The sequence below is a fragment of the Chiloscyllium plagiosum genome, unplaced genomic scaffold, assembly GCF_037043375.1.
Source record: "Chiloscyllium plagiosum isolate Xiang-an unplaced genomic scaffold, Cpla_swu_hap1 HiC_scaffold_27, whole genome shotgun sequence".
NCBI lineage: Eukaryota > Metazoa > Chordata > Chondrichthyes > Orectolobiformes > Hemiscylliidae > Chiloscyllium > Chiloscyllium plagiosum.
In genome coordinates this window covers 65,468,666-65,596,980 of record NW_028270165.1, presented here as the reverse complement: position 1 = coordinate 65,596,980, position 128,315 = coordinate 65,468,666, and the positions used below count along the sequence as shown (strand labels likewise).

The following is a 128,315-nucleotide window of genomic DNA, read 5'->3' as shown; positions in this document are numbered from 1 at the left end:
AGATTTAATACATGTTTTGGTTTGTCACAATGCAAAAGTTTCCAGATTCTGATAAAGAAACAAGTCTGGAAGAATAAGGGTGGAAAATATGAACTGTCTGTTCTAAATTCGAGGAAGGGAGAAACAGGGATGTACAGGATGTCCGGTTAATTGCAATATTCTGAACATGGAAGTGTCCACCATAAACAATGTGATAACAAGCATCAACTGGGAACTGACAAAATTGAAATTAATTATGGAAGAGAAGTCTTGGTTTGAGAATTTCACAATATTTTGATGAGGGAACTTTTATATTGAATATGGGAGAATCTGTCCATGTGGTATCGACGGCTCATTGAACACTTTTGATAAAATCTAGCGCAAGAGGTTGGTGTACAGAACTGAAGCCTGCGCTATCATATGTGACAAACAGGTCAGGACAGATAACTGTCTCACAGAGAGAATAAGTTGTGCATTTTCAGTGGGAAGGAGGTGATAAACGGAGTGTATGGGAAATCGAAGGTGGGACATTAGCTATCTACAACGCACTTCAACGATTTTGGATGAGGGGATTAAATGTGACTTTGCAAGGTTTGCTGATCAGAACCATACAAACAGGCTTCAAGGCCTTCTGGACGAGTTGAGTCAAAGAGCAAATGCGTGAAAGATGCCGTCTAACTCGGATCAGTGTGAGGTTAACGACATTGGACAGAAAACAGGAGAGAATAGAACACCAGAGAGTAAAATAAATATTTAAAGGTATGTTAGTGATAATGAACAAAGAGAAACGGATGACCCGGTACCGCATTAACTGAAAACAAGGAAGCAAGTCCGAAACTGAAAGGTAAGTGCTAATTTGGCCTTCTTTGAAAAACAGGATCAGTCCAAGAACAAAGTTTTTTTAAAAAATAAATGCTTCAACAGAACATTGCAGAGACCGTTGAAGTGTTATGTGCCGTTTTGATCGCCTTGCCTAAGATATAGTGCATTGCATTGGAATAGTTGCAGTGAAATCCACCAGACTGATTTCTAGCATAGCAGATGTGTCCTGGAAGGAAACATTGTATTCATTGTGTCCACAATCATTGGTGAGGATCTCATTGAAACGCAAATAATTCTAACGGCCTTCACATGCAGGATGCAGGTTTGATGCTCATCTGGCTTATGGTATCGAGAAACATTGGTCATGGTCTTCGGTTACAGGTTTGCCATTTCGTAGGTTTGCACGGAGATTTTGTCACTCAGGGAATTGTGAGTGGAATTCTCGAAAAGATTGGGATGTCATTGGGTACATTCAAGAAAAAAAGCATCAGTTACCTACCAGCGTGAAAACTGTGGAAGTTAAATTTAAAAGGTAAAGTTAGAACATAGAACGTACAACAATACAGCGCAGAACAGGCCCTTCGGTCATCGGTGTTGCGTCAACCGGTGAACTATTCTCAGTTCGTCCCCCTACACGATCCCAAAATCATCCATGTGCTCATCTAAAGATTGTTTAAATCTCCGTAATGTGGCTGAGGTGACTACATTAGCAGGTAGGGCATTCCACGGCCTTAACACCCTCTGTGTAAAGAACCTGCCACTGGCATCTGTTTTAAATCTATCACCCCTCAATTAGTAGTTGACTCTTTCTTTGCACTTTGTGGCATGTGGAGCAGCAAGAGGGATAATTCAGATCTTCTAGTGTAAATAATTGTGGAATGGAATGCAGATCATGATCTGAACCTCAGACCATTTCCCTGTAACCAATTCTGTTTAAAATTCTATCACTGGATACGGGCAGCGCTGTCTCTGCCAGCATTTATTACCCATTGCATCTTCCCCCTTGAGAAATTCGTCATGAACTGGGTTCTTAAAACTTTGAACACGAAATGCTGAAGTTAGACTGACAATGGCGTGAGGGAGGTATTTTCCAGGATTTTGACCCAACGACAAGGAAGAAATGTCGACATACTTCCAAGTCAGGATAATGAATGGCATAGTTGGGAACTTGTTCTGTTCCACATATCGGCCGGCCTTATTCTCTGGGTAGAATTTCTCGTGAGTTTGTAAACTGCTGTCTGAGGAGCCTTGGTGAATTTATTCAATGTCTTTTGAAAACAGTGTACATTGCTGTCACTGAGTGATGGTAGTGGTTGTTTGTGGATGTGGTCACAGTCACTTGGCTACTTTGTTCTGAATGCTGTCAAGGTTATTGAGTTTTGTTGGATCTGCACCAAGTCCGGCATTTGTGGAGTTTCCATCACTATGTTTCTCGGTCCACAGACGCAGCGAGACACGCTGAGATTTGCAGCATTTTCGGTGTTTGATGAAGAGCTAAGTTGCCCTGGTGGAACTCAGACTGGGAATCAGTGCGCAGTCTATTGCCATGTGGTACCTGTTTGACAGCATCGTTGATGACCCCTTCAAACACTGACTGAGAGTAAACGGGTTTAGACAATATTTGGCCTGGTTGGATTTGTCCTGAGGTTAACACAGGAACACATGTGGCCTATTTCCCGCACTACCTTTGGACATGGAAAGTGCAGAGACATTGATATAAAGGTCATCATGTCAAATTATCCTTTTGCAGGTGACCACTCCTTACGGAAGTGTAGATCACAAAATACGTGAAACAAAATTGGATGATTACAGAATACAAAATGAAGTTGTGGAAGTGTGTGTGTTATTTTCTCTCCCTGAAAGTCTGTGATCAATGTTGTTACAACAGCATCAGTGCTGTAAATCAGTTGTTTGTAATATACATAAGTGTTTTGAAAGAAACTGTAGGTGCTCTGATCAGTGACGTTCTGACCGTCACACTTATCATCAATACCGATTTAGAATCCACATCACTCCTTTACTACTATAAGGCCTGTCTCTGTCTTATGCTCTGCTTACTCTCCACATCTCTTTCCCTTGAGCATCTCAGATGAACTGCACATAAATCAGAATTATCCAGCCCTCTTCAGTGGACTCAAAACATTAAAATCATATTTGTCCCAAGTTTCTGCAGTTCTTCTGTGTTCTTAATTCAGATTGCCAACACCATCTGAAACTTTGATCGTGTTACCATGGTTTGGAAACTGGGTACAGTTTAGCGTTATTAACTACATTCATTCACGTTATCAACAATTTCCATTTTATCCTGTGCTGTTTTGAACTATTCATCTACAAGACAGCGCCTGAGCCATGTCTCACAGATGTGCTGCAGAATTTCACATCATATATGGGTTGTGTTGCGATCCAGGGCAAATTGCCAATCATCTGAAGGAATCTGATCTTTCAGACAGAGGCGAAATGCATGAACACGCATTTTGATATCATAAATGCCGGACATTACCAGCGAATTGATTGCATCGAAGAGCCGTAGCATATTGTTAGAAACCTCGCAGAAGCATATTTTACAGCAGATCATAATTTGGAATTTGGCAAGATTCATGTAAGGTTCAGTGTATGAAAAGGCAGCTTCTCAGTCTGCAGAACCACAGAACCGTCACTGCGCGTCTTGCCTTTCTGTTCAAACAACAGGAAACACCTGGTACCGTGGTAAATTCTGTGCTCTAATGTTGTCGCCTGTTTCTCCTTTAAAATAAAAAATATCGGATGGAAAAAAACAGTAAATTCGGAATTAGAATAGACACTCAACAGAATCTCAATGGGTACTTCATCATGGAAGGGCACATCTCAGCTGCAGGCTCATGTCAACTGGGAATCTATAAATATGTTAACACCTTAAATTCTGAACGGTCGCACAAAATTTCTGTAATCTAGTTACTGGTAAACAAACGGCTAACAGAGTGATTCAGCGTGACAGAAAAGATCAGTTTGAGATCCAATCAGTGCGAACAAACGTGAATTAGGATCCAAGACTGAGGCTACACGTTTGAAGACAGTCTGTCTGTCACAGAATCACTGAGTTGCAATAGCGTTACAGACTGGGATGAGTTTGTTCGGCCAATCGTGTCTGTACTGGCTGTTCAAACACTCATGATTATCTAATGCAGTATCCCGTCTTAATCGGATAATCTTGCAAATATTTGCTTCCATATTCATCTAATGCTGTGGCAAGTTTCAATCTGCATTCCCCAAGTTTCCAGGCAGTGCCTTCCATATCCTGACGTCCATGTTCGCTGCTTTTGCAGATCTCTGCACTATTGTCGTCACCTGCTTGTCCCATTTGTTTTCGAGAATGCTTTCTCCCAATCTACTCTGTCCAGATCTCTCAGGCAGGCAGGAGGAGATATGAAGCATGGGCAAGACTTAGAAATCATTACCATAGAGAAATGCAGAAGATATGCAGAAGAAATGCAGAAGATATCCCTGTCGGAGCAGGGATAAAGCAATGGGAATTAGACAGAGAAAGACTTTGAGCACTGATGTCACAGAATTATATGATCACACCATAGAACATAGAACAGACCTCCAAAGGAGCTGGTCTTTCTGCCCAATATGCTTGTGTCCACCATGATGCTGTTCTAAACTGATTGCATTTGCATGCATATGGTCTGCTTCTCTCTATCCTCTACCTGTTCATTCAACTGTCTAAATACCATTGTTGATACCATAACTGTTCATGCCACCTCCCATGGTAGCACATTCCAGGTACTACTATCTTTGAGGTTAAAAACCTGCCTCGGACTTTTCCTTCCACCTTTCTGCCTCTCAACGTAAAATTGTGCCTACCAGTATTGTACATTTCCGCCCTACGGAGACTCTGATTATTCTCTTTGCCTCTCCCTCTCATAATTTTAAATACTTCAGTCTTCTCCCCCTCAGCTTCTGATGCTCAAGCGGAATAATCCACGCTTGTCCAACATCTCCTTGTGGCTAATACATTCCAATCCACCTACATTCTGTAAAATATCTTCTGCATGCTCTCCAAAACTTCCACCTGCTTCCAGTAGTGCAGCCTTCAAAACTGTGCATGGGCCTCCAAATTTTTCTTGATCGATGCCTGATACATTTGCAGCGCGATTTGCCAACATTTACATTTACTGCCCCGACTGGAGAAGGAAAACATGCTGTATAACTTCTTTACTAATTTATCCACTTGTGTTGCATCTTTCAGGGAGATATGGACGTGAGCCCTCTGTCAATCAATGATATTCAGAGTCCGACCATTAACAGTGCAGTTTCCACTTGCATTTAATTTCCAAAAATGCATCACCATCATTGCCAGGTAAAACGCTGTCCATTGTTTCTCCAACCAAATGTCTAACTGATCCATGACTTGTTGTGACTTTTGACTCCCTTCCTTACTGTGCATAATCAGTCAATTTTTGTGTCGTCTGCAAACTTACTAATGACACCACCTACACTTTCATCCAAATTTTATACATGTGGTTAATCACCTGCAGACAGGGAAAAACACGGTTCTGTAACATCCTGTGTTTTCAATGGTCAATTCAATTTTACACCAAACTTTCCATATCACCATGGATTCCATATCATTTACTTTTCTGAACCAATCTCCAATGAGGGATTTATCAAACACTTTACCAAAATCCTTGACCTTCATTGACGTGTTTTCCTCTTGCTTCTGAGCTCCCACATCCATCAAATTACACTTCTTTGGATCCACCTCCATCTGCTATTTCTCTGCTCAAATTTCCAAATGCTCCATAGCCTGCTGTATGCTTTGACAGACTTCCTTTATTGCTGGAACAGCACAGCAGGTCAGGCAGCATCCAGGGAACAGGAGATTCGACGTTTCGGGCACAGGCCCTTCTTCATTCCTGAAGAAGGGCCTGTGCCCGAAACGTCGAATCTCCTGTTCCCTGGATGCTGCCTGACCTGCTGTGCTGTTCCAGCAATAAAGTTTCAACTTTGATCTCCAGCATCTGCAGACCTCACTTTCTCCTTGACAGACTTCCTCACTACCCACATCTCCGGTAATTTTCATGTTTTCTGGAAATTTACTCACCAGATCAGCTAAATGAATTTTACAAACAATGCAGGTCACAACAAGGATCGTTCTGCAAAGAGATATCTCACAGACCTCCAGTCAGAAAACAGATATCAAAGTTGTACTTTCTGTCTCCTCCAGCCAAGCCAATTTTTGATATATCTTACAAACTCACAACCATGGAACCCATGTGGTTTTATCTGCTAGACGTACTGGAGATTATTCAATGCTTCAGTAAATTCTTTGCCGGCAACAACATCTACTCACTACCCTCATCAATTATCTTCATCACTTGCTCACAAAATTCAGTCAAATTTGCGAGTCACGGCATCCCACGTTAACCCATGGCTACTATCTCTAAATGCACTTCTTTTAACAAATGTGAGCAAATGCCGTCCATATGAATCTTCTACAAGCAGTTAACTACCATGGATGAAAAACACAACTACATGTAATTCCCTGAATTAACAGTGTTGCTCTTTTTAACCAAACGAAACACATTGCCTATTCTCCAGTCTCCTGTGTCCTCTCTTGTGGCTAAAGAGATACAAGAATCTCTGACAAAGCCTCAGCAAATACCCCAGCCACCAAATCCTTCAATATCCTGGGAACATATCTAAACTGATATTTCACATCACACCCGAAACCTCCTCACTCCTAATCTTGAAAAGACCCAGAATATCAACATATTCCTCCCTAAATTTGCCATCATCTATCTCATTCTTACTTTGTGGATACGGATGCGAGATATTCACTAAAGACCTGACTCCCTTCCTCTAGCTTTCGTCATAAAATCCCTCCTTTGTCCTTGAGTCTGTTCACACTGAACTCTTGCTCTGAATGCAACAATACATCGCCCTGATCCTACTGGCCAACAACATTTTATGGTCTGTTTTAGCACTGATAATTCATCTGTTAATGTTTTCTCTGCTTCCTTCAAACCTCGCAATGGTCTTGTTTGATTTCAATGTTCTAAGCACGTGCTTCCTTTTCTCATTCTGACGAAACTTTTGATATCTCTTGTCATTTGCAATTTCCGAATCTTGCCGTCCTAACCTTTCTGCCTCACAGGAAGACGTTGATTCAGGTGTAGTTAAAAAATTGAAAAAACATTTGGACAGTTACATAACTAGGAAAAGTTCAGAGGGAATGGGACAACTGCAGGCAAATGGGACTGCTCTACTTTGGGAAAACTTGATCAGTTTTGACGAGTGGATCAAAAGGTCTGTTACCGTGATGTACGACTGTATGGTTCCACGTGATTCCGAATTCTGATCATTGACCTTTAAATGAATCCCACCTGACAAAATTACATTTCTTCTGAAAAGAATCACTTAAGCCTAATTTCTCCAGTTGACTATTCTAAAACATGAACCAGAGGACCTGTATGATCATTATTCTACCTACCTTGAACATACTGAACTTTGATCACTGTTCCCACATTGTCTTGCACTGAAACATTCACCGGAAACAGACAGAAATTGTTAAAAAAAAAACACAGCAGGTCTGGCAGTGTCTGTGGAGAACAAGCATAGTTAACGTTTCGGGTTCCCTGACCTCCTTCAGAATGGGCTTTGGCTCTGAAGCTGTTCATATATACGCTGGAGAATGTATAGGGACGGATGAATGAGTGAAAAATGGAGTGAGGTGTGACAATGAGAGATGAAAATATTTGGATAGACAAAGGATTGATAAAAGGCTCGTTGGGAATGTTATTAAATTGGAAAAGAAAGCAGAAAAGATTTACAATGCTGTAATCTAAACTGGATTGTTTGTGTTGCCAGGAATGGTTGGATAGGCTGGGACTGATTTCTCCCCGGATTGTAGGTGACTGATGGATGACATTGTAAAGCTTTACAATATCACGATTGACATACATAACGTGAGTATCCAAGGCTTTTCAATCACCAGGGTGGAGGAAACCAAACACACAGTGCATAAGTTCAAGGTGAGAGGGGACAGATTTACAAGGGAACTGAGTGTAGCTTTTTCACATGATTCATGTTTGGAATGAGCTGCCAGAGGAAGCGGTGGAGGCTTTTTGCATTTCTAATCCAAACAATGTGAATGGGATACCTTTATCCCAAGCATTTGGGTAACCCTGACAGTACGCTCATAAACGTGATCTACGGGGTCTGATGCCACCTTTCCAAGGCTCCCTTGGATTCAGGAAGGTACGCATTTTATTTAAGGTGCTGCATGCAGAATTTATCCATGACTTCCTTAAATACTGCGGAGCAAAATTGGAGACTTGGTCTCACTGAATCTCTCTAGGTTACCCATACTGGGTAAAGAAAGGTACCAACTCCTCCACCACCCTTTTTGCCTTAACACACCAATATGGAAATACCTCCCGAAATCTGATAGCCACATCCATTACAGTGAGCAAGCAATGGTTCCCACTTCTGGTTTTATGGAGAGGACATACACAATCATTCATAACCCACGTGATGTGTTCTTAGAATGCGCGGTAATTGGCAGCAAATGCACTAGTTTGATTACTGCCTGTGGCTCACCCTACTATGCACCTCTGAAATGTATGGCAAAGTGTACACATCCTTCTGCAGTCCAGGTCAACAGAAGTGCTTTGGTACCATAGCCTGTGTCTTGATCACACGAGGTGACCTCCTCCTGGTAATTCATTGCTCCCCATAATATTTTCCGAGTTACTCAGGGAGAGAGGAAGAGGGACAGGGCAGACAGGCACACGACAAAGGGAAAGAGTGAGAGACAGTGAGGGATCAGAAGGAGGAGGAGAGGAAGGGATAAAGCGTGGGGGAGAGGGTGTGGGGAACGGCAGACATGTAGAGAGATATGGAGCAGGGGACAGATGAAGGAAGAACGAGGTGAGAGTGGGACAGGGAGAGGGAGAGAGAGAGATGGAGGAGTGAGGAGGAGAGAAGAAGAAGGGAGAGAGAGCAAGAGAGATGAGAAATGTCTCTGTCCCAATTACTCCCTTGTGTTAAAACTGATATAACACCACCCTCTGCTGGACTGCCAACGCCACTGCATAGGAGAAGCTGCAGCGTGAAAGCCATCAAGCGGACCATCAGAGAGAGAGAAAGAGAGCGACCAACTCACAGCAGCATAGAGATACAGAAAGACAACCATCTATATTGATGTGCACACCGGTACCCACGACACTTACGCACATACGCTTCGCACAGATGCAGGCACACAGACATGCACACACTAGTGAGATGATTGCAATTTTACTTCGGGTTCCATCAGAGTGAAAGATGTTTATGTTGAAAAACCTATGAGTTTCTTCTGCAATGTCGAATTGATTTATATTTGGGCTGTTTCCTGATATTGTACACCTTAAATCGAAAATTTGCTGGCAACTGTATTCTGGCCCCTCCCTGTGAATTACAATTCTATGTAATTTATTGAGTCAGATTCTAAGTGACGGAACAATTTAATATTTGAAGGGCTCAGGCCAACACTGGGTCTGTTCATCTCCTTCTGCTCATATCACAGGGGCAAGATTGATTGAACAAAAGTTCTACAAGCGCAGGTTTGAAGGTCAGGCAGCATGCAAGAATGATTCCTGAAGAAGGGCTCATGCCCGAAACGTCGATTCTCCTGCTCCTCGGATGCTGCCTGACCTGCTGCGCTTTTCCAGCAACACATTTTCAGCTCTGATCTGCAGCATCTGCAGACCTCACTTTCTCATGGAAGAATAAAGTATCATTGAAACCTGGGAAATTCACTGGCTTGAATGCTTTATCCAAGAAAAAATATCTGCCGCTTCTGGACTGGTATTGGTTGGCATTGTCTCACTTGGAATATAAGAGGAGGACGGGGTTGGGGGAGGGGGTAGAGAGAGGAAGCGAGAGAACTTCCAAGCCTTTGACTCTCGCATGTTTTAGTTTATTGTTTCGTTCAAACTTCCCTCCCGGATAAAGTGTATCTCATTGTAGGCAGGAACACACACTCGTACAAACACAACAAAATGCAAAGACACACATATGGAAACTCGCATCAACATGGCCATCAGTTTAGTTTCGTTTAGTTTGCATTACAGCATGGAAACAGGCCCTTCGGCCCAACAAGACCACACCGACCCGCCGAAGCGTAACCCACCCATGCCCCTACATTTACCCCTTACCTAACACTACGGGCAATTTACCATGGCCAATTCACCTCATCTGCACATCTTTGGACTGTGGGAGGAAACCGGAGCACCCGGAGGAAACCCACGCAGACACGGGGAGAACGTACAATCTCCACACAGTCAGTCGCCTGAGGTGGGGTAGAGAGAGGAAGCGAGAGAACTTCCAAGCCTTTGACTCTCGCATTTTTTAGTTTATTGTTTCATTCAAACTTCCCTCCCGGATAAAGTGTATCTCACTGCAGGCAGATACAGACACACTGGTACAAACACAACAAAATGCAAAGACACACATATGGAAACTCGCATCAACATGACCATCAGTGTTATATCACTTTGAACAAAAGGGATGACTGAGAGAAAGTGGGGAATGGTTTAACCCTATTTCAACAGATTCAACATCTAAAACAAACAGAGACTCCACTGCAAAGAGACACAGTCACAGATATCGTCTCTGGATGTGTTCTCTTTTTTTGTATCTCTGTCTCTACTTTTCGGTTCTGTCTTTCTCACCCACCACTCCCTGCTTGTTTACACCTTAAAATATTACCTTACACATTTCTCACTCTCACACATGCCGTGCCTCAATTCATAGCCTTCTGAAGTTTCCTCCTTTCTGTCCGTTCAAAATTAACACCTCGCCCCCACTCCCACACCCACCCCGCGCCAAAATTGTGCTTCCACAATTTGTCCCATTCGCAACTTTGGCGATCCACACCAAACATGCCCCTCCAAACAGAGCATGCATCACACCCTTTGCAGTGTCCCACACCTGCACGCTGTTCTTACAGTGGTAGCTTCAACAACGCCTCCATGTCATTTCGGGGGAGTGGCAACCAGAACTGTGTGTCATCTTCCAAATGTGGCCGAATTAAAGTTCGACAACACACAACCTGACTGCATAAAAAGTATACCACGTATTTTCCGACTAATGCAGGAAACCTTGTCATATGCCTCCTTGCTTACCTTACCCACCTCCGTTGCTTCCTTTACAGAAAAGCAGATTGTAAGCCACGATCCTTCTGTATGTTAACTTTCCAAGTTCCCTTCCATTTCCTGTGTACTTCCCTCCTGCAATCGGCTTTCCAACGTATTGGCCGAAGCACAGATATTCTCATATTCAGAGATGCAGTTGTACAAGCACAGCTAATTACAACCACTCTCACTTACTCACTGACACTCACACACATACACTTGGCACTGACATCAACAAACGGACTCAGAATCCCAAAACAAACTTGCAATCACTGCATTTTTATTGATGAATTGTGTCCTACATTTTGCACATCACTTTCAGAAATATTCCCAGTTCATGGACAGAACATTTCATTCAATAAACAGCAAAACAGCACTTCATAGAATTCTTTGGCTTGACAAGTTTAAAAGCCTCCTTCATTCGGTATGAGAAAGCAAAGCAATTTCACATGGAATTTCCTCAATACCTCATTGACAGGACACAGGACCATCGTCCACTATTGTGACTTCAAAAGTACACACTGAGAAATGAATTACGTAATATATGCACACATAAAAATAACTTCGATGCACCCTATTTATACCCACTTTTAACTCATTAAAACACACAACATGCAATTTTTCAGATATATTTCAAATGTATATATATGCAAATATATACATTTCAATGCCAAAGTACATGCTGCTGAATTACAACCAGTTGCAGCTTATATTGAGAAAAATATTTTGGAGATTCAAAACGATAGTCGGCGACTTCTCGCAATATTAGGACGTCCCATGTTGAAATCGCTTCTAAAATCTACCTGAAATGATAAAGAAAATAATTTGAGTCCACGCATTCAAGTCGCCTCTGGATCGATTCACAGCACATGAATCTACCAATCCCTAGCTGAAACTCTCACTCCATGGAGTAGGGACAAGACTAATTCTGCCTCTGCAAGGTCAGACTGATGACGGGCCATATTTGGAAGTCACATTGACATGTTTATCTATCTGTGTGTTTAGCTGATGCAAACGACAGCCTGGAAATTACTCTGAAGATTAGAGAGATATGTGCAGCAAGTGATCACTGGGCCAATATTTATTCTACAATCAACAAGCTCACTCAAAATATTATATAATGATCATCGCCTCTGGTTTGTGCGAATATTGGCTGGGCAATATCCTAAATGATAGTAGTTATGAAATGTTCAAAAGTATATCATTGGCCATGCACGATTTTGCAGGTGAGATGTTGATTGAAATTGCAAGATAAACAAATATCTATGGTTTCTTTCGCACTCCTAAAACAATTTAATAGATCTCTGTGAAACAATAAAAGTTGCTTTCTTCATTAATTTAAACAATCCTCACGAAAGTATTCAATGTTTAACTCAAAAATAAATGTCAAGTTTTCCATGATGATTTTCAACATTACATAGTGCTCAAGATATTTCAGAATTTTGCTGAAAGCCAAGGCATCCCATTCTTTCCTCTGCATCAGAAACATTGGAACTCAGAGGGAAACGTCGCAATTGTGGGTTTGATGCGTACGTTGTAAAAGTTTGGATCGCAATTCCAGTGCATGTCAACAGTGAAGGCGCCACCGATATGCGAGTTATCAGGGGAAGTCAGATGTATTTTCTGATTGCACAACAGAGGTAACATGGCAACGGCTGTATCATAGTTCTATCGAATCATGCAGTGCAGGGAAGTTCATTTGGCCATTCGTAATCAGAAACAAACAACGGGAATTGCTAGAAAAACCCAGCATGTCTGGACACATGTTTGGAACACATCAAAGTTAAAGTTACAGGCCCGGTGACCCTTCTTCAAAGAAACACAGGAGCTTGGTTGTTAGTGTGGTGACTGTTACATGTTACAGGAGAGTTCTCACAACAGTAATTAAACAACTCTCTGTGAAAAAGGAGAGAAGGTGAAGAATAATGGAAGCGGATAACTGGGTTCCAAGGAACATTGGAGCAGTTTTTCTTTTCCAAAATTCCATTCGAAATCACTAAAATGGTTAAGCAGCTGATCAGATAGTCTGGGTTTCAAAGGCAACCGTGAGTTATTGTCATTTTTAATGTTCAGCTTAAGGAGACGTATTCTTCTTCGGGAATGGGTGTGAGTGCAGTTCCTGAAAACAACCACATCCAACGCACGTCTCTTTGCACATTACAAGTAAAGGTCCGAGGCTCTGTATTCCCTGTGAGCTACAAGAGATAAACCGTTCAAACTGTTGAGCACGTAAAACCCCATCTTTCATATTCTCCATACAGCCAGTTGATGACGCATTGAAACAGCAATTTTGTAGATATGTAATTCCAAAATTGGATGAAGATCAGCGATTCGAAGAACTGACAAAACGCAGTGTATGATGAATCGCATCGAATTCATTTTTAAAGACGGTTCTTTATGCTTTTGAAATAAAAATCGTTCTCCAATAATACATTGCTTTCTCAGTGACAAGCTGTGGAAATGAGGCACAGGTTTGGACGTTGTTCTAGGATTTTCAGTAAATATAATATTATCATGGAATGGAAAGGAATTATGGCAGTGTGAATGCACAGAAAGGTGGTTAAAGATGTGAGTATCTGTTATTCGACTCACCGAGTGAACAAAGACCACTGTCATCATCTGTAAGTGTGAGGGTGTTCATCAGGATCACTGTCCAATTGTAACTTTCCATCATGACAGTCTGCATCTTCAGTCTCAACATCGTCATACTCACCACGAATTCGACCTGGAGAGAAAGATGAGCATCACTGATACAAATTGAAATACACAACAACGATAACTAGAAAACGAGACGAATGTCTCAGATAAGGCAAGTGCTGGAAACTGAGACCAGAAGAGTTAGGTCATAATTCTGAAGTTACGGAATGAGCAGAGTTGATGCAAATTGGGATTGTTTTCTGTGGAAATGAGAAGTTGAAAGGTTATCTGATTGAATTATTCAAGATAATAACCCGGATAAGACAGGTAACATAAAGTAAACTACTTCAACTGATTAGACTATTTTAGCTCGAGAGGTGTTATACACAGAATTAATGCCAGACCGTTCAGGGAAGATGTCAAGAAAGGATAAAGCTGTACAGGGTTTGGAAATATATTTCCCAAAAATTAGCTGATGTCTGATCAATTCTTAATTTTAAATGTGGCCGAGATTATTGTTGATCAAAGGTATTTATGGACATGCTTCAAAGGTAGGGAGCTGGATTTCGGCCACACCATAGTTTGGAATTATCTCATTGAAAGGAGGAAGAGTTACGAAGGGCTGAGAGACCTACCGCTGTATCTGTCTTGCAACTGATTGACTTGGAGCTGAGCATGCAGAGTTGCTGGCATGCCTGCGATGAGTCATGAAATGATGACGACTGTAGTTGGGGAAGACAGGAAGGAACATCTCTCTATGGTGGAGAGATCAATGACCAAAGGCCATACATTTCAGAAAAGTGATGGGAGAATTAAACAGGAAATCTTGGACTTTCTGCCAGGAAGGGTGATAGAGGCAAAACACGCTCAAAAAAGTATTCAGTGATGCACTTGCAATGTCAAGACATACAAGGCTGTGGGCCAAGGTGTGCTGGAAAAATGCGATTAGAATGATAACCTGGTTGTTTTTGTAATGTTCAGCTGAAGGAGACGTATTCTTCTTCGGGAATGGGTGTGAGTGCAGTTCCTGAAAGCAACGACATCGAACGCACGTCTCTTTGCACATTACAAGTTGAGGTCATAGGCTCTATAATCTCTGTGAGCAACAAGACAGCCGGACAGACCATGCCCATGATCATGTGGTATCAAAACAGCGATTTTCTCTTTAACCAACATTCCAGTGGTCACACTACCTTGTGAGGGTTGCAATCGTTAAGTTTTGGACAGCTTAGAAGGTGTTGGACGAAAATTAATTGAGAGAAAGTGATGGTATACACACCTGGAATGCTGTTGGATTTCACCTCAAGATTTTCAGATCCGGGATTATTGTCAGTCAAGTTGTGGCTGGTGTAGTATTCAATGCGATTGAGTGAGTCAATGGAAGCATAAATTACTAAAAATAAAAATGGAGAGTTACTTTCAAACTCGAATTCCAAGAGAAGCCATGATCAATAAGATTTAGAATGAGGCAAATATTCTTCAACCAGAGGCTTGCGAATCTATGGAACACAGATGGCTATTGAGGCCAAACAGTGTGTATTTAAAACAGAAATACAAAGATTATTGATTAATAAGGGGATAAAACATCCAAGGAGAAGGCAAATCAAAGTGGTTGAGAACCACATCAGCCCTTATTGAATGGCAGAATAGACTCGATGAGCCAAATGATCTAATCCTGATCCTGTATGTCGTAGACTTAAGGACTATAGTTGAAGGTTTAATGTTATTAATTGTAGGGTGACAACAGAAAGTATTGTTCTTTAATCGTGCCTGTAGAAATATCTGGAATAATGTCAAGTGAACCCACTGCGGGAAGGAATATGATATAAGATCTAAGAGCAGGAGTACTCCATCTGACCGTTCCAGCCAGTTCCGCCGTTCAATAAGATCATAACTGATCTTTTCGTGGCTTCAGTTCGACTTACTCACGATTTTAACGTTCAAAACATTATTCACCCCAGTTCTAAAGACATCTGATGAGGCAGGGAATTCCATAAATTCTCAATCCTGTGGGTGAAAATGTTCCTCCTCAATTTAGTCCTAAATCTGCTATCTCTACTTTTCAGGCCATGTCCGTTCAAATAATAGTCATTTCTAATTTTATTCCAACAAAAATGGATAATTTCACATTTATCATCTACCAGACATTTTCTTTCCATTCATTTACACTGTATCTGAACACCTGCAAAGTTTCAGAGTCATGTGCACACTTTCAGCACCACTCATCTTCTGTGATTCATCATATTTGTTTATACATTGATTCCTCAATTTTGCTTCCGCTCTTTGGTGCTGTGTAATCCATACTTACTGCAAAAGTTATATTATTTTAAAATCAATGACGAATTGATTAGTTGTCCAGCCATCTGAAGGGGTCAGGGTGAAACCAGGGTAGAAGTGAAATTGATAGTTCTGTTTGCCTTTTCAAATGCATGCCAGAAATAATCTATCAGGAATGTAGGCCAGTGGGAATTATCATATTGAAATTCTTCATCTCACGAAATGCGGACAGAGACACAGTTAATGAGATAGCTTCCCACACACGACGACTGTGTTTTAACTAATAATCATGTTCATTCAGTCATTGATCATGGAAGACTGCAAATTAAATGGAAGCTACACTTATCCAGTCATGATTCACTATACAATAGGAAATATATACCTGGTCCATGTTTGTGATCAGTCCTCTTTCCAGGGGGAATATTCTCAATTTCTTCATAAATTCCTTGGTACAAACCAAGGCGTGAGCCTCTGCCACCAAGGTAAAGTTCTGTTGAATAAACAATAGACTGGTCAGCATTTGTAGCTGAACACTCGCAGAAACAAGGTGTTTATATCTGAAGAACCAGGAGAGAGAAGAACGAGTTCACACAATGCTGTAGATTAGAATCTTCACACAACGTTAACTTATCGCTGAAGGGAGAACATCTTGGAAAAACAAGTGAACAGGCCATGATTAATTTCCATGTCACATCAGTTACCGATCCTAGTATGTTAAACAGAAAGAGCGAGATTTTCTTGTTGGTACAAATATGGGTATTTTGTTCTAATTTTGCTGATTCAAATATTTGTTCAAGAAAATTCTCAGCTCGCAATGGTGCATGTGAGTGAAGATGTTGAGTGCAGAAAATGAAACTCTTTAATGCAATGAACAAATGAAAATGTGATTAAACTATATTTTTTTAAAAACTTGATAACATTGAGGAGATGACAAATTAATGCTCAAGATACAGTGGCGCTTACCAAAAAGGTTGATAACTATGTTGTTAGAATTGGACTACTTTCATTAAACAATTGCATAGTTATGACAATTAGGTAAAAACCAAAACGGGACAAGAATGGAATAAGGTGTACCTTGATGACATTGATCGTGATAGACTAAGTGCATAGCATTTATGGCTATATGTAAACGAAAATTAAGAGCACGTGAAAGGGTAGAAAATGATTGTTATTGGTGTTAATTGTCATTGCCAACTAGTGGAAAATGGTTCCCAGGCAAACGCTTTTAAATTACTGTGCAAAGTACAGAAGTATCATTTGCTTAGTCAATGGAAGCCATTTGTTTCCTTCCTGAAAGTTCCCTTAAAAGGACCCTTCATCCTCTCAATGATCTTGGGTTGTGGTAGCAGCACCCAGACACTGAAGAACCATAAATGAACAGTAACTAATGAAGAAATATTTAGAGGCAGTCTGCAAATAACTCAATGAAACGGAGACATATTGTTGCCATCATTGACCTGCTCTGGAATGTCATGTCTATGTTAATTGAAAGATAAGAAAGTGCAGTCTTTATATTTCTTTCCCAATGATAATGACTGTAGCAACGCCACATTACACCTTAATTCAGTTTCTCTCCAAATATATTGAACTACTTGATGCATACTTCACACAGTTAGAATATTCTTTTAACTACTATTTACAGTTTTGATGCAATTATCTGAGTGTTTATTAAAACTAGCGTTTCATTGGGCAAAGTCCCTCGAAATACACAGAACCCAAGAGGTGACGCACAATCGTGACAATCTCAGTCAAACGGTGGAAAAGTGCAATAAAATTCTACAGCCCCGAGAACATATGCAACAGGGAAAGTGACGCAGTGTTAGCTCAGTCGGTAGATATGATGCTTACCTTTCATTTGCAATTTTCTCTGCATGACCACCAGTAATGCGACCAACTCACAGATTAACAAGACTCCCAAAGATGAACAGACGACAACAGGCATGGAAATAGACGGGCTTTCCTGCCCTTAAAAGAGGGAGTACAAATGGGTTTAGCATAGTTAAGGTCTGCCATGGAAAATTGTAAATAATCATCATTAAGGAAACAATGACACTCGCATCCAAATCGTGAAAATGCCAACAGCATCAATGTCACTTTTCAGGAAAGTAACGCGAACACAAATACTAATAATAATATCTTTCATAAATACCCGCAGGTGGAGGTGAAGGGGAGACCGTCACCAACTCGGATCCTGTGGAACAGAAAGTACGAATAATTATAAAGGGCAATGTAACTTAGCAAATCAAATAGTTGCCCTGATTTTTAACATTAATGCCGCACGTCAGTCAGCATCAATCTTACCAGAGCACTTTACACTGGCAATTTCCTTGTGGTTACACTTGCTTTTAGCTGGAGCTGCGGAGAGACAGTCCAACAGAGAGAATTCTCTTCCCTTACACTTCACATCATTCTGCCAGATAACATCTTTCTCCTGCGAGAGAGCGGCCTCATCTCGGGCTGACAGAGCGAAGCCACATCCCAGCTCTCTGCAGACAACATTAGCATCAGTTATATCCCAGGAATTGCCACACAACGTTCCCCAGCGTTTATCGCACATGATTTCCACTCTTCCAGAACAGTTGCTGCTTCCTCCACGCACGTGCACACTGTCTTGCGTATCTGTGGTACAGAACTGATTATTATTGAATGCAGTGCAAAGCAGAATCTCCAAGAATTGGCACATAGAGAAAGAAGACGCACCTAATTGTTGATGGCAGTAAGTTGAACTGAGGGTCTGCTCCTTTGTCACATTGCTCTCTGTTGGAAGGAGAAAGATGCTCAATCTATTGGGAATTCATGCTTGAAATGACACCCGAACATTGAGAAGGCTTGTCATGTTACCTGAACAAACTACACCAGCATCTTCCCGGTGTTGACAGTCGTGTTGACCCCACGGATCTGTGTGACATTGCCACAGTGTCGACTCGTGTGACAGACACTCCATCTCATCGAGCCAAATAGTTCCCGTTCCTGCTCCGAATGACTGAGCGTCGTACTCAACATACTGGAACGCACCACAGTGCAGCTGTTTACAAATCACTTTGGCAACGTGTGGATCCAATGTGTCTGAACACACTGTTCCCCAGGTCCCATTGTAGAACACCTCCACTCTTCCCTCACAGCCATGCTTTCCATTCACCAGCCGCAGCACCTTGTGTTCTGTTCAAACAATAACAGATATCCAGAATGTTAGATTGTTCATATCGCTGGTGTGTCCTGTGATTGCCGAAACGAGCAGGATGCATGATATGAACAAAGGTAATTGCTGGAGAAACTCAACAGAATCTGTGAAGAGAGAAAGCACAGACAAATCTCCAGGTCCAGTGACGCGTATTCTGAATTGAGGAAGTGTCTCTGGACATGAAACGTTGTCTCTTTGTCTCGACGGATGCTGCTAGACATATGAGATTTTCCAGAAATTTTCCTTTTTTGTTTTCGATTCGCTGCATCCGCGGATCGTTGTGTTCAGTTTTCTTCATGACACATATTGCAATGAAAAAAGGAGTGAGCCAAATGTGTATCGTGCATGGAGTTTAGAAGGACTTGACCAAGGCACTACTAGAATCTGGCGAACTGTTTGAGAACCCGAAATGGTCGAGAAGCAGAAACTGACAGAAAACAGAAAGCCTGTGTTAAAGTTAAATTGTCCACTTTGCAGAAGTGACGATCCACTGGAACTGGTTCTGATATCATGGCTGTTCAATTATATATATATATATATATAGATAGATAGATATGCAATCACTTTTAATTTTGTATCACCAGGGAAGTTTCAAACTGCTCAGTTGGAAGCAAATTACGGAATCTTTTTACCGTTCTGAAAAATCATGAAAACCGCAAGTGCACAGTAATAAACAGGCAGTACAGGTCTGATACAATTGTACAGGAGCTATGTCTGATACAGTGAAGTCTGCTCGGAAACATAAAGAAAAAAAAAATCACTCCTTCATTTTCGAGCCACAAATAGTTCGATAGACACACGAACATGTCTCATATTTCTGGTGGCTCGTTACAAAAGTAAAGATCATAAATTTGGAATTCATTTTTAGCAAACCCTTTATGACAATCAGGGCAATATTGACATCCACTTGGAGTCGTGACAACAGATCAAAAATGACACTTTTCATGACAAACGCGACGTGTATCAATAGAAGATTTAAAAAACTGACAGAAAAGCAAGTTAGATTAGAGAAACGAATTGTTCTTTCACTTTTTGTGTACATGTAAGTGTCAGAGATCGTTTCTTTAAATTACTGCCGCTGCTCTACATTCCTTCGAGTTCAGTGAACATACGTCAGCATGACGTCTCACCTACAACATTCGAGCAAATTAAAAGCATTGAAGAATGGCCTCACCCGAGCACATAATTCTCACATCCTCTTTATGAGAACAGTCGTCTTGGTGACCCAATGGTACTGAAGGACATTCCCAGAGAAATGACTCGTTTCCAGAACACTTCACATCCTTCCACCAAATGTGGCCTGAGCCCGGTCCAGAGGAGGAAGGGGGTGTCATATCCAGTGCTTTTCCACAACCCAGTTGTTTACAAACGACTTCAGCGTCTACCACATCCCATGAATCATCACAAACTGAGCCCCATATTCCATTGTAGTAAATCTCCACTCGACCAGCACAAGGGCTTCCACCATCTGACAGCCTTAACTGAAAGTGATCTGTGAAAGAATTACACATTTAATGCACATTCCCTTCATCACTCAGGGCAACATAGTGTATAGATACAGGAAAGAGCGTTTTAAATGTTCTCATGAGAAATACTTATTGTGCTGAAACTTAATTTCTTGCAAAATTAATCGATCAAGTGTAACCTTTTAGCAAGAATGGACAGCACAGAAATGTTTCAAAATATCTTATTGCACCTGGTACTGCCAGGTTAAGTTTCCCTTTCTATATTGAACATTCCGAGAAATATTTTGCAAACAGTTGCATTTGTGCTTTCTCTTCCTGTCACTCCATTTATGTCTGTCCACGTGTTACTTTGTCTAATGCTCAACCTATTTTATAGTGCACATAACTGTACGTTTATCCAATATAAATACCGTCTCAGCTTTCATTCATCAGCGCACATGAGAATACTATACCTTACGAGAATATAACTGAAAGACAACATATATATTAGCATGACAGCAATAGCACTTTGAGTAGTTGTAGAAGTGTAAATACTGAAAGGGGACGAAAAGTCATTTCAGGTTATTATCACGTGTACTTAGATACAAAGGTCCAGAACTAATTCACAGAATCACGGATTTAAGAAGTCTTCAGCACAGAGAAAGAACCTTCGGCCTACCAATTTTGTTTCTGTCAAAAACAAGCTTCTAAATATTTTAATCTCATTTCCCAGCACTTGGGTTCGTCCTTAACTCCTTCGCATCACAAGTGCACATCTAAATATATCTTAGATTTCCCTAACGTTTCTGCCTCTACCACATTTACAGGCAGTGAGTTCCAGACTACTCCCCCGCCCCAAGTGGATGAAAAAGAATATCCTCAGGTCCCTCTGAACCTTCTGTCCATCACCTTAACTCTATGCCGCAAGGTAAGCAATTGCATAACATAGGGGAAAGATTCCTTCTTGCTTATTATACACCTCAATCCTGCCCATACTCAGTCGCCTCTGTTCAAAGGAAATGAATCCAAATCTGGCCAAGTTGTCTTCATAGCTAAATGTTGTTCATCTCAAGAAAATCTCTCAGACGTTGCCCACTGCATTGTCTCCATTACTGTCAAATCCATCCTCTGATATGGATTCCTTAACTGCACACAGTTTTCTGCTCTGGTCTAAATCATGCTTCTTGCAGTTTGAGAATAAACTTGTTCGCCCTTAAAACACTGTCTTCAGCTTCTAACGAACCATTTTATGATCTTTATAGAGGAAAAGTGAAGCTTCCATCACGTCAACAGCATAACAGATGTTTGTAATTTATTCTGCACAATGGAATTTTTGACAACTTGTGCGCTGGACCTGACACGAGAGGAGACCTTCCCTGAGCTCACTGCTTGCAAACTGCTTTTCTGATTGATCACAAGTCACACAGTTGCTTATATCTACCGCACAGCATTCCAATGTTGTTGCAATGTCCCCGGTTGTAATTCGAGATGAGTACTTTACACACATTCACCAAGAAGCCATTGCCTAGACATTTCAATGAGCATGAAAGCGTTCCTTCAGGGTCTCATCACCATCCCGAGATACATAACGCACAACGACTCCCAAAATATTATATAATTCCAGTGCGGCGACTTCGCATGTGAAACATCTCAAGACATTTGTTTTGTATGGAATCCATCTCTCGTGCATTATCTACAAAATTCAAACTGCGCTTTCAGTCTCTGCAATGCTGCACAAGATCAAAAGTTTCTCAGAGAAGATAAAAAGCTCTACTAATTGAAAGAAATGCGGTCATTTCAAGTAATGGAGTCCTAGAGATGTCCAGCACAGAAACAAACCCTTCAGTCCAACTCCTCCATGTCAATCACGTATTCTAAATTAATCCACTCCTATTTGACAACATTCCGCACACATATCTCTAAACCCTTCCTATTTATTCACAAATCCAGATGACTTTTAAATGTTGTAACTCTACTATCCTCCAACACCTCACTGTCAAGATATTTCATACGTACAACCTCTTTTGTGACAAACATTGTCCCTCAGTTCCATTAGAAATCTTTTCGCCTTACTTTTAACCTCTGCCCTCCAGATTCGGATTTCACTATCCTGGGGACAATGCCTTGTCTATTCACCTTATGCATGCCCCTCCTGATATAATAAACTTCTGTCAGGTCTCCCTTCAGCCTCTGACCATCCAGGGAAAAACGCCCCAGTCTGTTTATCTTCTCCCAAAAAGTCAATCCTTCCAACTCTGGTAACATCACTGCAAATCTTTTCTGAATTCTTTCAAGTTTCCCAGCATTGTTCTTCTAAAAGGGTGGCCAGAATGATACACATAAGTCCAAAAGTGGCCAACCAATGTACAGCCACAGCATGACTTTCGAACTCTTGTATTCAGTGGCACGGATCAATTAATGTAAGAGTACCAATCACCTTCTTCACTGCACTGACTCTCCATGCCTCCATTTTCAATGCACTTCGAGTCTGCACACCGAGGTCTCATTGTTTGGCAACAATCCCCAGGACCTTACCATTAAAAGTATAATTTGTGCACGTGTGTCAACTGTACTTTTGGGTTAAGAAACTGTAATTAGATTCCTGATTAGATTAGATTTCTTAGAGTGTGGAAACAGGCCCTTCGGCCCAACAAGTCCACACCGACCCTCTGAAGAGCAACCCACCCACACTCATTCCCCTACATTTACCCCTTCACCTAACACTACAGGCAATTTAACATGGCTAATTCACCTATACTGCATATCTTTGGACTGTGAGAGGAAACCAGAGCACCCGGAGGAAACTCACGCAGAAACGGGGAGAATGTGCAAACTCCACTCAGACAGTTTCCTGAGGCGGGAATTGAACCCGGGTTTCTGGCGCTGTGAGGCAGCAGTGCTATCCACTGTCCCAGCCTGCCGCCCCTTAAGATTAGATTAGATTAGATTCCCTACATTGTGGAAAGTGACCCTTTGGACCAACCAGTCCACACCGACCCTCCGACGTTTAACGCACCCAAACCCATTTCCCTCTGACTAATGCAAATAACACTCTGTGCAATTTAGCATAGCCAATTCACCTGACCTGCCACGTAATGCTTGTATCTCACAACAAAATGGTGTCAATTTCTCATATTCATCCATCTGCAACCGCCGCCCACCTCAGATCTGCTTTCATCCCAGAGATGAATAAATGGTTTCAGTGGCACTGACAAGCAAGTGGTGTACATTCTCAATTTACTCAGCAGATGAATATTTGTCTTGATATATCTGAGCCGGTTTAAATGGGAAGAGTCTACTTACCTGAACAGAGGACCCCTACGCTACTGCCTTCGATGTCAGACGAATTCAATGTGTTGGAGATCCTGCAGTCCTGGAGCTGTGATTCATGTCCATGACATTGGACAACATGTACCCACGCATCACCATCACTCTCCCCGTACTTTGAAGAATTATATATTTCTAAGGCATAACCGCATCCCAGCTGTCTGCAGACAACGTTGGCATCATTCTTATCCCACACGGTGTCATGCACTCCGCCCCAGCTTCCATGAGAGTAAACTTCAACTCGGCCATCACAGCGGCTTTCTCCATTCACTAGTCTTAGCGCCCAATTTTCATCTGTAAAATAAGAGTTACTGAGAACAGCGATTGAAATGAACACAGATATTCGAGAACTGACAATCACAGGAAAATGTATGATTTGCAATCATAAAGATATTTTGTCCATTTACTTTTTCAAATACTTTCATCATGTCATTACATTTCTTCTGAAAACTAATTGAGAGGGGCGTGGAAATAAAAGTGCTGCTATTCTGGCATTCGTTGAAAATAAAGTCTCGTCTTTAGCTAGCGACCCCATTCATTCAGGCCGACTGTCAGTCTGCAGATGCTACTCGTAGGCTTTGACCATTTATATGTTACCACTACTCTCATGGTTGACGGCAGAGCATGTTGCACTGAGCAAATGACCCGCAACATGACTGAGACAACGGTCAAGAAGATAATGGAAATTGAGGAACAAGTCTGTTTGAGAATTATGACATTCAAAACACTTGTGAAAATTTGGGATAGCACATAAATTTTAAAACGTGATGCTGTCACTCACTAACGTAACTGCCAATATTCTCCATTTTCTTTTGAAAATTGTCTCCACGCTATGGATACGTCAAAATCTTTTATTAGAAGGTATGAATACATCTGATTTCTGTGGCGCCATTTGTGCAGATTCTGATACTCCCTGCCAGGAGTTGAGGGCAGAATGTCATGTCGTAAAAATGTTGACACGAGTAATTCAGATGCTTTATGCATTCTCTGGAGGAATGTTGGAAAATTTATGCTCTGGAATTGGAGCCCAGTTTCAGCTCGTGAACAGGGAAACTATGAAGAAATATTGAAAACACAACTCATGCAGCTCCTAATGTTTGTCAGGAAATCAAATCTGGTTTCCACATTTGATCTGCCCGACAAGGTCTTCAGGCTCATAAAAGAGTGACAAAATCATAACTAAAGGCCTGTAAAACCAACTTAGTTAAAATGAAATCAGGCATCAGCACAAATCCTGGCCTCACCAGTCACATCTCCGTTCCCTGAATGACTAAGTATCAGAATAATAATCGTTCAAATGTTCGTGAAATATTCCAAATCTAACAGTCAAACGATCATCAATTCTCCTAACAACTCATCTGGCTAATACTTTTCCTTATGGAAGGACATCTGCCGGTCTAACCTTTACTGACTGACATACGACTGCGGATTATTAACCATATAGTTGAAAGGTAATGACTTCCTGAAGTGAACTAGTGCACCAGTTGAACTCAGATTAATCAGAAAAGGCCTACAGGCCATCGGCTCAAAAATGACATTCAATTCAGGTATAAATAAAATAATTACAAACTTTAAGTAGACAGAAACACTGTTTAGCGAAAGAACAATTGCTGTAAAGGACACACCCGAGCAGATGACATTGGCCATATTTCCATGTAAACAGTTGAAGCTTTCCCCATGTGAAACTGGACAGTTCCACAATCGTCGCTCGTTTCCATGGCATTCATAGTTTTCCTTCCACACTGGTCGGGCTCCCCTCCCAAATCGAGCATCTCTCGGGATCGACTTTATAGTCCCGCAAAAAAGGTGTTCACAGACCACATTGGCGTCTTGTAAGTCAAAGTAATCACCGCACAGCGTTCCCCACTGCTCTCCATGCAGGACCTCCACTCGCCCAGAGCACCTGTTCTCCCCACCAACCAATCGGGGCCCATTGTTTCCTGTTTTGGATCAAATAAACAAACAAACGTTTGCAAATATCCACGCACTTGTTCAAGATTCAAAAGAGAAAATAAATCGAATCTCATCCTCCATTGCCCAATACAACACATGACAGTTACAATGTCTTTAAAATAATTACGATTATTTCATGAAACTCTTTCCACTATTCACATTTAAAGGGTATTCCCAAGATAGTGATTATGATCATTTACCTCAGTCCTGGAAAACCTATGAAACGAGGGTGTAAAGGTTGACTTGATGCAGTCCATAGTTTGATAACAGCAGTGTACTTTTGGTCCCGATTGCTCGTGCAGGTTAGATTGACTTTTGCAATCATGCAGTAATGCTTAACCCAATTTACTGATGAATAGGTGGCCGCATTCTTGTTAGAGAGATGTGGTTGATGGTGATTTAACCTGATGGTCACTATTCATCAGCCGAGGGTTGAGTTCAGAAGGTGAGGACCATCAAGGCAACTTCAGATTGTGGGGGTAATGAACCAACGCTGATGGCATTACCTTATATCAAAGACCAGCCATTCAACCCACTGAGGTAGCCGATTCCATCACGGTGTTACAATACAGTGCAGCTAACGAGGCGAATGTATTAAATAATTATTTTTGAAGGCAATTTATGAAACATGGGCAACAAATGAGTCTACAGGTTTGAGGCAATTGAGATACTTATAATGTTGAATAATATTTTGTACAGTAAGATATTGATTGTCTAGGTGACCAAATCATTACCAGTGCATCAGATGCTGGCTGCAATATGCAGTTTCAATAATATTAACCTTTATTCTCCCATCGAACCTACAGTAATGAAATCAATTATAATCTGTGAAAGTGTACCGTTTGGTAGAATGTGACATGGACTTTCCCGAATTTGCATTGAGATGCAGAGTAACACTTCAAAATTAGCCCCTGGTACCATGCATCAATGTTTTCAAACCATTATTCATGACATCTCCCAATTTCAGTAGAGCATGCAAAGAGAACAGAACAGATAAGTACGTGACAGATGAAACTTTAAGCAAAGAAGTTTGAGGCAGTATATTTTGGCAGCCTGGAAAATGACTTACAGCGTGCATTTAGATGTTTTCACCTTTTCCCTCTTCATGTTGTGAATAAGTGCACTTTGACAGAAGTGCTGGAGCTTCAAAAGCTGAGATACATCAAGTTGACAGAATACTTGGTAGAGGAGTCAGCAATGCAACTTAAACTTAAATTTAAGAATAGAAGAATTTAGGGCAGAAAGAGAGAAATAATTCCTTTGCGTTTGGGAAGATAGGAAAACATTGTTTATAATTATGTGGAACACATAATTGACAAAGTGTGTCCTGGCTCTTGAGGAGATGCATACTCGAAGAGATACGCGAACAGGCTTCTATTTTCGACTAATGTGTATTGGACAGGTTATGGATCATATTGAAGCAATGAAGCTGGAACACATAGAGGTGTACGAGAATATTACTTGATGAACAAAGCAGCAAACGAAAGAAATTACTGACCTGCCAATTGATCATCGAAAGAGTAACAGGCAATAATGTTACAATTTGGGACAAAAGGTGCAGTTTTACATATTGGAATGCAATGAATCAGACTGTTGACAAAGTGCATACCATGCAAAATATAACGTGTTACCAAGGCAAGATAAATTTACAGCAACGTGAAAGTTCTGAGATTGAGAAGGGTCGCAAGGAAGGGACAGAACGGTGAATAAATTACCATGATAATATCTATCAGCCAACGAGTGTTTGTGAGCTGGAACTTCTTGCTGAAAAAGTTGTTGTCAAGAGTGATCTTCAATGATGTCATACAGTCTGTTTGTATTGTTAAAAAATATAATCGGGTCAGGGAGATTCAGAAAATAAACAATTGTCTTGTCATAACTTTAATTGTGTGAGGTTCACATCAATGTATCTGTATCGACCAACGATTCATATTATCCTCCATGAGCGACGTTTAGTCAACGTCGACACTAAAGTGTATTGACTGTGGACAGTTGAAGAAATGTCTTTCCCAATCCAAACGCAAACGTTTTAAAATGTTTAAATTTTCAATAATTTCGTGTATATTTTACCTCATCACTCTTGTGCCAGAGAATATGAGAACCTTGAGGATTAGGTGAGATTTGTCACGGTCAAAGCAATGTCAGGAATGCCAGCGACATTACTCTTACACACATTAAGCGGAAATGTGTCTTTTTCTTCAGGTAAGCTTGTACTCACCTGAACATATCAGGGTGACATTGTTGTGTCCAGTGCAATCCTGGTGCGTGGTTGAAGACCGAGGGCACTTCCCCAGCTGAGTCTCATTGCCCGTACATTGAAACACCTCGGTAGCCGTGAGAACAGCACTGCCTCCAGAATGCATCGAGCTTGAAACAGACACCGCGACTCCACAATGAAGCTGCGCACAGGCAACATTGGCGGTTTTCAAATCCCATTCAAGCCCACACATTGTTTTCCAGGTGTCACCGAACTGAACCTCCAGTCTGCCAAAGCATTGGGAATTTTGAGGTACCAATCTCGGAGCTCTGTGATCTGAGATATTTTAAAAAAGCACAGAATACAGAAATTTATAGAAACAGTGACTTAGATTATTTTCTGATAAACATTTATGTGATTAATTTTAGGTCTGGCATTTCTGGAAATAAATTGTTCCTACAATCAGTTTGCTGCCCTGTCGATCTCATTCATGCTCAGCCATAACCCTGACCCTCAGCTGTTCAGACAGAAAGCAACTTTCAACCTGAAGATAAGTGACAGAAAGTGATTCTGCCAGCCAGCACAATGTCTCATCTCAGTATGCATTGGGTTGTAAATGTGATCATTCCTGCAGCGCAGTTCTCTCAATGTGTCTTCAAGTGGCATTACAATGGACACCTGTCGTGCCCCTTTACCGGATTGGAAACGGTAACGGGAATTCACCTCTCCCATTCGCTTCAAATATTCACGCATTATATTATGAAACCGAATGAATTGGGCGTTTTTTAATTATCATGTTAATAATATTTGGATAGTTGTCACTGTGTTATCATATCCCTTTCTGGTTTCAGGCAGCTCCGGCTTGTGATAAAGCTCCAAAGAAATGGTAATAGATTTTTACCTGAACAGACGACACCAGCATCATTGACGTTTGAGTAGCTGTAGTGATCCCATTGCTGTGATTGACACTCCTTCAGAGCGCGCTCGGTCCCGCTGCACTGAACATTCCAGGTCACAATGGGTCCGGATCGTCGTCCAAAGTGAGCCTCGCCCGGGGCAGAGATCGCAGTCCCGCAGTCCAGCTCCCGACACACAACTGCGGCATCCGGCAGGTCCCAAAGATCATGATCGACTGTCCCCCACTGTCCCCTGTAGTGAATCTCCACTCGGCCAGCGCAAGGACTGCCCCCATTCTCAAGTCTCAGCCTCACCGTCTCTGTAAAACACCGAAATGGTAATCAAAGTGAATACTGCGCAATTGTGAAAGCTCCAATTGCTGTCTGCATTCCCAGCTCAGAATGCAATGAGAGTGATGGCATGGCAAAAGAAATGCATGCTATCGCAATGTAACTCACAATACGTATTGTGGATGGTGAAATGCCATTTTAGAAGTGATGCTCACTCACAGAGAGCGAGGGTCAGAAAAATGTTTCCACAGAAACAATTCCTCTAAACTGGCCTAGGTGAGGAGATTTTTTATTACTCATTCATGACATATGGGCGCAATGAATGGCAAGAAAAACACAACTGATCCTCCGTGCGAACATCTGAAAATGAAACAGTACTTCCGCCTGTCACAGCCCGAAATATTGTGGGATGTATGGTCATGTGAGCACAATGTCACAGCTCAATAGTGAGTGAAATGGTTTATATACATTGCTGAAAGCAGCACTGTGTGTGTAACTGAATTTTCACAGTATCCCCATGTGTTGTCTCGATCTGAGAATGGCAATGTGCGTAGGAACTGATCCTTAACACTCTGCTCCCCAGCAATCCTGAAATGAGAGACCTTCAGAAGTCATGCAACCCCATTAGTTTTGAACAGACAGCTGTTCAACATGAATTTTAAGGCAAGGAGATTCTTAGCACAACTTCGTTCTTGAACAGAATCATCAGAATATAGGAAATCGACTCCATATAAAAGGAGCATGCAGTTACCTTTACTATCGGCCTGAGTGTCAGCAAGTCTGCCTGAAATAGAGGGATAAAAATTCAATTTAGCACGTAGAAATAAATTAGACAAATGCAAAAATGCGGGCAATAATTATCATTAGTTTGCCAAATAATCATATTTTACACAGAGGGTGGTAAGCATCTGGAATAAGCTGCGAGTGGAAATGATTTAGGCGGGTACAGTAACAACACTTAAAAGATATTCGGACAGCTACATGGATAGGGATAGTTGAGAACGATATGAGTCAAGTGAAGAGAAATGGATTTGACATTTGTGGATTAACATTTGATCAGCCTGGACCAGTTTGGGACAAAGGCCCGATGTCCATACTGTGACTCTGTATGATATCTGGAAAGTTCAAATCCTCATTTCATGCAATGGTGATAAAAGCAGGAAATATAATTACTGCAATTATCAAATATTGTCTGTTTTCTTCTAAATTTGACCAAATTGTTTCCACACAGAGAGACACGCTGCCAACTCTCTGACTGGTCTGCTCGTCACTCCATTGCTATCTTCCTCAACATTGTGATGATCCCTGTAAAGAGCGACAATACTCCCCAGTTACCAAAGCAAGGCACCCCCGTCCAAAGTTTTCAGCATTTTAGAACTTTGAGTCGATCAGCAATACTGAAATAAACAATGGCTAACAGTGCTTAGTCAGCAACCAACCCCCGAAAGTATATTTATTTTTTTCAGTGTTTACCATCTTTAATATACGGCTTTATTATGTTCCCCTATCTACATGGCGACAGCATTACGAGATTCACTCATCAACAATATCCAGCAGGAATTATCCATTTCCCTAAATCTGGAACAGGAAGTTTTATGATGGATTGAAAAAAGAAGATCAACATGTAACTGTCCACAAACCATTCTACGGTCACAACAGAGGAAGAAGGTCATTCTGTCCAAGGGGCCGATGCTACCTCTTTGAACACACTGCTTAATGTGTTTCAATGTCTATCGTCATTGCCAACAAAGTATCACTCTCAGTATTTTTAACCCACGTTCAACTCCACTGGGGACATGATGGTGATGAACCCGCTTTAAACTTTTTGTAAGTGTTTACTGGTTGGCGAACGTGGTGCCACTGTTTAAGAAGGGTGGTAAGGGCACGCCAGGGAACTATAGACCAGTGAGCCTGAGGCAGTGGTGGGCAAGTTGTTGGAGGGAATCCTGAGGGGCAGGATGTACATGTATTTGGAAAGGCAAGGACTGATTAGGAATAGTCAACATGGCTTTATGCATGGGATATCATGTCTCACAAACTTGATTGAGTTTTTTGAAGAAGTAACAAAGAAGATTGATGACGGCAGAGCGGTCGATGTCATCTGTATGGACTTCATTAAGGCGTTCGACAAGGTTCTCTATGGGAGACTGTTTTAGCAAGGTTAGATCTCACGGAATACAGGGAGAACTAGCCATTTGGATACAGATCTGGCTCAAAGGTAGTAGACAGAGGGTCGTGTTGGAGGGTTGTTTTTCAGACTGGAGGCCTGTGACCAGTGGAGTGCCACAAGGATCGGTGTTGGGTCCTCTACTTTTTTTGTCGTTTACATAAACGATTTGGATGCGAGCATAAGAGGTACAGTCAGTAAGTTTGCAGATGATACTAAAATGGGAGGTGTCGTGGACAGCGAAGAGTGTTACTTCAGCTTACAACAGACTCTTGACCAGATGGGCAAATGGGCTGAGAAGTGGCAGATGGAGTTTAATTCAGATAAAAGCGAGATGCTGCATTTTGGGAAAGCAAATCTCCGCAGGACTTATACACTTAATGGTAAGGTCCGAGGGAGTGCTGTTGAACAAAGAGAACTTGGAGTGCAGGTTGATAGGTCCTTGAAAGTGGAGTCGCAGATAGATAGGATAGTGAAGAATGCGTTTGGTTTGCTTTCCTTTACTGGTCAAGGTATTGGTACAGGAATTGGGAGGTCATGTTGCGGCTGTACAGGACATTGGTTAGGCCACTGTTGAAATATTGCGTGCAATTCTGGTCTCCTTTCTATCGTAAAGATGTTGTGAAACTTGAAAGGGTTCAGAAAAGATTTACAAGGATGTTGCCAGGGTTGGAGGGTCTGAGCTACAGGGAGAGGCTAAACAGACTGGGGCTGTTTTCCCTGGAGCGTCGGATGCTCCAGGTGACTTTATAGACGTTTACAAAATTATGAGGGACATGGAGAGAATAAACATGCAAAGTCTTTTCCCTGGGGTCGGGGAGTCCAGAACTAGAGGGCATAGGTTTATGGTGAGTGGGTGAAGATATAAAAGAGACCCAAGGGCAACTTTTTCACACAGAGGGTGGTACATGTATGGAATGTGCTGCCAGAGCAAGTGGCGGAGGCTGGCACTTCTGCAACATTTAAGAGGCATTTGGATGGGTACATGAATACGAAAGGTTTGGAGAGATATGAGCCCGGTGCTGGCAGATGGGACTAGATTGGGTTTGGATATCTGGTCGGCATGGACAGGTTGGACCGAAGGGCCTGTTTTCATGCTGTGCATCTCTATGACTCTATGACTCAACTGAGTTTGCCCTGTCATTCATTTTACTATAATATATTTTCCCCCTCTCCCAAGCTGATAGAGGCATCGAAATATATTTTCAATTTTAGTTAAGTTAAAATTTCACGCATTGTGTGGTACAGTTTGATGATTTTTAGCTTCTTGTGAAAACTTTCCCATAAAATTTTTATAAATTCTATAAACCTCGAATTGCTTGTTTTCAATCTCATAATAATATCATGTCGACTTTCAGACATCATGGGTCATCTGTTCATGTGTTAATAGATGGTCGCTCACTATGGATTTATTCAATCCCTGCTGTACAACATCTCTCATAAACTGCATTCACCGACTTGACTGACCGTTCACCTCTTTATCATGCGTGTGCAATATCCCTACAATTCAATGTTCAATCTTTATTTTTTAATGTAATTCGTCACAGAAAATGAACAGGACAAATCTAAAACAATGTCTTGCACGCTGGCCCAATCATCAGAAGTTTGAAGATCCTTACTCACTGGAGATTTTTGGAAAATAACAAATACATATCAGATCAGTGGCATCATTGTGAACTCTCTAACTGATGGGAGAACTGGTACAAACTAAATCTTCTGAAAGACTGTTCATCGCAATTTCAGACAGATGTAACTATGGAATAAATCTGTCTGGTTTTGAACACGTATGTCCTTTTGAACTACTTTTGCAGCATTTACTGGCTCACGTGAAATTTCTCTTGCAACATTGCAGAGGACATACCATTCAACGTGGAATGAAGTGAGAGTCGGTACAATTAGTGTTCTCCATATTTCACACCTGTATGAGAACACAAGAACGACGAGCAGGCGTGGGCCATCCGGCCCATCAAGGCTGCACCACCATTCAATGAGACCATGGGCTGATCTTTCCGTGGATTCAGTTGCACTTACCCGCCGATTCTCAACAACCCATAATTCCAGTGCTGTTCAATAATCCATATATCTACGTTTGATTTCATCCAACAAGATAATCTCAACTGCTTCACTGGGCAGGGAATTCCACAGATTCACAACAGAATGGCTGGAAAAGTTCCTCTTCACCTCAGTCTGAAACCTGATCCTCCTTAGTTTAAAGCTACTTTCCCAAGTTCTACTTTCACCCACTAGTGTGATGAACCTCCATCATATCTACTCCGTTCATTATTTTCTATCTTTCTGTAAGATTCGCCCCTCATTCTTCTAAATTCCAAATATAGTCCTGGTCTTCTCAAGCTGTCCTCTCCGGAATCAATGCTGTGAAGCTTCTCCGCAACCTGTCCAGTGCCAGTGCAGTATTTAGCTAACACAGATGACTGCCTACTTCAAGCTGAATCGCTGTATCGAGGAAGAAGGCAAGTTGATTTCCAGTCTGCTTCAACTACACATGAGGGACATGAATACCATTTTTTCTTTTACTGTAGCGTTTATTTAGATTTCAAAACATCTTTATTTCTCTGAAATGTTGTAATTCAATTAAGTGTCAATCGACACAGGGAATAAAAAGAAATAAAATTATTGACAGCAGCAAAAATGCAGAATACTTGACATTTCTGTATGCGAATTAAAACTGAACACATATTAATTACTAAATTTAGAAACTAAACAACGCATTCACCTCTCGGTTGATATGACTTCAATCATTCATTTTTCTTCACATAAAGGATCAATTAGATTTTATGGTCTACCCAAGTAGGAGAATTATGTCGCGAATAAAGAATTCAATTCTTAGTAAAATAGAAAACATTGAGTTGAACATGGGTGCCTGGGAGTGACCCTTGTGTTTCTTCTTGACTAATATTGAGTTTATAAAAGAGCAGTAGTGGATTGAAAAGTCAGCTATTCATTACTTCGGCACGAGGTGAATATTAAAGTGGTTTTGTGCAACTTGCAATTTCATATTTCATGCACTTCCCTAATTAAAGTCATAGAGTCATAGAGATGTACAGCATGGAAAAAGACCCTTCGGTCCAACCTGTCCATGCTGACCAGATATCCCAACCCAATCTAGTCCCACCTGCCAGCACCCGGTCCATATCCCTCCAAACCTTTCCTACGAATATACCCATCCAAATGCCTCTTAAATGTTGCAATTGTACCAGGCTCCACCACTTCCTCTGGCAGCTCATTCCATACTCTTACCACCTTCTACGTGAAAAAGTTACCCCTTAGGTCCCTTTTACATTTTTCCCCTCTCACCCTAAACCTATGCCCTCCAGTTCTGGACTCCCCCACCCCAGGGAAAAGACTTTGCATATTTACCCTATCCATGCCACTCATAATTTTATTAACCTCTATAACATCACCCCATAGCCTCCATTGCTCCAGGGAAAACAGCCCTAGCCTGTTCAGTCTCTTCCTATAGCTCAAATCCTCCAACCCTTGTATTCCATGAGATATAACCTTGCTAATCAGTCTTCCATGGGGAACCTTGTCAAACGCCTTATTGAAGTCCATATAGGTCACATCTACTGCTCTGCTCTCATCAATCTTCTTTGTTACTTCCTCAAAAAACTCAATAAAGTTTGTGAGATATGATTTCTCACACACAAAGCCATGTCGACTATCCCTAATCAGTCCTTGTCTTTCCAAATACATGTGAATCCTGCCCCTCAGGATTCCCTCCAGTAACTTGCTCAATACTGAGGTCAGGCTCACTGGTCTATAGTTCACTGGCATCTTTACCGCCCTTCTTAAACAGTGGCACCACGTTTGGCAACCTCCAGTCTTTCGGTACCTCACCTGTTCAACAAAGATCGACAAAACATAATGATGGAGCCGTTCACCATCTCATGCTCTATAATCTGATCCAAGAATGTTGTTACTTCTAGATAAATTAATATGAGATTAAGCTATCCAATTTGTCTCACTGTTTCACAAATTGAAAAGTTTCAAAGCACGAGATGAAACAAAATAATGTACAAGTAATGCAGAACCAGAGTAAATTTACTTCTCGTTCAAATTTATTGTCTCATCTTAGTAGCCACTAAGACTGTTGATCTCGAAGTTACACAAACTAAACTCAGAAACCTTTCTATCAATTGTTCTGAGCAACCTCCATTTCTATGGGAATTTATTCTTGCATCAGTCCCCAATCGGGTCTCCTTCCAACTGAACCCGAAGTGCTTTTTCTTAAATTATATGAAACAACGTCAGGTTACTATCTCTGGTCGTCAAATTCACAACGTAAACAATTTTACAAATTAAGCCAAAATAATTGAGACACCAGGCTGATTGTAGAATAGAAAAGTGCATATGGAAAATCTGAAACAACTGTGGAGAATGCTGGAGAACCCCAACACATGCGGAGAGAGGAACAGTGTTAAAATTGCCACTCTGTTGGGACTCCTTATTTTCTATCCTTCTGCTCTGAGTGATCGTATCAGACTCGAAACATTTCTGTGTTTCACTCTTCATTGATGTTGACATATCTCCTGATTTCATCCAACATTTTTGAAGTTTCTTTAAGCTATGAGGCGGTTATGCGTACTCCACAAAATTCATGTTAATAAATTTATATTCAACCCCCTTTGTTCATATATCAGCTTATAAAATAATTTTGAAAGTGAAGTCTAGTCTTTGAGCAACTTGAGCTGTGTTGATGTGCATGTCTTTTTTTTTATCTTCTGCCATATATCTTAGGACAAAACAGACAGCAACTAAACTTTAAAGGAAATAGTACCAGTTTAGTCTTCTGGATATAAAATGCAATTCACTCTCAGGGTCACTGTCCCCGTGATTTGGGTGTAAATGGATTGACGAAATGCAGTACATCAATAGACTCGAGGCACACCAGTTACTCTAACCCGTCATTTCGATCTCGGGAGGCTGATATAACCGCTCTGATATGTTTTATGAAAATAATCCACAAAATTCGGATTCAAGCACTTAATTCATTAATGTACATGGAAATACGTCCATGGGAAGAATGAAAAAGAAGGCTTCAATATCTTGGTTAATTCATGTCACTGGTTAAATAGGAGTAAATTTTCCAGAGATTGAGAAACCCAATTTACCACAAAGCAATATATTTCTGTGTACATGAACTCTCTTAACATACTACGCCATAGCATAGGCAGAATCTTTTAAAGCTAGACTTTCTACGGAGTGGAAACAGGACAAATGGCCCAACAAGTCCATGCTAACCCTCCGAAGAGCAACCAACCCAGACCCATTTCCCTCTGACTAATGCACCTAACGCAGTGTGGACAACTTGGCATGGTCTGCACATCTTTGGACTGTGGGAGGAAACGGGAGCACCTGGAGGAGAGCCACACATACACAGGGACACCACACAGTCACTCGCCCGAGGCTCGAATCAACTGAGCTGACATGCTGCTCCATATAATAATCTGAATCAGGATGCCCATCCTTTCACTACAAGTGGAGAACAGGTGCCAGATTTTCAGCATTATTCACTTTCTGAAGAGTAATAACTGTGAGCAACATACAAACCAGCGCGCTTAACAGATATTCGCTGCTTACATTGTTGCATTAACTGCAACATACTTTCACAAGCTGGAAGGCACTTCGCACAAAGCAATCGGCTTCATTTACACACCGCCCATTATCTGAACAACTTGAAGCATTCACCACCAAGATTCAGCCACAGAAGTTGCGGCATCAATGTTAACGGCAACAACTCAGCTAAACACCTTCACACAACCGAACAAAACTGCACCCGCACCAGCTAACAAGGTGCACAGAAAATTGAAAGTACCAGCACCTGCAAATGCCCATCCTGATTGGAATGGCGTCGTTGTTCCTTCACTGATACTTGACCATGATTCTGTAATTCTCTCCTCACATATGATGATGAACCGAGCCTCAACTAATGCAGTGGACCATGAGTTCAGGTCACCGCCGCCTGGTTGGATTTTATGTAACATTTACCAAACCAGACATTCCCACAGTTTTGAATAAAAAGAAAAAGTGTCGTGAAATAAATATCCTAATAATGATTTTCACCTCTCCCATTTGTCACTAAGAATAAAGTTTGAAAAGGATTTATTTTGGATATTTCATTTTTGAAAGGCTTGCGTGATGAAAATCGTAATGTAAAACAATATCGAGGTAAACATATTAATTCCACATCAAATAGTGGAATAAATCTCGAATACAGCGAACGTGAATTAAGTAACATATGTAAAAATCACAACGCCAGGTTATAATCGAGCCAGTTTATTTGGAAGCACTAGCTTGTGGAGTGCCACTCCTCTATCAGCACAACGACATGATGAAGGAGGAGCGCTCTGAAGGGTAGTGCTTCCAAATAAACCCCGTTGGACTCGAACGTGATGTTGTGTGATTTTTAACTTTGTCCACCCCAAACCAACACTGGCACCTCCACATAAAAGTCACCTAGTTCTATGAATAATATCACAAAACGGTCACACAGGCCACAGGTATAATCTGAGAGTATAATCCATTTGTGCGTGAGTTCAATCAATGGTGACATTGACTGGTGTTTCACTGACACCATGTTCACTGTTAGCCCAGAATCCGGTGCATCCAAATGTAACAGACAACCGTTACAGCTGTTCAGAATTTCTTGAGAAGATTGAAAATTGCTTCCTTCTTGGCTTTCCTTCAGTGATAACACCGTCAGCAAAACAAAAATTCAAACCAAGGTAAAACGCCTAATCTGCCTCCATATTCCTATTCACATCATGTCTAAAAGTAAGTCTGGCTCAACTCTCTTCAGAGAATAGGAGATATGTTTAAAGTGAGTTCAAATTTTCGAAGAGTAAACTCTGCCAACAAAATGATATTACTGTCAGCCCTGCCTCAATTTGCAGCTCTCTTGCCCCGACACAGAAAGGTAATTGTTTAAACCCGATTCCACCGGTTTGAGCATAAAGTCAGCGCTGAAAGAGCAGTTTGGTTCACAGGTCAGTTGGTGCACGTATCTTAGCGTCCTCGATTCTCTGTGGGAAAAGGAGAGGGCCGATCTTGTCGGGTTGCTCGCTCAGCAGACTGTCCAAGTCATTTGGCAGAATGCTTCACCATTAGAACGTTCTAAGAAGCAGGAAGACATCACTTGGGAAGGGCACAAACTGCCAGATCTCTCATGTACACCTAGCTCGTGTGCGGCTACCCACACTGCTCTCTCAGTGAATGCGGGGTTTGGAAGGGTGGCGGGGACATATCCTACTGGAATGGTCCTTTGCAAAGGACGTCTGGAGAAAGATGTAGTACTTTCTGTCAAGGCTCTTCACAAGCAGCTCTTTGACTCATGACACAATGGTCTATGGTCTGTTCTCCAGGACACACCCCGACACTGAATCAAACACTGCATCTGGAAGAGCATCAAATCGCTGGAAAATGCACGTTTGTTGGCATTAAACTCTTTGGTATTCCAGAGCAAGTATTTGACCCTGAACGAGAGTTGCACAGTGGCACATTCCAAGGACCAGGACTAAGTGTTGAGGGATGTCTTAAAGGTTGGGGCAGCTGCCACTAAGGCAGTGGAGAAAGACCACTGTCTTTGGTCTTGATGCAGAAGGCATATGGGGGTTCGTTCAGTTATCAGACCCCCCTGATGTCTCAAGTATATATAGTTACAATCTTGTCCATGTAAGACATGCCTTTAGAGTGTCGCTGTAGAGAGTCAAATTCCAGCGTTTGTTTGTCCTTCATACAGGATTGTACAGAAGTAGGAGAAAGTGAGGATGTAGATGCTGGAGATCAAAGTCTAAAAGGGTGGTGGTGGAAAAGCACAACCGGCCGGGCAGAACCCGAGGAGCTGGAGAGTCGACGTTTGAAGCATAAGGTATTTATCCTGATGAAGATTTTATGCTCGCAACGTCGAACCTCCTGTCCCTCGTATGCTGCCTTACCGGCTCCGATTTTCCAGCACCACACTTTTTAACTGCGGTACAATAGTGACCTGTTTCAATGACTACCTATGTATGTAAAGGTATTTTATACTTACACTTTTTATTTGGAGAGAGAAAAGAGGCATCTTTCTGTAATAATGTTTACAGTAATCCTACCGAAATTCTTCAACAATTTTCCCAGTACAGGAAGAAGAGCTATTGATATTGGCCTGGCCAGTGCCAATCATTCGACCAAATTCAGTGAATGACAAAACTGGCGAACCAAGGAACTGTGCATGTTGGAAATCAGAAACAAAGGAGAAATTGCTGGAAATACTTCGCAGATCTGGCAACATTTGCAGACAGAAAGCAGCGTGAATGTTTTGCTTTGGTTATTTGAAGATGACCAGTTGACTGTGCCCTTTATTAGAGCGACAATTCTAACAGATTTCATGGAATAAATTGCCTGCCAAGTTTCCAAAATTACAGAACTGTCTGAACAATAAAATATAACAAATTAGCACACAGCGCCTTTGTTCCACTTAGGATGCGAACGGCTAACTGCGCCCTTTATCACAGCAATGTTTCTTACACTTTCCTCAGAGTAACTTGCCTGTCACGTTTCCTAAATCGCAGAACTGTCTCAACAACAAAATGTACCAAATTGGCCCAGAGTTCCCTTGTTTCACTGACATTGTCAACGGCGCTATATAAATGCATCAGTATCGAGAAAGTTTTCTAATATAAAGAGAAGAAATACTAACTAAAATCAGTGGCACATCAAGCTCCGAGAAATGCAAAAATATTCAGTTTCTGTTTTACATTCTCCCAAATATTGACGAATAAATTAGGTAGATATTGTTCAGCAGGTTTCCCAACTGCACACACTGTTGAAGCAGCGATGGGCACTGTTTCCAAACACACCCGAATTGTCTGAGTAGGTTTTCAACTCTGTGAGCTGTACGGAAACTGCGAATAAGTGCAAGGATTGGGGGTGAATGGGGGTTATGGTTGGGAAGCTCTGAAGCCTCAGAAACAGTTCCATGAAAAGTCAGAAAATAATGAAGACAAAATAACGTTCATTCCTTATCATGCCACTGTTTTATCTCGCATAGAGTTATCATTATATGTTTGCCACATGTATGTTACTAATCATTGACCTATAAAAGGTTGAGAAAATGTATTCAAGAGACCATAACTCACAGTTCAATAGCTGCAGAAGAAGTAACTTCACGAGGCTTACAAACATCGTCCCAGCTGGTGGCTCCAGATCAAATCGGAACATTTGCTGAATGCTGATCACAGATACTGAGCAGCAGTTAACATATCAAGTGACTCCTCGATTTCTGTAACAGTTAGTTCCTTCACCACGCCTTGTCCAGGGGCTCGTGTTTCTTTCCATCAACCAATAGATTTTGATGTGAGCAGACTATTGAGTAAACTCTGTCTTCTCCACCAATGAGAAATGATGTGACCATTAATGGGTACAATGACTTCCAAACGCTAGTTCATCTTAACAGATCAATGACGTTTCAGAGTTTGACTTGGAAGCGAGTCCCCACGCCGGAATCCATATCACAGAATCACACAACCACAGGAGGTTGTTGGTCTCAGATTCATTGAAAATACTCTGCAACTCAGCATCTCCACGAGCAGCTGGAGAAAGAGCTCAAATTCCATTTCTTCACTTTACACTCTTCCGGACTAACAATGGAGACTAACAACTTCAGAGCTGAACCTCTACCCTTCCTTTAGATTACAAGTAACCCCTTTCCTCCTTTATACATTCCTGTCCTGTCGACATTGGTCTCAGCACAGCACACCCACATTAATCTCATTCCCCCAATACTTAGCACCTATTCTGAGTCATAATTCTGTCTATTACTATAACTATCAGTCCATTGTCTTATCCTCTGAGCACACAGACCACCTGTTTCAGTCTCTTCTCCTCCCTCGTCTGTGCACACTATTAAAAACTGTCATTATCCAGAATAATCACATTTGATTCAAAATATTAACTCGCTTTGTGTGTCCACAGATGCTGCTCAACTTGTTGTTTTCTTCAAATTTCGGTCTTGTTTGTTTATAAAATCAGCTTTCCGTTATTCTAAAAGTTTTAACCATTGAATTAACTTTTAGAAAAACTTTAAAAAGTCCCCAAAAACCTTATCTTATTTTTACTACAGTTCGTAATTTCTATGTCTCTTCTGCAAACTTGTTCCTTCGTCTCCATCACTATACCTTCCAATATATAACTCATCAGTATCATTCGGTAGAATTTGTCCAACCAAGTTGCAGAGGAAATAATTGTTTTCTTTTCCGCTTCCTATGCAAAATCTGCTCAAATTTCAAATCATGTTGATTTCCCTCCTTGGATGGTCAGCTCTTATGGGACGGATGCAGTGCAATACAACAATTATTCAAATTATTCAAGTTTGCCAAATATCAAATTTCCTCTTGATATGCCTCATCTTTCAAACTTGCAGGGCCTGACATCAGGACAACTGTGACTGTACATGTAGAGCATAGAACATAGAATATCGAACATTACAGCGCAATACAGGCCCTTTTGGCCCTCAATGTTGCGCCAACTTGTGGAATCAATCCGAAGCCGACCTGTGGAATTAATCTATCCTACAGTAGTCCATTTTCATTCATATGTCTGTCTAATGACCATTAAAATGCCCTTAAAGTTGGCGGGTCTGCTACAGTTACAGGCAGTGCATTCCACGCCACTACGACTCTCTGAGTAGACTAAGTTATACAAAAATGCAACAAGTTTGTCACTTCGTCAGAAAAAGTGAGGACTGTAGATTATGGAGATCAGAGTCGAACATTGTGGCGCTGGAATAGCACAGGAGGTCAGACAGCATCCGAGGAGCTGAAAAATCGACGTTTCAGACTGAAGGCTTTCATTGGGAATTTGTGGAGCCTGATAAACTGCATTTGTTGGCACTAACTGAGACGACAATAGATTTAATACATGTTTTGGTTTGTCACAATGCAAAAGTTTCCAGATTCTGAAAAAGAAACAAGTCTGTAAGAATAAGGGTGGAAAATATGAACTGTCTGTTCTAAATTCGAGGAAGGGAGAAACAGGGATGTACAGGCTCTCCGGTTAATTGCAATATTCTGAACATGGTAGTGTCCACCATAAACAATGTGACAACAAGCATCAACTGGGAACTGACAAAATTAAAATTAATTATGGAAGAGAAGTCTTGGTTTGAGAATTTCACAATATTTTGATGAGGGAACTTTTATATTGAATATGGGAGAATCTGTCCATGTGGTATCGATGGCTCATTGAACACTTTTGATCAAATCTAGCACAAGAGGTTGGTGTACAGAACTGAAACCTGCGCTATCATATGTGACATACAGGTCAGGACAGAGAACTGTCTCACTGAGAGAAAAAGTTGTGCATTTTCAGTGGGAAGGAGGTGATAAACGGAGTGTATGGGAAATCGAAGGTGGGACATTAGCTACCTACAACGCACTGCAACGATTTTGGATGAGGGGATTAAATGTGACTTTGAGAGGTTTGCTGATCAGAACCATACAAACAGGCTTCAAGGCCTTCTGGACAAGTTGAGTCAAAGAGAAAATGCGTGAAAGATGCCGTCTAACTCGGATCAGTGTAAGGTTAACGACATTGGACAGAAAACAGGAGAGAATAGAACACCAGAGAGTAAAATAAATATTTAAAGGTATGTTAGTGATAATGAACAAAGAGAAACGGATGACCTGGTACCCCATTAACTGAAAACAAGGAAACAATTCCGAGACTAAAAGGTAAGTGCGAATTTGACCTTCTTTGAAAAACGGGTTCAGTCCAAGAATAAAGGTTTTTTTAAAAAAAAAATGCTTCTACAGAACATTGCAGAGACCGTTGAAGCGTTATGTGCCGTTTTGATCGCCTTGCCTAAGATACAGGGCTTTGCATTGGAATAGTTGCAGTGAAATCTACCAGACTGATATCGAGCATAGCAGATGTGTCCTGGAAGGAAACATTGCATTCATTGTGTCCACAATCATTGGTGAGGATCTCATTGAAACGCAAATACTTCTCACGGCCTTGACATGCAGGATGCAGGTTTGATGTTCGTCTGGCTTATGGTATCGAGAAAAATGGGTCATGGTCTTGAGATACAGGTTTGCCATTTCATAGGGTTGCACAGAGATTTTGGCACTCAGGGAATTGTGAGTGGAATTCTCGAAAAGATTGGGATGTCATTGGGTACATTCAAGAAAGATGCATCAGTTTCCGACCAGCGTGAAAACTGTGGAAGCTAAATGTAGAAGGTAAAATTAGAACATACAGCGCAGAACAGGCCCTTCGGCCCTCGATGTTGCGCCGACCTGTGAAGTATTCTCAGTTCGTCCCCCTACATTATCCCAACATCATCCATGTGCTCATCTATGGACTGTTTAAATCTTCCTAATGTGGCTGAGTTGACTTCATTAGCAGGTAGGGCATTCCACGCCCTTACCTCTCTCTGTGGAAAGAACCTGCCACTGACATCTGTCTTAAATCTATCACCCCTCAATTTGTAGTTATGCCTTCTCCTACAAGCTGACGAAATCATCCTAGGAAACGTATTTCACTGCCTGCCCTGTCTTATCCTCTGATCATCTATTATGTCTCTGTCAAATCCCCACTTAGCCTTTTTTCCAATGAGAACACAAATTTATCGGTCTGCATTCGTATGAGAGAGAGAGAGAGAGGGCGATAGAGACAGAGACAGAGAGAGAGAGAAAGAGAGAGGGACATACAGAGAGAGAGAGAAGATTGGTAATGTGTTCAACTGGAGGATCACCATGAAGTCACCTAATAAAAGCGCAGCACTACAAAAGCTTGTGATTGCGAATGAACCTTTCAGACTTTAATTTGGTGATGTATGACTTCTGACTTCATGGATATAAAACGTAGAATTTGAAATTTTGAAACCATTTGTTAATGTAAATCGATATCTAGCGTCATTTCATTCTACCAACAGTTTCATTGAAATGGGTGGAACAATGCACAAGAAGATCAGCGATAGTTTCAGGACAATCTGCTGTTCAGACAACTCTTTCATTGCACTTTGGGGCATTTGGAGCAGAAAGAGGGATATTTCAGATATTCTGGTGTCTTCAATTGTGGTAGGAAATGCAGATCATGACCTGAACCTCAGACCATTTCCCTGTAATCAACTTCACAGTTCTGTTTAAATTCTATCACTGGATAGGGGCAGCGCTGTCTCTGCCAGCATTTATTACCCATCGCTATTTCCCCTTGAGAAATCCGTCATGAACTGGGTTCTTTAAACATTGAACACGAAATGCTGCAGTTAGACCGACAATGCCGTGAGGGAGGTATTTTCCAAGATTTTGACCCAACGGCAAGGAAGGAATGGCGACATAATTTCAATTAAGATAATGAATTGCACAGATGGGAACTTGGTCTTTTCCCAAATATCTGCTTGGCCTTATTCTCTGGGTAGAATTTCTCGTCAGTTTGTAAACTGCAGTCTGAGGAGCCTTGGTGAATTTATTCAGTGCCTTGTGAAAATACTGAACATTGCTGTTACTGATGGTAGTAGATTTTTGTGGATGTGGTCACAGTCACTCGAGCTGCTGTGGTCCGGATGCTGTCAAGCTTCTTGAGTTTTGTTGGAGATGCACCCAGTCCGGCATTTGGGAGTACTCCATCACTATGTTTCCCTGTCCTAAGATTCAGCGAGACATGTTGAGTTTCCCAGCATTATCGATGCTTGATTAAGAGCTAAGTTGCCCTGGTGGAACTCAGACTGGAAGTCAGCACACAGTTTATTACCGTGTGGTTCCTATTTGACAACACTGTTTTTTTTTAGATTACTTACAGTGTGGAAACAGGCCCTTCGGCCCAACAAGTCCACACCGCCCCGCCGAAGAGCAACCCACCCATACCCCTACATTTACCCCTTACCTAACACTATGGGCAATTTAGCATGTCCAATTCACCTGACCTGCACATCTTTGGACTGTGGGAGGAAACCGGAGCACCCGGAGGAAACCCACGCAGACACGGGGAGAACGTGCAAACTCCACACAGTCAGTCGCCTGAGGCGGGAATTGAACCCAGGTCTCTGGCGCTGTGAGGCAGCAGTGCTAACCACTGTGCCACCGTGCCGCCCTTTAACAAATTTAAAAAACTGTTGGTGACCCCTTCCAACACATGGCTGCTGACTGAAAGTAAGCGGTTTGGACAATATTTGGCCTAGTTGGATTTGTCCTTTGGTTAACATAGGAACACATGTGGCCCATTTCCCGCACTACCTCGGGACATAAATAGTGCAGAGACATTGATATAAAGGTCATCATGTCAAATTATCCTTTTGCAGGTGACCACTCTTTACGGAAGTGTAGATCACAAAATACCTGAAACAAAATTGGATAATCACAGAATACAAAATGAAGTTGTGGAAGTGTGTGTGTTATTTTCTCTCCCTGAAAGTCTGTGATCAATGTTGTTACAACAGCATCAGTGCTGTAACTCAGTTGTTTGTAATATACATAAGTGATTTGAATGAAACTGTAGGTGCTCTGATCAGTGACGTCCTGATTGTCACACTTATCATCAATACCGATTTAGAATCCACATCGCTCCTTTACTACTATAAGGCCTGTCTCTGCCTTATTCTCTGCTCACTCTCCACATCTCTTTCCCTTGAGCATCTTAGATAAATTGCACATAAATCAGCATTATCCAGCCCTCTTCAGGTCTGAATAACAGTCAATGGACTCGAAACATTAAAATCATATTTGTCCCAAGTTTCTGCAGATCTTCTGTGTTATTAATTCAGATTGCCAACACAATCAGAACTTTGATCGTGTGGCCATGGTTAAGAAACTGGGTACAGTTTAGCGTTATAACTACATTCATTCACATTATCAACAATTTCCATTTTATCCTGTGCTGTTTTGATCTAGTCATCTACAAGACAGCGCCTGCACCATGTCTCGCAGATGTGCTGCAGAATTTCACATCATATATGGGTTGTGTTACGATACAGGGCAAATTGCCAATCATCTGAAGAAATCTGATCTTTCAGACAGAGGCAAAATGCATGAACACGCATTTTGATATCATAAATGCTGGAAGTTACCAATGAATTGATTGCATCGAAGAGCCGTAGCATGTTGTTAAAAAAACACGCAGAAGCATATTTTACAGCAGATCATAATTTGGAATTTGGCAGGATTTATGTAAGGTTCAGTGTATGAAAAGGCAGCTTCTCATTCTGCAGAACATCAGAAACGTCACTGCGCGTCTTGCCTTTCTGTTCAAACAACAGGAAACACCTGGTACCGTGGTAAATTCTGTACTCTAATGTTGTCGCCTGTTTCTCCTTTAAAATAAAAAATATCAGATGGAAAAAGCAGTAAATTCGGAATTAGAATATACACTCAACAGAATCTCAATGGGGGCGTCAACATGGAAGAGCACATCTCAGCTCCAGGCTCATGTCAACTGGGAATCTATAAGTATGCTAACACCTTAAATCCTGAACGGTCGCACAAAATTTCTGAAATCTAGTTACTGGTAAACAAACGTCTAACAGAATGATTCAGCGTGACAGAAACGATCAGTTTGAGATTCAATCAGTGCGAACAAACGTGAATTAGGATCCAAGACTGAGGCTACACGTTTGAAGACAGTCTGTCTGTCACAGAATCACTGAGTTGCAATAGCCTTACAGACTGGGATGAGTTTGTTCGGCCAATGGTGTCTGTGATGGAAATGTGTTGCTGGAAAAACGCAGCAGGTCAGGCAGCATCTAGGGAACAGGAGAATCGACGTTTCGGGCATAAGCCCTTCTAAGCGATTCTCCTGTTCCCTAGATGCTGCCTGACCTGCTGCGTTTTTCCAGCAACACATTTCCATCTCTGACCTCCAGCATCTGCAGACCTCACTTTCTCCTCAATGGTGTCTCTACTGGCTTTTCAAACACTCATGATTACCTTATGCCAGTGTCCTGTCTTAATCGGATAATCTTGCAAATATTTGCTTCCATATTCATCTAATGCTGTGGCAAGTTTCAATCTGCATTCCCCAAGTTTCCAGGCAGTGCCTTCCATCACCTGACGTCCATCTTCGCTGCTTTTGCAGATCTCTAAACTATTGTTGTCACCTGCTTGTCCCATTTGTTTTCGGGAATGCTTTCTCCCAATCTACTCTGATTCCACGTGATTCCGAATTCTGATCATTGACTTTTAAATGATTCCCACCTGACAAAATTAGATTTCCCCTGAAAAGAATCCCTTAAATCTAATTTCTCCAGTTACTGCCTGATGACCTTATCATTTGCCTTGCCCTGTACTAAAACATTTACCAGGGGACCTGTATGATCATTATTCTACCTACCTTAAACATACTGAACTTTGATCACTGTTCCCAAATTGTCCTGCACTGAAACATTCATCGGAAACAGACAGAAATTGTTAAAAAAAAAATACTCAACAGGTCTGGCAGTATCTGTGGAGAGCAAGCATAGTTAACGTTTCGGGTTCACTGACCTCCTTCAGAATTGGCTTTGGCTCTGAAGCTATTGATATATATCCTGGAGAAGGTATGGGGACGGATGAATGAGTGAAAAATGGAGTGAGGTGGGACAATGAGAGATGAAAATAGTTGGATAGACAAAGGATTGGTCAAAGGCTCGTTGGGAATGTTCTCATCACCACCTTGTTCTCTGGAAAGAATCTCTCGCAGGTTTGCTACTATAACCTAGCGAAGCTCAGTGCAAGCTGGAGGAACAACACGTCACTTTCCTTCTGGGTACTCCGCACCCTTCTGGTCTCAAAAGTGTGTACATGTGTTTTTTTCTGTGTTTGAGAAGGTGCGGGGGTCGAGCCTGCCTTCTTGAACTGCTACAGTCAATGTGCTGTAGGGTCGACCCACAATCACCCTTCGAGAGGGATTTCCAGGATTCTGACCAATTCACACAGAAGAAACAGCCGATATGTTTCTGAGTCGAGATGGTGAGGAGCTCGGAGGGGAACCTGCAGGGATTGGTGTTCCGCCATCTGCTGCTCCTTATCCTTCAAGTCCCCTCCAAGTCGCACGCCTTCCCTTCTCATGGACGTAACTAGGGACAGCATGATAAATGTCGAGACTGTCGTGATGTAAAAGCACAGCAGGTCAGGCAGCATGCTGGGCCCAGCCAAAGACACATCAGTTCCAGTGAATGAATTAAAAATTAAACAAATCCATTCCATTTTTTTGAATACCCGGCCTGGGTAATTTACACTTCTCCAGTCCTCTGACAACACTCTCGTATCTGAAACGTGTCACATTGACTCCCCCAGTGAGCCACGGAGGTACCAATGAGACTGGGCAGACGTTCGATGTTACTGTGTAGAACGCTGCTGGAATGGAATGGGTTAATGGAACCTGTTTGTTCTCCATCTCCCATTAACATCAGGCTCCACAGTTTATCGCTGTGTACCTGGAGGGCACTCTCCTCCTTTAATACTCAGAGACTCCTTGCAGCGTGTTACCCTGCCATGTCAGTGGTTGTGCCAACTCCCTCAGTAATGGGGGACGGTCGTCTCGACAGACAGAGGAAGAGATTGGATTCTGAGAGTGACTGATTGTGATCATTACGACAATGGACTGAAGTTTCTACAATGGACTCTACTGGCATTCCCAGAATTGGATTTCTCTAACATCTCGAAATCAGGACGTGTTTTGGATAATTCAGGGTGTCTACTACCCCATTCTGGCTGTCGTTGGCATTCCTGGTATGTATCTGGTGAGGACACAGCATCTAGTGAGGCCACTTTTGATGTACCACGCTCAATTCTGCAAGCCCTGCTCAAGGGAGGATGTTATTAAATTGGAAAAGAAAGCAGAAAAGTTTGACAATGCTGTAATCTAAACTGGATGGTTTGTGTTGCCAGGAATGGTTGGATAGGCTGGGACTGATTTCTCCCCGGATTGTAGGTGACTCATGGATGACATTGTAAAGCTTTACAATATCACGATTGACATACATAACGCGAGTATCCAAAGCTTTTCATTCACCAGGGTGAGGGAAACCAAACACACAGGGCATAAGTATAAGGTGAGAGGGGACAGGATTACAAGGGAACTGAGTGTAGCTTTTTCACATGATTCGTGTTTGGAATGAGCTGCCAGAGAAAGCGGTGGAGGCTTTCTGCATTTCTAATCCAAACAATGTGAATGGGATACCTTTATCCCAAGCATTTGGGTAGCCCTGACAGTTCGCTCTTAAACATGATCTACGGGGTCTGATGCCACCTTTCCAAGGCTCCCTTGGATTCAGGATTGTACGCATTTAATTTAAAGTGCTGCATGCAGAATGTAGCCATGACTTCCTTAAATACCGCGGAGCAAAATTGGAGACTTGGTCTGACTGAATCTCCCTAGGTTACCCATATTGGGTAAAGAAAGGTACCAACTCCTCCACCACCCTTTTTGCCTTCACACTCCAGAAATCTGATAGCCACATCCATTACAGTGAGCAACCAATGGTTCCCATTTCTGGTATTACGGAGAGGACAAACACAATCAATCATAACCCACGTGACGTGTTCTTGGGATCCGCGGGAATTGGCAGCAAATGCACTAGTTTGATTACTGCCTGTGGCTCACCCTATTACGCACCTCTGAAATGTATGGCAAAGTGTACACATCCTTATGCAGTCCAGGCCAACAGAAGTGCTTTGGTACCATAGCCTGTGCCTTGATCACACGAGGTGACCTCCTCCTGGTAATTCATTGCTCCCCATAATATTTTCCGAGTTACTCAGGGAGAGAGGAAGACGGACAGGGCAGACAGGCACACGACAAAGGGAAAGAGTGAGAGACAGTGAGGGATCAGAAGGAGGAGGAGAGGAAGGAATAAAGCGTGGGGGAGAGGGTGTGGAGAACGGGAGACATGTAGAGAGATTAGGAGCAGGGGACAGATGAAGGAAGAACGAGGTGAGAGTGGGACAGGGAGAGGGAGACAGAGAGATGGAGGAGTGAGGAGTAGAGAAGAAGAAGGCAGAGAGAGAAAGAGAGATGAGAAATGTCTCTGTCCCAATTACTCCCTTGTGTTAAAACTGATATAACACCACCCTCTGCTGGACTGCCAACGCCACTGCATAGGAGAAGCTGCAGCGTGAAAGCCATCAAGCGTACCATCAGAGAGAGAGAAAGAGAGCGACCAATTCACAGCAGCATACAGATACAGAAAGACAACCATCTATATTGACGCGCACACCGGTACCCACGACACTGACGCACAAACGCTTCGCACAGATGCAGGTACACAGACATGCACACACTAGTGAGATGACTGCAATTTTACTTGGGTTCCATCAGAGTGAAAGATGTTTATGTTGAAAAACCTATGAGTTTCTTCTGCAATGACGAATTGATTTATATTTAGGCTGTTTCCTGACATTGTACACCTTAAATCGAAAATTTGCTGGCAACTGTATTCTGGCCCCTCCCTGTGAATTGTTTTTATAAGGAGAAATGATTAACTTTGTGCAATTTGGAGGGGCATGTAAATTGCACTTTGTGCAATTTACAATTCTATGTAATTTATTGAGTCAGATTCTAAGTGACGGAAGAATTTAATATTTGAAGGGCTCAGGCCAACACTGGGTCTGTTCATCTCCTTCTGCTCATATCACAGCGGAAAGATCGATTGAACAAAAGTTCTACAAGCGCAGGTTTGAAGGTCAGGCAGCATGCAAGAATGATTCCTGAAGAAGGGCTCATGCCCGAAACGTCGATTCTCCTGCTCCTCGGATGCTGCCTGACCTGCTGCGCTTTTCCAGCAACACATTTTCAGCTCTGATCTGCAGCATCTGCAGACCTCACTTTCTCCTTGAAGAATAAAGTATCATTGAAACCTGGGAAATTCACTGGCTTGAATACTTTATCCAAGAAAAAATATCTGCCGCTTATGGACTGGTATTGGTTGGCATTGTCTCACTTGGAATATAAGAGGAGGACGGGGTTAGGGGAGGGGGTAGAGAGAGGAAGCGAGAGAACTTCCAAGCCTTTGACTCTCGCATTTTTTAGTTTATTGTTTCGTTCAAACTTCCCTCCCGGATAAAGTGTATCTCATTGCAGGCAGGTACAGACACACTGGTACAAACACAACAAAATGCAAAGACACACATATGGAAACTCGCATCAACATGACCAGCAGTGTTATATCATTTTGAACAAAAGGGATGACTGAGAGAAAGTGGGGAATGGTTTAAGCCTATTTCAACAGATTCAACATCTAAAATAAACAGAGACTCCACTGCACAGAGACACAGTCACAGATATCGTCTCTGAATGTGTTCTCTTTTTTTTTATCTCTGTCTCTACTTTTCGGTTCTGTCTTTCTAACCCACCACTCCCTGCTTGTTTACACCTTAAAATATTACCCTACACATTTCTCACTCTCACACATGCCGTGCCTCAATTCATAGCCTTCCGAAGTTTCCTCCTTTCTGCCCGTTCAAAATTAACACCTCGCCTCCACCCCCACCCCGCGAAAAAATTGTGCTTCCACAACTTTGTCACCTTCGCAACTTTGGCGATCCACACCAAAGATGCCCCTCCAAACAGAGCATGCATCACACCCTTTGCAGTGTCCCTCACCTGCACGCTGTTCTTTCAGTGGTAGCTTCAACAAAGCCTCCATGTCATTTCGGTGGAGTGGCAGCCAGAACTGTGTGTCATCTTCCAAATGTGGCCGAATTAAAGTTCGACAACACACAACCTGACTGCATAAAAATTATACCACGTATTTTCCGACTAATGCAGGAAACCTTGTCATGTGCCTCCTTGCTTACCTTACCCACCTGCGTTGCTACCTTTACAGAAAAGCAGATTGGAAGCCACGATCCTTCTGTCTGTTAACTTTCCAAGTTCCCTTCCATTTCCTGTGTACTTCCCTCCTGCAATCGGCTTTCCAACGTACTGGCCGAAGCACAAATATTCTCATATTCAGAGATGCAGTTGCACAAGCACAGCTAATTACAACCACTCTCACTTACTCACTGACACTCACACACATACACTTGGCACTGACATCAAAAACGGACTCAGAATCCCAAAACAAACTTGCAATCACTGCATTTTTATTGATGAATTGTGTCCTACATTTTGCACATCACTTTCAGAAATATTCCCAGTTCATGGACAGACCATTTCATTCAATAAATAGCAAAACAGCACTTCATAGAATTCTTTGGCTTGACAAGTTTAAAAGCATCCTTCTTCGGTATGAGAAAGCAAAGCAATTTCACATGGAATTTCCTCAATACCTCATTGACAAGCCACAGGACCATCGTCCACTATTGTGATTTCAAACATTCACACTGAGAAATGAATTACGTAATATATGCACACATAAAAAATAACTTCGATGCACTCTGTTTATACCCACTTTTAACTGATTAAAACACACAGCATGCAATTTTTCAGATATATTTCAAATGTATATATATGCAAATATATACATTTGAATGCCAAAGTACATGCTGCTGAATTACAACCAGTTGCAGTTTATAGTGAGAAAAGTATTTTGGAGATTCAAAACGATAGTCGGTGACTTCTCCCAATATTGGGACGTCCCATGTTGAAATCGCTTCTAAAATCTACCTGAAATGATAAAGAAAATAATTTGAGTCCACGCGTTGAAGTCGCCTCTGGCTCTATTTACAGCACATAAATCTACCAATCCCAAGCTGAAACTCTCACTCCATGGAGTAGGGACAAGACTAATTCTGCCTCAGGAAGGTCAGACTGATGACGGGCCATATTTGGAAGGCACATTGACATGTTTCTCTATCTGTGTGTTTAGCTGATGCAAACGACAGCCTGGAAATTACTCTGAAGATTGGCAGAGATATGTGCAGCAAGTGATCACTGGGCCAATATTTATTCTACAATCAACAAGCTCACTGAAAATATTATAAATGACCATCGCCTCTGGTTTGTGAGAATATTGGCTGGGCAATATCCTAAATGATAGTAGTTATGAAATGTTCAAAAGTATATCATTGGCCATGCACGATTTTGCAGGTGAGATGTTGATTGAAAGTGCAAGATAAACAAATATCTATGGTTTCTTTCGCACTCCTAAAACAATTTAATAGATCTCTGTCAAACAATAAAAGTTGCTTTCTTCATTAATTTAAACAGTCCTCACGAATGTATTCAATGTTGACCTGAAAAATAAATGTCAAGTTTCCCATGATGATTTTCAACATTACATAGTGCACAAGATATTCCAGAATTTTGCAGAAAGCCGAGACATCCCATTCTCTCCTCTGCATCAGAAACATTGGAACTCAGAGGGAAACGTTGCAATGTGTCAACAGTGAAGGCGCCACCGATATGCGAGTTATCAGGGGAAGTCAGATGTATTTTCTGATAGGACAACAGAGGTAACATGGCAACGGCTGTATCATAGTTCTATCGAATCATGCAGTGCAGGGAAGCTCATTTGGACAATCGTAAACAGAAGCAAACAGCGAGAATTGCTAGAAAAACCCAGCATGTCTGGACACATGTTTGGAACACATCAAAGTTAAAGTTACAGGCCCGGTGACCCATCTTCAAAGAAACGTAGGAACGTGGTTGTCAGTGTGGTGACTGTTACATGTTACAGGAGAGTACTCACAACAGTAATTAAACAACTCTCTGTGAAAAAGGAGAGAAAGTGAAGAATAATGGAAGCGGATAACTGGGAATACAAGGAACATTGGAGCAGTTCGTCTTTTCCAAAAGGCCATTCGAAAACACTAAAATGGTTAAGCAGCTGATCAGATAGTCTGGGTTTCAAAGGCAACCGTGAGTTATTGGCATTTTTAATGTTCAGCTTAAGGAGACGTATTCTTCTTCGGGAATGGGTGTGAGTGCAGTTCCTGAAAACAACCACATCAAACGCAAGTCTCTTTGCACATTACAAGTAAAGGTCCTAGGCTCTGTATTCCCTGTGAGCTACAAGAACTAAACCATTCAAACTGTTGAGCACGTAAAACCCCATCTTTCATATCCTCCATACAGCCAGTTGATGACACATTGAAACAGCAATTTTGTAGATTTGTAATTACAAAATTAGGTGAACATCAGCGATTCGAAGAACTGACAAAACGCAGTGTATGATGAATCGCATCGAATTCATTTTTTAAAGACGGTTCTTCATGCTGTTGAAATAAAAATCGTTTTCCAATAATACATTGCTTTCTCAGTGACAAGGTGTGGAAATGAGGCACAGGTTTGGACGTTGTTCTTGGATTTTCAGTAAATATAACATTATCATGGAATGGAAAGGAATTATGGCAGTGTGAATGCATAGAAAGGTGGTTAAAGATGTGAGTATCTGTTATTCAACTCACCGAGTGAACAAAGACCACTGTCATCATCTGTAAGTGTGAGGGGTTCATCAGGATCACTGTCCAATTGTAACTTTCCATCATGACAGTCTGCATCTTCAGTCTCAACATCGTCATACTCACCACGAATTCGACCTGGAGAGAAAGATGAGCATCACTGATACAAATTGAAATACACAACAACGATAACTCGAAAACGAGACGAATGTCTCAGATAAGGCCAGTGCTGGAAACTGAGACCAGAAGAGTTAGGTCATAATTCTGAAGTTACGGAATGAGCAGAGTTGGTGCAAGTTGTGATTGTTTTCTCTGGAAATGAGAAGGTGAAAGGTTATCTGATTGAATTATTCAAGATAATAACCCGGATAAGACAGGGAACATAAAGTAAACTACTTCAACTGATTAGACTATTTTAGCTCGAGGTGTTATACACAGAATTAATGCCAGACCGTTCAGGGAAGATGTCAAGAAAGGTAAAGCTGTACAGGGTTTGGAAATATATTTCCTAAAAATTAGCTGATGTCTGATCAATTCTTAATTTTAAATGTGGCCGAGATCATTGTTGATCAAAGGTATTTATGGACATGCTTCAAAGGCAGGGAGCTGGATTTAGGCCACACCATAGTTTGGAATTGTCTCATTGAAAGGAGGAAGAGTTACGAAGGGCTGAGAGACCTATCGCTGTATCTATCTTGCAATTTATTGACTTGGAGCTGAGCATGCAGAGCTGCTGGCATGCCTGCGATGAGTCATGAAATGATGACGACAGTAGTTGGGGAAGACAGGAGGAACATTTCTCTTTGGTGGAGAGATCAAAGATCAGGGATCATACATTTCAGAGAAGTGATGGGAGAAGTAAACAGGAAATATTCGACTCTCTGCCAGGAAGGGTGATAGAGGCAAAACACGCTCAAAAAAGTATTCAGTGATGCACTTGCAATGTCAAGACATACAAGGCTGTGGGCCAAGGTGTGCTGGAAAAATGCGATTAGAATGATAACCTGGTTCTTTTTGTAGTGTTCAGCTTAAGGAGACGTATTCTTCTTCGGGAATGGGTGTGAGTCTAGTTCCTGAAAGCAAATACATCGAACGAACGTCTCTTTGCACATTACAAGTAGAGGTCATGGGCTCTATAATCTCTGTGAGCAACAAAACAGCCGGACAGTCCATGCCCATGATCATGTGGTATCAAAATAGCGATTTTCACTTTAACCAACATTCCAGTGATCACACTACCTTCTGAGGGTTGCGATCGTTAAGTTTTGGACAGCATAGAGGGTGTAGGACGAAAATTAATTGACAGAAAGTGATGCTATACACACCTGGAATGCTGTTGGATTTCACCTCAAGATTTTCAGATCCGGGATTATTGTCAGTCAAGTTGTGGCTGGTGTAGTATTCAATGCGATTGAGTGAGTCAATGGAAGCATAAATTACTAAAAATAAAAATGGAGAGTTATTTTCAAACTCGAATTCCAAGAGAAGCCATGACCAATAAGATTTAGAATGAGGCAAATATTCTTCAACCAGAGGCTTGCGAATCGATGGAACACAGATGGCTATTGAGGCCAATCAGTGTGTATTTAAAACAGAAATACAAAGGTTATTGGTTAATAAGGGGATAAAAACATCCAAGGAGAAGGCAAATCAAAGTGGTTGAGAACCACATCAGCCCTTATTGAATGGCAGAATAGACTCGATGAGCCAAATGATCTAATCCTGATCCTGTATGTCGTAGACTTATGGACTGTAGTTGAAGGTTTAATGTTATTAATTGTAGGGTGACAACAGAAAGTATTGTTCTTTAATCGTGCCTGTAGAAATATCTGGAATAATGTCAAGTGAACCCACTGCGGGAAGGAATATGATATAAGATCTAAGAGCAGGAGTACTCCATCTGACCGTTGCAGCCAGTTCCGCCGTTCAATAAGATCATAACTGATCTTTTCGTAGCTTCAGTTCGACTTACTCACGATTTTAACGTTCAAAACATTATTCACCCCAGTTCTAAAGACATCTGATGAGGCAGGGAATTCCATAAATTCTCAATCCTGTGGGTGAAAATGTTCCTCCTCAATTTAGTCCAAAATCTGCTATCTGTACTTTTCAGGCCATGTCCGTTCAAATAATAGTCATGTATAATTTTATTCCAACCAAAATGGATAATTTCATATTTATCATCTACCAGACATTTTCTTTCCATTCATTTATACTGTATCTGAACACCTGAAAAGTTTCAGAGTCATATGCACACTTTCAGCACCACTCATCTTCTGTGATTCATCATATTTGTTTATACATTGATTCCTCAATTTTGCTTCCGCTCTTTGGTGCTGTGTAATCCATACTTACTGCAAAAGTTATATTATTTTAAAATCAATGCCGAATTGATTAGTTGTCCAGCCATCTGAAGCGGTCAGGGTGGAACCAGGGTAGAAGTGAAATTGATAGTTTTGTTTGCATTTTCAAATACATGCCAGAAATAATCTATCAGGAATGTAGGCCAGTGGGAATTATCATATTGAAATTCTTCATCTCACGAAATGCGGACAGAGACACAGTTAATGAGATAGCTTCCCACACACGACGACTGTGTTTTAACTAATAATCATGTTCATTCAGTCATTGATCATGGAAGACTGCAAATTAAATGGAAGCTATACTCATCCAGTCATGATTCACGATACAATAGGAAATATATACCTGGCCCATGTTTGTGATCCGTCCTCTTGCCAGGGGGAATATTCTCAATTTCTTCATAAATTCCTTGGTACAAACCAAGGCGTGAGCCTCTGCCACCAAGGTAAAGTTCTGTTGAATAAACAATAGACTGGTCAGCATTTGTAGCTGAACACTCGCAGAAACAAGGTGTTTATATCTGAAGAACCAGGGGAGAGAAGAACGAGTTCACACAATGCTGTAGATTAGAATCTTCACACAACGTTAACTGATCGCTGAAGGGAGAACATATTGGAAAAACAAGTGAACAGGCCATGATTAATTTCCATGTCACATCAGTTACCGAACCTAGTATGTTAAGCAGAAAGAGCGAGACGTTCTTGTTGGTATAAATTTGGGTATTTTGTTCTAATTTTGCCGATTCAAATATCTATTCAAGAAAATTCTCAGCTCGCAATGGTGCATGTGATTGAAAATGTTGAGTGCAGAAAATGAAACTCTTTAATGCAATGAAAAAACGAAAATGCTAATAACCTATATTTTTAAAAAAGACTTGATACCATTGAGGAGATTACAAATTAATGTTCAACATACCGTGGTGCTAACAAACAAGGTTGATAATAATGTTGTTAGAATTGGACTACTTTCATTAAACAATTGCATAATTATGACAATTAGTTGAAAATCAAAACGTGAGACGAATGAAATAAGGTGCACCTTGATGACATTGATCGTGATAGACTAAGTGCATAGTTTTTATGGCTATATGTAAAGGAAAATTAAGAGCATGTGAAAGGATAGGAAATGATTGTTGTTAGTGTTGTTTGTCATTGCCAACTCGTGGAAAATGGTTCCAAAGCAAACGCTTTTAAATTATTGTGCAAAGTACAGAAGTATCATTTGCTCAGTCAAGGGAAGCCAATTGTTGCCGAACTGGAAGTTCCCTTATAAGGACCCTTAATCCTCTCAATGATCTTGGGTTGTGGTAGCAGCACCCAGACACTGAAGAAACATAAATAACAGTAACTAATGAAGAAATATTTAGAGGCAGTCTGCAAATAACTCAATGAAACGGAGACATATTGCTGCCATCATTGACCTGCTCTGGAATGTCATGTATATGTTAACTGAAAGATAAGAAAGTGCAGTCATTATATTTCTTTCCCAATGATAATGACTGGAGCAACTCCACATTATAAGTTAATTCAGTTTCTCTCCAAATATATTGAGCGACTTGATGCATACTTCACACAGTTAAAATATTCTTTTAACTGCTATTTACAGATTTGATGCATTTATCTGAGTGTTTATTAAAACTTAGCGTTTCATTGGGCAAAGTCCCTCGAAGAAAACAAACAGCCAAGAATCGTGCCGCACAATCGTGACCATCTCAGTCAAATGCTCGAAAAGTGCAATAAAAACGTACAGCCCCGAGAACATATGCAACAGTGAAAGTGACGCAGTGTTAGCTCAGTCGGTAGATATCATGCTTACCTTTCATTTGCAATTTTCTCTGCATGACCAACAGTAATGCGACCAACTCACAGATTAACAAGCCTCCCAAAGATGAACAGACGACAACAGGCATGGAAATAGACGGGCTTTCCTGCCCTTAAAGGAGGGAGTACAAATGGGTTTAGCATAGTTAAGGTCTGCCATGGAAAATTGTAAATAATCATCATTAAGGAAACAATGGCACTGGCGAACGCGAACACAAATACTAATAATAGTATCAGTCATAAATACCCGCAGGTGGAGGTGAAGGGGAGACCGTCACCAACTCGGATCCTGTGGAACAGAAAGTACGAATAATTATAAAGGGCAATGTAACTTAGGAAATCAAATAGTTGCCCTGATTTTTAACATTAATGGCGCACGTCAGTCAGCATCAATCTTACCAGAACACTTTACACTGGCAATTTCCTTGTGGTTGCACTTGCTTTTAGCTGGAGCTGCGGAGAGACAGTCCAACAGAGAGAATTCTCTTCCCTTACACTTCACATCATTCTGCCAGATAACATCTTTCTCCTGGGAGAGAGCGGCCTCATCTCGGGCGGATAGAGCGAAGCCACATCCCAGCTCTCTGCAGACAACATTAGCATCAGTTATATCCCAGGAATTGCCACACAACGTTCCCCAGCGTTGATCGCACATGATTTCCACTCTGCCAGAACAGTTGCTGCTTCCTCCATGCAGGTGCACACTGTCTTGCGTATCTGTGGTACAGAACCGATTATTATTGAATGCAGTACAAAGCAGAATCTCCAAGAATTCGCACATAGAGAAAGAAGACGCACCTAATTGTTTATGGCAGTAAGTTGAACTGAGGGACTGCTCCTTTGTCACATTGCTCTCTGTTGGAAGGAGAAAGATGCTCAGTCTATCGGGAATTCATGCTTGAAATGACACCCGAACATTGAGAAGGCTTGTCATGTTACCTGAACAAACTACACCAGCATCTTCCCGGTGTTGACAGTCGTGTTGACCCCACGGATCTGTGTGACATTGCCACAGTGTCGACTCGTGAGACAGACACTCCATCTCATCGAGCCAAATAGTTCCCGTTCCTGCTCCGAATGATTGAGCGTCGTATTCAACATTCTGGAACTCACCACAGTGCAGCTGTTTACAAATCACTTTGGCAACGTGTGGATCCAATGTGTCTGAACACACTGTTCCCCAGGTCCCATTGTAGAACACCTCCACTCTTCCCTCACAGCGATGCTTTCCATTCACCAGCCGCAGCTCCTTGTGTTCTGTTCAAACAATAACATATATCCAGATTGTTAGATTGTCCATATCGCTGGTGTGTCCTGTGATTGCCGAAACGAGAAGGATGCATGATATGAACAAAGGGAATTGCTGGAGAAACTCAACAGAATCTGTGAAGAAAGAAAGCACAGACAAATCTTCAGGTCCAGTGACGCGGATTCTGAATTGAGGAAGCGTCACTGGACATGAAACGTTGTCTCTTTGTCTCGACGGATGCTGCTTGACATATGAGATTTTCCAGAAATTTTCCTTTTTGTTTTCGATTCGCAGCATCCGCGGATCGTTGTGTTCAGTTTTCTTCATGACACATATTGCAATGAAAAAAGGAGTGAGCCAAATGTGCATCGTGCATGGAGTTTAGAAGGACTTGACCAAGGCACGACGAGAATCTGGCGAACTGTTTGAGAACCCGAAATGGTCGAGAAGCAGAAACTGACAGAAAACAGAAAGCCTGTGTTAAAAGTAAATTGTCCACTTTGCAGAAGTGACGATCCACTGGAACTGGTTCTGATATCATGGCTGTTCAATTATATATATATATAGATATATATGCAATCACTTTTAATTTTGTATCACCAGGGAAGTTTCAAACTGCTCAGTTGGAAGCAAATTACGGAATATTTTTACTGTTCTGAAAAATCATGAAAACCGCAAGTGCACAGTAATAAACAGGCAGTACAGGTCTGACACAATTGTACAGGAGCTATGTCTGATACAGTGAAGTCTGCTCGGAAACATAAAGAAAAAAAAATCACTCCTTCATTTTCGAGCCACAAATAGTTCGATAGACACACGAACATGTCTCATATTTCTGGTGGCTCGTTACAAAAGTAAAGATCATAAATTTGGAATTAATTTTTAGCAAACCCTTTATGACAATCAGGACAATATTGACATCCACTTGGAGTAGTGACAACAGATCAAAAATGACACTTTTCATGACAAACGCGACGTGTATCAATAGAAGATTAAAAAAACTGACAGAAAAGCAACTTAGATTAGAGAAACGAATTGTTCTTTCACTTTTTGTGTACATGTAAGTGTCAGAGATCGTTTCTTTAAATTACTGCCGCTGCTCTACATTCCTTCGAATTCAGTGCACATACGTCAGCATGACGTCTCACCTACAACATTCGAGCAAAGTAAAAGCATTGAAGAATGGCCCTCACCCGAGCACATAATTCTCACATCCTCTTTATGAGAACAGTCGTCTTGGTGACACAATGGTACTGAAGGACATTCCCAGAGAAATGACTCGTTTCCAGAACACTTCACATCCTTCCACCAAATGTGGCCTGAGCCCGGTCCAGAGGACGAAGGGAGTGTCATATCCAGTGCTTTTCCACAACCCAGTTGTTTACAAACGACTTCAGCGTCTACCACATCCCATGAATCATCACAAACTGAGCCCCATATTCCATTGTAGTAAATCTCCACTCGACCAGCACAAGGGCTTCCACCATCTGACAGCCTTAACTGAAAGTGATCTGTGAAAAAATTACACATTTAATACACATTCCCTTCATCACTCAGGGCAACATAGTGTATAGATACAGGAAATAGCGTTTTAAATGTTCTCATGAGAAATACTTATTGTGCTGAAACATAATTTCTTGCAAAATTAATCGATCAAGTGTAACCTTTTAGCAAGAATGGACAGCACATAAATGTTTCAAAATATCTTATTGCACCTGGTACTGCCAGGTTAAGTTTTCCTTTCTATATTGAACATTCCGTGAAATATTTTGCCATCAGTTGCATTTGTGCTTTCTCTTCCTGTCACTCCATTTATGTCTGTCCACGTGTTACTTTGTCTCATGCTCAACCTATTTTATAGTGCACATAACTGTACGTTTGTCCAATATAAATACCGTCTCAGCTTTCATTCATCAGCGCACATGAGAATACTATACCTTACGAGAATATAACTGAAAGACAACATATATATTAGCATGACAGCAATAGCACTTTGAGTAGTTGTAGAAGTGTAAATACTGAAAGGGGACGAAAAGTCATTTCAGGATATTATCACGTGTACTTAGATACAAAGGTCCAGAACTAATTCACAGAATCACGGATTTAAGAAGTCTTCAGCACAGAGAAAGAACCTTCGGCCTACCAATTTTGTTTCTGTCAAAAACAAGCTTCTAAATATTTTAATCTCATTTCCCAGCACTTGGGTTCGTCCTTAACTCCTTCGCATCACAAGTGCACATCTAAATATATCTTAGATTTCCCTAACGTTTCTGCCTCTACCACATTTACAGGCAGTGAGTTCCAGACTACTCCCACGCCCCAAGTGGATGAAAAAGAATATCCTCAGGTCCCTCTGAACCTTCTGTCCATCACCGGAACTCTATGCCGCAAGGTAAGCAATTGCATAACATAGGGGAAAGATTCCTTATTGCTTATTATCCACCTCAATCCTGCCCATACTCAGTCGACTCTGTTCAAAGGAAATGAATCCAAATCTGGCCAAGTTGTCTTCATAGCTAAATGTTGTTCATCTCAAGAAAATCTCTCAGACGTTGCCCCCTGCATTGTCTCCATTACTGTCAAATCCATCCTCTGATATGGATTCCTAAACTGCACACAGTTTTCTGCTCTGGTCTAAATCATGCTTCTTGCAGTTTGAGAATAAACTTGTTCGCCCTTAAAACACTGTCTTCAGCTTCTAACGAACCATTTTATGATCTTTATAGAGGAAAAGTGAAGCTTCCATCACGTCAACAGCATAACAGCTGTTTGTAATTTATTCTGCACAATGGAATTTTTGACAACTTGTGCGCTGGACCTGACACGAGAGGAGACCTTCCCTGAGCTCACTGCTTGCAAACTGCTTTTCTGATTGATCACAAGTCACACAGTTGCTTATATCTACCGCACAGCATTCCAATGTTGTTGCAATGTCCCCGGTTGTAATTCGAGATGAGTACTTTACACACATTCACCAAGAAGCCATTGCCTAGACATTTCAATGAGCATGAAAGCGTTCCTTCAGGGTCTCATCACCATCCCGAGATACATAACGCACAACGACTCCCAAAATATTATATAATTCCAGTGCGGCGACTTCGCATGTGAAACATCTCAAGACATTTGTTTTGTATGGAATCCATCTCTCGTGCATTATCTACAAAATTCAAACTGCGCTTTCAGTCTCTGCAATGCTGCACAAGATCAAAAGTTTCTCAGAGAAGATAAAAAGCTCTACTAATTGAAAGAAATGCGGTCATTTCAAGTAATGGAGTCCTAGAGATGTCCAGCACAGAAACAAACCCTTCAGTCCAACTCCTCCATGTCAATCACGTATTCTAAATTAATCCACTCCTATTTGACAACATTCCACACACATATTTCTAAACCCTTCCTATTTATTCACAAATCCAGATGACTTTTAAATGTTGTAACTCTACTATCCTCCAACACCTCACTGTCAAGATATTTCATACGTACAACCTCTTTTGTGACAAACATTGTCCCTCAGTTCCATTAGAAATCTTTTCGCCTTACTTTTAACCTCTGCCCTCCAGATTCGGATTTCACTATCCTGGGGACAATGCCTTGTCTATTCACCTTATGCATGCCCCTCCTGATATAATAAACTTCTGTCAGGTCTCCCTTCAGCCTCTGACCATCCAGGGAAAAACGCCCCAGTCTGTTTATCTTCTCCCAAAAAGTCAATCCTTCCAACTCTGCTAACATCACTGCAAATCTTTTCTGAATTCTTTCAAGTTTCCCAACATTGTTCTTCTAAAAGGGTGGCCAGAATGATACACATAAGTCCAAAAGTGGCCAACCAATGTACAGCCACAGCATGACTTTCGAACTCTTGTATTCAGTGGCACGGATCAATGAATGTAAGAGGACCAATCACCTTCTTCACTGCACTGTCTCTCCATGCCTCCATTTTCAATGCACTTAGAGTCTGCACACCGAGGTCTCATTGTTTGGCAACAATCCCCAGGACCTTACCATTAAAAGTATAATTTGTGCACGTGTGTCAACTGTACTTTTGGGTTAAGAAACTGTAATTAGATTCCTGATTAGATTAGATTTCTTAGAGTGTGGAAACAGGCCCTTCGGCCCAACAAGTCCACACCGACCCTCTGAAGAGCAACCCACCCACACTCATTCCCCTACATTTACCCCTTCACCGAACACTACAGGCAATTTACCATGGCTAATTCACCTATACTGCATATCTTTGGACTGTGAGAGGAAACCGGAGCACCCGGAGGAAACTCACGCAGAAACGGGGAGAATGTGCAAACTCCACTCAGACAGTTTCCTGAGGCGGGAATTGAACCCGGGTTTCTGGCGCTGTGAGGCAGCAGTGCTATCCACTGTCCCAGCCTGCCGCCCCTTAAGATTAGATTAGATTAGATTCCCTACATTGTGGAAAGTGACCCTTTGGACCAACCAGTCCACACCGACCCTCCGACGTTTAACGCACCCAAACCCATTTCCCTCTGACTAATGCAAATAACACTCTGTGCAATTTAGCATAGCCAATTCACCTGACCTGCCACGTAATGCTTGTATCTCACAACAAAATGGTGTCAATTTCTCATATTCATCCATCTGCAACCGCCGCCCACCTCAGATCTGCTTTCATCCCAGAGATGAATAAATGGTTTCAGTGGCACTGACAAGCAAGTGGTGTACATTCTCAATTTACTCAGCAGATGAATATTTGTCTTGATATATCTGAGCCGGTTTAAATGTGAAGAGTCTACTTACCTGAACAGAGGACCCCTACGCTACTGCCTTCGATGTCAGACGAATTCAATGTGTTGGAGATCCTGCACTCCTGGAGCTGTGATTCATGTCCATGACATTGGACAACATGTACCCACGCATCACCATCACTCTCCCCGTACTTTGAAGAATTATATATTTCTAAGGCATAACCGCATCCCAGCTGTCTGCAGACAACGTTGGCATCATTCTGATCCCACACGGTGTCATGCACTCCGCCCCAGCTTCCATGAGAGTAAACTTCAACTCGGCCATCACAGCGGCTTTCTCCATTCACTAGTCTTAGCGCCCAATTTTCATCTGTAAAATAAGAGTTACTGAGAACAGCGATTGAAATGAACACAGATATTCGAGAACTGACAATCACAGGAAAATGTATGATTTGCAATCATAAAGATATTTTGTCCATTTACTTTTTTAAATACTTTCATCATGTCATTACATTTCTTCTGAAAAAAAATTGAGAGGGGCGTGGAAATAAAAGTGCTGCTATTCTGGCATTCGTTGAAAATAAAGTCTCGTCTTTAGCTAGCGACCCCATTCATTCAGGCCGACTGTCAGTCTGCAGATGCTACTCGTAGGCTTTGACCATTTATATGTTACCACTACTCTCATGGTTGACGGCAGAGCATGTTGCACTGAGCAAATGACCCGCAACATGACTGAGACAACGGTCAAGAAGATAATGGAAATTGAGGAACAAGTCTGTTTGAGAATTATGACATTCAAAACACTTATGAAAATTTGGGATAGCACATAAATTTTAAAACGTGATGCTGTCACTCACTAACGTAACTGCCAATATTCTCCATTTTCTTTTGAAAATTGTCTCCACGCTATGGATACGTCAAAATCTTTTATTAGAAGGTATGAATACATCTGATTACTGCGGCGCCATTTGTGCAGATTCTGATACTCCCTGCCAGGAGTTGAGGGCATAATGTCATGTCGTAAAAATGTTGACACGAGTAATTCAGATGCTTTATGCATTCTCTGGAGGAATGTTGGAAAATTTATGCTCTGGAATTGGAGCCCAGTTTCAGCTCGTGAACAGGGAAACTATGAAGAAATATTGAAAACACAACTCATGCAGCTCCTAATGTTTGTCAGGAAATCAAATCTGGTTTCCACATTTGATCTGCCCGACAAGGTCTTCAGGCTCATAAAAGAGTCACAAAATCATAACTAAAGGCCTGTAAAACCAACTTAGTTAAAATGAAATCAGGCATCAGCACAAATCCTGGCCTCACCAGTCACATCTCCGTTCCCTGAATGACTAAGTATCAGAATAATAATCGTTCAAATGTTCGTGAAATATTCCAAATCTAACAGTCAAACGATCATCAATTCTCCTAACAACTCATCTGGCTAATACTTTTCCTTATGGAAGGACATCTGCCGGTCTAACCTTTACTGACTGACATACGACTGCGGATTATTAACCATATAGTTGAAAGGTAATGACTTCCTGAAGTGAACTAGTGCACCAGTTGAACTCAGATGAATCAGAAAAGGCCTACAGGCCATCGGCTCAACAATGACATTCAATTCAGGTATAAATAAAATAATTACAAACTTTAAGTACACAGAAACACTGTTTAGCGAAAGAACAATTGCTGTAAAGGACACACCCGAGCAGATGACATTGGCCATATTTCCATGTGAACAGTTGAAGCTTTCCCCATGTGAAACTGGACAGTTCCACAATCGTCGCTCGTTTCCATGGCATTCATAGTTTTCCTTCCACACTGGTCGGGCTCCCCTCCCAAATCGAGCATCTCTCGGGATCGACTTTACAGTCCCGCAAAAAAGGTGCTCACAGACCACATTGGCGTCTTGTAAGCCAAAGTAAACACCGCACAGCGTTCCCCACTGCTCTCCATGCAAGACCTCCACTCGCCCAGAGCACCTGCTCTCCCCACCAACCAATCGGGGCCCATTGTTTCCTGTTTTGGATCAAATAAAGAAACAAACGTTTGCAAATATCTACGCACTTGTTCGAGATTCAAAAGAGAAAATAAATCGAATCTCATCCTCCATTGCCCAATACAATACGTGACAGTTACAATGTCTTCAAAATAATTACGATTATTTCATGAAACTCTTTCCACTATTCCCATTTAAAGGGTATTCCCAAGATAGTGATTATGATCATTTACCTCAGTCCTGGAAAACCTATGAAACGAGGGTGTAAAGGTTTACTTGATGCAGTCCATAGTTTGATAACAGTAGTTTACTTTTGGTCCCGATTGCTCGTGCAGGTTAGATTGACTTTTGCAATCATGCAGTCATGCTTAACTCAATTTAATGATGAATACGTGGCTGCATTCTTGTTAGAGAGATGTGGTTGTTGGTGATTTAACCTGATGGTCACTATTCATCAGCCGAGGGTTGAGCTCAGAAGGTAAGGACCATCATGGCAACTTTAGATTTTGGGGGTAATGAACCAACGCTGATGGCATTACCTTATATCAAAGACCAGTCATTCAGCCCACTGAGGTAGCCGATTCCATCAGGGTGTTACAATACAGTGCAGCTAACGAGGCGAATGTATTAAATAATTATTTTTGAAAGCAATTTATGAAACATGGGCAACAAATGAGTTTGCAAGTTTGAGGCAATTGAGATAATTATAATGTTAAAAGTTTTTTTCAACAGGAAGATGATGAGCATCCAGGTGACCAAATCATGACCAGTGCATCAGATGCTGGCTGCAATATGCAGTTTCAATAATATTAACCTTTATTCTCCCATCGAACCTACAGTAATGAAATCAATTATAACCTGTGAAAGTGTACCGTTTGGTAGAATGTGACATGGACTTTCCCGCATTTGCATTGAGATGCAGAGTAACACTTCGAAATTAGCCCCTGGTACCATGCATCAATGTTTTCAAACCATTATTCATGACATCTCCCAATTTCAGTAGAGCATGCAAAGAGAGCAAAACAGATAAGTACGTGACAGATGAAACTTTAAGCAAAGAAGTTTGAGGCAGTATATTTTGGCAGCCTGGAAAATGACGTACAACGTGCATTTAAATGTTTTCACCTTTTCCCTCTTCATGTTGTGAATAAGTGCACTTTGACAGAAGTGCTGGAGCTTCAAAAGCTGAGATACATCAAGTTGACAGAATACTTGGAAGAGTAGTCAGCAATGCAACTTAAACTTAAATTTAAGAATAGAAGAATTTAAGGCAGAAAGAGAGAAATAATTCCTTTGCGTTTGGGAAGATGGGAAAACATTGTTTATAATTATGTGGAACACATAATTCACAAAGTGTGTCCTGGCTCTTGAAGAGATGCATGCTCGACTAATGCGTATTAGTCATGTTATGGATTGTATTCAACCAATGGAGCTGGAACACATAAAGGTATACGAAAATATTACTTGATGAACAAAGCAGCAAACGAAAGAATTTACTGGACCTGCCAATTGATCATCGAAAGAGTAACAGGCAATAATGTTACGATTTGGGACAAAACGTGCACAGTATTGCATATTGGAATGTAATGAATCATTGTTGTGGTTCTGTTCGCCGAGCTGGAAATTTTTGTTGCAAACGTTTCGTCCCCTGTCTCGGTGACATCCTAGACAGGGGACGAAACGTTTGCAACAAAAATTTCCAGCTGGGCGAACAGAACCACAACAACGAGCACCCGAGCGACAAATCTTCTCCCAAATTTTGCATGTAATGAATCAGACTGTTGACAAAGTGCATACCATGCAAAATACAACGTGTTACGAAGGCAAGATAAATTTACAGCAACGTGAAAGTGTAGAGATTGGGAAGGGGCAAGTAAGCAAGGGACAGAACGGTGAATAAATTACCATGATAATATCTATCAGCCAACGAGTGTTTGTGAGCTGGAACTTCTTGCTGAAAAGGTTGTTGGCAAGAGATACCTTCAATGATGCCATACAGTCTGTTAGCATTGTTAAAAACTACTGACCCGATTATGGGTCACGGAGATTTAGAAAATAAACAATTGTCTTGTCATACCTTAAATTGTCTGACGTTCACGTCAATGTATCTGTATCGAACAATGATTCATATTATCCTCCATGAGCGACGTTTAGTCAACGTCGACACTAAAGGGTATTGACTGTGGACAGTTGAAGAAATGTCTTTCCCACCCCAAACGCAAACGTTTTAAAATGTTTAAATTTTGAATAATTTCGTGTATATTTTACCTCATCACTCTTGTGCCACGGAACATGAGAATCTTGAGGATTAGTTGAGATTTGTCACGGTCAAAGCAATGTCAGGAATGCCAGCGACATTACTCTTACACACATTAAGCGGAAATGTGTCTTTTTCTTTAGGTAAGCTTGTACTCACCTGAACATATCAGGGTGACATTGTTGTGTCCAGTGCAATCCTGGTGCGTGGTTGAAGACCGAGGGCACTTCCCCAGCTGAGTCTCATTGCCCGTACATTTAAACACCTCAGTAGCCGTGAGAACAGCACTGCCTCCAGAATGCATCGAGCTTGAAACAGACACTGCGACTCCACAATGAAGCTGTGCACAGGCCACATTGGCGGTTTTCAAATCCCATTCAAGCCCACACATTGTTTTCCAGGTGTCACCGAACTGAACCTCGAGTCTGCCAAAGCATTGGGAATTTTGAGGTAACAACCTCGGAGCTCTGTGATCTGAGATATTTTTAAAAAGCGCAGAATCAGAGCAATTTATAGCAACAGCGACTTAGATTATTTTCTGATAAACATTAATGTGATTAACTTTGGGTCTGGTACATCTGGAAATAAATTGTTCCTGCAATCAGTTTGCTGCCCTGTCGATCTCATTCATGTTCACCCACAACTCCGACCCTCATCTAATCTGACAGAAAGCGACTTTCAACCTGGAGATAAATGGCACAAAGTGATTCTGCCAGCCAACTCAATGTCGAACCTCAGTATGCATTGGGTTGTAAATGTGATAATTCCTGCAGCGCAGTTCTCTCAATGTGGCTTCAAATGACATCACAATGGACACCTATCCTGCCCCTTTACCGGATTGGAAACGGTAACAGGAATTCACCTCTCCCATTGTCTTCAAATATTCACAAATTGCATTGTAACACAGAATAAATTGGGGGTTTTGTTAGTATCATGTTAATAATATTTGGATAGTTGTCGTTGTGTTATCATATCCCTTTCTGGTTCCAGACAGCACTGACTTGTGATAAACCTGCACAGAAATGGCAATAGATTTTTACCTGAACAGACGACACCAGCATCATTGTCGTGTGAGTAACTGTGGGGATCCCATTCCTGTGAATGACACTCCTTCAGAGCCCGCTCGGTCCCGCTGCACTCAACATTCCAGGTCACAATAGGTCCGGATCCTCGTCCAAAGTGAGCCTCGCCCGGGGCAGAGACCGCGGTCCCACAGTCCAGCTCCCGACACACAACAGCAGCATCTTGCATGTCCCATTCATAATCATCCACAGTTCCCCACTGCCCCTTGTAGTGAATCTCCACTCGGCCAGAGCAAGGACTGCCCCCATTCTCAAGTCTCAGCCTCACTGTCTCTGTAAATATAGAAGTGGTCACCAACGTGAACACTGCTTAATTGTATAAGATCGAATCATCGCCTGCATTCCCGGCTCACAATGAATGGGAGTGAGGGCATGGTAAAAATGCAGGCTATCGCAATATAACTCAGGATACGTAATGTGGATGGAGAAGGGCGAATGGTCATTTTAAAAAAGATGCCGAGTCACAGAGAGCGAGGGTCTCCACTAAACTAGCCAACGTGAGAAGATTTTTATTTCTCATTCATGGGATGTGGGCACTCTGAATCGCGAGAAAAACACACTGATCCGCACTGCGAACATCTGAAAATGAAACAGCATTTCCGTCTCCCACTGCCAGAATTATTGTGGGATGTCCAGTCATGTGAGCATGATGTCACTGCTCAATTGTGAGTGAAATAATTTATATAAATTTCCGACAGCAGCACTGCGTGTGTAGGTGCATCTTCACAGTACCTCCATGTGTTGTCTCTCTATCTGAGAACGGCAGTGTGCGGATGAACTGAGTTTTCACACTCTGCTCCCCTGAAATAAGAAATCTTCAGGAATAATGCATCCCCATTAGTTATGAACACACAGCTGTTCAACTTGCACATTAAGGCAAGGAGATCACCAGCACAAGTTAGTGTTTGAACGGAATCATCAGAATACAGGTTTTGCCTCGAAATGAAAAAAAAGTGCAATTACCTTTACTCTCGGCCTGAGTGTCCACACGTCTGCCTGAAATAGGGGGATGAAAATTAAAATGTTACAATTCAATTTAACACGTAGAAATAAATTAAACAAATGCAACAAATGCGGGCAATAATTATCGTTAGTTTGCCAAATAATCCTATTTTACACAGAGGATTGTGTTAGTAGGGAATTAGCTGCGAGTGGAAGTGATTGAGGTGGGAACATTAATAACGTGTAAAAGAGGTTCGGACAATGACATGGATAGGGACAGTTGAGAAGGATATGAGTCAAGTGCAGAGAAATAGGTTTTGTGTGGATTGACATTTTGGTTGACATGGAACAGTTTGGGGCAAAGGGTCTCTCTCCGTGCTATGACTCTATATGATATCTGGAAATTTCATATCCTCATTTCATGCAATGCTGATAAAAGCAGGAAATATAATTACTGCAATTATCAATTATTGTCTGTTTTCTTCTAAAGTTAACCGAATTGTTTCCACACACAGAGACACGCTGCCAACTCTCTGACTGGTCTACTCGTCACTTGTTTTGAATCTCAGAATAATTTCTATAAAACTTTCAAGCAATCAGACAACACGGGTCATCTGTCCATGTGTTAATACATGGTCGCTCACTTGATTTATTCAATCCCTGCTGTACAACCTCTCTCATTACCTGCATTCATCGACTTGAATGATCGTTCACCTCTTTATCATTCGTATGCAATATCCTTACAATGTAATGCTAAATCCTTGTTGTTTTTTAATGTAATTTGGTTGCAGAAAATGAACAGGAAAATTTTAAAACAATGTCTTGCAGGTTGGCCCGTTCATCAGAAGTTTGATGTTCCTTACTAACTGGAGAGTTTTGGAAAACAACAAATCCGGATCAGATCAGTGACACCATTGTGAACTCTCTCACTGATGGGAGAACTGATGCAAATTAAATCTACTGAAAGACTTTTGGTCGCGATTTCAGACAGATGTAACTATGGAATTAACTTGTCTGGTTTTGAACACGTATGTTGTCCTTTTGAACTACTTTTGAGAACATTTACTGTCTCACATGAAACACTACAGAGGACATAACATGCAGCGTTGAATCAAGTGACAGTCGGTACAATTAGTGTCCTACACTTTTCACACCGATAAAAGAACATAAGAACTCGGAGCAAGAGTGGGCCACCTGGCCCATCAAGGCTGCGCCGCCATTCAATGAGATCCTTTCGTGGATTCAGTTAGACTTACCCGCCTATCCTCCACAGCCCATAATTCCTGTACTGTTCAATAATCTATGTATCTTTGTTTTAAATGCATCCAACAAGCCTCAACTTCTTCACTAGGCAGGGAGTTCCACAGGCTCACAACAGAATTGGTGAAAAAGTTACTCTTCACCTCAGTCTGAAATCTCATTCTCCCTATTTTAAGGCGACGTTCCCAGGTTCTAGTTTGACCCGTCAGTGGAATAAACCTCCACGCTGCCATCATAATTGTATAAGTTTCTGTAGGAGTCACCACTCATTCTTCTAAATTCCAATGAGCGTAGTCCTCGTCTTCTCAAGCTCTCCTCACAGGCCAAACCTCTCTTCTCCAGAATCAATGCTGTGAACCTTTTCCGCTATCTCTCTACTGCCAGTATATTACTCCTCTAACACTGAATACTGCCTCTTCAAACTGAATCGCTGTATTGAGAAAGAAGTCAAGTTGATTTTCAGTCTGCTTCAGCCGGACATGAGGGACATGAACGTCACTTCTTAACTGTAGTGTTTATTTAGATTTCAATAAATAGTCATTATTTGTCTGATATTTTGTAATTTAATTAAATGTCAATCAAGGCAGGGAATATAAAGAAACAAAATTATTGACAGCAGCAAAAATGCAGAATACCTGTCCTTTTTGAACGAATTAAAACTGAACACATGTTAATTACTAAATTTAGAAACTAAACAATGCATTCACCTCCCGTTTGAAAGGACTTTACTCATTCATTTTTTAAAAAAAGATCAATTAGACTTTACGGTCTATCCGAGTAGTAGAATTATGTCGAGAATAAAGAATTCATGTCTTCGTAAAATTGAAAACAATGAGTTGAACATGGGTGCCTGCAAGTGATCCTTGTATTTCGTCTTGGCTAATATCGAATTTATAAAAGAGTAATAATGGATTAAGAAGTCTGCTATCCATTACTTCTGCAGGAGGTGAATATTGAAATGGTTTATGCAACTTACAATTTCATATTTCATGCACTTCCCTAGTTGTTCAACAAAGATCTACAAAACATAATGATGGAGGTGTTCACCATCTCGTGCTTTGTCATCTGATCCAAGAATGTTGTTACTTCTAGTTTAGCAAATATGAGATTAAGCAATCCAATTTGTCCCACTGTTTCACAAATTCAGAAGATTCAAAGCGCGAGATGAAACAAAATAGTGTACAAGTGATGCAGAACCAGAGTAAAATTACTTCTCTTTCAAATCTATTGTCTCATCTTAGGAGCCACTGAGACTGTTGATCTCGAAAGTACACAAAACTAAACTCAGAAATCTTTCTTTCAATGGTTTTGCATCGGTCCCCAATCAAGTCTCCTTCAAGTGCTTTTAATTAAATTATATGCAACAGCGTCAGGACTTCTGCCTCTGCTCGTCAAACTCACAACATAAACCATTTCACAAATTAAGCCAAAGCAATTGAGACACCAGGCTGCTGGCAGAAGAGAAAGGTGCATATGGAAAATCTGAAACAAATATGGAAAATGCTGGAGAAACCCAACACATGCGGAGAGAGGAACAGTGTTAAAGTTGCGACTCTGTTGGGACTCCTTATTTTCTCTCATTCTGTTCTGAGTGATCATATCAGACTCGAAACATTATCTGTGTTTCACTCTTCATTAATGTTGACAGATCTCCTGTGTTTATACAAAATTTTCCAAGTTTCTTTAAGGTATGAAGCTGTTCTGCATACTGCACAAAGTTCATGTTAATAAATGTATAATCAACCTCCTTTCTTCATATATCAGCTAATAAAATAATGTTGAAAGTATTCACACATATAAAATGTGAAACTACGTCTGAACGACTTGAACAGTGTTGATATGCATGTCTTTTTTATCTTCTGCCATATACCTTAGGACAAAATACACAGCAACTAAACTTTAAAGGAGATAATACCAGTTTAATCTTCTGGATATAAAATGCAATCCACTCTCAGTGTCACTGCACCCATTATATGGGTGTAAATGGATTGACCAAATACAGCACGTCAACACAATCTAGGCACACTAGTTACTCTAACCCAACATTTCGATCTCGAGAGACTGATTTAACCTCTGCGATCTGCTTTATGGAAATAATCCACAACATGCCGACTAAAGCACTTAATTCATTAATATACATGGAAATATATCGGATAGCCAACGGGAGAAGAATGAGAAAGAAGGCTTCAATACCTTGGATAATTCATGATGCTGGATAAGTAGGAGTAAATTTTCCAGAGAATGAGAAGCCGAACTTACCACAAAGCAATACACCTCCGTGTACATGAACTCTCTTAACATACTACGCCATAACATTTACAGAATCTCGTGTAACTTAGACACCCTACAGTATGGAAACAGGCCAAATGGCCCAACATGTCCATGCTAACACTCCGAAGATTAACCCAACCAGACCCATTCCCATCTGATTAATTCACCGAGCGCAGTGTGGGCAACGTGGCATGGTCTGCACATCATTGGACTGTGGGAGGAAACCGGAGCACCTGGATACACAGGGACAATGCATAAACAGGGACATTTTTTAAACTCCACACAGACATCGCCCGAGGCTGGAATCAACTCAGCCACCATGCCGCTCCATATAATGATCTGAACTGGGATGTCCATTCTTTCACTACCAGTCAAGAACAGGAGCCAGATTTACAGCATTATTCACTTTCTGACTCCTCAAGAGTAATAACTGTGAGCAATATACAAGCCAGCGCTATGAACAGACATTCGCTACTTACATTGCTGCAATAAACTGTAACACACTTTCAAAAGCTGGAAGGCACTTGGCACAAAGAAATCGGCTTCACTTACAACCCTTCCATTAGCTGAAGAACTTAAAGCATTCACCACCAAGATTCAGCCACCAAAGTTGCGCCATCAATGTTAATTGCAAGAACTCAGCTAAACTCCTTCCCTAACTGAACAAAACTGCAGCCACACTACCTAGCAAGGTGCACAGATAATTAAAAGCACCGGCACCTGCAAATTCCCATCCTGATTGGGATGGCGACATTGTTCCTTCACTGATATTTGGTCAAGATCTGCAATTCTCTCCTCGCATATGATGATGTACAGAGGGTCAATTAATGCAGTGGACCATGAGATCAGGTGACCGCCACCTGGAAGGATTTTCTGTAACATTGACCAAACCAGACATTCCCACAGTTTTGAACAAATAGAAAAAGTGTCGTGAAATAAATATCCGAACAATAATAAAGTTGGAAAAGGATTTATTTTGGATATTTCATTTTTTAAAGGCTTGCGTGATGAAAATTGTGATGTTAAACAATATTGAGGTAAACATGTTAATTCCACATCAAATAGTGGAAAAAAACCTCGAATGCGGTGAACGTGAATTTAGAAACATATGGAAAAAGCACAACTCCAGATTACAGTCGAGCCAGTTTATTTGGAACCACGAGCTTGTGGAGTGCGCTCCTCTATCAGCACAACGACATGGTGAAGGAGCAGCGCTCTGAAGGGTAGTGCTTCCAAATAAACCCCGTTGGACTCTAACATGATGTTGTGTGATTTTTAACTTTGTCCACCCCAAACCAACACTGGCTCCTCCACATTAAAGTAACCTCGATCCACAAATAATATCACAAAACGGTCAGGCAGACCATAGGTATAATCTGAGAGTATAATCCATTTGTGCGTGAGTTTAATTAATGGTGACATAGTGCTGACTGATGTTTTACTGACACCATATTCACTGTTAGCACAGAGTCTGGTGCACCCAAATGTAACAGACAACCGTTACAGCTGGTCAGATTTTGTTGAGAACATTGGGATTGCTTTCTTCTTGGCTTGCCTTCAGTGATAACACCGTTAGCAAAAAAAAATCAAAACAAGATTAGACGTCTAAACTACCTCCATATTTCTGTTCAGATCATGTTGAAAAGTAAGTCTAGTACAACTGTCATCAGAGAATGGGTACAACTCTCACCAGAGAATAGGAGATATGTGTAAAGTGAGTTCAAGTTTTCGAAGAGCTAACTCTGCCAACAAAATGATATTACTGTAAGCCCTGCCTCAATTTGCAGCTCTCTTGCCTCGACACAGAAAGGTAATTGCTCAAACCCATTTCAACCGGTTTGAGCATAAATTCAGCGCTGAAGGAGCAGTTGATGCACGTATCTTAGAGTCCTAGACACTCTGTGGGAAAAGAAGAGGGTGAACCCTGTCGGGTTGTTCCCTCAGCAGACTGTCCAAGTCATTTGGCAGAATGCTTCATCACCAGAACGTTCTAACAAGCACGAAGACGTCGCTTGGCTTGTGGTGAGAACGGCACAAACTGCGAGATCCCTCATGTGCACCTGGCCAGTTTGTGACTACCCACACTGCTCTTTAAGTGGATGCAGGGTTTGGAATGATGGCAGGGGACACGGGAAGTGACCGTCAAACACATCTTTCTGGAATTGCCCTTTACAAACTATGTCTGGAGAAAGATGCAGTCAATTCTGTCGAGGCTTTTCACAAACAGCTCTTTGACTCAGGACACTGCTCTCCGATCAGTTGCCCACGATACACACCGACACTGAAACAAACATCAACTGCGCCTGGAAGAGCATCAACTCGCTGAAAAATGCTCTTTCGTTTGCATGAAACTCTTTGGTATTCCAGTGCAAGCGTTTGTCCCCGACGGAGAGTTGCACACTGGCACATTCCAAAGTGCAGGACTGTGTGTTTAGGAATGCATTAAATGTTGAGGCAGCTGCCGCCAAGGCAGTGGAGAAAGACCACTGTCTGAGGTCTTACTGCTGAAGGTATATGGGGGTCCGTTCAGTTATCAGACACCCACCCCCCCCCCCCCCCCCCGATGTCTCATGTATATATAAATACATGCCTTTAGTGTGTTGCTGGATAGAGTCAAATTCCAGTGTTGGTTTATCCTTCATACATGAATGTACAGAAATAAGAGAAAATTAGGATTGTAGATGCTGAAGATCAAAGTCTAAATGGGTGGTGGTGGAAAAGCACAACTGGCTGGGCAGAACCCGAGGAGCTGGAGAGTCGACGTTTGAAGCATAAGATCTTTATCCTGATGAAGATTTTATGCTCGAAACGTCCAACCTCCTGTTCCTTGTATGCTGCCTTACCAGATCTGCTTTTCCAGCACCACAATTTTTGACTACTGTACAGAAGTGACCTGTTTCATTGACTACGTATGCATGTAAAGGTATTTTTTATGAATAAAGTTTTTATTTGGAGACAGGAAAAAAGAAGACATCTTTCTGTAAAAATGTTTACAGTAATTCTACTGAATGTCTTCAACAACTTCCCCAGTCCAGGAAGAAGAGCTATTGATATTGCGCTGGCCAGTGGCAATCATTCAACTTAATTCACTGAATAACAAAACTGGTGAACAAAAGAAGGTCAAAGGAACTGTGCATGTTGGAAATCAGAAACAAAGGAGAAATTGCTGGAAATACTTCGCGGATCTGGCAACATTTGCAGACAGAAAGCAGCGTGAATGTTTCGCTTTGGTTATTTGAAGATGACCAGTTAACTGTGCTCTTTATTAGAGCGACAATTCTAACAGATTTCATGGAATAAATTGCCTGCCAAGTTTCTAAAATCACAGAACTGTCTGAACAATAAAATATAACCAATTAGCGCACAGCGCCTTTGTTCCACTGAGGATGCGAACGGCTAACTGCGCCCTTTATCACAGCAATGTTTCTTACAGTTTCCTCGGAGGAACTTGCCAGTCACGTTTTCAAAATTGCAGAACTGTCTCAACAACAAAATGTACCAAATTGGCCCAGAATTCCTTTGTTTCACTGACATTGTCAACGGCGCTATATAAATGCATCAGTGTCGAGAAAGTTTTCGAATGTAAAGAGAAGAAACACGAACTAAAATCAGTGACACATCAAGCTCCGAGAAATGCAAAAATGTTCAGTTTCTGTTTTACATTCTCCCAAATATTGACGAATAAATTAGGTAGATATTGTTCAGCAGGTTTCCCAACTACGCACACTGTTGAAGCAGCGATGGGCACTGTTTCCAAACACACCCGAATTGTCTGAGTAGGTTTTGAACTCTGTGAGCTGTACGGAAACTACGAATAAGTGCAAGGATTGGGGGTGAATGGGGGTTGTGGTTGGGAAGCTCTGAAGCCTCAGAAACAGTTCCATAAAAAGTCAAAAAATAATGAAGACAAAATAATTTTCATTCCCTATCATGCCACTATTTTATCTCGCATATACTTATCATTATATTTTTGCCACATGTATGTTACTAATCATTGACCTATCAATGGTTGAGAAAATGTATTCAAGTGACCATAACTCACAGTTCAATAGCTGCAGAAGAAGTAACTTCACGAGGCTTACAAACATCGTCCCAGCTGGTGATTCCAGATCAAATCGGAACATTTGCTGAATGCTGATCACAGATACAGAGCAGCAGTTAACGTATCAAGTGACTCCTCGATTTCTGTAACAGTTAGTTCCTTCACCACGCCTTGTCCAGGGGCTCGTGTTTCTTTCCATCAACCAATAGATTTTGATGTGAGCAGACTATTGAGTAAACTCTGTCTTCTCCACCAATGAGAAATGATGTGACCATTAATGGGTACAATGAAACAGGGTTCCAAACACTAGTTCATCTTAACAGATCAATGACGTTTCAGATTTTGACTTGGAAGCGAGTCCCCACGCCGGAATCCATATCACAGAATCACACAACCACAGGACGTTATTGGTCTCAGATTCTTTGAAGATACTCTGCAACTCAGCATCTCCACGAGCAGCTGGAGAAAGAGCTCAATTTCCATTTCTTCACTTTACACTCTTCAGGACTAAAAATGGAGACTAACAACTTCTGAGCTGAACCTCTACCCTTCCTTTAGATTACAAGTAACCCATTTCCTCCTTTATATATTCCTGTCCTGTCGACATTGGTCTCAACACAGCAGACCCACATTAATCTCATTCCCCCAATCCTTAGCACCTATTCTGAGTCATAATTCTGTCTATTACTATAACTATCAGTCCGTTGTCTTATTCTCTGAGCACACAGACCACCTGTTTCAGTCTCTTCTCCTCCCCCGTCTGTGCACACTATTAAAAACTGTCATTATCCAGAATAATCACATTTGATTCAAAATATTAACTCGCTTTGTGTGTCCACACATGCTGCTCAACTTGTTGTTTTCTTCAAATGTCAGTCTTGTTTCTTTATAAAATCAGCTTTCCGTCATTCTAAAAGTGTTAACCATTGAATTAACATTTAGAAAAACTTTAAAAAGTCCCCAAAAATCTTATCTTATTTTTACTACAGTTCGTAATTTCTATGTCTCTTCTGCAAACTTGTTCCCTCGTCTCCATCACGATACCTTCCAATATTTTACTCATCAGGATCATTCGATAGAATTTGTCCAACCCAGTTACGAGAGGAAATAATTGTTTTCTTTTGCTCTTCGTCTGCAAAATCTGCTCAAATTTCAAATCATGTTGATTTCCCTCCTTGGATGGTCAGCTCTTATGGGACGGAGAAAGTGCAATACAACAATGTTTTGCAATTATTCAAATTTGCCAAATATCAAATTTCCTCTTGATATGCGAGAGGAAATAATTGTTTACTTTTCCACTTCCTCTGCAAAATCTGCTCAAATTTCAAATCATGTTGATTTCACTCCTTGGATGGTCAGCTCTTATGGGACCGATACAGGGCAATACAAGTTATTCAAGTTTGCCAAATATCAAATTTCCTCTTGATATGCCTCATCTTTCAAACTTGCAGGGCCTGACATCATGGCAACTGTGACTGTACATGTAGAGCATAGAACATAGAATATCGAACATTACAGCGCAATACAGGCCCTTTTGGACCTCAATGTTGCGCCAACTTGTGGAATCAATCCGAAGACGACCTGTGGAATTAATCTATCCGACAGTAGTCCATTTTCATCCATATGTCTGTCTAATGACCATTAAAATGCCCTTAAAGTTGGCGGGTCTGCTACAGCAACAGGCAGTGCATTCCACGCCACTACGAATCTCTGAGGAGACTAAGTCATACAAAAATGCAACAAGTTTGTCACTTCATCAGAAAAAGTGAGGACTGTAGATTGTGGAGATCAGAGTCGAACAGTGTGGCGCTGGAATAGCACAGGAGGTCAGACAGCATCCGAGGAGCAGACGAATCGACGTTTCAGACTGAAGGCTTTCATTGGCAAATTGTGGAGCCTGATAAACTGCATTTTTTGGCACTAACTGAGACGGCAATAGATTTAATACATGTTTTGGTTTGTCACAATGCAAAAGTGTCTGTTCTAAATTCGAGGAAGGGAGAAACAGGGATGTCCAGGCTGTCCGGTTAATTGCAATATTCTGAACATGGTAGTGTCCACCATAAACAATGTGATTACAAGCATCAATTTGGTCAGATAAAATTGAAATTATTTATTGAAGAGAAGTCGTGGTTTGAGAACTCCACAATATTTTGATGGGGTAACTGTTATATTGAATATGGGAGAATCTGTCCATTTGTATCGACGGATCTTTGAACACTTTTGATTAAATCGAGGTGTACAGAAATGAAGCCTGCGCTATCATATGTGACATACGGTCCAGGACAGAGAATTGTCTCACAGAGAAAAAAAGTTGTGCATTTTCAGTGGGAAGGAGGTGATAAACGGAGTGTAAGGGAAATCGAAGGTGGGACATTAGCTATTTACAACGCACTTCAACGATTTTGGATGAGGGGATCAAATGTGACTTTGAGAGGTTTGCTGATCAGAACCATACAAACAGGCTTCAAGGCCTTCCGGACAAGTTGAGTCAAAGAGCAAATGCGTGAAAGATGCCGTCGAACTCGGATCAGTGTGAGGTTCATGACATCGGACAGAAAACAGGAGAGAATAGGAAACCAGAGAGTAAAATAAATATTTAAAGATATGTTAGTGATAATGAACAAAGAGAAACGGATGACCCGGTACCCCATTAACTAAAAACAAGGAAAGAAGTCCGAGACTGAAAGGTAAGTGCTAATTTGACCTTCTTTGAAAAACGGGTTCAGTCCAAGAACAACGTTTTTTAAAAAAAACTGCTTCTACAGAACATTGCAGAGACAGTTGAAGTATCATGTGCCGTTTTGATCGCCTTGCCTAAGATATAGTGCATTGCATTGGAATAGTTGCAGTAAAATCCACCAGACTGATTTCTCGCATAGCAGATGTGTCCTCTAAGGAAACATTGCATTCATTATGTCCACAATCATTGGTGAGGATCTCATTGAAACGCAAATAATTCTAACGGCCTTCACATGCAGGATGCAGGTTTGATGTTCATCTGGCTTATGATATCGAGAAAAATGGGTCATGGTCTTGGGATACAGGTTTGCCATTTCGTAGGGTTGCACAGAGATTTTGTCACTCAGGGAACTGTGAGTGGAATTCTCGAAAATGTCGTTGGGATGTCATTGGTACATTCAAGAAAAAAAGCATCAGTTACCTACCAGCGTGAAAACTGTGGAAGTTAAAAGGTGAAGTTAGAACATAGAACGTACAACAATACAGCGCAGACCAGGCCCTTTGGTCCTCGGTGTTGCGTCAACCGGTGAACTATTCTCAGTTCGTCCCCCAACACTATCACAAAATCATCCATGTGCTCATCTAAAGATTGTTTAAATCTCCGTAATGTTGCTGAGTTGACGACATTAGCAGGTAGGGCATTCCACGCCCTTACCACCCTCTGTGTAAAGAACCTGCCACTGGCATGTGTCTTAAACCTATCACCCCTCAATTAGTAGTTGACTCTTTCATTGCACTTTGTGACATGTGGAGCAGCAAGAGGGATAATTCAGATCTCCTAGTGTAATCAATTGTGGAATTGAATGCAGATCATGATCTGAACCTCAAACCATTTCCCTGTAACCAATTCTATTTAAAATTCTATCACTGGATACGGGAAGCGCTGTCTCTGCCAGGATTTATTACCCATTGCATTTTCCCCCTTGAGAAATTCGTCATGAACTAGGTTCTTAAAACTTTGAACACGAAATGCTGAAGTTAGACTGACAATGGCGTGAGGGAGGTATTTTTCAGGATTTTGACCCAACGACAAGGAAGAAATGTCGACATACATCCAAGTCAGGATAATGAATAGCATAGTTGGGAACTTGTTCTGTTCCACATATCTGCCGGCCTTATTCTCTGGGTAGAATTTCTCGTGAGTTTGTAGACTGCTGTCTGAGGAGCCTTGGTGAATTTATTCAATGTCTTTTGAAAATAGTGCACATTGCTGTTACTAAGTGATGGTAGTGGATGTTTGTGGATGTGGTCACAGTCACTTGGCTGCTTTGTTCTGGATGCTGTCAAGGTTATTGAGTTTTGTTGGAGCTGCACCAAGTCCGGCATTTGTGGAGTTTCCATCACTATGTCTCTCGGTCCACAGACGCAGCGAGACACGCTGAGATTTGCAGCATTTTCGGTATTTCATTAAGATCTAAGTTGCCCTGGTGGAACTCAGACTGGGAATCAGTGCGCAGTCTATTGCCATGGGGTACCTGTTTGACAGCATCGTTGATGACCCCTTCAAACACAAGACTGCTGACTGAGAGTAAACGGGTTTAGACAATATTTGGCCTGGTTGGATTTGTCCTGTGGTTAACACAGGAACATATGTGGCCTATTTCCCGCACTACCTTTGGACATGGAAAGTGCAGAGACATTGATATAAAGGTCATCATGTCAAATTATCCTTTTGCAGGTGACCACTCCTTACGGAAGTGTAGATCACAAAATACGTGAAACAAAATTGGATGATCACAGAATACAAAATGAAGTTGTGGAAGTGTGTGTGTTATTTTCTCTCCCTGAAAGTCTGTGATCAATGTTGTTACAACAGCATCAGTGCTCTAACTCAGTTGTTTGTAATATACATAAGTGCTTTGAAAGAAACTGTAGGTGCTCTGATCAGTGACGTTCTGACCGTCACACTTATTTTCAATACCGATTAAGAATCCTCATCACTCCTTTACTACTATTATGCCTGTCTCTGTCTTATGCTCTGCTTACTCTCCACATCTCTTTCCCTTGAGCATCTCAGATGAACTGCACATAAATCAGCATTATCCAGCCCTCTTCAGTGGACTCGAAACATTAAAATCATATTTGTCCCAAGTTTCTGCAGTTCTTCTGTGTTCTTAATTCAGATTGCCAACACCATCAGAACTTTGATCGTGTTACCATGGTTTCGAAACTGGGTACAGTTTAGCGTTATTGACTACATTCATTCACGTTATCAACAATTTCCATTTTATCCTGTGCTGTTTTGAACTATTCATCTACAAGACAGCGCCTGAGCCATGTCTCACAGATGTGCTGCAGAATTTCACATCATATATGGGTTGTGTTGCGATACAGGGCAAATTGCCAATCATCTGAAGAAATCTGATCTTTCAGACAGAGGCGAAATGCATGAACACGCATTTTGATATCATAAATGCCGGACATTACCAACGAATTGATTGCATCGAAGAGCCGTAGCATATTGTTAGAAAACACGCAGAAGCATATTTTACAGCAGATAATAATTTGGAATTTGGCAGGATTTATGGAAGGTACAGTGTATGAAAAGGCAGCTTCTCAGTCTGCAGAACCACAGAACCGTCACTGCGCGTCTTGCCTGTCTGTTCAAACAACAGGAAACACCTGGTACCGTGGTAAATTCTGTGCTCTAATGTTGTCGCCTGTTTCTCCTTTAAAATAAAAAATATCAGATGGAAAAAAGCAGTAAATCGGAATAAGAATAGACACTCAACAGAATCTCAATGGGTGCTTCATCATGGAAGGGCACATCTCAGCTCCAGGCTCATGTCAACTGGGAATCTATAAATATGTTAACACCTTAAATCCTGAACGGTCGCACAAAATTTCTGTAATCTAGTTACTGGTAAACAAACGTCTAAAAGAGTGATTCAGCGTGACAGAAAAGATCAGTTTGAGATCCAATCAGTGCGAACAAACGTGAATTAGGATCAAAGACTGAGGCTTTACGTTTGAAGACAGTCTGTCACGGTTTCACTGAGTTGCAATAGCGTTACAGACTGGGATGAGTTTGTTCGGCCAATCGTGTCTGTCCTGGCTGTTCAAACACTCATGATTACCTAATGCCAGTATCCTGTCTTAATCGGATAATCTTGCAAATATTTGCTTCCATATTCATCTAATGCTGTGGCAAGTTTCAATCTGCATTCCCCAAGTTTCCAGGCAGTGCCTTCCATATCCTGACGTCCATCTTCGCTGCTTTTGCAGATCTCTAAACTATTGTTGTCACCTGCTTGTCCCATTTGTTTTCGGGAATGCTTTCTCCCAATCTACTCTGTCCACATCTCTCAGGCAGGCCGGAGGAGATATGAAGCATGTGAAATCATTACCATAGAGAGACGCAGAAACGTGACAGTTGCACTAATTCGGAGCAGGAATAAATCAATGGGCATTATACACAGAAAGACGTTGAGCACTGATGTCACAGAATTATATGATCACACCATAGAACATAGAACAGACCTCCAAAGGAGCTGGGCTTTCTGCCCAGTATGCTTGTGTACACCATGATGCTGTTCTAAACTGATTCCATTTGCATGCATATGGTCTGCTTCTCTCTATCCTCTACCTGTTCATTCAACTGTCTAAATACCATTGTTGATATTATAACTGTTCACGCCACCTCCCATGGTAGCACATTCCAGGTACTACTATCTTTGAGGTTACAAACCTGCCTCGGACTTTTCCTTCCACCTTTCTGCCTCTCAACGTAAAATTGTGCCCACCAGTATTGTACATTTCCGCCCTACGGAGACTCTGATTATTCTCTTTGCCTCTCCCTCTCATAATTTTAGATACTTCAGTAATCTCCCCCTCAGCTTCTGATGCTCAAAAGGAATAATCCACGTTTGTCCAACATCTCTTTGTGGTTAATACATTCCAATCCACCAACATTCTGTGAAACATCTTCTGCATGCTCTCCAAAGCTTCCACCTGCTTCCAGTAGTGCAGCCTTCAAAACTGTGCATGGGCCTCCAAATTTTGCTTGATCGATGCCTTATACATTTGCAGGGCGATTTGCCAACATTTACATTTACTGCCCCGACTGGAGAAGGAAAACATGTTGTATAACTTCATTCCTAACTTATCCACTTGTGTTGCATCTTTCAGGGAGATAAGAACCCTTTGTCAATCAATGATATTCAGAGACCGACCATTAACAGTGCAGTTTCCACTTGCATTTAATTTCCAAAAATGCATCACCATCTCTTACCAGGTAAAACGCTATCCATTGTTTCTCCAACCAAATGTCTAATTGATCCATGACTTGTTGTGACTTTTGACTCCCTTCCTTACTGTGCATAATCAGCCAATTTTTGTGTCGTCTCCAAACTTACTAATGACACCACCTACACTTTCATCCAAATTTTATACATGTGGTTAATGACCTGCAGACAGAGAAAAACTCGGTTCTGTGTCATCCTGTGTTTTCAATGGTCAATTCAATTTTACACCAACCTTTCCATATCACCATGGATTCCATATCACTTACTTTTATGAACCAATCTACGATGAGGAATTTATCAGATACTTTACTAAAATCCTTGACCTTCATTGACGTGTTTTCCTCTTGCTTGTAAGCTCCCACGTCCATCAAATTACACTTATTTCGATCCAACTCCATCTGCTATTTCTCTGCTCAAATTTCCAAATGCTCCATAGCCTGCTTTATGTTTTGACAGACTTTCTCACTACCCACATCTCCGGTAATTTTCATGTTTTCTGGAAATTTACTAACCAGATCAGCTAAATGAATTTTACAAACAATGCAGGTCACAACAAGGATCGTTCTGCGAAGAGATATCTCACAGACCTCCAGTCAGAAAACAGCTATCAATGTTATACTTCTGTCTCCTCCAACCAAGCCAATTTTTGATTTATCTTACAAACTCATAACCATGGAACCCATGTGGTTTTATCTGCTAGACATACTAGAGATTATTCAATGCTGAAGTAAATTTTTGCCGGCAACAACATCTACGCACTACCCTCATCAATTATCTTCATCACTTGCTCACAAAACTCAGTCAAATTTGTGAGTCACGGCATCCCACGTAAACCCGTGGCTACTATCTCTAATATGCGTTTTTCTTTTACAAATGTGAGCAAATCCCGTGCCTATGAATCTTCTACAAGCAGTAACCGACCATGGATGAAAGACACAGCTACATGTAATTCCCTGAATTAACAGCGTTGCTCTTTTTAACCAAAAGGAACTCGTTGGCTATTCTCCAGTCTCCTGTAGCCTCTCTTGTGGCTAAAGACATACAACATATTCCTCCCTAAAATTCCCATCGTCCATCTCATTCTCCGTTGTGGATACAGATGCGAGATATTCACTGAGGACCTGACTCCCTTCCTCTAGCTTTCGTCATAAATTCCCTCCTTTGTCCTTCAGTCTGTTCACACTGAACACTTGCTCTTAATGCAACAATAACATCGCCCTCATCCTACTGGCCAACAACATTTTATGGTCTGTTTTTGCACTGATAATTCATTTGTTAATGTTTTTTTTGCTTCCTTCAAACCTCTCAAGGGTCTTGTTTGATTTCAATTTTCTAAACACTTGCTTCCTTTTCTCATTCTGACTAAACTTTTGATATCTCTTGTCATTTGCAATTTGCGAATCTTGCCGTCCTAACCTTTCTGCCTCACAGGAAGACGTTGATGCAGGTGCAGTTATAAAATTGAAAAGACATTTGGACATTTACACAACTAGAAAAAGTTCAGAGGGGCATGGACCAACTGCAGGCAAATGGGACTGGTCTACTTTGGGAAACTTGATCAGTTTTGACGAGTGGATCAAAAATTCTGTTACCGTGATGTCCGACTGTATGATTCCACGTGATTCCGAATTCTTATCATTGACCTTTAAATGATTCCCACCTGACAAAATTACATTTCCCCTGAAAAGAATCGCTTAAATCTAATTTCTCCAGTTATTGCCTGATGACGTTATCATTTGCCTTACCCTGTACTAAAACATTTACCAGGGGACCTGTATGATCATTATTCTACCTACCTTAAACATACTGAACTTTGATCACAGTTCCCAAATTGTTCTGCACTGAAACATTCATCGGAAACAGACAGAAATTGTTAAAAAAAAATACTCAACAGTTCTGGCAGTATCTGTGGAGAGCAAGCATAGTTAACGTTTCGGGTTCACTGACCTCCTTCAGAATTGGCTTTGGCTCTGAAGCTATTGATATATATCCTGGAGAAGGTATGGGGACGGATGAATGAGTGAAAAATGGAGTGAGGTGGGACAATGAGAGATGAAAATAGTTGGATAGACAAAGAATATCAAGGCTCGTTGGGAATGTTCTCATCACCACCTTGTTCTCTGGAAAGAATCTCTCGCAGGTTTGCTATTATAACCTAGCGAAGCTCAGTGCAAGCTGGAGGAACAACACGTCACTTTCCTTCTGGGAACTCCGCACCCTTCTGGTCTCAAAAGTGTGTACATGCATTTTTTTCTGTGTTTGAGAAGGTGCGGGGGTCGGGCCTGCCTTCTTGAACTGCTGCAGTCAATGTGCTGGAGGGCAGACCCACAATGTCCCTTCGGGAGGGATTTCCAGGATTCTGACCAATTCACACCATTCTGAGTCGAGATGGTGAGGGGCTCTGAGGGGAACCTGCAGGGATTGGTGTTCCCCCATATGCTGCTCCTTATCCTTCAAGTCCCCTCCAAGTCGCACGCCTTACCTTCTCATGGACGTAACTAGGGACAGCATGATAAATGTCGGGAGTGTGGTGCTGGAAAGGCACAGCAGGTCAGGCAGCATGCTGGGCCCGCCAAAGACACATCAGGTCCAGTGAATGAATTAAAAATAAAACAAATCCATTCTATTTTTTTGAATACACAGCCTGGGTAATTTACACTTCTCCAGTCCTCTGACAACACTCTCGTATCTGAAACGTGTCACATTGACTCCCCCAGTGAGCCGCGGAGGTACCAATGAGACTGGGCAGACGTTCGATTTTACTGTGTAGAACGCTGCTGGAATGGAATGGGTTAATGGAACCTGTTTGTTCTCCATCTCCCATTAACATCAGGCTCCACAGTTTATCGCTGTGTACCTGGAGGGCACTCTCCTCCTTTAATACTCAGGAGCTCCTTGCAGCGTGTTACCCTGCCATGTCAGTGGTTGTGCCAACTCCCTCAGTAATGGGGGACGGTCGTCTCGACAGACAGAGGAAGAGATTGGATTCTGAGAGTGACTGATTGTGATCATTACGACAATGGACTGAAGTTTCTACAATGGACTCTACTGGCATTCCCAGAATTGGATACCTCTAACATCTCGAATTCAGGACGTGTTTTGGATAATTCAGGGTGTCTCCTACCCCATTCTGGCTGTCGTTGGCATTCCTGGTATGTATCTGGTGAGGACACACCATCTAGTGAGGCCACATTTGATGTACCACGCTCAATTCTGCTCGCCCTGCTTAAGGAAGGATGTTATTAAATTGGAAAAGGAAGCAGAAAATTTTGACAATGCTGTAATCTAAACTGGATGGTTTGTGTTGCCAGGAATGGTTGCATAGGCTGGGACTGATTTCTTCCCGGATTGTAGCTGACTGATGGATGACATTGTAAAGCTTTACAATGTCAAGATTGACATACATAACGTGAGTGTCCAAGGCTTTTCATTCACCAGGGTGGGGGACAGGTTTACAAGGGAACTGAGTGTAGCTTTTTCACATGATTCGTGTTTGGAATGAGCTGCCAGAGAAAGCGGTGGAGGCTTTTAGCATTTCTAATCCAAACAATGTGAATGGGATACCTTTATCCCAAGCATTTGGGTAGCCCTGACAGTTCGCTCTTAAACATGATCTACGGGGTCTGATGCCACCTTTCCAAGGCTCCCTTGGATTCAGGATGGTACGCATTTAATTTAAAGTGCTGCGTGCAGAATGTATCCATGACTTCCTTAAATACTGCGGAGCAAAATTGGAGACTTGGTCTGAATGAATCTCCCTCGGTTACCCATACTGGGTAAAGAAAGGTACCAACTCCTCCACCACCCTTTTTGCCTTAACACACCAATATGGAAATACCTCCGCAAATCTGGTAGCCACATCCATTACAGTGAGCAAGCAATGCTTCCCACTTCTGGTTTTACGGAGAGGACATACACAATCAATCATAAACCACGTGACGTGTTCTTGGGATCTGCGGTAATTGGCAGCAAATGCACTAGTTTGATTACTGCCTGTGGCTCACCCTACTACGCACCTCTGAAATGTATGGCAAAGTGTACACATCCTTATGCAGTCCAGGCCAACAGAAGTGCTTTGGTACCATAGCCTGTGCCTTGATCACACGAGGTGACCTCCTCCTGGTAATTCATTGCTCCCCATAATATTTTCCGAGTTACTCAGGGAGAGAGGAAGAGGGACAGGGCAGACAGGAACACGACAAAGGGAAAGAGTGAGAACAGTGAAGAATCAGAAGCAGGAGAGGAAGGGATAAAGCGTGGGGGAGAGGGTGTGGGGAACGGCAGACATGTAGAGAGATATGGAGCAGGGGACTGATGAAGGAAGAACGAGGTGAGAGTGGGACAGGGAGAGGGAGAGAGAGAGAGATGGAGGAGTGAGGAGGAGAGAAGAAGAAGGCAGAGAGAGAAAAAGAGAAGAGAAATGTCTCTGTCCCAATTACTCCCTTGTGTTAAAACTGATATAACGCCACCCTCTGCTGGACTGCCAACGCCACTGCATAGGAGAAGATGCAGCGTCCCATCAGAGAGAGAGAAAGAGAGCGACCAACTCACAGCAGCATACAGATACAGAAAGACAACCATCTATATTGACACGCACACCGGTACCCACGACACTGACGCACATACGCTTCACACAGATGCAAGCACACAGACATGCACACACTAGTGAGATGATTTCAATTGTACTTCAGGTTTCCTCAGAGTGAAAGATGTTTCTGTTGAGAAACCAATGAGTTTCTTCTGCAATGTCGAATTGATTTATCTTTGGGCTGTTTCCTGACATTGTACACCTTAAATCGAACATTTGCTGGCAACTGTATTCTGGGACCTCTCAGTGAATTGTTTTAACAAGGAGAAATGATGAATATTCTTGCACTTTGTGCAATTTACATATCTATGTAATTTATTGAGTCAGATTCTAAGTGAATTTAATATCTGAAGGGGTCAGGCCAACACTGGGTCTGTTCATCTCCTTCTGCTCATATCACAGGGGCAAGGTCGATTGAACAAAATTTCTACAAGCGCAGGTTTGAAGAAGAAAGTGTGTTGCTGGCAGCATCCAAGAATGATTCCTGAAGAAGGGTTCATACCCGAAGCGTCGATTCTCCTGCTCCTCGGATGCTGCCTGCCCTGCTGCGCATTTTCCAGCAACACACTTTCAGCTCTGATCTGCAGCATCTGCAGTCCTCACTTTCTCCTTGAAGAATAAAGTATCGTTGTAACCTGGGAAATTCACAGGCTTGAATGCTTTATCCAAGAAACAATATCTGCCGCTTATGGACTGGTATTGGTTGGCATTGTCTCACTTGGAATACAAGAGGAGGACGGGGTTGGCGGAGGGGGTAGAGAGAGGAAGCGAGAGAACTTCTGGCAGCCAGAACTGTGTGTCATCTTCCAAATGTGGCCGAATTAAAGTTCGACAACACACAACCTGACTGCATAAAAATTAAACCACGTATTTTCCGACTAATGCAGGAAACCTTGTCATGTGCCTCCTTGCTTACCTGACCCACCTGATGCAAGCAGATTGTAAGTCACGATCCTTCTGAATGTTAACTTTCCAAGTTACCTTTCGTTTCCTGTGTTCTTCCATCCTGCAATCAGCGTTCCAACGTACTGGCCGAATCAAAAATATTCTCATATTCAGAGATGCAGTTGCACAAGCACAGCCAATTACAACCACTCTCACTTACTCACTGACACTCACACACATACACTTGGCACTGACATCAACAAACGGACTCAGAATCCCAAAACAAACTTGCAATCACTGCATTTTTATTGATGAATTGTGTCCTACATTTGCAACATCACTTTCAGAAATATTCCCAGTTCAGGGACAGAACATTTCATTCAATAAATAGCAAAACAGCACTTCATAGAATTCTTTGGCTTGACAAGTTTAAAAGCCTCCTTCATTCGGTATGAGAAAGCAAAGCAATTTCACATGGAATGTCCTCAATTCCTCATTGACAAGCCACAGGACCATCGTCCACTATTGTGACTTCAAACATTCACACTGAGAAATGAATTACGTAATGTATGCACACATAAAAAATAACTTCGATGCACTCTGTTTATACCCACTTTTAACTCATTAAAACACACAACATGCAATTTTTCAGATATATTTCAAATGTATATATATGCAAATATATACATTTCAATGCCAAAGTACATGCTGCTGAATTACAACCAGTTGCACCTTATATTGAGAAAAATATTTTGGAGATTCAAAACGATAGTCGGTGACTTCTCGCAATATTAGGACGTCCCATGTTGAAATCGCTTCTAAAATCGACCTGAAATGATAAAGAAAATAATTTGAGTCCACGCGTTCAAGTCACCTCTGGCTCTATTCACAGCACATGAATCTACCAATCTGTAGCTGAAACTCTCACTCCATGGAGTAGGGACGAGACTAATTCTGCCTCAGCAAGGTCAGACTGATGACGGGCCATATTTGGAAGGCACATTGACATGTTTCTCTATCTGTGTGTTTAGTATATCACTGGCCATGCACGATTTTGCAGGTGAGATGTTGATTGAAAGTGCAAGATAAACAAATATCTATGGTTTCTTTCGCACTCCTAAAACAATTTAATAGATCTCTGTGAAACAATAAAAGTTGCTTTCTTCATTAATTTAAACAATCCTCACGAATGTATTCAATGTTTAACTGAAAAATAAATGTCAAGTTTCCCATGATGATTTTCAACATTACATAGTGCTCAAGATATTTCAGAATTTTGCTGAAAGCCGAGGCATCCCATTCTCTCCTCTGCATCAGAAACATTGGAACTCAGGAGGAAACGTCGCAATTATGGGTTTGATGCGAACATTGTAAAAGTTTGGATCGCACATCCAGTGCATGTCAACAGTGAAGGCGCCACCGATATGCGAGTTATCAGGGGAAGTCAGATGTATTTTCTGATTGGACAACAGAGGTAACATGGCAACGGCTGTATCATAGTTCTATCGAATCATGCAGTGCAGAGAAGCTCATTTGGCCATTCGTAATCAGAAGCAAACAACGGGAATTGCTAGAAAAAACCCAGCATGTCGGGACACATGTATGGAAGACATCAAAGTTAAAGTTACAAGCCCGGTGACCATTCTTCAAAGAAACATAAGACCTTGGTTGTTAGTGTGGTGACTGTTACATGTTACAGGAGAGTACTCACAACAGTAATTAAACAACTCTCTGTGAAAAAGGAGAGAAGGTGAAGAATAATGGAAGCGGATAACTAGGAATACAAGGAACAATGGAGCAGTTTTTCTTTTCCAAAATTCCATTCGAAAACACTAAAATGGTTAAGCAGCTGATCAGATAGTCTGGGTTTCAAAGGCAACCGTGAGTTGTTGGCATTTGTAATGTTCAGCTGAAGGAGACGTATTCTTCTTCGGGAATGGGTGTGAGTGCAGTTCCTGAAAACAACCACATCCAACGCACGTCTCTTTGCACATTACAAGTAAAGGTCCTGGGCTTTGTATTCCATGTGAGCTACAAGAACTAAACCGTTCAAACTGTTGAGCGCGTAAAACCCCATCTTTCATATTCTCCATACAGCCAGTTGATGACGCATTGAAACAGCAATTTTGTAGATTTGTAATTACAAAATTAGGTGAACATCAGCTATTCGAAGAACTGACAAAACGCAGCGTATGATGAATCGCATCGAATTCATTTTTAAAGACGGTTATTTATGCTTTTGAAATAAAAATCGTTCTCCAACAATACATTGCTTTCTCAGTGACAAGCTGTGGAAATGAGGCACAGGTTTGGACGTTGTTCTAGGATTTTCAGTAAATATAATATTATCATGGAATGGAAAGGAATTATGGCAGTGTGAATGCACAGAAAGGTGGTTAAAGATGTGAATATCTGTTATTCAACTCACCGAGTGAACAAAGACCACTGTCATCATCTGTAAGTGTGAGGGGTTCATCAGGATCACTGTCCAATTGTAACTTTCCATCATGACAGTCTGCATCTTCAGTCTCAACATCGTCATACTCACCACGAATTCGACCTGGAGAGAAAGATGAGCATCACTGATACAAATTGAAATACACAACAACGATAACTAGAAAACGAGACGAATGTCTCAGATAAGGCGAGTGCTGGAAACTGAGACCAGAAGAGTTAGGTCGGTCATCGTAATTCTGAAGTTACGGAATGAGCAGAGTTGGTGCAAATTAGGATAGTTTTCCCTGGAAATGAGAAGGTGAAATGTTATCGGATTGAATTATTCAAGATAATAACCCGCATAAGACAGGGAACATAAAGTAAACTACTTCAACTGATTAGACTATTTTAGCTCGAGGTGTTATACACAGAATTAAAGCCAGACCGTTCAGGGAAGATGTCAAGAAAGGATAAAGCTGTACAGGGTTTGGAAATATATTTCCCAAATATTAGCTGATGTCTGATCAATTCTTAATTTTAAATGTGGCCGACATTATTGTTGATCAAAGGTATTTATGGACATGATTCAAAGGCAGGGAGCTGGATTTAGGCCACACCATAGTTTGGAATTATCTCATTGAATGCAGGAAGAGTTACGAAGGGCTGAGAGACCTACCGCTGTATCTGTCTTGCAATTGATTGACTTGGAGCTGAGCATGCAGAGTCGCTGGCATGCCTGCGATGAAACATGAAATGATGACGACTGTAGTTGGGGAAGATAGGAAGGAACATCTCTCTATGGTGGAGAGATCAATGACCAAAGGCCATACATTTCAGAGAAGTGATGGGAGAAGTAAACAGGAAATCTTCGACTTTCTGCCAGGAAGGGTGATAGAGGCAAAACACGCTCAAAAAAGTATTCAGTGATGCACTTGCAATGTCAAGACATACAAGGCTATGGGCCAAGGTGTGCTGGAAAAATGCGATTAGAATGATAACCTGGTTGTTTTTGTAATGTTCAGCTTAAGGAGACGTATTCTTCTTCGGGAATGGGTGTGAGTGCAGTTCCTGAAAGCAACGACATCGAACGCACGTCTCTTTGCACATTACAAGTAGAGGTCATAGGCTCTATAATCTCTGTGAGCAACAAGAAAGCTGGACAGACCATGCCCATGATCATGTGATATCATAACAGCGATTTTCACTTTAACCAACATTCCTCATGAAACAGCCAGTGATCACACTACCTTGTGAGGATTGCCATCGTTAAGTTTGTAGGACGAAAATTAATTGACAGAAAGTAATGCCATACACACCTGGAATGCTGTTGGATTTCACCTCAAGATTTTCAGATCCGGGATTATTGTCAGTCAAGTTGTGGCTGGTGTAGTATTCAATGCGATTGAGTGAGTCAATGGAAGCATAAATTACTAAAAATAAAAATGGAGAGTTATTTTCAAGCTCGAATTCCAAGAGAAGCCATGACCAATAAGATTGAGAATGAGGCAAATATTCTTCAACCAGAGGCTTGCGAATCTATGGAACACAGATGGCTATTGAGGCCAATCAGTGTGTATTTAAAACAGAAATACAAAGGTTATTGATTAATAAGGGGATAAAAATATCCAAGGAGAAGGCAAAGCAAAGTGGTTGAGAAGCACATCAGCCCTTATTGAATGGAAGAATAGACTCGATGAGCCAAATGATCTCATCCTGATCCTGTATGTCGTAGACGTATGAACTGTAGTTGAAGGTTTTATGTTATTAATTGTAGGGTGACAACAGAAAGTATTGTTATTTAATCGTGCCTGTAGAAATATCTGGAATAATGTCAAGTGAACCCACTGCGGGAAGGAATATGATATAAGATCTAAGAGCAGGAGTACTCCATCTGACCGTTCCAGCCAGTTCCGCCGTTCAATAAGAACATAACTGATCTTTTCGTGGCTTCAGTTCGACTTACTCACGATTTTAACGTTCAAAACATTATTCACCCCAGTTCTAAAAACATCTGGTGAGGCAGGGAATTCCATAAATTCTCAATCCTGTGGGTGAAAATGTTCCTCCTCAATTTAGTCCTAAATCTGCTATCTGTACTTTTCAGGCCATGTCCGTTCAAATAATAGTCATTTCTAATTTTATTCCAACCAAAATGGATAATTTCACATTTATCATCTACCAGACATTTTCTTTCCATTCATTTACACTGTATCTGAACACCTGCAAAGTTTCAGAGTCATATGCACACTTTCAGCACCACTCATCTTCTGTGATTCATCATATTTGTTTATACATTGATTCCTCAATTTTGCTTCGGCTCTTTGGTGCTGTGTAATCCATACTTATGGCAAAAGTTATATTATTTTAAAATCAATGGCGAACTGATTAGTTGTCCAGCCATCTGAAGGGGTCAGGGTGGAACCAGGGTACAAGTGAAATTGATAGCTCTGTTTGCCTTTTCAAATGCATGCCAGAAATAATCTATCAGGAATGTAGGCCAGTGGGAATTATCATATTGAAATTCTTCATCTCACGAAATGCGGACATAGACACAGTTAATGAGATACCTTCCCACACACGACGACTGTGTTTTAACTAATAATCATGTTCATTCAGTCATTGATCATGGAAGACTGCAAATTAAATGGAAGCTGTACTTATCCAGTCATGATTCACTATACAATAGGAAATATATACCTGGTCCATGTTTGTGATCAGTCCTCTTTCCAGGGGGAATATTCTCAATTTCTTCATAAATTCCTTGGTACAAACCAAGGCGTGAGCCTCTGCCACCAAGGTAAAGTTCTGTTGAATAAACAATAGACTGGTCAGCATTTGTAGCTGAACACTCGCAGAAACAAGGTGTTTATATCTGAAGAACCAGGGGAGAGAAGAACGAGTTCACACAATGCTGTAGATTAGAATCTTCACACAACGTTAACTGATCGCTGAAGGGAGAACATCTTCGAAAAACAAGTGAACAGGCCATGATTAATTTCCATGTCACATCAGTTACCGATCCTAGTATGTTAAACAGAAAGAGCGAGATTTTCTTGTTGGTACAAATATGGGTATTTTGTTCTAATTTTGCTGATTCAAATATTTATTCAAGAAAATTCTCAGCTCACAATGGTGCATGTGAGTGAAGATGTTGAGTGCAGAAAATGAAACTCTTTAATGCAATGAACAAATGAAAATGTGAATAAACTATATTTTTTTAAAAACTTGATAACATTGAGGAGATGACAAATTAATGCTCAAGATACAGTGGCGCTTACAAAAAAGGTTGATAACTATGTTGTTAGAATTGGACTACTTTCATTAAACAATTGCATAGTTATGACAATTAGGTAAAAACCAAAACGGGACAAGAATGAAATAAGGTGTACCTTGATGACATTGATCGTGATAGACTAAGTGCATAGCATTTATGGCTATATGTAAACGAAAATTAAGAGCACGTGAAAGGGTAGAAAATGATTGTTATTGGTGTTAATTGTCATTGCCAACTAGTGGAAAATGGTTCCCAGGCAAACGCTTTTAAATTACTGTGCAAAGTACAGAAGTATCATTTGCTTAGTCAAGGGAAGCCATTTGTTTCCTTCCTGAAAGTTCCCTTAAAAGGACCCTTCATCCTCTCAATGATCTTGGGTTGTGGGAGCAGCACCCAGACACTGAAGAACCATAAATGAACAGTAACTAATGAAGAAATATTTAGAGGCAGTCTGCAAATAACTCAATGAAACGGAGACATATTGTTGCCATCATTGACCTGCTCTGGAATGTCATGTCTATGTTAATTGAAAGATAAGAAAGTGCAGTCTTTATATTTCTTTCCCAATGATAATGACTGTAGCAACGCCACATTACACCTTAATTCAGTTTCTCTCCAAATATATTGAACTACTTGACGCATACTTCACACAGTTAGAATATTCTTTTAACTACTATTTACAGTTTTGATGCAGTTATCTGAGTGTTTATTAAAACTAGCGTTTCATTGGGCAAAGTCCCTCGAAATAAACAGAACCCAAGAGGTGACGCACAATCGTGACAATCTCAGTCAAACGGTGGAAAAGTGCAATAAAATTCTACAGCCCCGAGAACATATGCAACAGGGAAAGTGACGCAGTGTTAGCTCAGTCGGTAGATATGATGCTTACCTTTCATTTGCAATTTTCTCTGCATGACCACCAGTAATGCGACCAACTCACAGATTAACAAGACTCCCAAAGATGAACAGACGACAACAGGCATGGAAATAGACGGGCTTTCCTGCCCTTAAAAGAGGGAGTACAAATGGGTTTAGCATAGTTAAGGTCTGCCATGGAAAATTGTAAATAATCATCATTCAGGAAACAATGACACTCGCATCCAAATCGTGAAAATGCCAACAGCATCAATGTCACTTTTCAGGAAAGTAACGCGAACACAAATACTAATAATAATATCAGTCATAAATACCCGCAGGTGGAGGTGAAGGGGAGACCGTCACCAACTCGGATCCTGTGGAACAGAAAGTACGAATAATTATAAAGGGCAATGTAATTTAGCAAATCAAATAGTTGCCCTGATTTTTAACATTAATGCCGCACGTCAGTCAGCATCAATCTTACCAGAGCACTTTACACTGGCAATTTCCTTGTGGTTACACTTGCTGTTAGCTGGAGCTGCGGAGAGACAGTCCAACAGAGAGAATTCTCTTCCCTTACTCTTCACATCATTCTGCCAGATAACATCTTTCTCCTGGGAGAGAGCGGCCTCATCTCGGGCTGATAGAGCGAAGCCACATCCCAGCTCTCTGCAGACAACATTAGCATCAGTTATATCCCAGGAATTGCCACACAACGTTCCCCAGCGTTTATCGCACATGATTTCCACTCTTCCAGAACAGTTGCTGCTTCCTCCACGCACGTGCACACTGTCTTGCGTATCTGTGGTACAGAACTGATTATTATTGAATGCAGTGCAAAGCAGAATCTCCAAGAATTCGCACATACAGAAAGAAGACGCACCTAATTGTTGATGGCAGTAAGTTGAACTGAGGGACTGCTCCTTTGTCACTTTGCTCTCTGGTGGAAGGAGAAAGATGCTCAGTCTATTGGGAATTCATGTTTGAGTATGACCCGAACATTGAGAAGGCTTGTCATGTTACCTGAACAAACTACACCAGCATCTTCCCGGTGTTGACAGTCGTGTTGACCCCACGGATCTGTGTGACATTGCCACAGTGTCGACTCGTGTGACAGACACTCCATCTCATCGAGCCAAATAGTTCCCGTTCCTGCTCCGAATGATTGAGCGTCGTATTCAACATTCTGGAACTCACCACAGTGAAGCTGTTTACATATCACTTTGGCAACGTGTGGATCCAATGTGTCTGAACACACTGTTCCCCAGGTCCCATTGTAGAACACCTCCACTCTTCCCTCACAGCGATGCTTTCCATTCACCAGCCGCAGCTCCTTGTGTTCTGTTCAAACAATAACACATATCCAGATTGTTAGATTGTCCATTTTGCTGGTGTGTCCTGTGATTGCCGAAACGAGCAGGATGCATGATATGAACAAAGGGAATTGCTGGAGAAACTCAACAGAATCTGTGAAGAGAGAAAGTACAGACAAATCTTCAGGTCCAGTGACGCGTATTCTGAATTGAGGAAGCGTCACTGGACATGAAACGTTGTCTCTTTGTCTCGACGGATGCTGCTAGACATATGCGTTTTTCCAGAAATTTTCCTTTTTTGTTTTAGATTCGCTGCATCCGCGGATCGTTGTGTTCAGTTTTCTTCATGACACATATTGCAATGAAAAAAGGAGTGAGCCAAATGTGCATCGTGCATGGAGTTTAGAAGGACTTGACCAAGGCACTACTAGAATCTGGCGAACTGTTTGAGAACCCGAAATGGTCGAGAAGCAGAAACTGACAGAAAACAGAAAGCCTGTGTTAAAAGTAAATTGTCCACTTTGCAGAAGTGACGGTCCACTGGAACTGGTCCTGATATCATGGCTGTTCAATTATATATATAGATAGATAGATATGCAATCACTTTTAATTTTGTATCACCAGGGAAGTTTCAAACTGCTCAGTTGGAAGCAAATTACGGAATATTTTTACTGCTTCTGAAAAATCATGAAAACCGCAAGTGCACAGTAATAAACAAGCAGTACAGGTCTGATACAATTGGACAGGAGCTGTGTGTGATGCAGTGAAGTCTGCTCGGAAACATAAAGAAAAAAAGTCACTCCTTTATTTTCGAGTCACAAATAGTTCGATAGACACACGAACAGGTCTCATATTTCTGTTGGTTCGATACAAAAGTAAAGATCATAAATTTGGAAATAATTTTTAGCAAACCCTTTATGACAATCAGGACAATATTGACATCCACTTGGAGTAGTGACAACAAATCAAAAATGACACTTTTCATGACAAACGCGACTTGTATCAATAGAAGGTTAAAAAAACTGACAGAAAAGCAAGTTAGATTAGAGAAACGAATTGCTCTTTCACTTTCTGTGCAGCATGTAAGTGTCAGAGATCGTTTCTTAAAATTACTGCCGCTGCTCTACATTCCTTCGAATTCAGTGAACATACGTCAGCATGACGTCTCACCTACAACATTCGAGCAAAGTAAAAGCATTGAAGAATGGCCTCACCCGAGCACATAATTCTCACATCCTCTTTATGAGAACAGTCGTCTTGGTGACCCAATGGTACTGAAGGACATTCCCAGAGAAATGATTCGTTTCCAAAACACTTCACATCCTTCCACCAAATGTGGCCTGAGCCCGGTCCAGAGGAGGAAGGGAGTGTCTTATCCAGTGCTTTTCCACAACCCAGTTGTTTACAAACGACTTCAGCGTCTACCACATCCCATGAATCATCACAAACTGAGCCCCATATTCCATTGTAGTAAATCTCCACTCGACCAGCACAAGGGCTTCCACCATCTGACAGCCTTAACTGAAAGTGATCTGTGAAAAAATTACACATTCAATGCACATTCCCTTCATCGCTCAGGGCCACATAATGTATAGATACAGGAAAGAGCGTTTTAAATGTTCTCATGAGAAGTACTTATTGTGCTGAAACATAATTTCTTACAAAATTAATAGATCAAGTGTAACCTTTTAGCAAGAATGTATAGCACATAAATGTTTCAAAATATCTTATTGCACTTGGTACTGCCAGGTTCAGTTTCCCTTTCAATGTTGAACATTCCGTGAAATATTTTGCAAACAGTTGCATTTGTGCTTTCTCTTCCAGTCACTCCGTTTATGTCTGTCCACATGTTACTTTGTCTAATGCTCACCCTATTTTATAGTGCACATAGCTGTACGTTCGTCCAATATAAATACCGTCTCAGGTTTCCTTCATCAGCGCACATGGGAATACTATACCTTACGAGAATATAACTGAAAGACAACATATATATTGGAGTGAAAGCAGTAGCACTTTGAGTAGTTGTAGAAGTGTAAATACTGAAAGGGGACGAAAAGTCATTTCAGGTTATTATCACGTGTACTTAGATACAAAGGTCCAGAACTAATTCACAGAATCACAGATTTAAGAAGTCTTCAGCACAGAGAAAGAACCTTCGGCCCACAAATTCTGTTTCTGTCAAAAACAAGCTCCTAAATATTGTAATCTCATTTCCCAGCACTTGGGTTCGTCCTTAACTCCTTCGCATCACAAGTGCACATCCAAATATATCTTAGATTTCCCTAACGTTTCTGCCTCTACCACATTTACAGGCAGTGAGTTCCAGACTACTACCCCGCCCCAAGTGGATGAAAAAGAATATCCTCAGGTCCCTCTGAACCTTCTGTCCATCACCTTAACTCTATGCCACAAGGTAAGCAATTGCATAACATAGGGGAAAGATTCCTTCTTGCTTATTATACACCTCAATCCTGCCCATACTCAGTCGACTCTGTTCAAAGGAAATGAATCCAAATCTGGCCAAGTTGTCTTCATAGCGACATGTTGTTCATCTCAAGAAAATCTCTCATCCGTTTCCCCCTGCATTGTCTCCATTACTGTCAAATCCATCCTCTGACATGGATTCCTTAACTGCACACAGTTTTCTGCTCTGGTCTAAATCATGCTTCTTGCAGTTTGAGAATAAACTTGTGCGCCCTTAAAACACTGTCTTCAGCTTCTAACGAACCATTTTATGATCTTTACAGAGGAAAAGTGAAGCTTCCATCAGGTCAACAGCATAACACCTGACACGAGAGGAGACCTTCCCTGAGCTCATTGCTTGCAAACTGCTTTTCTGATTGATGGCAAGTCACCTCTACTGATTGAACATTAATGGTCATTTCGACTAATGGAGTCCGAGAGATGTCCAGCACAGAAATAAACCCTTCAGTCCAACTCCTCCATGTCAATCATATATTCTAAATTAATCCACTCCCATTTGAGAACATTCCGCCCACATATCGCTAAACCCTTCCTATTTATTCACAAATCCAGATGCCTTTCAAATGCTGCAATTGTACTATCCTCCACCATCTTACTGTGAAGATATTTCATACATGCAACCTCTTTTGTAACAAACATTGTCCCTCAGTTCCATTAGAAAACTTTCCCCGTCACTTTGAACCTCTGCCCTCCAAATTAGGATTCCCCTATCCTGGGGACAATGTTATTCAACTCATGCATGCCCCTCCTGATAGAATAAACTTCTGTAATGTCACCCCTCAGCCTCCGACGGTCCAAGGGAAAACGCCCCAGTCTTTTTATCCTCTCCCGATGGGTCAAACCCTCCAACTCTGCTAACATCATTGCAAATCCTTTCTGAATCATTTCAAGTTAAACAACATTGTTCTTCTAACAGCGAGGTCAGAATGACACACATGATTCCAATAGTGGCCAACCAATGTAAAGCAACAGCATGACTTCTGAACTCCGATATTCAATGGCACTAATCAATGAAGGTAAGTGTACGAATCACCTTCTTCATTGCACTGTCTGTCCATGCCTCCAATTTCAATGCTGTTAGAGTCTGCACACCGAGATCTCATTGTTTGGCAGGAATCCTCAAAACCTTACCATTAATTGTATAAATCCTCCTCAGATTTTAGTTGTAAAAAGCTGCATCTCACATTTATTTAAATTAATCTCCATCGCCCACTCCTCGGCATTTTTGCCTATCTGATCAATATCTGTTTATATTCATTCTCATCAAAATTTCAAATCGCCACGCCAACATCACTCTCACAAAATTAGAAATTTGCTGGTGAAATTCAGCAGGTTTACTGGCCTCTTTGGGAAGACATGTGAGCATTTCAAGTCGACTGACTCTTCATCAGAACTAACGCATTCCTGTGCACGGGTGTCAACTTCAACTTTATGTTAAGAAACTGTAATGTTTGTATCCGATAACAAAATTGTGTTCATTTCTCACATTCATCCATCTGTACCCCCCCCCCCCCCCCCGCCCCCCGCACACAAATACACCACTCCGCCTTTCGTTTGTTTTCATCCCAGAGAAAAATAATTGCTCTGAGTGACACTAACAAGCAAGCAATGTGCATTCTCAGTTAACTCAGCAGAAGGCTATTTGGATTGATATTTCTGAGCAGGTTAAAAAGTCAAGAATTTACTCACCTGAACAGAGAACACCCACGGCACTGCCTTCAGTGGCAGACGAAGTCAATGTTTTGGAGATCCTGCAGTCCTGGAGCTGTGATTCCTGTCCATTACACTGGACAACATGCACCCACGGACCACCATCACTCTCCCCATACTTTGAAGAGTTATACATTTCTAAGGCATAACCGCAACCCAGCTGTCTGCAGACAACGTTGGCATCATTTTGATCCCACATGGTGTCCTGCACTCCACCCCATCTTCCTTCGTAGTAAACTTCAACTCGGCCATCACAACGGCTTTCTCCATTCACTAGCCTTAGCGCCCAATTTTCATCTGCAAAATAAGAGTTACTGAGAACAGCGATTGAAATGAACACAGATATTTGAGAATTGACAATCACAGGAAAATGTATGATTTTTAATCATAAAGATAGTCTGTCCAATTACGTTTCCTAATACTTTCATCTTTGCCACCGCATTTCTTTTGTCAAACAAAGTGAGTGAGGTGTCAATGTAAAAGTACTGTTATTCTGTGACAATGGGGAAATGCAAAATAAAGTCTCGTCATGAGCCAACAGCCTCATCCATTGAGTTCGATTCTCAGTCTACAGATACCACTAGAATGCTTTGACCGTTTATGTGCTGTCACTATCTTTATTGCTGACGGCAGAACACGTTGCACTGAGCAAATTCCCCCCAACATAACTGAGACAACGGTCAAGAAGATAAAGGGGATTTTGGAACAAGTCTCTTTGAGGACACCAGGAGAATTATGACATAAAAAGCATTGTAATAATTTGGGATGGCTGCTAAGTTTTAAAACGTGAGGATGTCACTTACTAACATTTCTGTTGATGTTCACCATTTTCTTTTGAAAATGGTCTTCATCCTATTTGCATTTCCAAACCTTTTTAGAAGATACACACACGTGATTTTTGCAGAGACATTTCTGAAGAATGTCATGTCGCTAAAGTGTTGACGCTTGTAATTCAGATGGTTTATGCATTTCGCTGGGGGAATGTTGGTAAATGTATGCTGTGGAATTGGAGCCTAGTTTCAGACAGTGATCCAGGAAATGAAGGAGCATTGAAAACAAAACCCATCCAGCTCCTAATGTTTGTCAGGGAATCAAATTTGGTATCGAAATCTGACCTACCTTACAAGGTCTTCAGGCTCACATGAGTGGCAGAATCCTATTTATTTGAGTGTAAATAAAAACTTAGTTGAAAATAAATCAGGCATCAGCGTAAAACCTGGACTCACTGGTGACATCACCATCCCCTGAACGACTAAATATATGAATTACAACCGGGTTAAATGTTAGTGCAATATTCCCGTTCTAAAACAGTACAGAAAGTTTCGAAGTACGAACAGAATTAGTAAACCAGGCAGATTAGATGGATTTTTGAAGCGACAGGGGTTTGACATTTTAAGATTGCGGCAGTTGCATGCAGAGATTTAGGAAAGTAATTGTCATCTCGGATGGTATTTAGGACAGGTTCAGAAATTTTAAAAATAATGTATATTTAATACACATTAACTTCCGAAAATTCAAATAGCACAACTGAGAAAGTCATTCCACCAAATCAAGCGTAAACTCTTTTTTCGTAACTTGGATCTGGTGGTTCAGACAGTGTGCCACTGTCGGAAATTCCCGAATGGAAGATGGTGGAGTTTAAACTCAGTTAACAATCTGGAACTGAAACTCGCCTCTTTGATGGTGACAGTCAAATGATCATCTATTATCCTAACATCTCATCTGGTTAATAAGTTTCCGTTATGAAGGACATCTGCAAGTCTGACTGCTTCTAGCGACATATGTCTGCGGATTACTGACCGTATGGTTAACAGGTAAGGAATTTCTGAAGTGCCCTAGTACACAGCTTAAGCAGAGATTCATAACAAATGGCCAACAGACCATGCCCTCACCAGCGTCACGGCATGAAGGAATAAATAAAATAATTTAGAACTTTGACTGCATAGAAGCTATGTTCAGTGACAGAACGATTGTGGCAGATGACGCACCCGAGCAGATGACATTGGCTATATTTCCACGTGAACAGTTGAAGTTTTCCCCATGTGAAGCTGGACATTCCCACAATCGTCTCTCGTTTCCACGGCATTTGTAGTTTTCCTTCCACGGTGGTAGGACTCCCCTCCCAAATCGAGCATCTCTCGGGATCAACTTTACGGTCCCACATAGAAGGTGCTCACAGACCACACTGGCGTCTTGTAAACCAAAGTAAACACCACACAGCGTTCCCCACTGCTCTCCGTGCAAGACCTCCACTCGCCCAGAGCACCTGTTCTCCCCACCAACCAATCGGGGTCCACGGTTCCCTGTTTTGGAGGAGATTAAGACACAAATGTTTGCAAATACCTGAAGACTGGAGCAAGATGCAAAAAATAAAATAGATTGAATCTCATCCATTCATAGATCAACATCCGGACATCATAGATTTAATTTTTCAAAACAATTCCGTTTATTTTATGAAACTATTTGTAACACTCACACCGAAAGTATTTTCTCAAAATACTGCTTGTTATCATCTATCTCTGATCTGGAAAATGAGGACGCAACGTTTTACATGTTGCAGTCCCTTGTTGGATAAGGTTTTTGGTCCCGACTGCTCGTGGTGTTTAGAGAGACTTTGGAGACCATGCAGTAATGTTAAAGTCAGCATAGTGTTGATGAACATATGGTTACTCACTCGTTAGAGAGCGACACTGGCGGTGAATTAACCTGATATTCGCCGTTCGTCATTTGAGGGACTAGCTAAGAAGGTGAGGATCTTCATGGCAACTTCGGATTGCGGAGTTAATAAAATAACTCTGTTGGCAACACCTGCATCGCAACCCAGTCACTCAGCCAACTGAAATAACAGATCCCGTCAGGGATGCAACAGTTCAGTGCGGCTAACAAGGCAAATGCATTCAACATATATTTATATCTGAAGATGATTTCTTAACAAGGACAACAAAGGAGTTTACAAGATTGAGATAACTGAGATATTTATTATATGGAAAAGTATTTTGTAAAATAAAATTTAGAGCGTCCAGGTGACCAAATCATGACCAGTGCATCAGACGCTGGCTGCAATAGGCAATTGCAATAATGTCAACCTTTATTCAACCATCGAGGTCATGGTAATGAAGGCAATTATAAGTTGCGAACGTGTATCATTTCGGAGAATGGGACATGAACTTTGCCAAGTTTGCATTAAGATGCAGAGTATCCGTTCAAAATTAGCCCTGGGTATCAAATATTGATGAGTTCAAACCATTGTTTATGCCATATGAAAGATAGAAACGCATTGTTAAATTATGTGGAACACATAATGCATAAAGTGTGTCCTGGTGCTTGAGGAGATGCAGATAAGCCATACTCGAATAGATGCGCGAACAGGGTTCTATTTTCAACAAATGTGTATTGGACAGGCAATGGATCGTTTTGAAACAATAGAGCTGAATCACATACAGGTATGCGAGAATATTAACTGCTTGAACAAAGCAAGGAAGAGGACCTTTTTCGGCTAGCTGATCATCGAAAGAGTAACAGGCAGTAATATTAAGGCTTGGGGTAAAGGGTGTGTTGCATATCCGAATGTTGTGAACCAGACTACTGACAAAATGCATACCGTTGTAAAGCACAATGTGTTACGAAGGCAAGATAAATTTATACCAACGTGAAAGGTCAGATAATCAGAAAAATCGCCAGTAAGGTGCAGAATGCGATGGTGAATAAATGAGCATGATAATATTTATCAGCCTACGAGTTTTTGTGAGCTGGAACATCTTGCTGAAGAATTTGTTTGGAACAGTGATCTTCAATGATTTCCAACAGTCTGGTAACATTGTTCAAAAATATAATCGGGGCAGGGAGAATCAGAGAATAGACTATTGGCTTGTCATGAATTCACTTCAATGAATCTGCATCGACTAACGCTTAATATTATCGTCAGTGATCGACCTTTAATCAATATTGATACTAAAATAAATTGAGTGCAGACGGTTGAAGAAATGTATTTCCCAATATAATTGATATCGTTTCAAAATATTTAATTTCCAATATTTGTGTGTATATATGTTATCACATCACACTTGTGCATGATTACACTAGAACCCTTAAGGATGAGTCGAGATTTGTCACTGTTGCTGAAATCCCAGCGTCATCACTCTTACAAATATTAAGTGGAAATGAATCTGTTTTTTCTTTCAGTACGTCTGTACTCACCTGAACATATCAGGGTGACATTGTTGTGTCCAGTACAAATCCGGTGAGTGCTTGAAGACCGAGGGCACATCATCACCTGAGTCTCATTGCCCGTGCATTTAAAGACCTCCGTACCCATGAGCACGGTACTGCCTCCAGAAAGAGCAGAACTTGAAACAGACATGGCCACTCCACAATGAAGTTGCGCACAGACCACATTGGCGGATTGCAAATCCCAGCCAAGGCCACACACTGCTTTCCAAGTGTCACCGAACAGGACCTCCAGTCTGCCGAAACATGGGGCATTCCCAGGCACCATTCTCGGAATGACGTGCTCTGAAAACAAACGCATTGCATGAGAAAAAAATCATGTAATACTAACTCACATTGTTGACTGATGAACATATGTCTGATTAATGATAGATCTGGCACATCTGGATAGACCTTCTTCCATTACTCGGTGTGGCCTTGCAGGCCTGTCGACCTCATTTGTGGTCAACAACAGATTCCTGGCCCTGGTCCGACAGAAAGCGACACTGGAGTGGAAACAGTAACAGGAGTATTCACCTCTCCCATTATCTTCAAATAATCACACATTATATCATGCTACCAAATAAATCGGTGATTTTATTATTAATATTTTAATAATTAATGGGCAGTTGTCATTTAACGAACATATCCCTTTCTGGTTTCAAACAGGACCATCTTGTATAAAATTGCACAGAAACGGCAGTAGACTTTTACCTGAACAGATGACACTCGCATCATTGTTGTGTGAGAGGGAATAGTCGCCCCATTCCAATGATTGACAGTCCCGCAGGGCACGCTCGGACCCGCTGCACTGAACATTCCAGGTCACAATGGGTCCGGATCCTCGTCCAAAGTGAGCCCCGCCCGGGGCAGAGACCGCGGTCCCACAGTCCAGCTCCCGACACACAACAGCAGCATCTGGCAGGTCCCATTTATAATCAAGCACAATTCCCCACTGCCCCTTGTAGTGAATCTCCACTCGGCCAGCGCAAGGACTGCCCCCATTCTCAAGTCTCAGCCTCACAGTCTCTGTAACATATAGAGTTAGCAACCAAAGTGAACACTGCATTATTGTAAAAGCTCCATTTACAGCCTGCATTCCCTTCTCACAATGCAATAGGAGTGAGGGCATGGTAAACATACATGCTATCGCAACATAACTCAGGATATGTCTTGTGGATGGTGAAAGGCGAAGGGTCATTTGTAAAAAAAAATGCTCACTCACAGACAGCGAGTGTCAGAGAACAATTTCCACGAAAACAATTCCTCTAAACTGGCCAACGTGAGAAGATTTTTATTTCTCATTCATATGATGTTTGAACACGGAATAGCGACAAAAACACAACTGATGCGCCCTGGGAACATCTGAACATGAAACAGCACTTCCGTCTGCCACAACCACAAATATTGTGGGATGTATGGTCATGTGATCATGCTGTCACTGCTCAATAGTGAGTGAGATAATTCATATAAATTTCCAACAGCAGCACTGTGTGTGTAGCTGAAACACCACAGTATCTCCACGTATTTAGTCTCTCTCTCTCTCTCTGAGTAAGAACTGTGAGGAGGTATTGATCCTTCACACCCTCCTCCCAAAAAACCCTGAAATGAGAAACCTACAGGAGGAACACACCCCCATTAGTTATGAACAAACAACTGTTCAACTTGAACATTGAGGCAAGGAGACAATTAGCCCAAATTCGTGTTTGAATGGAATCATCAGAATATAGGATTCGACTCCATATGAAAATAACATACATTTACCTTTACTATCGTCCTGAGTTTCAACAAGTCTGCCTGAAATAGAGGGATGAAAATTGAAGTGTTACAATTCAATTTAAAAGTAGAAATCCATTAAACCAAATGCAACAAATGCGGGCAATAATTATCATTAGTTTGCCAAATAATCCTATTTTACACAGAGGGTGGTACGTATATGGAATAAGCTAGAGTGGAAGTGATTAAGGTGGGTACATTAACAACATTTAAAAGATATTCGGACAATTACATGGGTAGGGACAGTTGAGAAGGATATGAGTCAAGTGCAGAGAAATAGGTTTTGTGTGGATTGACATTTTGGTTGGCAAGGAACAGTTTGGGACAATGGGTCTATCCCCGTGCTATGACTCTTTATGATATCTGGAAATTTCACACCCTCATTTCATGCAAAACTGATAAAAGCAGGAAATATAATTACTGCAATTATCAAATATTGTTAGTTTTCTTCTAAAGTTAACCGAATTGTTTCTAGACAGAGAGACACGCTGCCAACTCTATGACTGTACAGCTCGTCACTGCATTGCCACCTTCCTCAACATTGTGATGATCCCCGTAAAGAGCGACAATACTCCCCAGTTATCAATGCAAGGCACCCCCGTCCAAAGATTTCAGCAACTTAGAAATTTTACTCGATCAGCAATAATGAAATAAACAATGACTATCAGTGCTTCGTCAGCAACAAACTCCCGAAAGTATATTTACTTTTTAAGTGTTGGCCATCTTTAATATACGGCTTTATCATGTTCCCCTATCAACATGGCGACAGCATCACGAGATTCACTCATCAACAATATCCAGCAGGAATTCTCCATTTCCCCAATCCTGGAACAGGAAGTTTCATGGTGCATACAAAGAAGCAGTTCAATATGTAACTGTCCATAAACCATTCTTTGGTCACAACACAGGTCATTCGGTCCAAGGGGCCGATGCTACCTCTTTGCACAAACTGCTTAATTTGCTCCAATGCCTATCCTCATTGCCAACAAATTATTGCTGTCAGTATTTTTAACCCACTTTCAACTGCACTGGGGACAGGATGGAGATGAACACGCTGTGTGCTTCTTTTTTTAAAAGAAATAATCAAGTGTTTACTGAGTTTGCCCTGTTATTGATGTTACTAACAATATATTGTCCTCCTCTCCGAAACTGATAGAGGAATCAAAATACATTTTCAATTCAAATTAATGTAAATTTTTTCCCAATGTGCGATACAGTTTGATGATTTTTAGCTTCTTGAGAATACTATCTCATGCAGTTTATTTTTAAAATTCGATAAATCTCGAATTGCTTGTTTTGAATCCCAGAATAATTTCCTTTATGCTTTCAAGCAATCAGACGACACGGGTCATCTGTCCATGTGTTAATAGTTGGTCGCTCACTGTGATTTATTCAATCTCTGCTGTACAACATCTCTCGTGAACTGCATTCACCGGCTTGACTGATCGTTCACCTCTTTATCATGCGTAAGCAATATCCTTACAATTCAATGCTAAATCTTTATTGCTTTTTAAAAACGTAATTCGTCGTTGAAAATGAACAGGAAAAATCTAAAACAACGGCTTGCAGGCTGATCCATTCATCAGATGTTTGATGTTCTTTACTAACTGGAGATTTTTGGAAAACAACAAATCCCTATCAGATCAGTGGCATCATTGTGAGCACTCTAACTGATGGGAGAACTGATGCAAACTAAATCGACTGAAGAGCTGTTCGTCACGATTTCAGACAGATGTAACTAGGAATAAACTTTGCTGATTTTGAACACGTATGTGTTCAAAATCATTGCAGAGGACATACCGTCCAGCGTGGAATCAGATGAGAGTCAATTAGCGTCCTGCACATTTCACACCGCTAAAAGAACATAATAACTCGGAGCAGGAGTTGGCCATCTGGCCCGTCAAGACTGCGCCACCAATCATTTAATGAGATCATGGCTGGTCTTTTCGTGGATTCAGTTACACTTACCTACCTATATAGATTAGATTACATTACAGTGTGCAAACAGGCCCTTCGGCCCAACAAGTCCACACCGACCCGCCAAAGCGCTGTGAGACAGCAGTGCTAACCACTGTGCCACCATGCCGCCCACATTCTCCACAGCCCAGAATTCCTGTACTGTTCAATAATCTATATATCTTTGTTTTAACTTCATCCAACAAGGTAGTCTCAACTATTTCACTGGGCAGGGATTCCACAGATTCACAACAGAATGGGTGAAAATCTTTCTCTTCACCTTACTCCTAAATCTTATCCTCCTTGTTTTAAGGCTGCGTTCCCGTGTTCTAATTTCACCCGCAGTGGAATAAACCTCCACGCTTCTATCATATCTACTCCCTTCATAATTGTATATGTTTCTGTAAGATTGACACCTCATTATTCTAAATTCATATGAGTATAGTCCTAGTCTTCTCAAGATCTCCTGATAAGCCAAATCTCTCCTCTCTGGAATCAATGCTGTGAACCTTCTCCGCTCCTTCTCCCGCGCCAGCACATTATTTCTCGAACACAGATTACTGCCTACTTCAAACTGAATGTTATGTCTACCAAGATGGCAAGTTGATTTCCAAGTCTGCTTCAACTACACATGAGGGACATGAACTTCATTTTTTAACTGTAACGTTTATTTAGATTTCAAATACTAATCTGTATTTGACAGACGTTTTGTAATTCGATTAAAGGGAATATAAAGGAACAAAATTATTGACAGCAGCAAAAATGCAGAATACTTGTCGTTTTTGGATGCGAATTAAAACTGAACACACATTAATTACTAAACTTAGAAACTAAACAATACATTCATCTCCCATTTGATATTACTTCACTGATTCATTTAAAAAACGTATCAGTTGGATTTTACGATCTACCCGAGTCGTAGAATAATGTCGAGAATAAAGAATTGAAGTCTTAGTGAAATAGAAAACATTGAGTTGAACGTGGGAGCGCTGGAAGTGATCCTTGTATTTCTTCTTGACTAATATCGAATTTATAAAAGAGCAATAGTGCATTAAGAAGTCAGCTATTCATTACTTTGACACGAGGTGAATATTGAAATGGTTTGCGCAACTTGCAATTTCATATTTCATGCCCTTACCTAATTATTTAACAAAGATCTACTAAACATAATGAATGGAGCCGTTCACCATCTCGTGCTTTGGCATCTAATCAAAGAATGTTGTTACTTCGAGGTAAGTAAATATTAGATAAAACAATCCAATTTGTCTCACCGTTTCACAAATTGAAAGGACGCAGAGCGCACGATGAAACAAGTCATGCAGAACCAGAGTAAATTTACTTCTCTTTCAAATCTATTGTCACATCTTAGTAGCCACTAAGACTGTTCATCTCCAGTTACACAAACTAAATTCAGAAACCTTTCTTTCAATGGTTCTCAGCAACCTCTTTATTCTTGCATCGGTCCCCAATCGGGTCCCCTTCCAACTGACCCCCGAATGCTTTTAATTAAATTATATGCTACAGCGTCAGGACTTCTGCCTCTGGTCGTCAAACTCACAATACGAACAATTTCACAAATTAAGCCAAAGCAATTGAGACACCAGGCTGAAGGCAGAAAAGAAAAGTGCATATGGAAATTCTGAAACAAATTTGAAGAATGCTGGAGAAACCCAACACATGCGGAGAGAGGAACAGTGTTAAAGTTGCAACTCTGTTGTGACCCTTTATTTTCTAACCTTCTGTTCTGTGTGATCGCATCAGACTCGAAACATTATATGTGCTTCACTCCTCATTGATGTTCCTGAGTTCATCCAACATTTTTGAAGTTTCTTTCAGACATGAAGCTGTTATGCATGCTCCCCAAAATTCATGTTAATAAATTTATAATCAACCTCCTTTCTTCATATGTCAGCTCAGAAAATAATTTTCTAAGTATTCACATATACAGAATTGAAAACTTAGTCTGAACAGTGTTGATGTGCATTTTTTAAAAAATCTTCTTCCATATATCTTCGGCTAAACCGGACAACAACTAAGCTTCAAAGGAAATACCAGTTCAGTCTTCTGAATATAAAATGCAATCCACTTTCAGTATCACTTTACCCGTGATTTGTGGGTAAATGGATTGACCATTGATCGTCAATAAAATCTATGCGCACTAGTTACTCTAACCCGACATTCCAATCTCGAGAGGATGATTTTTTAGATTAGATTACATACAGTGTGGAAACAGGCCCTTAGGCCCAACAAGTCCACACCGCCCCGCCGAAGCACAACCCACCCATACCTCTACATTTACCCCTTACCTAACACTACGGGCAATTTAGCATGGCCAATTCACCTGACCTGCACATCTTTGGACTGTGGGAGGAAACCGGAGCACCCGGAGGAAACCCACGCAGACACGGGGAGAACGTGCAAACTCCACACAGTCAGTCGCCTGAGGCGCGATTTGAACCCGGGTCTCTGGCGCTGTGAGGCAGCAGTGCTAACCACTGTGCCACCGTGCCGCCCACAATTTTAAGCGCTGCGATATGCTTTATGAAAATAATCCACAACATTCGGATTCAAGCACTTACTTCATTAATGCACATGGAAATACGTACATGGGGAGAATGAGAAAATAGGTTTGAATATCTTGGATAATTCATGTCTCTGGATAAGTAGGAGTAAACTTTCCAGAGATTGAGAGACCCGAATTTACCACAAAGCAATGTATTTCTGTATACATGAACTCTCTTCACATACGCTGCCATAGCATAGAAAGTATCTTATTTAGCTTAGACTTTCTACACAGTGGAAACAGGCCAAATGGCCCAACAAGTCATTGCTGACCCTCCGTAGAGTAACCCACCCAGACCCATTTCCTTCCGACTAATGCACCTAATGCAGTGTGGGCAACTTTGCATGGTCTGCACATCTTTGGACAGTGGGTGGAAACAGAGCACCTGGAGGAAAGCCACACTTACACAGGGGCAATGTGTAAACTTCACACAGACACTCGCCCGAGGCTTGAATCAACAGGTCAGTTGGTGCACGTATCTTAGCGTCCTCGATTCTCTGTGGGAAAAGGAGAGGGCAGATCCTGTCGGGTTGCTCACTCAGCAGATTGTCTAGTCATTTGGCAGAATGCTTCACCATTAGAACGTTCTAACAAGCACGAAGGCATCACTTGGGAAGGGCACAAACTGCCAGATCTCTCATGTACACCTAGCTAGTGTGCGGCTCCATATAATCATCTGAACCGGGATGCCCATCCTTTCACGACAAGTGGAGAACAGGTTCCAGAGTTTCAGCATTATTTTCTTTCTGACTCCCAAAGATAATAGCTGTGAGCAATATACAAACCAGCGATATTAACAGACATTCGCTACTTACATTGCTGCATTAAACTGCCATGCACTTTCAGAAGCTGGAAGGCACTTCGCACAAAGCAACGGGCTTCATTTACACACCGCCCATTATCTGAACAACTTAAACCATTCACTACCAAGATTCAGCCACAGTAGTTGCGCCATCAAAGTTAACTCCAAGAATTCAGCTAAACTCCTTCACACAACCGAACAAAACTGCAGCCACACTACCTAACAAGGTGCACAGGAAATTAAAAGTACAGGTACTTTCAATTTCCCATGCTGATTGGAATGGCGTCGTTGTTCCTCACTGATACTTGATCATGATTCTGTAATTCTCTCCTCACATATTGTTATGTACTGAGCCTCAACTAATGCAGTGGACCATGAGTTCAGGTCACCGCCACCTGGTTGGATTTTCTGTAACGTTGACCAAGCCAGACATTCTCATAGTGTTGAACAAAAAGAAAAAGTGTCATGAAATAAATATCGGAATAATAACTGTCACCTCGCCCATTTGTCACGAAGAATAAAGTTCGAAAAGGATTTATTTTGGATATTTCATTTTTGAAAGGCTTGCGTGATGAAAATCGGAATGTAAAACAATATCGAGGTAAACATGCTAATTCCACATCAAATAGTGGAAAAAACCTTGAATGCGGTGAACATGAATTAAGTAACATATGTAAAAATCACAACTCCAGATTACAGTCGAGCCAGTTTATTTGGAAGCACTAGCTTGTGGAGTGCCGCTCCTCTATCAGCACAACGACATGGTGAAGGAGCAGCGCTCTGAAGGGTAATGCTTGCAAATAAACCCCGTTGGACTCTAACATGATGTTGTGTGATTTTTAACTTTGTCCACCCCAAACCAACACTGGCTCCTCCACATTAAAGTAACCTCGGTCCACAAATAATATCACAAAACGGTCAGGCAGACCATAGGTATAATCTGAGAGTATAATCCCTTTGTGTGTGAGTTCAATCAATGGTGACATAGTGCTGACTGGTGTTTTACTGACACCATGTTCACTGTTAGCCCAGAATCCGGTGCATCCAAATGTAACAGACAACCGTTACAGCTGTTCAGAATTTCTTTAGAAGATTGAAAATTTCTTCCTTCCTGGCTTTCCTTCAGTGATAACACCGTCAGCAAAAGAAAATTCAAACCAAGATAAGACGCCTAATCTGCCTCCATATTCCTATTCAGTTCATGTCTAAAAGTAAGTCTAGCACAACTCTCATCAGAGAATGGGTACAACTCTCACCAGAGAATAGGAGATATGTTTAAAGTGAGTTCAAATTTTCGAAGAGTTAACTCTGCCAACAAAATGATATTACTGTTATCCCTGCCTCAATTTGCAGCTCTCTTGCCCCGACACAGAAAGGTAATTGTTTAAACCCGATTCCACCGGTTTGAGCATAAAGTCAGCGCTAAAGGAGCAGTTTGGTTCACAGGTCAGTTGGTGCACGTACCTTCGCGTCCTCGATTCTCTGTGGGAAAAGGAGAGGGCAGATCCTGTCGGGTTGCTCACTCAGCAGATTGTCCTAGTCATTTGGCAGAATGCTTCACCATTAGAACGTTCTAACAAGCACGAAGACATCACTTGGGAAGGGCACAAACTGCCAGAACTCTCATGTACACCTAGCTAGTGTGCGGCTACCCACACTGCTCTCTCAGTGATTGCGGGGTTTGGAAGAGTGGCGGGGACACGGGTAGGGACTTAAAACATATCCTACTGGAATGGTCCTTTGCAAAAGATGTCTGGCGAAAGATGTAGTACTTTCTGTCGAGTCTCTTCACAAGCAGCTCTTTGACTCAGGACACAGTGGTCTACGGTCTGTTCCCCAAGACACACCCCGACACTGAAACAAACAACTGCACCTGGAAGAGCACCAAATCGCTGAAAAATGCACGTTTGTTGGCATTAAACTCTTTGGTATTCCAGGGCAAGTATTTGACCCCGAATGAGGGTTGCACAGTGGCACATTCCAAGGACCAGGACTAAGTGTTGAGGGATGTATAAAAGGTTGGGGCAGCTGTCACTAAGGCAGTGGAGAAAGACCACTGTCTTAGGTCTTGCTGCAGAAGGTATATGGGGGTCCGTTCAGTTACCAGACCCCCCTAATGTCTCAAGTATATATAGTTACAATCTTATCCATGTAAGACATGCCTTTAGAGTGTTGCTGTAGAGAGACAAATTCCAGTGTTTGTTTGTCCTTCATACAGGATTGTACAGAAGTCAGAGAAAGTGAGGATTGTAGATGCTGGAGATCAAAGACAAAAAGGGTGGTGGTGGAAAAGCACAACTGGCCGGGCAGAACCCGAGGAGCTGGAGAGTCGACGTTTGAAGCATAAGATCTTTATCCTGATGAAGATTTTATGCTCGCAACGTCGAACCTCCTGTCCCTCGTATGCTGCCTTACCAGATCTGCTTTTCCAGCACCACACTTTTTAACTGCGGTACAGTAGTGACCTGTTTCAATGACTACCTATGTATGTAAAGGTATTTTATACATACAGTTTTTATTTGGAGAGAGAAAAGAAGCATCTTTCTGTAAAAATGTTTACAGTAATTTGACGGAATTTTTTCAACAACTTTCCCAGTCCAGGAAGAAGAGCTTTTGATATTGGCCTGGCCAGTGCCAATCATTCGACCAAATTCAGTGAATAACAAAACTGGCGAACAAAGGAACTGTGCATGTTGGAAATCAGAAACAAAGGAGAAATTGCTGGAAATACTTCGCGGATCTGGCAATATTTGCAGACAGAAAGCAGCGTGAATGTTTCGCTTTGGTTATTTGAAGATAACCAGTTAACTGTGCTCTTTATTAGAGCGACAATTCTAACAGATTTCATGGAATAAATTGCCTGCCAAGTTTCCAAAATTACAGAACTGTCTGAACAATAAAATATAACAAATTAGCACACAGCGCCTTTGTTCCACTGAGGATGCGAACGGCTAACTGCGCCCTTTGTCACAGCAATGTTTCTTACACTTTCCTCGGAGGAACTTGCCTGTCACGTTTCCTAAATTGCAGAACTGTCTCAACAACAAAATGTACCAAATTGGCCCAGAGTTCCTTTGTTTCACTGACATTGTCAACGGCGCTATATAAATGCATCAGTATCGAGAAAGTTTTGGAATATAAAAAGACGAAATACTAACGAAAATCAGTGGCACATCAAGCTCCTAGAAATGCAAAGATATTCAGTTTCTATTTTACACTCTCCCAAATATTGACGAATAAATTAGGTAGATATTGTTCAGCAGGTTTCCCGACCACACATACTGTTAAAGCAGCGAAGGGCACTGTTTCCAAACACACCCGAATTGTCTGAGTAGGTTTTCAACTCTGTAATCTGTACGGAAACTACGAATAAGTGCAAGGATTGGGGGTGAATGGGGGTTGTGGTTGGGGAGCTCTGAAGCATCAGAATCAGTTCCATAAAAAGTCAGAAAATAATGAAGACAAAATAAATTTCATTCCTTATCATGCCACTATTTCATCTCGCATAGACTGATCATTATATTTTTGCCACATGTATGTTACCAATCATTGACCTATAAATGGTTGAGAAAATGTATTCAAGAGACCATAACTCACAGTTCAATAGCTGCAGAAGAAGTAAGTTCACGAGGTTTACAAACATCGTCCCAGCTGGTGGTTCCAGATCAAATCTGAACGTTAGCTGAATGCTGATCACAGATACTGAGCAGCAGTTAACATATCAAGTAACTCCTCGATTTCTGTAACAGTTAGTTCCTTCACCACGACTTATCCAGGGGCTCGTGTTTCTTTCCATCAACCAATAGATTTTGATGTGAGCAGACTATTGAGTAAACTCTGTCTTCTCCACCAATGAGAAATGCTGTGACCATTAATGGATACAATGAAACCGGGTTCCAAACGCTAGTTCATCTTAACAGATCAATGACGCTTCAGATTTGACTTGGAAGCGAGTCCCCACGCCGGAATCCATATCACAGAATCACACCACCACAGGAGGTTGTTGGTCTCAGAATCTTTGAATATACTCTGCAACTCAGCATCTCCACGAGCAGCTGGAGAAAGAGCTCAATTTCCATTTCGTCACTTTCCACTCTTCAGGACTAAAAATGGAGACTAACACCTTCAGAGCTGAACCTCTACCCTTCCTTTACATTACAAGTAACCCCTTTCCTCCCTTATATATTCCTGTCCTGTCGACATTGGTCTCAGCACAGCAGACCCACATTAATCTCATTCCTCCAATCCTTAGCACCTATTCTGAGTCATAATTCTGTCTATTACTATAACTATCAGTCCGTTGTTTATCCTCTGAGCACACAGACCACCTGTTTCAGTCTCTTCTCCTCCCCCGTCTGTGCACAGTATTAAAAACTGTCATTATCCAGAATAATCACATTTGATTCAAAATATTAACTCGCTTTGTGTGTCCACACACGCTGCTCAACTTGTTGTTTTCTTCAAATGTTGGTCTTGTTTGTTTATAAAATCAGCTTTCCGTTATTCTAAAAGTGTTAAGCATTGAATTAACTTTTAGAAAGACTTTAAAAAGTCCCCAAAAACCTTATCTTATTTTTACTACAGTTCGTAATTTCTATGTCTCTTCTGCAAACTTGTTCCCTCGTCTCCATCACTATACTTTCTAATATTTTACTCATCAGGATCATTCGGTAGAATTTGTCCAACCCAGTTGCGAGAGGAAATAATTGTTTTCTTTTCCTCATCCTATGCAAAATCTGCTCAAATTTCAAATCATGTTGATTTCCCTCCTTGGATGGTCAGCTCTTATGGGACGGAAACAGTGCAATACAACAATTATTCAAATTATTCAAGTTTGACAAATATCAAATTTCCTCTTGATATGCCTCATCTTTCAAACTTGCAGGGCCTGACATCATGGCAACTGTGACGGTACATGTAGAGCGGAGAACGTAGAATATCGAACATTACAGCGCAATACAGGCCGTTTTGGCCCTCAATGTTGCGCCAACTTGTGGAATCAATCCGAAGCCGACCTGTGGAATTAATCTATCCTACAGGAGTCCATTTTCATCCATACGTCCGTCTCGTGACCATTAAAATGCACTTAAAGTTGGCTGGTCTGCTACAGTTACAGGCAGTGCATTCCACGCCACTCCGACTCTCTGAGTAGACTAAGTTATACAAGAATGGAACAAGTTTGTCACTTCATCAGAGAAAGTGAGGACTGTAGATTGTGGAGATCAGAGTCGAACAGTGTGGCGCTGGAATAGCACAGAAGGTCAGACAGCAAGCGAGGAGCAGAAGAATCGACGTTTCAGACTGAAGGCTTTCATTGGGAATGAATCGTGGAGACTGGTAAACTGCATTTTTTGCCACTAACTGAGATGGCAATAGATTTAGTACAGGTTTTGGTTTGTCACAATGCAAAAGTTTCCAGATTCTGAAACAGAAACAAGTCTGGAAGAATAGGGATGGAAAATATGAACTGTCTGTTCTAAATTCGAGGAAGGGAGAAACAGGGATGAACAGGCTGTCCGGTTAATTGCAATATTCTGAACAAGGTAGCGTCCACCATAAACAATGTGATAACAAGCATCAATTGGGGCAGACAAAATTGAAATTAATTATGGAAGAGAAGTCGTGGTTTGAGAATTCCACAATATTTTGATGAGGGAACTTTTATATTGAATATGGGAGAATCTGTCCATGTGATATCGACGGCTCATTGAACACTTTTGATAAAATCTAGCGCAAGAGGTTGGTGTACAGAACTGGAACCTGCGCTATGATATGTGACATACAGGTCAGGACAGAGAACTGTCTCACTGATAGAAAAAGTTGTGCATTTTCAGTGGGAAGGAGGTGATAAACGGAGTGTATGGGAAATCGAAGGTGGGGCATTAGCTATCTACAGCGCACTTCAACGATTTTGGATGAGGGGATCAAATGTGACTTTGCGAGGTTTGCTGATCAGAACCTTACAAACAGGCTTCAAGGCCTTCTGGACAAGTTGAGTCAAAGAGAAAATGCGTGAAAGATGCCGTCTAACTCGGATCAGTGTAAGGTTAACGACATTGGACAGAAAACAGGAGAGAATAGAACACCAGAGAGTAAAATAAATATTGAAAGGTATGTTAGTGATAATGAACAAAGAGAAACGGATGACCCGGTACCCCATTAACTGAAAACAAGGAAACAATTCCGAGACTAAAAGGTAAGTGCGAATTTGACCTTCTTTGAAAAACGGGTTCAGTCCAAGAATAAAGGTTTTTTTTAAAAAAAATGCTTCTACAGAACATTGCAGAGACCGTTGAAGTATTATGTGCCGTTTTGATCGCCTTGCCTAAGATACAGGGCTTTGCATTGGAATAGTTGCAGTGAAATCTACCAGACTGATATCGAGCATAGCAGATGTGTCCTGGAAGGAAACATTGTATTCATTGTGTCCACAATCATTGGTGAGGATCTCATTGAAACGCAAATACTTCTCACGGCCTTGACATGCAGGATGCAGGTTTGATGTTCGTCTGGCTTATGGCATCGAGAAAAATGGGTCATGGTCTTGAGATACAGGTTTGCCATTTCATAGGGTTGCACAGAGATTTTGGCACTCAGGGAATTGTGAGTGGAATTCTCGACAAGATTGGGATGTCATTGGGTACATTCAAGAAAGATGCATCAGTTTCCTACCAGCGTGAAAACTGTGGAAGCTAAATGTAGAAGGTAAAATTAGAACATACAGCGCAGAACAGGCCCTTCGGCCCTCGATGTTGCGCCGACCTGTGAAGTATTCTCAGTTCGTCCCCCTACACTATCCCAAAATCATCCATGTGCTCATCTATGGACTGTTTAAATCTTCCTAATGTGGCTGAGTTGACTTCATTAGCAGGTAGGGCATTCCAAGCCCTTACCTCTCTCTGTGGAAAGAACCTGCCACTGACATCTGTCTTAAATGTATCACCCCTCAATTTGTAGTTATGCCTTCTCCTACAAGTTGACGAAATCATCCTAGGAAACGTACTTCACTGCCTGCCCTGTCTTAACCTCTGATCATCTTGTATGTCTCTGTCAAATCCCCACTTAGCCTTTTTTCCAATGAGAACACAAATTTATCGGTCTGCATTCGTATGAGAGAGAGAGAGAGAGAGGGGGGGGGGGGCGATAGAGACAGAGACAGAGAGAGAGAGAAAGAGAGAGGGACATACAGAGAGAGAGAGAAGATTGGTAATGTGTTCAACTGGAGGATCACCATGAAGTCACCTAATAAAAGCGCAGCACTCCAAAAGCTTGTGATTGCGAATGAACCTTTCAGACTTTAATTTGGTGATGTATGACTTCTAACTTCATGGATATAAAACGTAGAATTTGAAATTTTGAAACCATTTGTTAATGTAAATCGATATCTAGCGTCATTTCATTCTACCAACAGTTTCATTGAAATGGGTGGAACAATGCACAAGAAGATCAGCGATAGTTTCAGGACAATCTGCTGTTCAGACAACTCTTTCATTGCACTTTGGGGCATGTGGAGCAGAAAGAGGGATATTTCAGATATTCTGGTGTCTTCAATTATGGAATGAAATGCAGATCATGACCTGAACCTCAGACCATTTCCCTGTAATCAACTTCACAGTTCTGTTTAAAATTCCATCACTGGATAGGGGCAGCGCTGTCTCTGCCAGCATTTATTACCCATCGCTATTTCCCCTTGAGAAATCCGTCATGAACTGGGTTCTTTAAACATTGAACACGAAATGCTGCGGTTAGACCGACAATGCCGTGAGGGAGGTATTTTCCAAGATTTTGACCCAACGGCAAGGAAGGAATGGCGACATAATTTCAATTAAGATAATGAATTGCACAGATGGGAACTTGGTCTGTTCCCAAATATCTGCCGGCCTTATTCTCTGGGTAGAATTTCTCGTGAGTTTGTAAACTGCAGTCTGAGGAGCCTTGGTGAATTTATTCAGTACCTTGTGAAAATACTGTACATTGCTGTTACTGATGGTAGTAGATTTTTGTGGATGTGGTCACAGTCACTCGAGCTGCTGTGGTCCGGATGCTGTCAAGCTTCTTGAGTTTTGTTGGAGATGCACCCAGTCCGGCATTGGGAGTACTCCATCACTATGTTTCCCTGTCCTAAGATTCAGCGAGACATGTTGAGTTTCCCAGCATTATCGATGCTTGATTAAGAGCTAAGTTGCCCTGGTGGAACTCAGACTGGAAGTCAGCACACACTTTATTACCGTGTGGTTCCTATTTGACAACACTGTTGGTGACCCCTTCCAACACATGGCTGCTGACTGAAAGCAAGCGGTTTGGACAATACTTGGCCTAGTTGGATTTGTCCTTTGGTTAACATAGGAACACATGTGGCCCATTTCGCGCTCTACCTCGGGACATAAATAGTGCAGAGACATTGATATAAAGGTCATCATGTCAAATTATCCTTTTGCAGGTAACCACTCTTTACGGAAGTGTAGATCACAAAATACCTGAAACAAAATTGGATAATCACAGAATACAAAATGAAGTTGTGGAAGTGTGTGTGTTATTTTCTCTCCCTGAAAGTCTGTGATCAATGTTGTTACAACAGCATCAGTGCTGTAACTCAGTTGTTTGTAATATACATAAGTGTTTTGAATGAAACTGTAGGTGCTCTGATCAGTGACGTCCTGATTGTCACACTTATCATCAATACCGATTTGGAATCCACATCGCTCCTTTACTACTATAAGGCCTGTCTCTGTCTTATTCTCTGCTCACTCTCCACATCTCTTTCCCTTGAGCATCTTAGATAAATTGCACATAAATCAGCATTATCCAGCCCTCTTCAGGTCTGAATAACAGTCAATGGACTCGAAACATTAAAATCATATTTGTCCCAAGTTTCTGCAGATCTTCTGTGTTATTAATTCAGATTGCCAACACCATCAGAACTTTGATCGTGTGGCCATGGTTAAGAAACTGGGTACAGTTTAGCGTTATAACTACATTCATTCACATTATCAACAATTTCCATTTTATCCTGTGCTGTTTTGATCTAGTCATCTACAAGACAGCGCCTGCACCATGTCTCGCAGATGTGCTGCAGAATTTCACATCATATATGGGTTGTGTTACGATACAGGGCAAATTGCCAATCATCTGAAGAAATCTGATCTTTCAGACAGAGGCAAAATGCATGAACACACATTTTGATATCATAAATGCTGGACGTTACCAATGAATTGATTGCATCGAAGAGCCGTAGCATGTTGTTAAAAAAACACGCAGAAGCATATTTTACAGCAGATCATAATTTGGAATTTGGCAGGATTTATGTAAGGTTCAGTGTATGAAAAGGCAGCTTCTCATTCTGCAGAACATCAGAAACGTCACTGCGCGTCTTGCCTTTCTGTTCAAACAACAGGAAACACCTGGTACCGTGGTAAATTCTGTACTCTAATGTTGTCGCCTGTTTCTCCTTTAAAATAAAAAATATCAGATGGAAAAAGCAGTAAATTCGGAATTAGAATATACACTCAACAGAATCTCAATGGGGGCGTCAACATGGAAGAGCACATCTCAGCTCCAGGCTCATGTCAACTGGGAATCTATAAATATGTTAACACCTTAAATCCTGAACGGTCGCACAAAATTTCTGAAATCTAGTTACTGGTAAACAAACGTCTAACAGAATGATTCAGCGTGACAGAAACGATCAGTTTGAGATTCAATCAGTGCGAACAAACGTGAATTAGGATCCAAGACTGAGGCTACACGTTTGGAGACAGTCTGTCTGTCACAGAATCACTGAGTTGCAATAGCCTAACAGACTGGGATGAGTTTGTTCGGCCAATGGTGTCTGTGATGGAAATGTGTTGCTGGAAAAACGCAGCAGGTCAGGCAGCATCTAGGGAACAGGAGAATCGACGTTTCGGGCATAAGCCCTTCTAAGCGATTCTCCTGTTCCCTAGATGCTGCCTGACCTGCTGCGTTTTTCCAGCAACACATTTCCATCTCTGACCTCCAGCATCTGCAGACCTCACTTTCTCCTCAATGGTGTCTGTACTGGCTTTTCAAACACTCATGATTACCTAATGCCCGTGTCCTGTCTTAATCGGATAATCTTGCAAATATTTGCTTCCATTTTCATCTAATGCTGTGGCAAGTTTCAATCTGCATTCCCCAAGTTTCCAGGCAGTGCCTTCCATATCGTGACGTCCATCTTCGCTGCTTTTGCAGATCTCTAAACTATTGTCGTCACCTGCTTGTCCCATTTTTTTTCGGGAATGCTTTCTCCCAATCTACTCTGTCCACATCTCTCAGGCAGGCAGGAGGAGATATGAAGCATGTGCAAGACTTAGAAATCATTACCACAGAGAAATGCAGAAGATATAAAGTTGCACTGAGTCGGAGCAGGGATAAAGCAATGGGAATTAGACAGAGAAAGACGTTGAGCACTGATGTCACAGAATTATATGATCACACCATAGAACATAGAACAGACCTCCAAAGGAGCTGATCTTTCTGCCCAATATGCTTGTGTCCACCATGATGCTGTTCTGAACTGATTCCATTTGCATGCATATGGTCTGCTTCTCTCTATCCTCTACCTGTTCATTCAACTGTCTAAACACCATTGTTGATACCATAACTGTTCATGCCACCTCCCATGGTAACACATTCCAGGTACTACTATCTTTGAGGTTAAAAACTCACTTTTCCTTCCACCTTTCTGCCTCTCAACGTAAAATTGTGCCCACCAGTATTGTACATTTCCGCCCTACGGAGACTCTGATTATTCTCTTTGCCTCTCCCTCTCATAATTTTAAATACTTCAGTAATCTCCCCCTCAGCTTCTGATGCTCAAACGGAATAATCCACGTTTGTCCAACATCTCCTTGTGGTTAATACATTCCAATCCACCAACATTCTGTGAAACATCTTCTGCATGCTCTCCAAAGCTTCCACCTGCTTCCAGTAGTGCAGCCTTCAAAACTGTGCATGGGCCTCCAAATTTTGCTTGATCGATATATTTTCAGGGCGATTTGCCAACATTTACATTTACTGCCCCGACTGGAGAAGTATAACTGTATAACTTCTTTACTAACTTATCCACTTGTGTTGCATCTTTCAGGGAGATATGGACGTGAACCCTTTGTCAATCAATGATATTCAGAGACCGACCATTAACAGTGCAGTTTCCACTTGCATTTAATTTCCAAAAATGCATCACCATCTCTTGCCAGGTTAAACGCTATCCATTGTTTCTCTAACCAAATGCCTAATTGATCTATGACTTGTTGTGACTTTTGACTCCCTTCCTTACTGTGCAGAATCAGCCAATTTTTGTGTCGTCTGCAAACTTACTAATGATACCACCTACACTTTCATCCAAATTTTATACATGTGGTTAATGACCTGCAGACAGGGAAAAACACGGTTCTGTGTCATCCTGTGCTTTCAATGGTTAATTCAATTTTACACCAAACTTTCCATATCAGCATGGATTCCATATCACTTACTTTTATGAACCAATCTACGATGAGGAATTTATCAGATACTTTACCAAAATCCTTGACCTTCATTGACGTGTTTTCCTCTTGCTGGTGAGCTCCCACGTCCATCAAATTACACTTATTTGGATCCAACTCCATCTGCTATTTCTCTGCTCAAATTTCCAAATGCTCCATAGCCTGCTGTATGCTTTGACAGACTTTCTCACTACCCACATCTCCGGTAATTTTCATGTTTTCTGGAAATTTTCTAACCAGATCAGCTAAATGAATTTTACAAACAATGCAGGTCACAACAAGGATCGTTCTGCAAAGAGATATCTCTCAGATCTCCAGTCAGAAAACAGCTATCAAAGTTGTACTTTCGGTCTCCTCCAACCAAGCCAATTTTTGATTTATCTTACAAACTCACAACCATGAAACCCATGTGGTTTTATCTGCAAGACATACTGGATATTATTCAATGCTTAAGTAAAGTCTTTGCCGGCAACAACATCCACTCACTACCCTCACCAATTATCTTCATCACTTGCTCACAAAACTCAGTCAAATTTGTGAGTCACGGCATCCCACGTAAACCCGTGGCTACTATCTCTAATATGCGTTTTTTTTTACCAAATGTGAGCAAATCCCGTGCCTATGAATCTTCTCCAAGCAGTTACCTACCATGGATGAAAGACACAGCTACATGTAATTCCCTGAATTAACAGCGTTGCTCTTTTTAACCAAAAGGAACTCGTTGGCTCTTCTCCAGTCTCCTGTAGCCTTTCTTGTGGCTAAAGACATACAACATATTCCTCCCTAAAATTCCCATCGTCCATCTCATTCTCCGTTGTGGATACAGATGCGAGATATTCACTGAGGACCTGACACCCTTCCTCTCGCTTTCATCATAAATTCACTCTTTTGTCCTTGAGTCTGTTCACACTGAACACTTGCTCTTAATGCAACAATAACATCGCCCTGATCCTACTGGCCAACAACATTTTATGGTCTGTTTTAGCACTGATAATTCATCTGTTAATGTTTTTTTTTTTTTGCTTCGTTCAAACCTCTCAAGGGTCTTGTTTGATTTCAATTTTCTAAACACTTGCTTCCTTTTCTCATTCTGACTAAACTTTTGATATCTCTTGTCATTTGCAATTTCCGAATCTTGCCGTCCTATCCTTTCTGCCTCACAGGAAGACGTTGACGCAGGTGCAGTAAAAAATTGAAAAGGCATTTGGACAGTTACATAACTAGGAAAAGTTCAGAGGGGCATGGGCCAACTGCAGGCAAATGGGACTGATCTACTTTGGGAAACTTGATCAGTTTTGACGAGTGGATCAAAAAGTCTGTTACCGTGATGTCCGACTGTATGATTCCACGTGATTCCGAATTCTGATCATTGACCTTTAAATGATTCCCACCTGACAAAATTAGATTGCCCCTGAAAAGAATCACTTAAACATAATTTCTCCAGTTATTGCCTGATGACGTTATCATTTCCCTTGCCCTGTACTAAAACATTTACCAGGGGACCTGTATGATCATTATTCTACCTACCTTAAACATACTGAACTTTGGTCACTGTTCCCAAATTGTCCTGCACGGAAACATTCATCGGAAACAGACAGAAATTGTTTAAAAAATACTCAACATGTCTGGCAGTATCTGTGGAGAGCAAGCATAGTTAACGTTCCGGGTTCACTGACCTCCTTCAGAATGGGCTTTGGCTCTGAAGCTATTGATATATATGCTGGACAAGGTATGGGGACCGATGAATGAGTGAAAAATGGAGGGAGGTGGGACAAGGAGAGATGAAAATATTTGGATAGACAAATGATTGGTCAAAGGCTCTTTGAGAATGTTCTCATCACCACCTTGTTCTCCGGAATGAATCTCTCGCAGGTTTGCTATTATAACTTAGCGAAGCTCAGTGCAAGCTGGAGGAACAACACGTCATTTTCCTTCTGGGAACTCCGCACCCTTCTGGGCTCAAAAGTGTGTACATACGTGTTTGAGAAGGTGCTGGGGTCGAGCCTGCCTTCTTGAACTGCTGCAGTCCATGTGCTGTAGGGTAGACCCACAATGTCCCTTCGGGAGGAATTTCCAGGATTCTGACCAATTCACAAGGAAGAAAAAGCCGATATGTTTCTATGTCGAGATGGTGAGGGGCTCGGAGGGAAACCTGCAGGGATTGGTGTTCCCCCATATGCTGCTCCTTATCCTTCAAGTCCCCTCCAAGTCGCACGCCTTGCCTTCTCATGGACGTAACTAGGGACAGCATGACAGATGTCGAGACAGGACGTGTTTTGGATAATTCAGGGTGTCTACTACCCCATTCTGGCTGTCGTTGGCATTCCTGGTATGTATCTGG

At 41.4% G+C, this 128,315-nt stretch overlaps 3 protein-coding genes across 3 annotated transcripts; all 3 read right to left on the bottom strand.

Annotated features, from left to right (window-relative positions):
* Positions 1 to 13,570: 13,570 nt before the first annotated feature.
* Positions 13,571 to 58,842, bottom strand: LOC148144496 (scavenger receptor cysteine-rich type 1 protein M130-like). Its single transcript, XM_087975353.1, has 16 exons — positions 58,818 to 58,842; positions 57,348 to 57,455; positions 55,967 to 56,080; positions 54,648 to 54,779; positions 29,911 to 29,943; positions 28,874 to 29,188; positions 27,994 to 28,308; positions 25,448 to 25,762; positions 23,799 to 24,116; positions 20,225 to 20,542; positions 18,688 to 19,028; positions 18,171 to 18,501; positions 17,718 to 17,834; positions 16,252 to 16,359; positions 14,872 to 14,985; positions 13,571 to 13,680 (listed from the first exon to the last, which is right to left on the bottom strand). Exons 1-16 carry the CDS (start codon positions 58,840 to 58,842, stop codon positions 13,571 to 13,573), a joined length of 3,114 nt encoding a protein of 1,037 aa, XP_087831479.1.
* A 213-nt stretch (positions 58,843 to 59,055) lies between these two features.
* Positions 59,056 to 86,020, bottom strand: LOC148144495 (scavenger receptor cysteine-rich type 1 protein M130-like). Its single transcript, XM_087975352.1, has 10 exons — positions 85,855 to 86,020; positions 71,085 to 71,117; positions 70,080 to 70,394; positions 69,199 to 69,513; positions 66,488 to 66,802; positions 64,839 to 65,156; positions 61,265 to 61,582; positions 59,762 to 60,079; positions 59,222 to 59,539; positions 59,056 to 59,111 (listed from the first exon to the last, which is right to left on the bottom strand). Exons 1-10 carry the CDS (start codon positions 86,018 to 86,020, stop codon positions 59,056 to 59,058), a joined length of 2,472 nt encoding a protein of 823 aa, XP_087831478.1.
* Positions 86,021 to 92,192: 6,172 nt separating this feature from the next.
* Positions 92,193 to 126,097, bottom strand: LOC148144494 (scavenger receptor cysteine-rich type 1 protein M130-like). Its single transcript, XM_087975351.1, has 14 exons — positions 125,966 to 126,097; positions 123,849 to 123,921; positions 108,091 to 108,405; positions 107,368 to 107,682; positions 105,159 to 105,473; positions 103,150 to 103,467; positions 100,191 to 100,508; positions 98,664 to 99,004; positions 98,148 to 98,478; positions 97,695 to 97,811; positions 96,229 to 96,336; positions 94,848 to 94,961; positions 93,524 to 93,655; positions 92,193 to 92,212 (listed from the first exon to the last, which is right to left on the bottom strand). The coding sequence occupies exons 1-14, from the start codon at positions 126,095 to 126,097 to the stop codon at positions 92,193 to 92,195; spliced, it is 2,949 nt and encodes a 982-aa protein (XP_087831477.1).
* Positions 126,098 to 128,315: the final 2,218 nt, after the last annotated feature.

Coding starts and splice junctions, on each gene's coding strand:
- LOC148144496 (XM_087975353.1), bottom strand. CDS start 58,842: ATGCAGAGAAAATTGCAAATGAAAG. Junction 29,944..54,647: donor CAGTGGTCTTTGTTCACTCG/GTGAGTTGAATA, acceptor CCTCTATTTCAG/GCAGACTTGCTGACACTCAG. Junction 17,835..18,170: donor TGCCAGTGTAAAGTGCTCTG/GTAAGATTGATG, acceptor CCCTCTTTTAAG/GGCAGGAAAGCCCGTCTATT.
- LOC148144495 (XM_087975352.1), bottom strand. CDS start 86,020: ATGGAGTTGGATCGAAATAAGTGTAATTTGATGGACGTGGGAGCTTAC. Junction 60,080..61,264: donor TGTGAGAATTATGTGCTCGG/GTGAGGGCCATT, acceptor TTGTTTGAACAG/AACACAAGGAGCTGCGGCTG. Junction 59,112..59,221: donor TGCCAGTGTAAAGTGTTCTG/GTAAGATTGATG, acceptor TCTGTTCCACAG/GATCCGAGTTGGTGACGGTC.
- LOC148144494 (XM_087975351.1), bottom strand. CDS start 126,097: ATGGAGTTGGATCCAAATAAGTGTAATTTGATGGACGTGGGAGCTCAC. Junction 107,683..108,090: donor TGCGAGTGTCATCTGTTCAG/GTAAAAGTCTAC, acceptor GTTTGTTTTCAG/AGCACGTCATTCCGAGAATG. Junction 93,656..94,847: donor GAAATCCAACAGCATTCCAG/GTGTGTATGGCA, acceptor CTTTCTCTCCAG/GTCGAATTCGTGGTGAGTAT.